Source organism: Lissotriton helveticus, chromosome 6, assembly GCF_964261635.1.
Source record: "Lissotriton helveticus chromosome 6, aLisHel1.1, whole genome shotgun sequence".
Classification (NCBI taxonomy): Eukaryota; Metazoa; Chordata; class Amphibia; order Caudata; family Salamandridae; genus Lissotriton; species Lissotriton helveticus.
The window spans coordinates 449,309,529-449,453,707 of NC_136067.1; the positions used below are offsets into that span (position 1 = coordinate 449,309,529).

The 144,179-nt window shown below is 44.3% G+C and overlaps 1 long non-coding RNA gene across 1 annotated transcript; it reads left to right on the forward strand.

Annotated features, from left to right (window-relative positions):
* The first annotated feature begins 30,819 nt into the window (after positions 1–30,819).
* Positions 30,820–97,691, forward strand: LOC144762659 (uncharacterized). Its single transcript, XR_013596121.1, has 4 exons — positions 30,820–30,981; positions 41,427–41,524; positions 42,030–42,330; positions 93,267–97,691. It is a non-coding gene; the product is annotated as an uncharacterized LOC144762659 (long non-coding RNA).
* The last annotated feature ends 46,488 nt before the right edge of the window (positions 97,692–144,179 follow it).

Consider the following 144,179-nt stretch of genomic DNA (forward strand, 5'->3'; position numbering starts at 1 on the left):
CCATTTCTCGGGTCCAGAGATCTTGGGGATAACGAGTAACCACTCGCACCAACTGTGGTGAACTACTTTTTACTCGTCCATCTACATGCACTACATGTACCTGGAGGAGAGGCTAGCGGTGTGCGATCCATCTTGGTTGTACTTAAACGGCTCCCATGAGCCTTGAGCTGACGAGCTCTTGGAGACGCACCTGCGCGCCGGAGAGGCATCAGGGCCTGTGACGAATACTTGGCGGCCTTCTCATCCACCCCAAACACTGCTCTGCTGACGAGGGAAACTGTCCCGAAACCCGGGCCATGTCTCGGGTCCAGAGATCTTGTGGATAACGAGTAACCACTCGCACCAACTGTGGTGAACTACTTGTTACTCGTCCATCTACATGCACTACATGTACCAGAGTGCTAAGGGGTGACCCGGAGGAGAGGCTAGCGGTGTGCGATCCATCTTGGTTGTACTTAAACGGCTCCCGTGAGCCTTGAGCTGACGAGCTCTTGGAGACGCACCTGCGCGCTGGAGAAGCATCAGGGCCTGTGACGGTTACTTGGCGGCCTTCTCATCCACCCCAAACACTGCTCTGCTGACGAGGGAAACTGTCCCGAAACCCGGGCCATGTCTCGGGTCCAGAGATCTTGGGGATAACGAGTAACCACTCGCACCAACTGTGGTGAACTACTTTTTACTCGTCCATCTACATGCACTACATGTACCAGAGTGCTAAGGGGCGACCCGGAGGAGAGGCTAGCGGTGTGCGATCCATCTTGGTTGTACTTAAACGGCTCCCGTGAGCCTTGAGCTGACGAGCTCTTGGAGACACACCTGCGCGCCGGAGAGGCATCAGGGCCTGTGACAGTTACTTGGCGGCCTTCTCATCCACCACAAACACTGCTCTGCTGACGAGGGAAACTGTCCCGAAACCCGGGCCATGTCTCGGGTCCAGAGATCTTGGGGATAACGAGTAACCACTCGCACCAACTGTGGTGAACTACTTTTTACTCGTCCATCTACATGCACTACATGTACCAGAGTGCTAAGGGGCGACCCGGAGGAGAGGCTAGCGGTGTGCGATCCATCTTGGTTGTACTTAAACGGCTCCCGTGAGCCTTGAGCTGACGAGCTCTTGGAGACGCACCTGCGCGCCGGAGAGGCATCAGGGCCTGTGACGGTTACTTGGCGGCCTTCTCATCCACCCCAAACACTGCTCTGCTGACGAGGGAAACTGTCCCGAAACCCGGGCCATGTCTCGGGTCCAGAGATCTTGGGGATAACGAGTAACCACTCGCACCAACTGTGGTGAACTACTTTTTACTCGTCCATCTACATGCACTACATGTACCAGAGTGCTAAGGGGCGAGCCGGAGGAGAGGCTAGCGGTGTGCGATCCATCTTGGTTGTACTTAAACGGCTCCCGTGAGCCTTGAGCTGACGAGCTCTTGGAGACGCACCTGCGCACCGGAGAGGCATCAGGGCCTGTGACGGTTACTTGGCGGCCTTCTCATCCACCCCAAACACTGCTCTGCTGATGAGGGAAACTGTCCCAAAACCCAGGCCATGTCTCGGATCCAGAGATCTTGGGGATAACGAGTAACCACTCGCACCAACTGTGGTGAACTACTTTTTACTCGTCCATCTACATGCACTACATGTACCTGGAGGAGAGGCTAGCGGTGTGCGATCCATCTTGGTTGTACTTAAACGGCTCCCATGAGCCTTGAGCTGACGAGCTCTTGGAGACGCACCTGCGCGCCGGAGAGGCATCAGGGCCTGTGACGAATACTTGGCGGCCTTCTCATCCATCCCAAACACTGCTCTGCTGACGAGGGAAACTGTCCCGAAACCCGGGCCATGTCTCGGGTCCAGAGATCTTGTGGATAACGAGTAACCACTCGCACCAACTGTGGTGAACTACTTGTTACTCGTCCATCTACATGCACTACATGTACCAGAGTGCTAAGGGGTGACCCGGAGGAGAGGCTAGCGGTGTGCGATCCATCTTGGTTGTACTTAAACGGCTCCCGTGAGCCTTGAGCTGACGAGCTCTTGGAGACGCACCTGCGCGCCGGAGAGGCATCAGGGCCTGTGACGGTTACTTAGCGGCCTTCTCATCCACCCCAAACACTGCTCTGCTGACGAGGGAAACTGTCCCGAAACCCGGGCCATGTCTCGGGTCCAGAGATCTTGGGGATAACGAGTAACCACTCGCACCAACTGTGGTGAACTACTTTTTACTCGTCCATCTACTTGCACTACATGTACCAGAGTGCTAAGGGGCGAGCCGGAGGAGAGGCTAGCGGTGTGCGATCCATCTTGGTTGTACTTAAACGGCTCCCGTGAGCCTTGAGCTGACGAACTCTTGGAGACGCACCTGCGCACCGGAGAGGCATCAGGGCCTGTGACGGTTACTTGGCGGCCTTCTCATCCACCCCAAACACTGCTCTGCTGATGAGGGAAACTGTCCCGAAACCCGGGCCATGTCGCGGGTCCAGAGATCTTGGGGATAACGAGTAACCACTCGCACCAACTGTGGTGAACTACTTTTTATTCGTCCATGTACATGCACTACACGTACCAGAGTGCTAAGGGGCGACCCGGAGGAGAGGCTAGCGGTGTGCGATCCATCTTGGTTGTACTTAAACGGCTCCCGTGAGCCTTGAGCTGACGAGCTCTTGGAGACGCACCTGTGCACCGGAGAGGCATCAGGGCCTGTGACGGTTACTTGGCGGCCTTCTCATCCACCCCAAACACTGCTCTTCTGACGAGGGAAACTGTCCCGAAACCCGGGCCATGTCTCGGGTCCAGAGATCTTGGGGATAACGAGTAACCACTCGCACCAACTGTGGTGAACTACTTTTTACTCGTCCATCTACATGCACTACACGTACCAGAGTGCTAAGGGGCGACCCGGAGGAGAGGCTAGCGGTGTGCGATCCATCTTGGTTGTACTTAAACGGCTCCCGTGAGCCTTGAGCTGACGAGCTCTTGGAGACGCACCTGCGCACCGGAGGGGCATCAGGGCCTGTGACGGTTACTTGGCGGCCTTCTCATCCACCCCAAACACTGCTCTGCTGACGAGGGAAACTGTCCCGAAACCCGGGCCATGTCTCGGGTCCAGAGATCTTGGGGATAACGAGTAACCACTCGCACCAACTGTGGTGAACTACTTTTTGCTCGTCCATCTACATGCACTACATGTACCAGAGTGCTAAGGGGTGACCCGGAGGAGAGGCTAGCGGTGTGCGATCCATCTTGGTTGTACTTAAACGGCTCCTGTGAGCCTTGAGCTGACGAGCTCTTGGAGACGCACCTGCGCGCAGGAGAGGCATCAGGGCCTGTGACGGTTACTTGGCGGCCTGCTCATCCACCCCAAACACTGCTCTGCTGATGAGGGAAACTGTCCCGAAACCCGGGCCATGTCTCGGGTCCAGATATCTTGGGGATAACGAGTAACCACTCGCACCAACTCTGGTGAACTACTTTTTACTCGTCCATCTACATGCACTACATGTACCAGAGTGCTAAGGGGCGACCCGGAGGAGAGGCTAGCGGTGTGCGATCCATCTTGGTTGTACTTAAACAGCTCCCGTGAGCCTTGAGCTGACAAGCTCTTGGAGACGCACCTGCGCGCCGGAGAGGCATCAGGGCCTGTGACAGTTACTTGGCGGCCTTCTCATCCACCCCAAACACTGCTCTGCTGACGAGGGAAACTGTCCCGAAACCCGGGCCATGTCTCGGGTCCAGAGATCTTGGGGAGAACGAGTAACCACTCGCACCAACTGTGGTGAACTACTTTTTATTCGTCCATGTACATGCACTACACGTACCAGAGTGCTAAGGGGCGACCCGGAGGAGAGGCTAGCGGTGTGCGATCCATCTTGGTTGTACTTAAACGGCTCCCGTGAGCCTTGAGCTGACGAGCTCTTGGAGACGCACCTGCGCACCGGAGGGGCATCAGGGCCTGTGACGGTTACTTGGCGGCCTTCTCATCCACCCCAAACACTGCTCTGCTGACGAGGGAAACTGTCCCGAAACCCGGGCCATGTCTCGGGTCCAGAGATCTTGGGGATAACGAGTAACCACTCGCACCAACTGTGGTGAACTACTTTTTGCTCGTCCATCTACATGCACTACATGTACCAGAGTGCTAAGGGGTGACCCGGAGGAGAGGCTAGCGGTGTGCGATCCATCTTGGTTGTACTTAAACGGCTCCTGTGAGCCTTGAGCTGACGAGCTCTTGGAGACGCACCTGCGCGCAGGAGAGGCATCAGGGCCTGTGACGGTTACTTGGCGCCCTGCTCATCCACCCCAAACACTGCTCTGCTGATGAGGGAAACTGTCCCGAAACCCGGGCCATGTCTCGGGTCCAGATATCTTGGGGATAACGAGTAACCACTCGCACCAACTCTGGTGAACTACTTTTTACTCGTCCATCTACATGCACTACATGTACCAGAGTGCTAAGGGGCGACCCGGAGGAGAGGCTAGCGGTGTGCGATCCATCTTGGTTGTACTTAAACGGCTCCCGTGAGCCTTGAGCTGACAAGCTCTTGGAGACGCACCTGCGCGCCGGAGAGGCATCAGGGCCTGTGACAGTTACTTGGCGGCCTTCTCATCCACCCCAAACACTGCTCTGCTGACGAGGGAAACTGTCCCGAAACCCGGGCCATGTCTCGGGTCCAGAGATCTTGGGGATAACGAGTAACCACTCGCACCAACTGTGGTGAACTACTTTTTACTCGTCCATCTACATGCACTACATGGACCAGAGTGCTAAGGGGCGACCCGGAGGAGAGGCTAGCGGTGTGCGATCCATCTTGGTTGTACTTAAACGGCTCCCGTGAGCTTTGAGCTGACGAGCTCTTGGAGACGCACCTGCACGCCGGAGAGGCATCAGGGCCTGTGACGGTTACTTGGCGGCCTTCTCATCCACCCCAAACACTGCTCTGCTGATGAGGGAAACTGTCCCAAAACCCGGGCCATGTCTCGGGTCCAGAGATCTTGGGGATAACGAGTAACCACTCGCACCAACTGTGGTGAACTACTTTTTACTCGTCCATCTACATGCACTACATGTACCAGAGTGCTAAGGGGCACCCCGGAGGAGAGGCTAGCGGTGTGCGATCCATCTTGGTTGTACTTAAACGGCTCCCGTGAGCCTTGAGCTGATGAGCTCTTGGAGACGCACCTGCGCGCCGGAGAGGCATCAGGGCCTGTGACGGTTACTTGGCGGCCTTCTCATCCACCCCAAACACTGCTCTGCTGACGAGGGAAACTGTCCCGAAACCCGGGCCATGTCTCGGGTCCAGAGATCTTGGGGATAACGAGTAACCACTCGCACCAACTGTGGTGAACTACTTTTTACTCGTCCATCTACATGCACTACATGTACCAGAGTGCTAAGGGGCGACCCGGAGGAGAGGCTAGCGGTGTGCGATCCATCTTGGTTGTACTTAAACGGCTCCCGTGAGCCTTGAGCTGACGAGCTCTTGGAGACGCACCTGCGTGCCGGAGAGGCATCAGGGCCTGTGACGGTTACTTGGCGGCCTTCTCATCCACCCCAAACACTGCTCTGCTGACGAGGGAAACTGTCCCGAAACCCGGGCCATGTCTCGGGTCCAGAGATCTTGGGGATAACGAGTAACCACTCGCACCAACTGTGGTGAACTACTTTTTACTCGTCCATCTACATGCACTACATGTACCAGAGTGCTAAGGGGCGACCCGGAGGAGAGGCTAGTGGTGTGCGATCCATCTTGGTTGTAGACAATAAAGAACGACACTTTGACCGGGTTGACCTACTTGATGTGTTCAACCTCCGCTCCATCAGGGTCAGCCTGAAATCTGACCTCAGCTCCATCATCACCAGCCTGACATCACACTAGGTCCCAGACAACTGCAAACAATTACTTCTGATTGATGCTTTACATTTTTAAAGAGATTTTTGCCCTAAAACTTTTTAAATTCATATCACCGTTTCCCCCTATTGGATTTGAATCATTTTTGTGTAGTTTTCTAACAAACACTTTTCTCTACTTTTAGAAATGTACTGTGGATATTTAGTGTGTTGTGGTGTGATTTTTTTTCTTCTTTTATTTGGGCTGCTGCCTAATACTTAACACATTTGACTTAAGCTAACCACCAGGTCCCAGACAACTGCACACAATTACTTATGATTGGTACTTTACATTTTTAGGAGATTTGTGCCTTAAAAATTTCAAAATTCATATCTCCGGTTCCCCCTATTGGATTTTAATATTTTTTGTGTAGTTTTCCCAAAAACACCTCTTGTCTACTTTTAGAATTTTTTGGTGGATATTGAGTGTGTTGTGGTTTGATTTTTTTCATTTTTTTGGTCTGCTGCTTAATACTTTACACATTTAACTTAAGTTAAGCCTATCTGCTCTGTGCCATAGCTACGAGGCTTGAGCCCAGGTTTATTTATTGAATGTGTGTGTTTTGGTGTGACAAGACTTTAGACATGTTACTTGGGTGCCCTCACATCATCATCAAATGATAACCCATTTTCATACACAACCCCAGTTGGCAATCTAGCACATCAGTGCTGAGAATTAGAACACTTATTGATCCCAATGATTGCGCTAAATGTAAGCCGTGCCTTACCTTCCAAATTTAGCACTGATGGTCTTTTATTTGCATGCTAAAAGCTGTCAAGGGGAATAAACACTTCAATATTATACTCACAATGTAGTCATGCTTTAAAGACCACAAACTCCAAATTCTAGTTTATGGATTTTATTATAAGGCCAAAACGAATTGGATATAAACGCATCGGAGAATGAGCGAATATAGATACATGAAAATCAGTACAGAGCCAAATCTTCACATAGAAGACACAAAGTAATAAATTCCAAAGTTAGTATACAACCCGAGATGGAGGCGGAATCCAAGTCCTTTTTTATTAGGAAGGAAAGCATAAATTACCTTTCCTTACACTACTCTCATTGGTCATATTCCTGGCTGCTTCCCCCTACCTCAATTCCCGAAGGTGTCAGCACGTGTAGCCTTTCTGAGAAGTACTCACGTCAAAATGGGTCAAGATAGCTTAAAGCTATGGAGCTCGCTCTTAGAATGCTCCTTCTCCTCCGAAAATCTAGAAGTCGGATTTTTCTGTCCCTGCGCATAATACAAAAAGAACAAACTCAGCCCCCTCCTAAATGTATCACATGACAAATCATTTGAATTCTAAAGATGTGGTGAATTTCCTTTGCTTCTTTAATTAATTCTTCTTTTCTTTTAGCGACCTTGTAGTGTAGATAGGCCAGGCACAGAAGATATCCTCCCTTCCCGCTTCCCAGGCGCTTCAAAGTCATTCCAGTTATCTCCTTGAATTAAAATAACGATGTTGAATTCTTTATACCTGCAATGGGATGAGATCATACTGTTCTTGTTCACGAAAACAACTCATTTAATAATTTCTTTTAGCTACCAAGAGTGTTGAAACTATCAACAACCTGCAGCTCTGGGCCTACTGTGCAGGCAACCTAAACAACACACAGTTACATTTATATGAATATAATGTCATCCTGCACATTCTGCATACAGAAATGATGGTGTCTCTAATCCATGTACATTCTATTTAAAATTGCACATTACATATCTTGCTTAAGATGTAGAATAAATGCATTTAATGAACATAATATACTGCACAAAATACAAATTGAATGAATGTGTATAAACCATGAGTATGATGCACCCATATATTTTAGAGTGCTGTGAGCGTTCTATCAGTTCCCCCCTCTTATGACTAGTGTCATACCACCAACACATTACTCTCTTATAGTTCTTTTCTTGCAGAAGAGATGGGCCTAAAGAGAAGTTGTAGCTTGCCGTCCCTCTCTGTATTTTTCTAACCCCTTAAGCTGCATATAATGATTGTCCTGCAGTCGTTCTATTTGCTGCTCTCGTTACTTCAAGGAGTTTTCATGATGGCGTACCTTTTGCCATTTGTAAGTTTTAATGGCTCCCAATAACACAATAATACAAATGACTGCTATTATGATGGGTTTCAAAATGTATCCCACTATCCCTTGTTCTAGGCTTCCAAACCAGTTTCCAATGTTCCCAAATCCCTTGCCAATTTGTTCCCAAATGCCATATGCAGCCAGATCACGCACATCTTGATGTATCTCTGAAATATTACTGATATATTTTCGTATATCCCGACTATTGTCAGGAATATATGTGCAGCACTGTTGATCTTTCAGTAATTTACAGACTCCTCCGGCTTTTGCCAAGAGGACATCTAAAGCAAGACGATTTTGAAGAACCATAGCCCTTATCGAGACCATCTCCCCATCGACAAGTAAAAATATTTGGAGTGTATTCACAGAGAGTTTATCCACTATTGTTGCTAGCTTTCTGATTTTCACATCATTCAAAATTACACCCACAATTGGTTTCATGGCTCCAAAAACATCTTCAACAATTTCTCCAGCACTTGCACCACGTTTTCCTCTGCGAACGCTTTTTCCTTCTAAGGGCCATAGATCATCCACATGGAAAATTTTAGGGAATACCACTGCTAAATAACTTGTACCATACCAATTCTTGAGCAATTTCACATACGCACTCTTCCCACACTCAAAATGCACATTTGGCACTATGGTTAATTTATCCAATAATGCATTTCTTATTGCCTACTCAATTAAGAAAATGTGCTCGCAATCACTCTCACTCACAAACATTTTGTCATAATGATTTGATGTGTGTCTGATGCATAATTCTCCTTTTTGCTGTAAGGCTAATGCTATTGGACCAGAACTTCCCTTTGCTGTATGATCTAATTCTTCTTGTGTCCATGGGATAACCTTATGCTTTGGGTCTGGTCTAAATAGGGTTTGTCTATGTCGATTCTCTATATGATCTAGATCTTTCTTTTCAATGTCAGTCAACATACAAGTTAAATGGTGTCTATGAGCATATGATGTATCTAACGTAATAGTAGGAGCAAAATACGTGGACATTCTCTCTACCTCCTAGTAGTAGTCATACTTATTCATGTACTTCTGGACTGGGACTACTGAGAGTACTAATTCATAATTTGAGAAATAGTACTCAAAATGGGCCTTACTATAAAACATGCTCAGCAACACACAACATGTGATGCCATAAGTCAAAGGTAAGTGATGATATTGGATGCCCTCTTCGACTGATGCTGGCAGATGTATACACACATAACAATCTTTCGGTTCTATTGTGCCTACATATTCATACAACAGACGAGCATATGCGTTCAGTGTAAAATCTCCTTTCGACAAATCTACGTGTAGCATTCGACTAGTTTCTCTAATCATATTTCTATCCTTTGCTGATACACCCTCTTCTACGTCTGCGGTAGATGGGGTTTATGTCATTTCATTCATTTCAGCATCGTGAGACCCAACCAAAGATGTAACAATTACCACAGCTATAACAATAAGCACCACAACAATAAGGGTACTAATTATGCACTTCTATTTAGTCCTGACTTTTTGGACTTCATTTTGAATCACTGTGTTGATTTGAAACATAACTGAATTTAACAAAGTCTTTGATCTTCTTTACTCTGCTTATTTTGATTCTTTACAATGTCCTTTATTTTTCTTTTGCCATTCGATTTTGTTTTACCAATGTTCAGTTCAATGATACTAAACCTATTGAAGAGACGTAGTCAGCCCTAACCCCTCAATTCTTCTCTCTATTGAAAGTCCGTAATATTATAGTTTCTTCCTCTTGGGTCTAGGTTATCTTCTTTCCAAGGCTAATAAATGTCTTTTACAGTTCACGCTTCATTATTTATGATATTTGATCCAAGCATAGCAAGAACAAGTTGTAGTATTTCAGCACGTATTTCTCCCATTTCTTGTGCAGTTGGCTGTCAACCAAAAGTAGGGAGAGCAACTTGGTTGAGGATCAAAAAGCACAACCCACTCAGCCTTGGAGGATCAGCGACTGTTAGAGTCAAGATTCCGAAGAGATCAATTACAGGGACTATTACATGAAGGTCAATTGTCAGAGTGTTCTCTCAGTGAAACACTGAGCCGGTCCCCAACCTCCCGGATCTCTCTGGTCTCTGCATCTGCAGCCAGGTACGTCCACTCATGAGATGAATACTTTCGTGACGGTACTCTCTCTCTTCTGGAAAGTCTTAGACCATCCGGTCTTTCTTCAGTTTCACTTTGATCGGATTCAGATGTTTCAGGAATTGGAGTGAGATCTTTCTCAGATGCAAGCCTTAAGTTCAGCCTGTCTTTCCTTGTTGGCCACTTTGCTGCTGCAGCATCTTCTCTCCGCTCTTCCTCTTGATCTGATCCTTCTGCACCAGGCTTTTCACTCTGCTCTGGTTCAAAGTTCACCTCTTCAATATTGTCTATTTCTGAGTCAGAATTCTCTTCAGGAGCTGTTTGATTTATTCTTTCTTGCTCAGGTGATTGTTCCGCTTCATCAATAGTGCTTACAATCGGGCTTGTTCTTTCTGTTTGTGTTGCACTCTCAATTGTACTTCTCGGAACAAGAGGAGTTGTGTCCTCTACAGGTTTTGGGACTATGCAAGTATTTGAAGCGTGTATCCAATTTGGCAACCCTCCACACGTCACTGCTGTACTTGTAACCAGTAGCACCTGGTATGGACCTCGCCAGCGAGCATCTAGGAAGCTCTTCCTCACGTGCTTTCGGACAAGCACCCAGTCACCAGGGCTTAGATCATGCTACAGGTCTCTCGAGGTGGATGCAGTCGCAGCCTCGACCTGGTGGGACATAGAATTAAGCCCATCAGCCAGTCCTTTACAATAATCCATACCCAAATCATCTGTGATGTTTATCAATGCTGTAGCTGACACCATAGGCAGTTGCATAGCTCTTCCCATCAATATTTCGTGGGGAGAGAGCCCTGTCCTTCTATCAGGTGTACTACGCAGACTCAACAACACCAGAGGCAGCGCATCAGGCCATTTTAATGAAGTTGACGAACATACTTTTGACACCCTCATCTTGATTGTGCCGTTTATCTGTTCCACAAGACCAGAAGCCTCAGGCCTGTAGCTGCAATGTAATCTCTGGTCTATTTTCAAAGCAGCACACAATGATTTCATAAGTTCGCTTTGGAAGTGTGTTCCTCTATCTGTCTCCACCAAGGTCGGAAATCCGAACCGTGGTATCAGTTCCCTTAGGAGTAGTTTTGCCACTGTGAGACTGTCACATCGTCTAGTTGGATATGCCTCAGCACAACGTGAAAAGATACACACCACCACCAAAACATATCTCAGCCCATTGCATCTTGGCATCTCAATAAAATCCAACTGTATTCTATTAAAAGGGCCTCCTGATCTTCCACTGTCACTCATCGCAACCACTGGTCTCTTTCCCACATTCATTTGTTGACATGTAACACACCGATGACAGACTGCTTCAGCATGTACACGAAATCGGGGATTAAACCACGTTTGCCTAAACACTTGCATCAAGGCATCTCTTCCAAGATGAACTGCTCCGTGAATCTGCCTTGCCATTGGGCTTAATAAACAGTTAGGTAACACTGCCCTTTCATCTGTTGGTACCCAAATGCCATCATCTCTCTTTTCACAGCCTGATCTAATGCATGATGCAGCTTCCTCCTCTGAGATTTCATCCTGCAGCCGCTTCACCTCATCCCATGTATTAGCCACAGCCAATATCATGCTAAGCTCAGTCTCTTCTGCGCTTTCTCCAACATATTCTCCATTGAAAATGCAAACATGTAGTGCACAAAAACGAGCTACTTCATCAGCATAGTTATTACCCTTGGTGACAAATTCTTCTCCTTTCCCATGAGCTGCACACTTCACTACTGCTATGGCTTTGGGTCTCTGTAAGACCTCTAGTAACTGACATACATATTCTCCATTATGGATAGGGGATCTTGATGACGTTAATAATCCCCTTTAAGGCCAAAACTGTCCGATGTCGTGAACCACTCCAAACCCATATTGGCTGTCCGTATACATGGTCACGCGAACTCCATCTGCGATGGTACAGGCACGTGTCAGAGCAATCATTTTGGCCACCTGGGCAGAGTATACTCTATTCAAACAGGCAGCTTCAACCACCCCAAGACAGTACACACAGCAAAAGCTGCTCTCAGATACCCTTCATTGTCTCTTAGGCATGAATCATCAACAAAAAGGATCAAATCAGATTCAGGCAGCGGTTCAACGACAATGTCAGCTCTGGGTTTGGTAGATAGTTCAGTAACATCCAGACAGTCATGCTCTTCTCAATCTTCTCCTTCCTCCTGTGGAAGAGGCAACAATGTAGCGAGGTTCAAAGTAGTACAGCGTTTTAGGGTAACATTTTCAGAAGCAATATGACTTGTTCATACTTTGTAAGCCTATTGTGTGTTAGGTGCTGTGGTTTCGTCCTTGTCATTAACAGTTCTAATGAATTTGGCACATACACAATAAGCGGGTGACCCATTACTATGCTTTCACATCTCTCAATGCTGACACCTGTTACAGCAACGGATTTAAGACATCCGGGCAACGCAGAAGCTACAGGATCTAATGTAGCTGGAAAGTAAGCCACTGGTCTACGAGCACCTCCATGTGTCTGTACAAGGCCCGCTAATGCACATCCTTCCCTCTCACAGCAGAAGAGCGAAATCGCTTTATTGAAATTATGCATTCCCAGAGCCGGAGCATGACATATGGTCTCTCTCAGCTCATAGAAGGCTATTAAGCAGTCATTGTCCTATGGTACCGGATCACTAATGTCTGTTGGAGTCAACCTCAAAAGTGGCTTTGCTTGCAAAGAAAAGTTTGGGATCCACTGTCGACAATAGCCGACCATTCCCAAAAACATACAGACTTCTTTTTGTGTTTTCGGAGTTCCCATTTGCAGAATCGTGTCTATGCGATCTGGTGACACCCTTCGTTTTCCCTTTTCAATTCAATGACCCAGATACTGCACCTCTGTTTGACAATACTGAAGCTTATTTTGGGGACACCTTGTGTCCATTCTCTGTCAAATGATTGAGTTAAGCCACTGTATCGATCCTGCAAGTATTTTCGGTCTCTGAAGCGACCAAAAGGTCGTCTATATACTGAACCAGGACTGAGTTTTGGGGCATCACCAGCTCTTCAAGATTCTTTTTCAAACACTGGCTAAAGATGGAGGGACTTTCTGTATACCCTTGAGAAATTCTATACCATGTTAACACACGGGCATCCATCCTAAAAGCAAAAAATATACCTGATATCTTCATGCAATGGTATGGAGAAAAATGCCTGGCACAAATCGATGCCTGTGAGCCATTCAGCTTCACATGGTATCTGAAATAGGATAACAGCTGGATTCAGTACCATAGGACAAAATGGGATCACAATTTCATTGACACTGCGCAAATCCTGCACTATTCTATACTTGCCGCTAGACTTCTGTAGTCCCATTATAGGAGAATTACAAGGACATCCTCTTATCTCCTTCAGAATGCCATGCAAAATCATGGACTCAATTACAGGTCGTATTCCAACCAGTGTTTCTGGAGTCAATATATACTGGGGAATTCGGGAGAATTCAGAATTGGGCTTGACCTGTATCTTCACAGGTTCAACACCTCGAATCAATCCAATTTCCTCACCTGTAAAATCCCACACCCTGGGTGAAAATGAATCTCTCAAGTCACATAGTAAGTCCTCGATTGTGAGAACTACAAACAGTTCTGCACACAGACTCATATGGCCATTTTAAAATCAGCATAATCATCATAAGTCTGCAACTCCACACCTCTCAGAATGAATGATATGGTACAATTTAATTTGCACAAAAGATCTCGTCCTAACAGACAGACTGGGCTAGAATCGGACACCACAAATTGATGTTTATCCTGGAATGTTCCTATTTTCACAGGTAATTCATTTGTCAGTGGGTTAGTCATTTTTAAATTAGTCACTCCTACCACTTGGATCGACTTTCCTGACAGGGGTAAATCTGGGACCACTTCTGTCCGTACTGTTGAAGGCGCATCTCCAGTGTCTAACAAAATGGTAACAGGATGTCCATTCACCTTTGTATCTACAAAGGGTCCACTTTGCTCCATTTCCAGGGTAGCACCCAAAGTGCACTCTCCCAGCTCCCCCCTCTGATACTCATGAGGGTCTTGTATTTGATCTAATCTATCTTTTATCTAAAAGTAAGTCATTTGACGATATGTTTGATTAATCATGGGTATTGTGGAGGCTGTGGTATCTGCATCTGAGGCTCACAATTACCTCCATTCATGAATCTACGTCTTGTCACAGTATTTACCCCTTCAGACATTTGTCCCTCTCCCTAATATTGTAATTGATTTGCTGGATTCAGTCTACACTCTCGCTTCCATGCCCGATTTAGTGACAATAATGACAAGCTGTCACATGTTTTTGATTTGCTACCCACTCAGCGCCAATCCCGACATCTGCATCCCTTCCTCTACCCTGTCCAGGTTGTGCCACAGTCTGTTGTTGGTTCATTCCTCTACTACTTCCTCTTCCTCGACCCATTGTTCCTCCAACTCCTTGCCCCCAATCTGGCCGCTCAGCATTTCTGAACTGCACTAACATCAACTTTTCCTTTGTCTTCTTTTGTGCTGCCTCTACCTGTTCACTGCAATATTTTGCATATCGCAAATTTTCGTCAACAGATTTATTCTGCCAACATATCAAGTGGTGCTGTATCATCAAACTAATATCAGATCTTAATCCCCTCACAAATTTAGAAACAAACTGTCCCATATCATTTGGCTCAACTGTATCCAATCCACTATTTTGTTTTAATGCTACTAAAAGTCTCTCATAATAATCATATTCTGATTCTTTAGGGTCTTGAGTAGTACAATCGATTTTAAGCCAATAGACAGTCTGCGGGCCACTTTAGACTGCAACCATGTGATCACTTGTTCATATTTCTTCATCACCTCAGCTGAAGGACCATTAGTCACCGGATCTCTAGCTGGTTCTACAGCAGGCCAGTCAATGGCAACCTTACATGCTGTCCATAGATCACCGGGAACCATTATATCAAATAAGGTATTCAAAACAATCCACAACACCTTTGAAATCTTAACAAACTGATCAATTTGTTTATACCAGTTGGCATGTTTTTCCCTCAGCTGAGGAAAATCATTTGTAAATGCTGCCAAATCACCCCTGCTCCATGGCACATGTACTTAATCCCCATTCTGTACTTCTCTCAATGGGAAATTTCCTGCTGCTCCCGTCCCTCCACCTGGAGGCGGAGTATCTCCTATCACCTTCTTGGCACTTTTCGTCTTAGCCCATCTTTCTTTCCACTTATCCAATTCTCTCCACGGTCGCATTGCTATAATCAAATCTCTAAGCTGTGCCTTTAATCCTGTTGTTTGCTTTTCCTCTAAATTTTGATCCGTGTAATTCAATCTGCAGCTTCCCTGCATCCCTTTTGTGTTGGTCAAATCCACCTCATACCGTCCAGCCAATTGTACCAATGCTTCAGGAGCTCGCGTTGCCTTTTTAGTAACATCCTTCATTACAAATAGCAACTCGCTTGGGTCATATGTTTCAATCCTGTCTAATGGCGAATTCCCTTCTATCACTTCATCTATTTCAATTTTCAATCTGACCACATCTAACAAAGGTGCTTTCATTGCAACTTGTATCACTCTCTGACTCTGCTCACTTACGAATTCTTCCCTGCCACAACCTTGTGCCCTTCTTGGACTTACACCTTCCTCCACTCTCAAAACTGGACGACTTTCTCTCTCACAACTTCTCCAATGGTTACCCTCACACAACCCTTGTGGTTGAAACATTACTCTAGGGGCTTCCTGTCTCATATCCAGCTCTTCTCACGGTAGCATTGACTCCCTCACTGGTGGAACCCACATTCTGATGTCTGACATAGAATTGGCCAAAGCTCCTGTTTGTCTTTTTTCAGACCCACTGTCAACCCTCGATGGATCAGCAGTGGCTGGCAATGGAGTGCTAGCTTCCACTGGCCTCTGAACCATACCGGTCCCACTCATGGTAAGACTGCCCCCTGTCATGGTCTCTTCCCCTTCTCTATTCTGTTGCTGTTGCTTTTCACTTGCCCTTTCGTTTGGGTTATAATTTGAAACCACAGGTTCGATTGTAACTGGTACAGTAAGTAGCTGCATGGCACATGGATTTCCATTGTGCTCAAGATCTGGATATCCTGGTTCTCCAGAACCTCCTGGAATCCTTATCCCTACTGCCATTCTCCCTTGTACTCCTGCTGTCTGTTCCTCTGAACCTGCTCGATCTAACCCTGACTCTTCCCCAGGTTGCTGCGTTCTCTCCAACTCCGATCTGAAATCATTAGGCGGAGGACGATCGGCTAACAATCTCTCTAAAAAGCTATCATCCGTATCACTGTCCTCTTCTGTCTTACTCTGTCCTTCTGACCCCCCTCTTAGCAACCTGAGGGGATATAAGCGTTCTCCCTCTATGGTGTCTACTCTCCACCTCTTCAATTGCGCATCCCATCTAGCATCCTGATATGCCTTCATTGCTTTCTTCATTCTTCCCTGTGAAGCTTCTCTCCTTTTTGCCACTGCTGCTCTCATTCAAGCATGTAATGCCTCAAATTGCGTTGGTCTCGGCGGAGGCTTCAGAGAAGACATCACTCCTCTTAGCTGCTATAATACCTCCATCCGAAATGACACATAATGAGGGAAAGCCAATTCTCCCTTTTTCTCTGTAATTTTGTGCCAATTTTGCAGCCACACTATAGTATGGAGTCCTACATTGGTTGCCATGTAATGTGCCGGAGTATCCTCTGATGGAGCATCTTCTCCCACCTGAGTTACCACTCCTGTGTCGCCTCTACACATATCATGCAACACCTTAAAACATCTCATTGTGAAAATCAATTATTTACAATCCAAAAGTCAATAGTAAACTTCTGACGGAATTCCACCAATCCCAGCGAGGCGTTACACCAACCGACCAATCCCAGCGCGGCTCGCAATGACGTCACAACTTACTCCTAGCAGAGGCTCACCCTCCTTTACAATTTCTCTTCATACACTCGCTCACACATTCGTACACAAGTAACTGTATAACTAAAGCTATTATCCAAATAACTGCTTCATACTACAGCCACAATAACTTACAATCGCATAAACAAGTAATTGTCCGTCCGCTAAAGGATCGATAGAACACTGTCACAAGAACATCCACAGTGACCCTCGACTTGCATTGGTCACCCAATCACCGTAGTCTACCCCCGGTACCTGAGGCTTTCCATCGCGCCGTTATGCCCACATTCACACAAAGTTCCCTACCACAAGTGGATCGTTGATAGCGCTTCTCGACACCCAAATTTTGATCGGACAATCACATACACAAAACTATCCCGCGATCTTGGTCTTCTCTTGAGTCCGGAACCCAAAACTTCCTGATCCGCACGTGTCCAGACCAGTAAACCGATTAACCGACAATCACACGACTTGCATACTCACTTCGTAAGACAACACATCACAATTAATTTATCACCGCAAGCTGACACCCCACAATATTTCATACTCACTCTACCACTGTTTCCGCCGCACCATCAGCGTCCGCCGACCACCGTCAATCTTCGTCTTCCGCCGTCGTCTACTCCAAGTCCAACACCAAATTTTCCTCCGCTTTTACTCTAAATCTCTAATTTGCCCTCACTTTAGAGGCAAACCATCCTCTGCTACCATTTGATTGGGCTAAATTTAAGCCTTGCCTTACCTTCCAAATTAATTTAGCACTGTTGGTCTTTTATTTGCCTGCTAAACGTTGTTGAGGGAAATAAACACTTCAAGATTATACTTACAATTTAGTCATGCTTTAAGGACCACAAACTCCGAATTCTAGTATATGGATTTTATTATAAGGCCAAAAATAATTGGATATTAACGCATCGGAGAAGGAGCAAATATAGATACATGAAAGTCAATACAGAGCCAAATCTTCATATATACTTAATTTGGCATAGAAGGCACAAAGTAATAAATTCCAAAATTAGATACAGCCCAAGATAGAGGCGGAATCCAAGTCCTTTTTCATTATGAAGGAAAGCATAAATTACCTTTCTTGACACTACTCTCAGTGATAATATTCCTGGCTGCTTCGCCTACCTCAATTCCCAAAGGTGTCAGCATGTGTAGCCTTCCTGAGAAGTACACACATCAAAATGGGTCAAGATAGCTTAAAGCTATGGAGCTCGCACTTAGGATGCTCCTTCTCCTCCGAAAATCTAGAAGTCTGATTTTTCTATCCCTGCGCATAATACAAAAAGTACAAATTCAATCCCCTCCTAAATGTATCACTTGACAAATATTTTCACTTCTAAAGGTTGTGGTGAATTTCCCTTGCATCTTTAATTATTTCTTCTTTCCTTCTAGTGACCTTGTAGTGTAGGTAGGCCAGGCACAGTAGATATCCTCTCTTATGGCTTCCCAGACTCTTCAAAGACATTCCAGTTATCTCCTTGAATTAAAATAAGGATGTTGAATGGGATTTAGAGCATACTATTCTTGTTCACGAAAACAACTCATTTAATTATTTATTTTAGCTACCTAGAGTATTGAAACTATCAACAACCTGCAGCTCTGGGCCTACGGTGCTAGCAACTTAAATAACACACAGTTACATTTATATGAATATATATATGAATATTTATATATTTATATTAGTGGAAGAGGTGTGGCGCCGCGGCCAGGGCAACTGACTCCGGAATCTGGGGATCACTGTTCGATCCCCGGCACCGGCGGCAGATTAGCCCAGCACCATGTGACTCTGGGCAATAGCTTGCTTAATCTTCCCGACGGCCCCCAGCGCCTAGAGACCCTAACGGGTGATTGTGCGCTTTACAAATGTGGGTATTATTATTATTATTATTATGAATATAATGTCATCCTGCACTTTCTGTTTACAGAAATGATGGTGTCTCTAATACATGTAAATTCTATTTAAAAGTGCACATTACATATCTTGCTCAAGATGTAGAATAAATGCATTTAATATATATAATACACTGCACACAAAACAAATATGAATGAATGCGTTTAAACAATGAGTATGATGCACCCATATATTTTAGAGTGCTGTGAGCACTCTATCACCCACAATGCCAAAACACCATTTCAAACACGTCCTCTCCAAACATAGGGGCCGATTAGGATCGCGGACGGACTTGAGTCCGTCCGCGACCCCTGAGCAGGAGGGAACGTCCGCAAGGGCTGCGGCGTTCCCTCCGAGCAGATTAGGATGTGACCGCCAGGGTGGCTGTCACATCCTCTATCGTTAACATTGCGGCGGGTGCAGCTTCAAGCTGCACCCGCCGCAAGGTTAAAAATGATAGACACAGCCAACCATGTTAAAAATGATAGACACCGCCAGCCATGTTAAAGCTTTTCCGCTGCGGTCGGAAGTGACCGCGGCGGAAAGGCTGCGGACGGAATGCAAGACCCACCAGCCATCCTAATATGGCGGTAGGTCTTTCGAGTCTCCGCGGTGGTTTTCCCGCATCCTCCGTGCCGGCGGTGGCTTCCGCCGGCCCGGAGGATGCGGGAAAACCGCAATCATAATAGGCCCCATACTGAGGTCATGTATCCAGACTGAATTTTATTCACAACCATCATAGTATATACATGCTGGCCGCTCATCTTTAATGAGATAGCCCTGCCATTAAACAGCCCTGTGTTTAAATAACACAAACATTTTGGACTTAATTCACTAAAAGTTAAAGGTAGAAATCCATACGCACAGGAGGCTATGGAGTGGCTTTAGCCTTTCAGCATCTCACATGGGCATCCTAGAGTTCACATGGAAATCTGCACAAGTGAAAGGTTTCCATGGATACTTCTTTTTCTCCATGTGTACTCCAGTGGATTATGCGCATAGCTGACCACCTACCAGAAACAGTAGAGTAGAAAAGTTCATTTGGACATCCTTTTATTCTCCTGAGGGGAATGTTTTTGTTGGGGAGGAACCCCATTCCACACCTACCTCTCACTCTACAGTTGAGCTTCGTACTGCAAAACCCATCCCGTACTAATGGATTTTTCACCATGTTGAAATCAATATGTAAACTTTGTGAAAACCAACTGTGAATCAGAATTTCAAAAGACAAAAGGGAGACACAGACGCACAAGAGTAAATGATAAAAAAAAACTGGTAGAAACTAACCCCATGCTCTTCAGGAAATGAATGAAAACTGAACTGTTTGAATGTGCTTTCATCTGAATCATTTCCACATTAGGGTACATGCCAGATGACATCAGTGAGTTCCCCACCTATGTCAAAACGACCACTAGCTGGCACCATTCATGTGTAGTACTCAGACTCTCGAACACCCCCCTCACAGGAATCTGAAATGACTGAAAAGGAGTGTGCAGAGCATAGGGTTGGACCAGCCTATAGAGCATCCAGGCAGTGCCCAAAGTGCTGGTCTGACAGGTCAGTTTGCCTAGGCATTTATCAGAATGTTTTATGGTTTTCTAGACCAGGTTTTACTGTGGATTTCCCCGATATTAAAACAAATATTGCCTGCGGCAAGCTCAAATCCATGCAGTCATCCATACCTTGCTAAACACTTGTAAAGCGTGGGCCTGATTCAAAAGGGTAAAGTTACACTTTTGTGTAAGCTTACTCTTTTTCCGTATTCACAAACTATGATTTAATAGTAACTTTATGACTGTGGGCACTCCACAGTTGGTGTGGAGAACTCTGCACCTAAAAAATAGGCCTATCCCATCTGTTTTTGCATGGAGTTCTTCGCCTCGACTGGCATGATTTTATAAACGTACTATTAAATCTTCGTATGTGAATACCAAAAAAGAATAAACTTACATAAAAGTGCAAGTTTTCCATTGTGAATCAGGCCCTGTGTCTTTACACGTTCAAAACTGGCACAATTTGCCAACATTTTGCCTTCTCCACTCTTGTTTTGATGAATTTGTTTTGTCGGCCTGAGGACTCTGAGTCCTTTACCCCTTCTACCCACTGCTAAAGTTATTGTGCTCACTCCCTAAAACATGGTAATATTGGCTTACACCTGATTGACATAATTAGTTCATCTGTAAGACCATAGTATAGGGGCATACCATATACCCATGGCTGGCAAATTAAATGCTACTAGTGGGCCTGCTGCACTTATTTCGCCACCCACATAAGCAGACTCTTAAAACATGTATCAGTTGTAATTGCCAATTCGACCAGTCAAAATTCATACTTCGCCAGGCCTAAAACCTCCCTTTTAAAACATATGTCACCCTTAAGGTAGACCCTAAATGCCCATAGTGCAGCATGCAGTGCATTTAAAAAGTGGGGCATGTACTTTTACATTTTGCATATCCTAGTAGTGAAAAACTTACTATTTTATTTTTCACTACTGTGAGACCTGCCTCTCCCATAGAATAACATTGGGTTACCTTATTACTTTTAATAGGTGATACATTTTGTTTGAGAGCAGGTAAATATATCATGTTTGTTGTCTAAGGAGTTGTAATTTAAAATCCTCATTAATGGTAAAGTACAATTTTAAGTCACAATTTTGAAAATGCTACATTTAGAAAGTTGCGAGTGTAATTGTCAAACATTTGAATTGCACAGTACGGAAGCAACATTGTAGCAAAAGCCAGTGCAGACAGCGGCAATACTATTAATTATTCGCCCAAAAATTGTTGCATGAGGCTTAGAAGTTCCCTTTTTAAACATTAAGGAGTCACAGTCCAAGACTCTCAGTGGTGAATGTATTTAAAATCATTTGCATCGTACAGCACGAGAGCCACTTTGAAGTTAAACCCGGTTACAATATGCAATGCTGGAATGTATTTTTCCATGTTTAAGTGAAGCTAATCAATTACGAACCTGACAACTATGCCACTATTTCTTAAAGTGTGCTGTATGCCTTCAGTTTTAAGTAATTTCTGAAACCACCACGCTTCATAATAATGAGGCCAGATCCACGTACTTTACTTTACAGAATAACAAGCCACAGAAGAGGACTGTCTTATTTTAGTGGCTGGAAACTAATCTGCAGTGCAAAAGGTAAAATCTTTCTGGCAACGTAAAATTGCATACTGCTGCTAATAATTAAACTATGAAGAAAATTAAATGCTCGTATCCATTTCTGCAAGCACACCTCAGGTTTGAAGTCAATGTTTCTCCAAAATGATAGGAGCTTTGGACTGTCAAGACCTGCTCCCCCTTTTCTTCTAGAGTTGATTGAAAGCCTGTTAAGTGGATTGTTCTGTTCAGATGCTACAGCCACAAATTAACAAAGGCATATAACAAAGGTAAAATCCTTTCTGACATTATGAAACCGTGCTAGGCTGCCCGTAAAAAAACATTTTTAATATTAATGAGGCTACATATTTGTGTTTTTGCAGCCTCGCTAGTTAAAATATGGTTCAAACATCGCTGAGACACCACCAAATATACTTTCAGCTTTGGTGTTTAAGGTGAAACAACTAACTGATGTACTTGAGAATGCCAATGCAAATGGAGAGCACTTTTTACAATTTTGCACTGTCTTAGTAAAATACACTAATGTAGTATTCCTTTCATTACCTTGTGCTTGTTTCCTCCACTCATCCTGGAATGTTATATATGTCACAGTGACAAGCGTTCTTTCTGTCACTGTGGTTTTGAAATATGTGTCAGTTGTTGCCAGCTGTTACCGGAGTTGACACTGCTGCTGCGCAGCACCTGCTTAAGATATTAAAGTCATCTAAACACCATTTATTGTAGTCGATTACTTACTACAATAATTGTGGCCACGATCGACGTTTCTACTTGCTACAAGTGTCATTTTGAATTTACTGTTGTTTCCTACCAAGGATTAGCTGGCATACAAAGACGCATTGGGAAACGGTCAAGCAACATAAGAGAAAACAAAGGAGAAACGGCAAATGTCAATGTTTATTTTTCTTCCTATTCAACTGATGGTTACACAATAATCCTTATGATCTGTATCAGGAAATTAGTGTTTTAAAGCATATTTTGATTGTTTTTTTTCCAAAATAACTGTTGTTCGGTATTTAAGAGAATATCACAAAAGAGGTTGGCTTATGCTTATGAATTCTCCTTGTTTAAATAGGTAAATGTTGACAAAATCTTGCCTTTAAGTCTCATCACAAACTGAAGTGTTTATAATATATTAGTTTGTATAGCATTTTCTTTCACTATGCAGTCAGTTGCACCACCTCCGCCTTTTTTAGAGACACCAGGAGATCCACCAATACAGTGGAAAAGATGATATGGTGCCTTTATCACATATATTGGTGCCATTGGAGGTTCAGGATATAGGGCTGAAAGGAAAAAATGTTTATTGTTGAATGCTTTAGGGTTTGAAGGAAGGGAAATCTTTAAACATTTACCTGCCTTAGTTCGTACAGCAGATGAAGATGAGATGGATGAATTTAATGAAACTGTAAGAAATTAGAATTACGCTTTGATTTTCAGCCTAGTTTAGTAGTGATTAGGCATAAGTTTTTTAAAAGAGACCAAAGAACTGGAAAAAAGGTAGAAGATTTTATTTCGGCTTTACGTGTGTTAAGTGCTGAATGCCAATTTGAACATTTCAGAAAACAACTTATAAGGGATCAGTTTATTTTCAAGTGTACAGATAAAAGCATTCAACAATACTTACTTTCTTTAGGTAATCCTACTCTTGAGGAAACAATTAAAATAGCGAAAAGTATTGAACTCTCTAAAGTTTCAGTGAAAGAGCTGGATGAAAAGGCTATTTCAGGTAATTCTAAAGATGAATCCGTGAATGTTGTAAGGTTTAATGAAAGTAAAGTAAGTAGTCATTTACGCAATGAAAATAAGTTTTTCAAACAAACTTTTGTTTTAAATGTGGAAATGCACCTCATTTTAGAACAGGTCGCCCATGTCCTGCTAGGAATGTTAATTGCAGGACATGCGGGAAATATGGATATTTTTCAAAAGTTTGCCAAAATGTTAAGAAAAATAATGACTATGTGCATGATCAGAGACAAAGTAACAAGCCTTTCTCTTCATCTTCTGTTGCTAATGTGTATACTCCTGAGTCAAAGGGTGATTCGTTGAAGAAAATTTAGGATGATTTGAGAGACATGGTTGTGGTTGTTACAGATGTTGGCGTTGTCAATGATCAACTTGCAGAATGTGTTGACCCATATGTGGAGATTGGTATTGGTACAAAGGTTGTGTGCCTTTTGGTAGATTCCGGTGCAAGAATCACCTTGATAGATCAAGAGAAATTTCGTGAAGTCTGGGGTTCGAAAACACTGTTACCCCCGATAGGTCTCCTGTGTCGTATGAAGGTAGAACGATTGATCTTGCCGGGTATTTTGAGGATACTTTGGAGTTTAGGGGCAGAAAGATTTTCGGGAAAATATATGTTGCTATCAAGGGACTGAATATTCTCGGTTGGTTCCATCAAGGGTTATTCAAAATGGTTCTCAGACCAGGCACTAAGGACCAAGTATCTATTATTAAGTCAGATGAGTTGGGTGATGTGTGGAGAGAAAAATTGGTTGTTGCGTGGTGTGAAAAATTTCCTTCAGTTTTTAGCAAAAAACTAGGTGAGATTAAAGGATTTACCCACTGCATTAAGGTTAAAGATGGAGCAGTGCCTGTCAAGCACAAGCTCAGAAATGTACCATTTAGCGTGAGGGATCAGTTGGAGAAGGAACTTAAAGATCTGTGTAGTAAGGGAATCATTGAACCCATTGACTCTTCACTTTGGCTTAGTCCATTGGTGGTCGTTAAAAAGATAAATGGCGATCTTCGCCTGTGCGTGGATTTTCGCAGTTTTAACATTTGGATTGATTCCCATCCCCTTCCAAAAATCTCAGACATGTTGTGCATGATCAATGGTTCCAAATGGTTCACAAAGTTGGATCTAGCCACGGCCTATCATCAAGTCGTCCTAGATCCATCTTCTAGACACTTAACAGCTTTTGTCTCACCTATTGGCTCATTCCAGTACTGTTGAATGCCTTTTGGCCTAGCTTCCACGGCTGCGGTTTTTCAAAGAATCATGTCTAATCTTCTTAAAGATATAGATGGTGTCGTTGTTTTTCAGGATGATGTGCTTGTTCATAGCCAGACATCTGAGGGACATGATAAAGTGGTTGATTGTGTTTTGAAAACTTTGTGTGAAGCAGGTGTGGTTTTGAAGAAGGAAAAATGTGTTTTCAAGGTTCAAAAGATAGAATATTTGGGGCATGTGGTGTCTGAGCATGGTGTGGAGCCTAGACCAGGTCTGGTCAAAGCTATTGTTGATTCACCTGCACCAAATGATAAAGTAGGGTTGAAATCTTTTATTGGTTTGTGCGAGTTTTATGCACGTTTTTTACCTGATTATGCCTCAAAGGTCCAACCATTGACCAATATGCTCATGGGACAAAGAGTGTAATGCTGTTTTTAAGTGGATCAAAGAACGTTTGGTCAGTCCCATCATTTTGAAGCCATTTGAACCCAATGTTGCGTGTACTATTACTGCAGACACTAGTGGGGTTGGTCTGGGTGCCATTCTCACTCAGAATGTCAAGGGGGAGGAACATACATTGGGATATGCTTCAAGAGTTTTACATGGTTCAGAACTGAAATTTTCAGTTATAGAAAGAGAATTGCTTGCATGCTGGTGGGCCATAAGGAAGTTTTCACCTTATGTTTGGGGAAAACATTTCAAGCTATGTACGGACCACAATCCCCTGGTATCCATCTTTTCTGGGGATAAAGTGAAGGAACAAACGCCAAGAATTGCGCGTTTATCCACCAAGCTTTTACAGTTTGATTTTGATGTAGTATTCCTTTCATTACCTTGTGCTTGTTTCCTCCACTCATCCTGGAATGTTATATATGTCACAGTGACAAGCGTTCTTTCTGTCACTGTGGTTTTGAAATATGTGTCAGTTGCTGCCAGCTGTTACCGGAGTTGACACTGCTGCTGCGCAGCACCTGCTTAAGATATTAAAGTCATCTAAACACCATTTATTGTAGTCGATTACTTACAACAACTACCCTTTCACTTTTCAGAAATCATCCAGCCCTTGTCCTGAGGAAAACCCATATAGGAAGTGGGGCTTGAAACATGTAGACCACGAACAATGGGGTATCCTTGTACAACGCACATCAATATGGATCAATACAATTAAGTTGTAGTGAAAGACAATTTCTTCAAGTCCATATTAGAACTATCTGGACCCCCATACTATGTTCCAAGAGCATCTGTTGTTGATGTAATGCTCTGGTCGAACACTGATTACCACATGCTTTAATTTGGCTTTTGTATATTTGTGTTTGTTAATTCTTTGATAGAGCACAATGTCTTTTTAGAATTTGCACATCTCAGAATCGATAGTTGGTATCACTCCCTTCTTTGTAATGAGATTGAAGCTTTGAAAAGTGTTATAATAATGTGTTAAAAAGAATCAGAGGTCATGTTTATTGAATGAGGTGATCTTTACACAAAAGTGAAAATGTGTTAAAAATCAAGCAGCCACCTAGTGTTGTTACATGTTCATATTTACTGAGGTCCAAGGTGGTTGTAGACAAGGACCCAACCCCCCCTTAGTTTACTGAAAGTTTAGAAAGCTGGTATTTTCTTGTCCTAACCATTTGGGACTTGCAGCCTGTTCCAGGAACACATGACTACGTGTAGTTGGCAAGTGGCCTTTTTGGATTCCTCCCAGACAGCAACAAAATAGGGGAACTGGTTTTTGGCAGGATGATCATCCTTGCAGGATGGGGGAGCAGTTGTGCACAGCTCCACTTACACTTTAAAAAATAATTCACAATACAATTATCAAGATGTACATCTTTGGAAGGTAAAAACAGTTCTGTCCGTAGCAAACTATAGATGCGTTGGTTCCATACTTCAGGGGAGGTGATGCATTGGCTCCTTACTGCCACGCAAGGATGGTGATGTGTTGGTTCCTTATTGAAGGGGGAGGTTATGCAACGGTTTGTTACTGCAGCCCGGCATTCTTGTAGTTTTGGCGCCCCGGTGCCAAGCGTGGGGGTCGGGGATGCGTTGGTTCTTGATGCGGTGACAGCAACGGTACTGCATTGGTTTCTCCAGCCGCGGTTCCACGATGCGTTGGTTCATGCAGTCACAAAGCAGGGCCTGCGTCAGGTGTGATGCGGTGATATCGGACTTCGGAGATCGGTGCATGGGATTCACCATGCGGCAGTTTCTCCAGCCACGTGCAGGAGCTGCATTGGTTTCTTCGGCTATGTGTCGGAAACAGGTGTGGGTGAGTCACGATTCTTATAGTTGCGTCGCTTTTACAGCTCCCAACAGCAGGAACTATCTCCAGAGGCCAAACACAGTCACAGGCACCTCGAGGCAGGTTAGAACTCCTATTAAGGAAGTTCAAGGGAGCTGGTGGTGAAGTCTGTGTGTCCCTGAGACTTCAGAACCGGAGGCAAGCTCTACTTTAAGCTGTTGAAGATCTTCCTCAAGCAGGGGACACAGCACACAGCAAAGTCATTGTTCTTTCCTTGGCAGAAACAGCCACTGCAGGCCAACCCCAGACAGCACACAGCAAAGGGGCAGTACTTCTCCTTCAGTTTCTCCAGCTCATCTCCTTGGCAAAGGTTCCACTTGAATTCCAAAAGTAATCTGAAGTTTTGGGGCCTGGGCCCCAATATTTTTTTCCATTTCTCTTACTTCTCTAGGATCAGGGAGGCTCTGTGCTCAGTCAAAACCAGTTCTGCCCTCTCTGGTGCAGCTTTCAGGCAGGAGGTGGAGACAGCATTGTGTAAGGCAGACCAGGCCCATTGGGGTGAAAGGAAATCTCCCACTACTCTAAATGTAGCCCAGGTCTATTCAGCCCAGCCCTGACTCATTCAGGAAAGGAAGGACACCCCCCACCCCCCAGTGGCTGTCTACAGTGAATGCACATCCCCAGCTCCTGTCAGTCTAAAGCCAGATAGAAAATTCACAAACCAGCAGAGGCACACAGAATGGCTAAGCAAGAAAATACCCACTTTCTAAATGGTATTTTCAAACACAAAATGTAAAAATCATACTTACTAAAAGATGCATCTTTATATTCTGAGTTAAGGCATATTAAAGTTTACCTTCCTATCTTGCCAAATTGGAAGTTATGTTTATAAGATGTTATAAATAAACCCCCATCCTATCCTATGAGACAGATGGCCTTTCAATAGAGAAAAACGAAATTCTCTGTAGTTCACTATCAGGCCATGTTACACACATAAAAACATGTCCTACCTTTCACAGACACTGCACCCTGCTCACAGGGGTACCTAGGGCCTAACTTAGGGGTGGCTCACATGTAAGAAAAGGGAAGGTTAGGTCCTGGCAAGTGGGTGCACTTGCCAGGATGACATGGCAGTACCAAACTGCGCGCAAACATTGCAGTGGCAGGTCTGAGAATCTTTTGCAAGGGTGCTTGTGTGGGTGGCACAATCCGTGCTGCAGGCCCACTAGCAGCATTTGACTTACAGGCCCTGGGCACACACAGTGCACTGTACTAGGGACTTAGTAGTAAGTCGTACAAGCCAATCATGGAAACGCCAATCCATATTAAAAATTTACACAGAAAGCATATGCACTGTAGCACTGGAAAGCAGTGGCAAAGTGCCCAGAGTCCTAAAACCAACCAAAACTGGGTCAAAAACAGGAGGCTAAAAAGCAAAAAGTCAGGGGGTAAACGAGCTGGAAGAGCCAGGTCTAACAGGTGGCAACTGGTATAAAATCAGGACCCTCAGACCGACTCTTCAGTTTACTTTAGGGCCTGTGGAGGACTCTCAGAGGACTGCCCTGCTGCTTGTGGCCTACTGTGTACTTCAGAGGACTGCCATGCTGTACCAAGAGGACTGACCTACTGCTACAGACCTGTTTTTCTGCTTGAACCCAGAACTTCCGGAGTGGCTAACCTCCATATCAGAGCCTCAGGGACAGAAACAACTCCAACCACCTTGAACCCACAGTTGACCCAGCCCGAGTGAGTCCTGACTCTCCAAGTGGTGTCCCTAAAGTTCTGGACCCTTGGAGGTGGTGCCCCGAAGCCAAAATCCAAAACTTGGGACATAGAACTTTTCAGTGGCATGAGAGCAAGGGAAGACCGAGACCTACCTGCTCACCGAACTGCCAAAAGAGCATCACCTTAGTGTCAGTCCGTGGCATACCTTGTGAGTGTTCTTACAAGAGCAGCCAGAACAAAAGTTGATGGCTAGAACAGCTGCAATGCTGGGAGATATGAAGTAAGGCTCTACCGCTTGCAGTGCAGAATAATATGCTAGCATAGCATATATCCCAATGTGTACTGATCTAAGAAAACACTAACCTTTGATGTTTATACAGTTAGTGTCTGAATGGTTCAGGTTTACCTTTAGCTGGTTCAGCCTCAGTTAATATGCACCCTCATGGATAATATAATTTAAGGGGCATCGTTTTGCCACAGTGCTCAAGAACCTACAGTAAGAATTGGTCCTAAATTTTCAAGAGACCATTTTTTTCATGTTGAGTCAGCACTTTCCTCACAGAGTGCTGAACGGAACTATTCGCTGCCTCAGAGCCCTTCGTAGGGAAGTGGTAGATTACATGGGAATGCGCCAAAAAAATAAAACGTCCAGGAGGTCTTAAAAAGACAACATTTGCCTCTTCACATCAGGACAGCAGATTGGAAAAGTTAGTCAGGCTGTAGAACAATTCTAGGGAGAGTGTATTGTTGTCCTTTCTAAATTTTCTGTCAGATCGCTAGGCTTAAGATAGCATGAGGAGGATTACTTCCTGGGAGGACGTCATTAGTTGCTTTCAGTACAGGAGTTAACTGTCTAGGGGCCTCATTACGAGTTTGGCGATGCGGGAGCGGGACCGCCCGCACCGCCAAACCCGTAGTTCAACCGTGCACCAGAGGAGGAGTTTTCTCTTGTCCAGTGGGCAGTTCTTTGTCGTTCCCACTGTGCTGCCTATGAAATAGGCACCACAATGAGAACGTAAAAATTGGTACCTGCATGCATGGACTGCTGCAGTTCATGCCGGGCAGGTACCGGGGTGCATGCACCCAGGGGGCACAACATGTGTCTCCCTGCATCCACTCAATGGCCCTGAGACACAAGGGGCTGCTTTTGTTTCCTCTCAGCCACAGTTTTTATGGCGGGCTCACCACCATAAAAACCCTAGTGGAGAGAAAATGTGTAGCATGCTTTGCGGGACCGCGTCGGTCCTGCCAAGCATCTAGCAGCCTCAAAACTGCAGTGCCACTGCCAGGTCGGAAGACCTCCCCCACCCTGCCCCCGCGAGTTGTAATGAGGCCCTAAGTCTGGCCAGTGGTTGACAACCTTATAATAATTGACAGTTATTTAACTGCTTGACTCGTGCTGCTATATACAACACTTTTCCTTAGTCGCAAGATATTTTTCAATCCTTGTGAGCATGGCATGTCTAGTGTGAAATCAGAACTCTATATGTACATTTGACATCAATTATTTTACATTTTAGGCCCTGATTAGAAGTTTCACTGAATTGCTGTGCATAAATCATCCCACGATAAATAACTGCATTACTGCACCTTGTTTTTTTTACTGCGCGTGATTTTACTGCGTTAAAGAGTTTGCAATATGGAATAAGTGGTGAATGTGGTTTTAAGGTGGAGGATCCAAGGGACAGCTCAGGTTACGGCACTTACCTGTGATCAGGGGAACACCAACGCCTGAAACCATTTAGAGCGAGAGACAAACAACCAGGAACAAAGTGCAGGGTGGTACTGCGTCTTGTGTCTTCCCAGAGCGAGGCGAGAGGGCGGAGAAAGGCGGAGATGACCCCGGAACTAGTGGTTTACAACCACTGAAAAGTGACACTGACCAGGAAGGAGGGTCTCGGACCGGGGGAGGAGTCAGGAGTCAAGCGGAGAGACGAGCGGACCAGAGAAGCGAAGAGAGGAACGACATCGGACTGGATCAAGCCGAAGACGGGAACCAAACTGAAACGGAGAAACCAGAAGACTGCTGGAGCGAAGAGTGGTGGTGTGGGCCAGTGAGTGACGGGGTCCAAGGGGAAGTGCGGGAGGAGGGTAGATAATGGTTGGGGGAGGGTAGAAGCGGTTCTTGGTTTGATAAAGTAGCACAAAACCTTTTTTCTGTTACTGTTATCCCCACACGTTCTTTGCCTGGCTTAAGTTTGTTTTCAAACCCCTCCCCCCTCTCACACGCGGTACTTAGACCGGTTGTCTCAGCTTCCTGGATAGTAAAAGGTGGCACATTGGTGGAACAGCTCGCCACATCTAAAACTTCTTTGAAACACTGGGGTGATACGTTGCTTGCTAAAACCATTACAGCAAGCATATAATAGCACTGGTGAAGGTGACGGGTAGAATAACTCCTGACTAGTACAACCGGATCTGCCACCATTTTCTCCCTCTCTCTCTATGAGCCTCCGGAAGGAATCAGCCACGACGGAAGAGGCAAGACAGACACCATTGAGCACCAGTTCAGAGGAGGAAGAAGAAGAACAGACCCTTTCCAGTTCCCCAACTACAACAGAAGACTTGATATCGGAAAGAGGAAGAAAGACCATTCCTCTAGTAAAACCTAAGAGCGTCCTTTCTGACAATAAGACTCTATCCCTTGGAAAATATATTCAGCCTCCGCGACTGTATATCCGACCTGCCCTCCCACAGTGGTTTTTCCACACCCACAAACAGCACGTGAAATCTAATATGTGAGCATTGGAATTAATCTGAAGCATGAACCATACATTTAAATTTGGATTTTATAGAGATTTTACTACCCGACATCCTGTAGCGTATACTAACTTTGAACGAGTTTTTTTGTTAAATCAAATGATGAGAGTAGACATTTATCATGAAAAAGACTTTAAACATTTTTTTAACCGTTTTTCTCCATACACGTCTTTCTCACGAGTTTTTTATACTAATAATTTCCCCTTTGACAGCGACAGGTTTAGAATAAGGTATGAGTCACCGTCACCCCACATATCCCCTGGTGTTCTCGGAACAACCGGTTTCCCATCTATTTCCAGCCCTCCCTCGCTCGTACATTTGTTTCCGGTACTCCTCTGCCATTGTATTTATTATTCACCTGCTAGAAGGCTCGGCACAACTGAATACTGATGTTATGAAATCTTCAATCGCTGTTGCAACATTGGCACCCTCCCCGTGACTCACCCAACTGCCTCGAGCTCCTTTCCTGAAAAAGGTAGCTGGGAAATGTTGCAGAAGCCAATTGTGAATTGTTTACCTTCCAGCTAACACTGTAGTGAGCCAGTCTGACGAAGAGTGAATTCATTGCTAATTCTATAAACTACAAGTAGCCGTGATACGAATTCTTGTCAGACAAAATGAATACTGGAAATATCAAATTGAACGTCATTCCGGAACGATGTGAGAAACGTTTATTGGTGTGCAGCTTAGTTTGTGACAATGGAGGGCACCTGCGCTCATGTTTTGGGAATACAGTCAGCAACTTATTTTTTATCCTATAACTTTGACCCAGGGCAGGGGAGAGAAACACAGAATAAAGAGAAAGAAGGAGGGAAAAAAGGAACCTAAGGACAAAGGTGGAAATCGGCGATGAAACGAGCCAAAAATTGAGTGGCATTGGGTGTTGGGCAACTCCGGCTGGCTCCGAAGAAAAAATGTGGGACCCCTGCGCTTAACCATTTTTTTTCAGTGTTGCGTTTTTCACCTAGTTTAAGGAGGAATTTAATTGCATTTACAAGGGGATGGGGGTATGTGTTCATGGTAACACATACAACCACTTGCAGTCCACCCATCCTTCACAGACTGCCACTGTTATGGACAAGAACTGCTACAAAGCTGCAGCTCTGGCATTGGTGCTAACTTCGTTTGGTTTTGAAATTATTTATAATGCGCAATAAATACCATCAATAACATAACACAACAAAATTATTAGTGTACTACGGCCTCACGGCCAGGTGAAAAGAAATAACTGGGCCTGATGTGGGCCTGTACTCAAGTTTGCTTTAGGCATTTGTATGTTACCTAACTTGAACAAGCATGGGTGCTACCTTGGCCGAACAAACGATTTGCACTCTGTTGTAAATAAGGTATGGAGGCAACTGGTGATTCTTGTAGGTTCCTTTATTTAAGTGAAGAGACAGCGTAAGAGCAGACCACCCACAGCAGCAACAACCGGTCAACTGCCACAGGGTGGAACATACAAGGTAGAGTGGAACATGGAATGTGGAATAGAGAAGGTAGACATTAAGTATTCTTGAGAAAGACTAGAATAGCAACTCACATGTACTACACATCTTCTTCCTTTCTGTTGAGTAAAAACAAAAAAAAACAAAAGAAACTTAACAAACAAAATCTTGCAGATAAGTAGGAGGCCGCCTAGGTCTAAGAGGGCGTGTAGAGAGAGATGAACCTTGAGTAGGGACAGGACTCTGCAACAGAGCAGAAGCATCGCCCCCACCAGAGTCAACAACCCTATCTTGTAGATGAGAACCATGGGATGCACCATTAGAAGGTTGCAAATCATTAGTGTCATTGGCAAGCAAAAACCCACTGGTAACGGAGTCATCAGAACATGAAGTAGAAGGAGCAGGACTCTCAGAGTGCAAGGAAGACAAAGGGGAGGAGCCCTTTTCCCTCTTTTAGAGAGCCACCCTCCTGAAGTTCCAGCATTCGCCATTATTTAGGATGACACAATATTTGAGCACCTTCTTGACCCTAAATGGGCCCTTGAATTTGGATAAACCTTTCTGTAACCTTCCCAGTTTGATTTTAACCAGATCTCCCTCAAAAAAAGGAGAAGGAGAAGGAGAAACATTAGGAGTAGATTCAACTTCATCAGATTGAAAATCATCTGGGAAATTACTCTGGGCTTGCAGAGCAACGACTTCCCTCATCCAGGATGGAAATAACTTTAAACCAGGATCACGTCCTCTCATCAACTGAAACGGAGACAGATGTCCATTAGCCAAAGGGGTGGTACGGTATGCCCATAGCATTTCATTCACCATCTTCCTAACAATATGACCACCACAAGATGCCATCTGTATAATACCCTTAACAACTTTATTGGCTCTTTCGCAAACAGCATTCCCTTGAGGATTGTATAAGGAAGTATGGTGATGGGAGACGCCACACTCCTTTAAGAAGATCTCCATGTCCTTGGAGGTGAGTTGTGGACCATTATCTGTGATTAGGACAGAAGGCAGGCCCTCATCCTTAAAGAGGTTTCCCAAAAACCTGATGGAGTTGGAAGAAGTGATATCATTGGTAAAATGGACAACCAACCACTTGGTGAAAACATCAATGACAACAATGGCAAATCTATCACTCTCCCCTAACTCACCCATTGGGCCAATAAAATCAAGTGCAATAGTATGCCAGGGCAAATTTGGTGAAAGAACGTGTGCACCATCAATGAGCTTTGGACCAGTCTTCAAGCGTTTCTCTCCTTCCCTGCAGAGAGAACAACTCTCAACCCAATCTACTACTTGGGAGTCAACGCCAGGCCACCAGAAGTGATCTTTTAAACGCCTTTGGGTAAGGGTCTGGCCCATGTGCCCCTCATGTGCTAAAGCTAGTAACTTAGTTCTTAACCCAAAGGGGGGTACAAATTTCTCACCTTTACACAGAATGTCCCCAACAATAGAAAGATCCTCTAGGACTTTAATGTAAGGTCTAACAGCGACAGGGACAGAACTCTCTCGTCTAGGCCCCAATCTTATAAGTTTGATGACTTCCTGAAGGGTGGCATCAGCAGACATTTCTCTAGGCCAGTCACTGGAAGAAAAAACACCCTCGCCAACAAAAACAGCATCCTCCACCGAGGCCACAGCTATATCATCCAAGTCAAGTGAAACAACTGAATTGTGAGGAGAACGCCAATCCATAGATAATCTCGAGAGACAATCGGCTTGGATATTCCTCCAACCTGGGATGTATTCTACCGAATACTGAAACTCTTGTAGTCTGGCCGCTAGCTTCATAAGGCGGGCAGAACCCTTACCTGCCCCACCAGGTGAAAGAACCTTGATAAGGGGTTTATGGTCAGATCGTAGAGTGAACTTCATGCCCCACAGGTAAGTACGAAAATATTCAACAGCCCAAGAGGCCGCCAACGCCTCCCTTTCGATAACGGAATAGTTCTTTTCCGTATCAGTAAGGGTCCTGGAGGCAAAGGCGATAGTGACTTCTGATCCCCCACACAATTGAGACAACATGGCACCCAGACCATGTGCACTAGCATCAACAGTGACGATAGATCTGTTGTGTACATCAAAGGGAGATAGCATTTTTGCATTGCAAATTTCATTTTTGATGTCTACAAAACATTTCTCTTGCTCATACCCCCAAATAAAACTTACACCCCGTTTAAGCAAAGATCTAATAGACACAGTCTTATCAGAAAAGTTCTGTACAAACTTAGAGTAGTACTCTATCAGTCCCATAAATGACCGAAGCTGGTCTTTGTCAGAGGGTGAGGGTGCAGAGCGAATTGCTTCACATAGGTTTCTTTTGGGTTTTATACCAGAGGAAGTGATGGTGTAGCCCAGATAGTCTACTTCACACACACCAAACAAACATTTGTCCTTCCGTAAAGTCAGACCAGCATCAGATAACTTCTCAAGAACAACATTCAGAGTGAAATTGTGCTGGGATTCGGTTTGACCATAAATCAGGATGTCGTCCTGAAAGTAGACTACCTTAGGCACATCTTCGAAAATACCTGACACCATGCGCTGAAAAACGCTGGCTGCTGACTTGAGACCAAATGGCAGACGAGTAAATTGGAAGGTACCCCAGGGAGTGATGAAGGCTGTCAGGGACTTGGAGTCTTTGTGAAGGTCAATTTGGTGGTATGCACTCCTGAGGTCCAATTTCGAGAAAAATTTCGCGCCATTAAGAGTGGTAACTAATTCAGATATGTTAGGTAGTGGGAAAGTGTCGGCAACAACACAGTGGTTGAGAGACCTGAGGTCGACACAGAAACGGAGCTTGCCGTCAGACTTCTTGGTGACGACAATGGGCGAAACCCAAGGAGAGGCTTCAACCGGTTCAATGACCCCAGAATTCAACATGTCATCAAGGAGACTCTTGACATCATCCCTTATGATGATAGGTATGCGTCTTACCTTGTGTTGTACAGGGACAGAGTTGGGTTTGATTATTATTTTATGTGAATAGCCCTTTAGTCGACCCAAACTCTCACCAAAGACATTTTTAAATTTGGAGAGTAAAGAAATTAGATCAGAGTCTTCTACTACCATGACTTGAGGATCAGCTCGGGGATTCACAACAATGCAAAGGTCATACTGGTGTATCCACCCAAGTATAGCGGGACCAGACTCTGAGACATATACTTTACCAAAAGTTTGTCTGGTTGAGAACACAATGTTAGCCTCAAAATACACAAGGATGCTCAGTGGTTCCCCTTGATACCCACCAGGAGAAATATCTGTAGGGAAAAGAGGACCCATACCCCACAAATCAACAAAAAGTGAATTGGGAATGATTGTGTATCGTGAACCTGTGTCCACCATTAAATAAACATGCTTTTCATTAATAATGAAAAGGGCTTTAGGCCTATTCCTACGTTTGTGGTCTTCACGTTGAAGATCACTGTCATTACCAACCACCAAAATTTTGTCAGTGTCATCTTCAACTACTGTGATATCACTAACATATGAAACAGAAGGACGGGCTTTACTTCTGCAAACACGAGCATAATGCCCCAATTTACCACATTTCATGCATTCCTGTTTGGCTGCAAAGCAAAATTTTGAATCAGAAGCATGTGCAAGGCTACCACATCTAAGACATTGCCTAGAAGAAGAAGGTTTAACAGTGTTATTAGGCTTGACATTAGCTGACTTTTTGTTGAAAAACTTTCTCTGCTTAAGAAGAGCAACTTCGTCTTGGTCATCATCTTCCTGACTATGATACATGTGTGAATGACAAGACACTTCACTAACGTCACTTGAAGTAGTAAGAACCTGAACACACGTTGTCCTTCCTTACCAAGAGAACCCAGTAGAAGTGCTTTTTTGCGTTTGGCAGGGAACTCTTGAGCATCTAGTGCGTCAAGGTAGTTCTCAAACATGGGAAACCAGTCTTCCCACGATATGCTGGGTTGGCCAGGTGAAGAAAGAAAACTGGGTGGTAAAACCACAGAGCCAGACGGAATTGGTGACTGTTCAGACATATTACAGGTTGTGGTGAGAAGTACAGATAATGTTTTAAATTTTCACACACCAAAAAAACGGAATTGTCTGAAAAGGTAACTGATAGTTAATTAAGGTAACTTATTCCAGGAAGAAACGCTACAAACAGGATTAAAATCGATGTTTTACTTGTCAAGGAGCTTTACTTTACGAATGCGCATTAGACGAGCGCATCGTCGTTGCTGGAGTTGAATCCGTAACTATGGCAATTCAAAATGGCCCCCTCAGCGTGATGACGTGGACGTTGAAACGCGCTGGCTGTCTGGGAGAGACGGCGCGTTGAGACGAGTCACGCTGGGTGAGAGGAGCGCATGGTAACATCACAGAGAAGATCGCTAACTCCTACGGAAAGTTCTAAGACGTCATCAGAGTCGGGAAGACGCCGCAGGAGTAGGAGACTACCAGGAGGGAGACGGCAGGAGGATAAACGTCGGGAAACAGAGGCAGAAGTAGGTAAAAACTTGCCAGTTTCGTAGATTGTCCAAAGTGGAGTCGTCAGGTGCCCTCCGGTAGTATGCAGGAGCGTAAGCAGGATTCAGCTCAACACGGTCTGCTCTTTAGTCTTTAGTGTTTGTCTGATTTCCAGAAGGTGGCGGAATAGCTCAAGGTTCGAAGAAGCGTCGCCAAAATACTGTTGTAAATAAGGTATGGAGGCAACTGGTGATTCTTGTAGGTTCCTTTATTTAAGTGAAGAGACAGCGTAAGAGCAGACCACCCACAGCAGCAACAACCGGTCAACTGCCACAGGGTGGAACATACAAGGTAGAGTGGAACATGGAATGTGGAATAGAGAAGGTAGACATTAAGTATTCTTGAGAAAGACTAGAATAGCAACTCACATGTACTACACACTCCTCCTAATTTTATAATGACTTTTTATGCATGATAGTATTTTAATTGCAGGATACTGTGTACAAACTTAAAATGCCCTGTTTGTGAACATGTAAATGGTTTTGAGACTTTTTTCATTTTGAACGTATTTGATTTGGTTGTATTGGTACGCTATGGTTTTAACTAACTATGCAAATAAACGTGACTTGACATAAGTGTTATAATAGTGACCACATCAGGCAAGGTTGCACTAGTGGCTAACCCCAAGCAAGAGTGTCAGTAGTGAACACCTCAGTGCAGCAAGCAAGGTTGGCAGCAGCTATGAGCTCAGAAAAAATGAAAAATTTCCTTGTTCAATACATGCATTTCAATATTGGTATACATGTATTATTTTAATCAAGCAAAAGTTTCTAATTTAGCAGTCTGGGCTGCATACAGGAGAGCTACTAACAGGTAACTGGAGAGCTACCAGTAACTCACGAGCTACTGGTTGGAGAAGCCTGCGTTAGAGGGATAGCTGCTCAAATACAATATAACACAATATTGTAAAATCTATGACTCTTTTTGGCAGGATGGAATAAAATAAGAGGCAGAAAAGGGACTTAGAGATCCAAATGGAGCTTTATTTGCGTAGAAGATGACCCACGACCAAGGACACGCCTGGATAATCCAAGGAACACAGCAAACTGACCCCAGCTCAGCTGATGCTTCTAGAACCATTCAGCCGGTTCCAAAGAACATGGAACACACATCATAAGTATACAACAGGAGGCTCAGAGCCTCAAGAAATACATAGGATCCCAGCATACCACACTCTTCTAGAGACTAGGGGCCTAATTTAGAGGGAGTGTTAAAATGAAGTATGCGACGTAGTCAAGTAATGTAGAAAAGGATGTTAGTTTATTCTTCAAGTTATATCTCCAGTTACAGGAAGATGGTAGGTTCCAATATAATGCCCCACCTGGAGCAGCCTCCTTGCTGCTCAAAACGTACACTTATCGAAGCACAAACACTCTCAGCATTCTAATGACCTCACACACTGGCTGAGCAGCAAGATAGAGAACATCAATGGGGAGGATGCATTATACCAAACAGTAGATTACAACCCATCTCCCCTCTTATAAAGACAATAGAAAATCCTATGGCCGCAAGACACGATAAAACACACAAGGAACACGTCCAACAAATTTATAAATACTACCTCAAAGCAGTAAACAGAAGAGGTTAATCAGGAACCCTGAAACCCTTCTGGTCGTCCCTCAGGGAAAAGTATCAACACGTTCATACAACACACCCTCCACCAAACAAGGAAGGCAGCTAACATAAGGGTGGAATACACATGCCCCTAGGAATCTTCACAATGGATATCATTCAACCCGTACACAATGGGTTTCTTATCACCTCACATCGCCTCACACACAGGGCATATTCACAATGGGTATCTTTACACCATTACACAATGCGTGTATCTAAACACTTACAGCAGGTCTGGGACTTCACACCCTCTACTGCACTTACACAACACATAGCAGGACCAGGGACCACATACTCTCTACTGCATTGGGGTGTAACAATGAACCCCCTACACTCTTAACCCCTTAGGAAGGGGGGGTAACTATGAGCTTACACATTGCCCCACCCAGAATGGGCATCTTTTAACCCTTACACATGAATTCTCAGACTCTTTAATGCACTACACCTAACACACATAGCAGTAAAAACTTCAGCACACTATTCACATGCAAGAAAAATTTCGGTAAGCAACAATCAACAAGGCAAAGAGAGAGATCAGCATTCAAACATTAATGCACAACACAGCATTAAAATTGTCAAAATCAGAAATAGCATTTTCCAAATCAAAACAACATTAAATTGTCAGCAAAGGCATAGAGCCCTTCAATTCAATTCAGCAAAAAAGCGGCTAGCAGAAACTAAAAATTATAACTTCGGGTGTCTTAACTCCAACGCTCACTGGAGCTACTTGCTCCTCAGTGAAGATTACGTCAGATGCTCCATGCGGCAATGGAGTCAACAAACATTAAACTTGGCGTCTGACTGTACGCAGTAAAAACTGGGTGCACCTCCAATATCCCAGCACGGCCTGCTTCTTACAGCTCGGTCACCTTCTAGTCTTCATCTATTGTATGACATCAGTAGATATGCGACGCAGCTACAGTCCCTGATGCCGCTCGCAATCTGGTTTTTCTTTTTCCCTCTTGTGATGTCAGAATAGGGCGCATAGTTGTCAGAGTGGAACATCACAGCTGACATCACAACACTCGGCTCACTAAGCTGCACACAAGTCCTCTCACGAGAACCCACATGCTCCTCCGCTCGAGCCGAGCAGCCGTGCGATGTCTCAGATTCCAGTAGCCCGTCACATGCTTATGGCTTCACAGTGCCTGCAGCTCCTGCAATTCTAGCTGCACTTCTAAGCTCCTGGGGAGAAGCGCACAGTAGTCCATCAGGCCTCCTTTTAAAAAAACAAACAACATGGATACTCCAGTCACTACGGTAGTGGGCACGCGCTGCTAAGCGGTCATGTTCTCACAACGCCTGCAAACATTATTACAAGTGAGAAACATACTTTTATATAGTGGTAACAGTCTGAACTCCAGCGCCTCCTCACAGTCTTTCCTAAAACATACGCTCACCGGTGACAACCCTTCAATGTCTTGCAAATTTGGTTTAAACATGAACGCACAACTACAGTGTCCACCAAATGCTTGTGCCCCCTTTCCGTTTCTATGAGGTATGGGCCAAATTCTGGCATCTAAAGTCAATTACAATACACCAAACTGGCCCAGGTATACTCACCACTGGTACAATGCAGCAAGTACACACCAATTAAATGCTGGTGTTAACTCAAAATATGCTCTTCAATTGAACTCTGGAAATTCACTTTAAGTATTTCCAATCTGTAGAAGCCATCTTTCTTGTATGATACCAAATGCTGTAAGGTTTTAGGCCCTACTAAGTTGACATAAAAAGCAGTGCACAAATGCTTGTACTTTTCAGACATTTCAGCATAGCACATTTTGCAATATGTCTGGTCCTTTCTATAATTAACTGGAAAAGCACCAGACTTATATCTTACACTATAGTCGAAAGTCCCAGAAGCTGCCCACTTGGGTCACATGGTCAGCAACAGTATGGTTCGGACCTTACATGGTATACAACTGTTTCAGACCCTTGCTAATTGGTCAAATGACTAGGGCTTAATTTGTGCTACGTATGTGATGATGCCACATCCTTTATGGTTTTGGCCTAGAAAAGCTGTCACCAATGTCACATCTTTGGACATTCAGTGGCTTTGCTGATGTCTCCGAGCTGCACGTTAATTTGCTGTTTGTTGGTCTCCAATAAACTTTGCTATTTTATGTGCTGACAGAGAGTTGTATGTGTGGAATCATTTATTATTTCTATTTCAGCTTCTACAGTTGGTGGAGAATGCAGCCCCAAAACATCTGACCAGCTTCGACGGCCGCCGGTTGCTGGACTCCAACACCTTGGAGCGCGGAGACGTGAGGTGATGACATTTCAGTTTGTCTCCTCTATCTCCACTCTCTGTCTGTTTGAGGACGACATCAGTGCTTAACTGTTAGTTGCCTGTGTCATGGCTTTGGCTCCTGCTCTGTCTCTCTCAGCACATTTGTATAGCACTGCTTTTTACCAGATTCTAAGCGCTCTCCTTCTATTTCATTTTCTTTTGGTACCTCTTCTCACGCCCCTGCCAGTGCGTCTTTGGCCGGTGACTCTTTGTCTATGGTATATCTCTGTTGGTTGTTTCCTGAAGTACTTCTTGGCTGTCATACTGGTCGTCCTCATTCCTTTCTTTGTTCTCATTTTTCTAACTCTGATAATTTCCATGTCACTGTGTCGCCATTCTGCTGGTGACTTTCCTCCACTTCCTCTTAACGTGCTCAGCTCCACTCACTCTGTTTCTGCTTCAGAGCTCTTTCTGCGTTCTGGTCTCTGACACAGCTGCCGACTCTCAGCTGTCCTTTTAATGTGCATTTTGATCTCCTTTTTAGTTTCTGGTCCTCCTCTCCACCCCTCCAGACCGGCGATGGTGACCTTCTGCTCAATTCCATGCACGCAGTCACTCCCTGGTGCTACGCAGCGCTTGGCTGTATCTAGGACCAAGGAGTGCGAACTTCTGCAACCCCTTTGTCTTGCCTGCAGAGAGTCTCCGGTCTATGGTGGTGGAGGTCAATTTCGCCCGCTCCCCTGGTGGCAACTGAGGTCGGTACGCTTTGGCAGATCAGTCATCACTCAGTGAGTACATATTGAGGGTTTATATCCTCCAGGTTGGGTTGCAGCAGGTGTGATATTGTATATTTGGTGTTAGGATAAGGTACCGTGGTAATGTTTTTTGTTTGTATTTTATTGTCACATGTGTCCACTGTGTATTTCTATGTTTTTCGCCACACTGTCACTGATGGCACTGTTAGTGGCTTTGTCTCTCTCTGGTGTGCACTTCTGGCGCTGAGCCAGTGTTGCACCATCTTGTTGCCTCTAGCTTCTGAGGAGCACTGTTGCCATCTCCTTGCATATTTCTCTTCCGTTGTTCCTGGTGGTGGGCCAGTTACAACGGGGAGTAGTGTTTGTTTTGGTCTCGGTTTTTGAGTTTCCTCTCATGTGTATCCTCAGATTATGCGGTCCACTGTTTTATTCCCTCTCTTTTTCCTTCTGCTGTCGTTGCCACTGGGTAACTATTTTTCCACAGTGGCTCTGTGTATTCTTTTTATTGACCTGTGCGTGGGCATTCTTTGCCAAGCCTTCTTGGCTGCCAGGGGGCCTGCATCTGTTTGTTCCTGATGGGACAGAAAAGAGAAGGTTGGGTGCCATCGCAGCTGGAGCACCCCTAATGGCTAGCCAGAGTTTTGAGGGAGCTCAGTCATGAGTGGGCTGACGAGCCCTTTTAGGACCTTGGTTGGAGGGACTGTTGGAGGGTTGGTGATTAGCATCCCCTCCAGATTTCTGTTTCTAGGCAGCCAGTGGCGCTCCAACCAGACTGATAGGTCCGGGACCTTGCTCAGTGGGAGCAGGGTCAGGAGGATTCAGTGGGAATTCTCGGACGTGGGCCCATGGGTGCTGTCTCAGTTTGAGCACACCCAGCATCGCGAGGGGTTGTACCTGCAGATACTCCCCAGGTATTCTCTCTCTGTCTATGATTCAGGGTTCACCTCACTCCTTGATGATGTGCTTTATACTTGGATTAGATTATACTTGCTGCACTGTCACCTTCACAACTGGGGTCCGGCGAGAGCAAAATTTCGCATTTGTTCCTTGACCACGCAGTAACTCCCTGAAAATAGGCAGCACAAGACTACTGATGTTTTAGGGAGGGTGAAATTCTGCAGTTCCCTGTCTTGCCTGCGACACTCGCTGGCTCCAGGGGTGGAAGGTGTCGGATGCTGAGAAAAGGAGGGGGGCAAACGCCTTGTTTCACACAGGGAAAGGATACGTAATTTGTTGTTTTCCTTGATTTGCATTAATACGTTTCTTGAGTTTTATGATTTTTGTTGTTAATACCGGTGTTCTTCAGTTATCAAATGTGACTGTGCATATTCATTTTTGACTGATCTGACTTTAACAAAAGGACACCGATTTCTGTTACTATTTTCATACAATAATATTTCTAGACTGCTCAAATAGACACTTTCACATTATTTTTATATTGCACATTGCCCTAGGTCTGTGCATTGCTACTTATGATATGACAGATTCCAGCTCTCCTTATGATTACATTCATTACACTCACACTATTTTGGGATTAGATAACAGGTGCTTGTGTAGATCCGCACCAACTAGGGATAGACCCCGGCTATTTGTGTTATATGTGTGTGCCTGTGTAAGTGCAGAGTTCACCAGTTTTTGTCTCACCTTTTATGTGCTTCTAAAACAATTGTTCAGCAGCACCTCTGTGTGTCTGCGTGGCTCAGAGAGAAGGAAAGGGGACGAAATATCTTACTCTACCTCTGTCTCTTTTTCCTATCTATGAATATTTTCGGTGAACTTGTAGCAAATGCCATTTCATGTCATGTTGTCTGATGATGGGCGCTTGCTCTGCTTCATTTTAACAATGCGCAGCTGGCTGTATGATTGCTGCATGATTAGTTGACCGTATCTGCTATCCGTCCCCCACCTCTCAGAAATGAGCAGCCAGACATAGTCTGCTGGCTACCTTCTGTGTCACTGTACCGAAGTGAGTCTGTAAGTTTGTCTACTGCAAGAGGCACAGATGACTCCTTCCCACATACACTTACACAGAACAATAATTGAGGTACGAGTTCCTTTCAAGTAACACAACTTCATTGCTGACAATTGGTTACAATTATGACATAGGATGGAATATTGTGTTTCGTTTAGATTGCAATATCTTTCTTGTGACTGTGATTATTCTCCTGGAAGGAAAGGAATGGAAGATTACAGTGTGGAACTAGTTTTTGGGTAGAGCAGTTGGCTCTGGTACACTGCCTCCTGCTGGATACCAAGGGTGGTCTCCAGATGTGAATAGGTGTCCACCTACTCACAACACGGAGGGTGTTGGTGTTGGTATTGCATTATATGCATTCATTTGAAGTGCTGTTATTGTATGCACTGATTTGAAGTGCTTTTATTTCTTGATATGCTGTCTTTGATTGTCATAATGTATTGTGATTCATTGAGATTCTTGGTATTTTGCGATTGACCTTTCATATGCTAATTATATGTCAAATGACTGATTACCAGTCCACCTTTTGTTTTCGGGTGGCTAGTATAACTGAACCCAGTAGCAGCAAAGCAGTGCGGTCTGTGCGTGTGAAACGTGGACAGAAAAAGATCTGGTTGGCCTAACAGCCACTAACTTTGGGTTTGTTTTGTAATACTCTAGCAACAGAGCTCTTGGACTCTGAGCTTGCACAATGAATTTCGGGCAGGCCCACTCTGACTATCATCCGTAAGGGGTTGATAGAATTAGTTTGTGGGGGTTGTTCCTGTGTGTTCGCCAGGGACATTTACGGCTGCTTGGCACCTGGTTTTCATGCTAGACTGGGTGACACGTCCATTTGCTGTGCACCCAGGCGGTGTCAACAGCCCCGTTATCTTAAAATAGACACGTTCCTTCAGTTAGATTAAATGTACGTGAGTGAGGAAGTAGGGGGGCGCACTGAAGTGTGTTTACCAATACAGTGCAAAGTAAATGTGTTTTTTGGAAAGGATATATCTGCCTGTGCCAAACATATATGTTTGCACTGGCATTCTCTACCACAGGGGCACAACACACCGAGCTGTCCCATGATGAACAGACCTTTTGCACAAACTCTACAAATCTACAAATCCAATTGCATATCAGATGTTTGGGTGTTAAAATGAAGTATGCCACATAGTGAGGTCATGTAGAACAAGCATCTGCAATGCAATAGGTGTCGCAATTACGCAAGACCTATTGCATTGCAAATGGTAAGCATCACAGACAATGGGAGGGAGGGCGGGTGAGGAGAAGGCATGGACAATGGGAGGGAAGGCGGACAGGGGGGAGAAGTCACGGACAATGGGAGGGATGGCGGGCAGTAGGGAGAAGGCACAGACAACAGGAGCTAAAGCATCATGTGGTAGTGCATGCCATACACAGACATCACAATTTCCATTGAAATGGCCATCAAAGCTGCACAGACTTATTTTTACTGATAGAACTATATTGCACACAAATGATAATGTGGGGAAATCGTGCTCAAGGAATATTTATCATTTGTGCACCACCAAGTAAACTGTCTTGATTTGTTGTGGTCCTATTACTATCTTTCTTTCTATCACACTTCAGAATTACAAAAGACAGGCTTCATTTTTGCTTTCTTAACTTCTGAATGTGCACAGTCAATTTGGAGTTTTTTAAATGTTGTTATGTCTTACATATAAATTACATCCCACAGCCTTTCCCTTCAAACACTTGTACCCCAGCAAGATTGTCACATAATTCACTTTGTTATGTTTCTCTGGCTGCAAAGTAAGAGGAGTTTGTAAAAAAGGAATTTGTCAGCACACAGTCTAATATTTGACCTCTGTATTTGAGGAGCAGTGTAGTATATGCTTTGCATGCTGCAGCTTCCTTTTACCACACGCAGCAAATGTGAAAAGATAAATACTTTCACACCCACCAAAAATCGGCAGTCAAGTTATTCAGTTTTTTAAAAATCTTTGTATAGAAGAAACTTCTTGGTAAAGAATGCATCTCAACATTAGGGAGACCATTCCAATGACTAACCACACCGTGATGTTGGAGTTTTGCCACTAAGAAGCGAAATCAGATACTTTATAGATGTTACCCTGAGATCGCTGGATGGGATAGTTGCCTACAGGGGAAGCACAGTTATTATTTCTGTCAAATAACCAAGGGAAGGATATTTCAGCATTTCCATGATAGCAGAATAATACGCCTTTTAACTCATCTGTAATTAACCATTCCAGACCCAGACACATCTCTGAAACATGCTCAGATTAATTTGTACCCCAAAAGAATTCTTATTGCTATATTTGGAACTGCTTGTATCTTAATGAAATTTATGGCATTACAGCTTGGCATTAATAACATTATGGCCGTAAGACACTTAGTTATGCAATGTTGAAAGGTGACACAACCACTGCTATAAAGATTTGTCTAGTGTTTCTTATTTAAAAATGGACCGATCCCAAATAAAGTATTGAAATAGAAATGTACATTTTTTACCAGGAGCACCTGCAGCTCAGATGAGAGGGAATCCTCAGAGGTTACCTCTAAATTCTCTAAGGGTTAATCCCTCAAATTGAATGATGGAAGAGTCAATGCACGCCAAGAGCAGTATTTTGATTTTAGCAGATTATAGGTATGGCCTCTTGTCATGCATCGCTTTCTAAGCCTCACATATCAATCTATTCACCCTTACAGTATCATCTAAGTCCTCATGGAGGTCCAGCATGTTTTGTGGGTCTTTTGTATACCAATGACACTGTAGGCCATGGTAAAATCATCCTAGCAAATACATACTGAAAAGCAGGGGAGAAACAGCTGACTCCTTAGGGGCCCCATGAGGCACAGCTGAAAACAAAATTGGCCAGGCTTCATTTACAGTTTTCTTCCTATAAATAAGAGCTCATAAATTCCAGTGCTCTTTCCTTAATACCAAATTGTTCAAAAGAATATCATGGTCAACAGTGTGAAACATGGCAGAGGGGTTTAGCAGTACTGAAACTGCTTGGCTGAGTTACCCATAAGATTTACCAACTGTCCTCTTTTACCACAATCGCTGTCTCTCATCCACTACTCAGAAGAAAATCTGACTAAAAGTCAGATAAAACAGTGCCAGGCCTTGCTACAGGAATCACTCTGTCCAACCTGAAGGAAGACTAAAACCTTTCCGCAGTCGCAGTTGGCAACACTAGAGAATGGTGAGGCGGGCAAATGGGTGGGTGACTTCATACACACAGTTAATAAATAAAATAAATAAAAAGGCACTTACCTGCAAGAAGGTCCTTGTCGGTTATATCCATTTTTCTTCAACTCCCCTAACCAATCCTGGCGCGGCTCTAATGCAGTTACCCAGAATGGGAACGGTGCCAGGATGGCAGGGAACAGCCTCTCTTGGTGCTCCTGAGGGCACTGGAGTCTTGGTCCAATTCAGCTGTCTTAAGACAGCTGGGTTAGAGGTTTCAGAGTGCGCATGTCTGGCTGGCCTTTGCAAGACGGCCGGCCAAAGGGACATGCGCACTTTGAAGTGCCCAGGCAGCTCAATCTCCTCCCTGCTGCTGTCATACTGCAGGCTCCGCCCCGTCATGACACTCAGTTCGGGTCTGATGGATGAAAAATAAAATGGTAATAAATTAAGTTTGGGGGCATTTTGCTTGGTGGGGCGACGCTCCTCTGTCCAAGGAGGAGCTGCAGCTGCCTTTCTGTTTCCTGTTGTAGGAGGAGGGTACACTTGAGGACATTGCAGCTGAGCTCTTTGCCCAGCAGGTAGCTGCACACAAATATGAAGTTTGCGGGAATCATGCAACAGTAATCTCTGACCACTGGCCTCTACCCATTCTCCTACCTGGAATTAGGGAACTGCAAAGAGGTCCAAATGATTCCAATGGCCTCTATGCACATTCCCCAGACTGGGCACTGAGAAAGGAGATTCTCTATAAATCTCAGTTCCTCCTTCTTCATTATGGGTCAAGCTGCCAGGAGTCCCATAAACTCCAACGGATGGCAGGCGCAGAAGCTTTTAGACAGCTGTCAGTTTCTGAAGACCTCTCATTTGGGACACTGTCCTTTATGCCTTATGCATTACTTGATTGATCTGACTGGTTGACTGCAGTAAAGGAAATACAAACTCTAAAAGGATACTCTGCTTTAAACCCATATTCCTTAATGGGCAATTGCAACAGAAAGTGAAATATAGCAACTAAGTCAGTCCTACAGGCTCTGAAATACACAATAAACATCAGTCACTTTTTGGGAGGTTTCGTTTAGATAATTCATCTACTCTCTGGCTGTTACTGATTGCAAATTTCAATGCAAAACGGAGGGAGGAAAACGATATAAGGAAACAAGCAAGGAGGAGGAGAGTAGGTACAGGGATACATGCTACTTATTCTGCCCTTTCCGCCTTGCCAGAATTTAGCCTCTATGGAACATGGAAAGGGAAAACAATACGTTTTTCAGACAAGAGTAAAGCAGAATATCATACACACCTTGTAACTGTGCAACATGGTCTTCAGTTGTCATTGAGGTGTTCTGGAAATATTTATAAACCACAAAGCTGGAAGTTGAGTAATTTTTAAATGTCACCTGAATCCACAGATGGCAATAGAATATCATTTGAATCATGTATAAATTAAATTACCTGATTTATAAAATGATTTAAGCGTTCTTCAGAAAGATTTAAACTATTTGACTCCCACCTGTTTAGTAATCATTGTTTGCCTGACCTTGCAGGTAGGTCTGACAATGTTTGAGAGGTGTGTATTTTGTTTGGGATAATGTGGTAATATTTTTAAAAATGCGTTTTAAAATGTGCTTTTTATTTTTGTTGTCCACTGACACGATAGACTATCAGCCTGATTCATGAAGCGAAATAGCGCCCGCAATGGCAGCGAAAACGCAATTGCGGGTGCAAAACATGGAATCGGCATTCATGTACGAAATAGCGAAATCGCTAAAAAATAATAGCGAGCGGAATAGCGATTACGCTGTAAAAGTCGCAGACTCCGGGAAGTCGAGCATTAGCGAAAATGAAATAGCGACCAACCACGGAATCTGCGAATTGAATAGCGAAACGCAATACTGTCTCAATCGGCATTCATGAAAGAAAAACATTAGCGAAAAATCGCTAAATCGCACATTAGCGCGGCGCAATTTAAGGACAACTCAAAGCAGGTGGTAACCATAAAAGCCATGATTAACCAAATTTTGAAAAACTGTTAGCCAATCACCAACAGGTCCAGGCCTGACCAATCACACATAAGGACATTCAGCAGCAGCAATAGGCGTTCCACAATGCCTGGGATGTACATGGTGGTGAGGCGGCGAAGGCTACAGCGAGCAGCACGGAGGAGACGCATGAGGCAGGCACGGATTTACCGGCAGCGGGTCACCTTGCTGGGGCAAACCAGAGAACAGATTTATGCCAAATACAGGCTGAATGGGGAAATGATCACCTGGCTGATACAAGAACTCGACCCCATCATGCAGCACCCAACAAGGCGAAACAATTCTGTGCCCACACATGTGCAGGTATTGTGCAGCCTGCACCTCCTGGCATCCGGCAGTTTCCAGGGCATAGTAGCCGCTGCTGGGGGGATTTCCCAGCCCACCATGTCACGCTGCCTCCACACTTTTGTTGACGCCATGCTCACCCAGCTCCACCAGCACATCACATTTCCCACCAGCCAACAGGATTTGGACCTCACAAAACTACAATTTTATAATGTTGCCCATTTTCCCCATGTCCTTGGCTGCATAGACTGTACCCACGTCGCCATCTGCCCACCAGCTGGCACGGAGTATATGTACCGCAACAGGAAGTCCTACCACTCCCTCAACATACAGATGGTCTGCAATGCCAAGACCATCATCACTGACATTGTGGCCCAGTACCCAGGGAGTACCCATGACTCCTTTATCTTCAGGCACAGCGGACTCCACACACGACTGATCAGGGGAGAGTTTGGGGAAGGACACCTACTTGGTAAGTACACTTTGTCGACAATGTCACATTGCTATGAAGTAACTGCGCTGCACAGGCAATCAACATCTGCTCCTCTCATTCAGGTGACAGTGGCTACGCCCTACGGGAATACCTCCTGACCCCTTACCTCAACCCTGCCACACCTCAGCAACGCCGCTACAATGTTGCGCACATCCGGACAAGGAACTGTATTGAAAGGACATTTGGCCTGCTCAAGAGCAGGTTCCGTATACTGCACAAGACAGGTGGGGCCATGTATTACAGTCCTGCAGCGTGCTGCCGCATTGTGGCTGTCTGTGCAATGCTTCATAACATTGCAACCAAGCGCCGGATACCTGTTGACATCTCAGGCAGTGAATCTGAGGGGGACGACCGGCCACCAGCACATGCGCACCATGCACGCGGGGAGAACCCAGCTGAAGGCCACAGACGTCGCAACCACATCACAGCTAACAATTTCTAGCCCACCCCCTTCCCCCACCCCACATATCACAATTGCATGCAAACTGTAATGATTACACAAGGCGTATGTGTGCACCAAAATAAATGTATTTGTTTGAATCACAAAAAATATAAATGGGTGTTCGTAATAACTATATACAAAAAGCAGTATTCATGCATACTGCATGGGACGCTCCATTGCAGGCTTAAGTTCAGCCTGCGTCTGTGTCCCTGTCACAATGTCATTGCCGTCTCCGGCGCACAAGTTGCTGGCGCCTGGGAGCCTCTTCCTCTTCCTGGGCAGCTGGAGGTGGGGCAGCCCTTGCGCTGCGCCTAGGTGGGGGGGCCTGCGTGGCAGAGTGGCTGCTGACACTAGAGGTACCCTCACTAGCATCATCACCCCCCACAATTGCCGGAATCACAGGTGCGTGCAGTGCGGTGACCGCGGTTGTCAAGTGCTCCAGCACCCGGGTGATATCTTCGCAGCACTGGACGAGTTGGTGCTGCTGGGTTAAGGAGCGGCGCGCAAGCAGGGCGGTGGCATTTGCCGAGGAATAATTGGAGCGGCTGTTGGTGGACAGCCGGCTCAGCAACTGGTGGTGGCGCCTGCCAGCAACACTTCGGTGCTTCACCAGTGCAGCGGTGTTGTCTTCCATTGCCGTTGTCATGCGGTCAATGGCCGCCGTCATGCGGTCCACCCTGTCGCCCACTCCCGCAACATTGCGGCCGATCTTCTGCAGCTGGAGCTGGATGGCTCCCTGCTGCTGCGACTGGCGCTGGTGTAAACGCAGCATGCGCCGCTCCACACTCATGCATGCGTGGAAGTGGCCATTGCCCCTCCTGGTGGTCGGCCGCTGTGTAGCCGATGTGGCTGGCCCAGATGGTGGTGGACGAGCTGCAGGTCTTGCAGCAGCTGGTGTTGCAGGTGCAGCAGGTGTGGTGGGTGGCCTGGCCTTGGCAGCCGGTGGGCCTGAGGCGGATGCAGCAGGCAAGGTGGGTGGCCTGGCCTTGGCAGCCGGTGGGCCTGAGGCGGATGCTGCAGGCAAGGTGGGTGGCCTGGCCTTGGCAGCCGGTGGGCCTGAGGCGGATGCTGCAGGCAAGGTGGGTGGCCTGGCCTTGGCAGCCGGTGGGCCTGAGGCGGATGCAGCAGGCAAGGTGGGTGGCCTGGCCTTGGCAGCCGGTGGGCCTGAGGCGGATGCAGCAGGCAAGGTGGGTGGCCTGGCTGCTGGTGATGGCGCTGGCGCAGGGCCTGGTGGCTGGGTGGCAGGTAGGGATTCCTCCTCCTGGGCCTCCTCGTCGATCAGCAGCCTCTCACTGTCGCTGCTATCTCCTGCACCTGTGAGGGTAAGTGGATACTCATTAGGTGCATGTGACTGACAGACGTGCAGATGTTACATGCATGCTGGGTGTCATTCCCTGGGTGGCTGTGTATTTGCGCACTTTGGAACCTTTCGGGCCGCATTGTGGTAGTACTACATTGTGGACATACTACGTCTCCCACAATGCTTCAGGGCATTTCCTGATGCACGGCATGACTAAGGGCCAATGAGTGAGCCTATTTGGTCATGGGCGGTCATAGGGACAGGGTCGCAGTCGCATTCCACTTACCTTGGGTGTCTTGGGTGGGGCGGGAGGAGTCCAGAGGGGTGACGCCAACACACGCCTCCCTCTCCAACGTGTCCTCTACCCGGTCCTCCAGGGGGGTGTTGGGTGGGACAGTCGGGCCACCTCCTCCGGTGCCTGATGCCTCACCAAGGCGCTCCGCAACCCTCTCCTTGGCACGCCCTCGGAGGTCGTACCACCGCTTCTTTAATTCCTCAAGGGACCTGTCCGCAACTCCCACAGAGTTCACACTTGCCGCAATCCCCACCCAGATCCTCCTCTTCTCCTGCTCCGGGACCCTCCGGGAGTTTGCACCAAACAGCTGGTCGTGGTTGGCCACCACACCCTCTATGAGGTTCTCCAGCTCCTGTTCCGAAAATTTCAATTTGCGCTTTCGGCCAGCGCTGTTGCTGGGTCCTGCCTGCGGGTCCTCTGCCATAGCGGTCGCTATTTCGGCGGGGTCGGGATGCGCAAACGGCGGGTTGGTGGCAGCTTTCCGTCGTGGACAGTCGACTGTTGGCGTCACTGTGGTGTTTGGGGGTGGGATTTGGCTGCTTCCTGGTTGTGATGTCATCACGGTGCTCGGAATGCGTCTTCCCGTTTTCCTGATCCCGCGAGAATGCGACTCGCAATCCCGTGCAATCGGGATTGCGAGCGCAATCTCGTGCGATCGGGATTGCGAGTCGCAATTCCCGTTCGCAGGTAGCCGGAAATAGCGATTATTCTGCGTTTTTGGTGGGTCGCTAACGGCTTTAGCGCCCGCATGCGAGTCGCTATTTTTTCTCAGATAAGTACATGAATGCCGTTTTGCGTTTCCTCAATAGCGAGTCGCTATTGATCGCTATTAGGGACACGCAAAACGGCCCGTACATGAATCAGGCTGTATGTCTTTCAAGACATATAGAAATAGGGGGGAAAGGTGAAATGTAGGACAGTGTAACTTTTTGCTTACAGGGTTTGGTTTTTTCAATGTTTGTTTTCATGCACCTGGGAGGACTTATTGATACATGCTTGCTTCTAAGCTTGTTAGGTGTGCAGATTACTGCTCTCAGAGCAGCACTGTCATTGTGAAAACGGTTTTGTTACCAGCGCAGAAAGATAGATGAAATGCTATGTAAACCATCCATTTAAGATTTTTTTTCTTTAGGGTCACTACATATCCTTCAAAATAATTTAGAACTGTGAATTGCTGGAAATTCTTAGCAGTAAGTGCTTATTTTCTGTGAAATAAGAACTGACAAACATTCAACAAGAACACTTACCCATGTAATATATAAACCATCTTGTACTACTTGAGGAAGCTGAAACGTTATGTGCTGAGGTTTCCTTTTTTCCAAATAAACCAGGCGGAAACGCCCCCCTGAGAGTGCTGTCATGTTTTGCAGGTACTCAATACCTGAAAGAGTGTGGAGCTTTGATTTATGGACGGGTACACCCCCGTTTGACATGCACCCGTTCTTGTGTGCGGCAGGCTGGTGTGTTGGAGCTTTATATATATATAAATTAAATGAAATGGATGCAAATTTTACCGATCTTGTGGCTTCTTCCTTCGAAGGCTAAACTCTACGATGGTATGTTTGCCGGCTGTAGCCCAGCCGCGGAAGAAAGCCTGCCGCTTGCTGCAGGCCCATGATAGCGCCCAATGGCGATATCAATATATTGGAGATTGGTGTCCAAGAGCAGCTGACCACAGACAACAGGACACCCAGCGCAACATTTTCACCAGCCCACAGGGGTTTTAATCATTCAGTTACTTACTGCTCCAATGATGAACTCACTCGAGACAATTGGTTCATGCACTACAAGACCCAGAAGGGCATTTCTTGTGGCCACGCCCTTGGAGGCAGGCGCTTTAAATCACAGTGCATGCTGCATCATCATTGCCAGCAGATGCCATTGAGAAAGGGATTGGATTCCCGAAACCGGTTTGGCTGAAAAGAATAGATGGGGACTGTTTTCTCTGCGTCTCCTGTTGCAGTTGATTCCTAAATGAAATGAATGCAAATTTTACCGATCTTGTGGCTTCTTCCTTTGAGGGCTAAACTCTACGATTTTATATATATATATATATATATATATATATATATTATATATATATTTATATATATATATATATATATATATATATATCCAAACCTAGTTCGCCCAAAGGAAAAGAGGGGCCCATAAGCAAGGTGAAGGATTCAGCTTTTTATTCTTTGAAGGAGAGCAGCTTGCGAAATGGATGCAAAAAGCAGCAAACAGTGAAAGTCAGCCTGACGTGTTTCGTATTGCTAATTCATCAGAGGCAATGACTGAGGCTTGAAGGCAAACAGTTTTCTAGGCCAAATTGCATCAATGATACCCACCCTAGTGGGCGTGGCCGATCGCAGGGCTTCGTGGTACCTGTAGTGCAGAGTCCTGTCCTCCTCCGGTGAGTGGCCTGACTTGAAGCACATTGTTCAATGAAAAATAAAACCACAGTGGGGTATGCAGTATTCCATCACACCACTGCAGCTGTCTGTAATGCCCCAACAAACGCTCCTCGCTCCCAAGTTGGTGGCGTTGTTAGGCTTCTCCGTGGGGGGCTTGGACAGCCCCAGGGCTAACCTCCACGGCTCAGGCACGCCGCTACAAAATCCAAACCTAGTTCGCCCAAAGGAAAAGAGGGGCCCATAAGCAAGGTGAAGGATTCAGTTTTTTATTCTTTGAAGGAGCGCAGCTTGCTAAATGGATGCAAAAAACAGCAAACAGTGAAAGTCAGCCTGACGCGTTTCGTATTGCTACTTCATCAGAGGCAATGACTGAGGCTTGAAGGCAAACACTTTTCTAGGCCAAATTGCATCAATGGTACCCGCCCTAGTGGGCGTGGCCGATCGCAGGGCTTCGTGGTACCTGTAGTGCAGAGTCCTGTCCTTCTCCGGTGAGTGGCCTGCCTTAAAGCAGATTGTTCAATGAAAATTAAATTAAATTACTGTGTAGCTGCCTGGAAAATGTTTGCCTGGGAGCATTTGAGTCAGTGCCTCTGAAGAAGTTGAAAAACGAAACGCGTTAGGCTGACTTTTTGAAGCTGCTGCTGTATTTGCATCCATTTCGCAGGATGCTTTCTACAATGAATAAAAGCTGAATTCCTTACCTTGCTTGTGGGCTCCTCTACTTTGCAGGCAAACTTTGTGTTTGGATTGGAGCGGCGTGCCTGAGCCGCGGAGGTAGCCCTGGGGCTGTCTTAGCCCACCACGGAGACGCTTTACAACACCACCGGTATGGGAGCAAGGAGCTATTGTGGGAAGGAGATGACAGCTGCGAAGTCGAGATGTGATGAAGCACACCCCACTGTGGTTTAATTGAACAATATCAGGACTCCGAGGCAGGCCACTCACTAGAGAAAGACAGGACACTACATATACCATGAGGCCATATGTTGGACACGCCCACTGAGGCGGGAGTTAAATTACTGTGTGGCTGCCTGGAAAATGTTTGCCTGGGAGCATTTGAGTCAGTGCCTGTGAAGAAGTTGGAAAACGAAATGCTTCAGGCTGACTTTTTGAAACTGCTGCTGTATTTGCATCCATTTCGCAGGATGCTTTCTACAATGAATTAAAAAGCTGAATTCCGTACCTTGCTCGTGGGCTCCTCTACTTTGCAGGCAAATTTTGTGTTTGGATTGGAGCGGCGTGCCTGAGCCACGGAGGTAGCCCTGGGGCTGTCTCAGCCCACCACGGAGACGCTTTACAACACCACCGGTATGGGAGCAAGGAGCTATTGTGGGAAGGAGATGACAGCTGCGAAGTCGAGATGTGATGAAGCACACCTCACTGTGGTTTAATTGAACAATATCAGGACTCCGAGGCAGGCGACTCACTAGAGAAAGACAGGACACTACATATACCATGAGGCCATGTGTTGGAACACGCCCACTGAGGCGGGAGTGAAATTACTGTGTAGCTGCCTGGAAAATGTTTGCCTGGGAGCATTTTAGTCAGTGCCTCTGAAGAAGTTGGAAAACGAAACGCGTCAGGCTGACTTTTTGAAGCTGCTGCTGTATTTGCATCCATTTCGCAGGATGCTTTCTACAATGAATAAAAGCTGAATTCCTTACCTTGCTTGTGGGCTCCTCTACTTTGCAGGCAAACTTTGTGTTTGGATTGGATCGGCGTGCCTGAGCCACGGAGGTGGCCCTGGGGCTGTATCAGCCCACCACGGAGACGCTTTACAACGCCACCGGTATGGGACCAAGGAGCTATTGTGGGAAGGAGATGACAGCTGCGAAGTCGAGATGTGATGAAGCACCCCCACTGTGGTTTAATGGAACAATATCAGGACTCCGAGGCAGGCGACTCACTAGAGAAAGGCAGGACACTACATATACCATGAGGCCATGTGTTGGGACACGCCCACTGAGGCGGGAGTTAAATTACTGTGGAGCTGCCTGGAAAATGTTTGCCTGGGAGCATTTGAGTCAGTGCCTCTGAAGAAGTTGGAAAACGAAACGCGTCAGGCTGACTTTTTGAAGCTGCTGCTGTATTTGCATCCATTTCGCATGATGCTTTCTACAATGAATAAAAGCTGAATTCCTTACCTTGCTCGTGGGCTCCTCTACTTTGCAGGCAAACTTTGTGTTTGGATATATATATATATATCCAACAAAAGTCTGCCCTGAGGCGAGGACAAGCCTTCTGAAGGGTGGCTATGACGCCATGAATTAATAAAACCAGTAGACTCGGTTCAGAGTTCTTTATTTCTCCATTCCTGACGCGTTTCAAAGCCAGGGCGGCTTCTTCTTCAGAAGAAAAGTCACTGCTTCATGGAGACACCGCCCCAAGCACGTAAATGCACGCACCAATTCAATTGATCCCAGGTGGGTTTTGTATGTTTGCATGCTGGTACTTGTAGTAAATGATTAAGGGTCACTTTACACACGGAATCCACTGGGATAATACTGGCGCCCTTTATCATTTATTACAAGTACCAGCATGCAAACATACAAAACCCACCTGGGATCAATTGAATTGGTGCGTGCATTTATGTGCTTGGGGCGGTGTCTCCGTGAAGCAGTCACTTTTCCTCTGAAGAAGAAGCCGCCCTGGCTTCGAAACGCGTCAGGAATGGAGAAATAAAGAACTCTGAACCGAGTCTACTGGTTTTATTAATTCATGGCGTCATAGCCACCCTTCTGAAGGCTTGTCCTCGCCTCAAGGCAGACTTTTGTTGGATGTTTAATGTGGTAGCCTGGCCGCAGAGGACTTGCCACCACGGGTCTCGTGGGGCCCCGATGGGAAATGTTTCCACATCGGACTTTGGCGCAGAAGGGGTGAGAAATGTAAAAGCCAGCTTTCACGGCCCGGAGGCCTATTTGGGTGTTTTAAGAATGTTAAGGGTCACTTCACACACAGAATCCACTTGGATAATACTGGCGCCCTTTATCATTTACTACAAGTACCAGCTTGCAAACATACAAAACCCACCTGGGATCAATTGAATTGGTGCTTGCATTTACGTGCTTGGGGTGGTGTCTCCGTGAAGCAGTGACTTTTCCTCTGAAGAGGAAGCCGCCCTAGCTTCGAAACGCGTCAGGAATGGAGGAATAAAGAATTCTGAACTGAGTCTACTGGTTTTATTTATTCATGGCATCATAGCCACCCTTCTGAAGGCTTGTCCTTGCCTCAGGGCAGACTTTTATTGAATGTTTAATGCGGTAGCCTGGCCGCAAAGGACTTGCCACCACGGGTCTCGTGGGGCCCCGATGGGAAATGTTTCCACATCGGACTCTTGCGCAGAAGGGGTGAGAAATGTAAAAGCCAGCTTTCACTGCCCGGAGGCCTATTTGGGTGTTTTAAGAATGTTAAGGGTCACTTCACACACGGAATCCACTTGGATAATACTGGCGCCCTTTATCATTTACTACAAGTACTAGCATGCAAACATACAAAACCCACATGGGATCAATTGAATTGGTGCGTGGATTTACCTGCTTGGGGCGGTTTCTCCATGAAGCAGTGACTTTTCCTCTGAAGAATAAGCCGCCCTGGCTTCGAAACGCATCAGGAATGGAGAAATCAAGAACTCTGAACCGAGTCTACTGGTTTTATTAATTCATGGCGTCATAGCCACCCTTCTGAAGGCTTGTCCTCGCCTCAAGGCAGACTTTTGTTGGATGTTTAATGCGGTAGCCTGGCCGCAGAGGACTTGCCACCACGGGTCTCGTGGGGCCCCGATGGGAAATGTTTCCACATCGGACTCTGGCGCAGAACGGGTGAGAAATGTAAAAGCCAGCTTTCACGGCCCGGAGACCTATTTGGGTGTTTTAAGAATGTTAAGGGTCACTTCACACACGGAATCCACTTGGATAATACTGGCGCCCTTTATCATTTACTACAAGTACCAGCATGCAAACATACAAATCCCACATGGGATCAATTGAATTGGTGCGTGCATTTACGTGCTTGGGGCGGTGTCTCCGTGAAGCAGTGACTTTTCCTCTGGTTTTATTAATTCATGGCGTCAAAGCCACCCTTCTGAAGGCTTGTCCTCGCCTCAGGGCAGACTTTTGTTGGATATATATATATATATATATATATATATATATATATTACCTACTGGCGGTCGCCAGTAGGTATATATAGTTAGGATTTTTTCTCTATGGGTTTTTTGAAAATTCTATGTCTAATAACTTTGGCGTTTGTGGACGGAATCGGCTGAAATTTTCAGGAAAATGGCACATTTTGTTTCTGAGCAGCCCTTGAAAATTTGGGGGGGGTTCGTCCAGTGGGGGCCGAGAAAAAAGGGGGGTCCCAAAACGTGTTTTTAACATTGAGTTTTCCATAGGGCGGTTGGCCTCACTTTTAGCCCGAACGGCTGAATGGATTTGCACGAAACTTGGCAAAATTGTAGGGACTGGTAGCCCGATGTGCCTTTTGTAGGTCTCAATATATGTGCTCCAGTGGATTTTGAGAAATTAACGTTTAAAAAAAGATATATATCTGTAACAGCGGACCGGTTAGCGCTCTGGTTCGCGGACTTTTCGCGCAACGGAGCTTTGTGAAGCGAAGCTGATTGGTTCTCCGGCGTCTGTCAACATTCCAAACAGTCCGTAGCGGCCGCCATCTTGTCTCTCGGTAGGATCGAGAGACAAGAGGAGGTCAAAACAAAGGGGGAAATAACTATAAGGGGGCATAGTAGATCCTCGCTGACCCCCTAGGTTTGATGTGGAGGTTTTAAAAGGGCCCCGCGGGGCAAAAAAAAACCAAAATAATAATAATCGAACGGCTGAATGGATTTGCACGAAACTTGGCAAAATATTAGGGACTGGTAGCCCGATGTGCCTTTGCTAGGTCTCAATATATGTGCTCCAGTGGATTTTGAGAAATTAACGTTGAAAAAAAGATATATATCTGTAACAGCGCTCCGCTTCGCGTACTTTTCGCGTTACGGAGCTTTGCGAAGCTGATTGGTTCTCCGGCGTCTGTCAACATTCCAAACAGTCCGTAGCGGCCGCCATCTTGTCCCTCGGTAGGATTGAGAGACAAGAGGAGGCCAAAGCGAAGGGGGAAATGACCATAAGGGGGCATAGTAGATCCTTCCTGACCTCTTAGGTTTGATGTACCATTTTGCCAAGTTTGGTGTAATTCCGTTCAGCCATTCAGGCTGTAGACGTATGTAAATGTCCTATGGAAAATTGCATGGGGAAAACACATTTGAAAGTGTTGAAATTTAGAACCAATTAAAATGTTACTTTGGTTTTGTATTTGTGTGTGATGAAAGTTAATTGGTTATGTATATATGTCAAATGAGAGGAAACCACAGCCATTTTGTGATACTACTGTCTGAGGTACATTTGTGAGGAATTTTTGGTGGTGAATTTCTGGTGTTTGATTTACACAGTACTAACACTTCTGCTACTTTTAAAAAGGTGAGTTGTTAATTTGTAAGGGGAACTATGTTGTACACTTGAAGATAATTTGAAAAATGTTTTCTGTTATTTATTTGCAGTCCTTCTGTTATACTAAATACTTGATGAAGTTAGTTTTATATTATGTATTACTAAAAACGATAAATGAAAGTGATTATTTTTTTCTGCAATTTACAGCAAGCAATTTCAAAATAAAATGGCTCACAATGAAGAGACCGTGGCAATTTCTTTTGAATTGTCCACTACATTGATTGAAATTGAGAGCACCAATAATGAAATATTGTCACAAGGAGGACATGACTTGTATGATTCCATTAGATTGATTGAAATGGACAGCACCAAGAATGAAATATTGTCACAAGGAGATGACTTGAATGATTCCACTACATTGATTGAAATTGAGAGCACCAATAATGAAATATTGTCACAAGGAGGAGATGGCTTGTATGATTCCATTAGATTGATTGAAATGGACAGCACCAATAATGAAATATTGTCACAAGGAGGAGATGACTTGAATGATTCCACTACATTGATTGAAATTGAGAGCACCAATAATGAAATATTGTCACGAGGAGATGACTTGAATGATTCCACTACATTGATTGAAATGGACAGCACCAATAATGAAATATTGTCAGAAGGAGGAGATGACTTGAATGATTTTTTTGATCAATCTCTTGATGGCGAATTTATCGAGTGTTTGGAGACCATAGAGTTACAAGAATCATCATTGCAGACTTTTAATGAGGAGATTCCAGATGAGATGATTGAAGAGGAAATTACTGATGAGGACATGTTACTAGTTGTTTCAAATTTAGAAAATTCTGAAGAATAAATTTATATTTAGAAATCAAAAATTGTTTGAGACATTATTTATTTTTATTTTTAATTTATGAGGTTGTAGCGAAGTGATTGTAGTATAAAATGAGACTTATAGTATAGAGTGCAACATTTTTATGTTACATGGTAAGTTTACTCATATTTACTTCCCTTCTGCCACTATATTATCTCCAATGTGTATTTGACATGTCTTCTTCATCTCCGGCCTCCTTTCTCTCACTGTGTGTCTCCGATGCATCTTATCGCTGGTATTTTGTGTAATTACAGAAGAGAGTAAAATAAAATAGTTCGGAACGTGAAAAGGGGGCAAAGTAGAGTACTCCTCACCCCCTAGGCCTTTTTAGGCGGTCCCAAAAGGATCAGTTTCTGCTTTCCTGAGAGATTATGGTATGAGTTCCATATACCACAATAACTTGCATTACAACATGCAAGATATCTATCTCCTATTACCAACTTTTGGAGATATTCGTGCTAAGCGCGAATATCTCCAAAAAGTAACACCTGCCCTGAGCAGTTCTTAGCCATGTTATCCAATGGGAGGTGGATAACATGGCTAAGAGTATTAGCTCGGTAATGCATGAATATCACTGAGTTTTTAGCGATATTCATGCATTGCGGCCGTTTATTATCGCATTTGCGATAAACCTTGATAATAGTAAGGTTTATCTTCGATAATTTCTGACGATGCTTAGTGGTAAAAAATTGGTTGGTAAGCATCGTTAGCGATAAATATCGCTTAACTTTGGTAATATGCCCCAACGTCTGTTAACGTTCGATTCGAAGGAAATGAGGAAGTGTTGAAAAACATTGTCTGCGCCATCTTGCCTTTTTTGAAATGCCACACTTTTGTCGTGCACGGCAGCCATTTTAGATGTCTTGACCAGACCCACTCTCTGCACGCTGTCGATTCGTAGCATGGCTCCTCACCCTCGTAAGCATCTCCCCCAGGCACTGGTCACCACCGCTCTCTGTCTTATGCATGGGCAATAAACCTTCCCCCATCTGCGCTGCTCTTCCCTGAGAATCACACTCTGTGCCCGCCCGACACCTCCCTTTCGCCCTATTCACTACCGCACCCTCTGACACTCCTCTTCCTCTGTGTCCGAATGTCCAGGCCGGTCCTAGGCTATCAGCTAGCCCTGCAGATGTAGTTTATGGCCCCAGCTGTAAAGAATCACCCCTCTTCAAAGGAGTTATAGTAGATCAAGGCCCACACCCGATGTGATCCGTCACAGCACACGCGTTCCTACTATCTGAAAACCATCCTGTATTGTGATTGGGGAGGGGACCGAGCCTGAAGCGGAAGATTCCAGGAATGACTCTTTGTACATCAAAGTTTTTACAATTATGTGTCACATTAAAAATATATAGCACTCCAACAAAGTAGTAGGAATATAAAACTTTAATAACATATAAATATATACAACAAAACAAAAACAGTAAAAACATTTAAACAACGAAGAGACCGTGGCAATTTCTTTTTAATTATCCAATAGATTTATTGAAATTGACAGCACCAATAATGAAATATTCTTGTCAGTAGCGGTCTGTTGTGCGAATAGTTCCAAGGCAGCAGAACGCGCTGAAATCTAGATGGCACGAAAGTGATGTCTAGTAAGTTGCCGCCCAGCAAAAAACGGCGTGGGGCGCCGCGGGGGTGAGTGAGTCCAGTAGGCACCACAGCTATTCTTACCGGCATTGCAGAATTACTGCTGGGGACAATGCCTGTGCTGTAGCAGGGTCACAGCAGAAACAAAAAGGATTCTGTTGAAGATGTTGTTGGTTTTCAATTTGAAAACAGTTCTGGTGTCAACTGCTATGCTAATGTAGTGGTTAATGTTTTGTTTTCTCTAGAAAATGTAAAAGAGGGGGAGGCAGTCCAAAGTTCCGTTAAAAGGGCAAAGGAAAGGATCGGTGGTTTGAACTATCAGTCAAAAAGGGGAGCGGGTGCAATAATTTTTCCTACCGGGTCACACTGTGCTTTCACCGGAAGTAAGGTCTGCAGGATTGTAGTAATTCAAAGTGAGGCTGGCGCCAGCATGGGAGCGCCGACGTCCCGCGGATACAGTTTCGTCACTCCACGGGCGATCATGGCAGTCATTCCCCATCGGGGGTCGGAGACTCCCGCGGCTCCTCTAGAATCTTCAAGGTCGTGGAGGACTACGGTGGTGGAGTCAACCAGTGACCGGGCCATTTCTTTATGTTGGGCCCGCTCTTGCCAGGTCGACCGCCATTTTGAGAGTTCGGCAGCTACTGGCGATCGCGGGGTCACATGAGCGGACGGGCTCCACCCTGCCGGGCGAGACGTTGCAGCATGGCCACAGTGGAAGAACCGTTATCTAGGTCGTTCCGAAACTGTGCAGCACTGTAGTTGTTAGGATGCCACCGCCTGGAGCGCTGAGGGTGCAGCTGGGAAGCCTCCACCTGGGGAGGCGGGAGAGGCCTGTTCGCACCGTCTCTCCCTCCCAGTGCACCCCACGGCGTCTCGCTTGAGATTTGTTATGGCCGGACCAGGCGATGAGGACGAGGGGGGGGTCGGAGGCATGTGCAAGACATCCCCCTCCAGTGTTGTCGCAGCCATTATAAAAGAAAGAAGTGTCCCGTCCGTCTTCGGGCCGGGCTTCCGGTGGATGTCGGCCGGACGCCCCTGGCTCTGGCCCCATGAACGGGTTTCTTGGTTTATCGGCTGCAGCCGGATCCCGTCGGCCTCGGCCCCCCGACCGTTGGTGGTCGGACCGGAAGAGCATGTGGCGGGACTACCTGCAACTCTCAAGGGCCACCGCGGCCGGACTGGGAGAGAGAGGGGAGGGTCGAGGAGACATTCCCCCCCCCTGCAACTGTTCAGCGTTGTAAAGGCAATCCCCTGGCCGGGTCCCGCTGGTCTCGGCCTCTCCTCCGGCTACACCCTACGTTAGGATCTCCTGGCCGAGGCGTGGCAGCAGGACCTGCCTTATATGGGCTGCTCCCGGCTGGGCGTAGCCGGAACCCTGCCCCACCTTGGAAGTTTCCAGAGTGGGGGTGGATGTTCTACTGACTTGCATTTTCCCTAGTCTATCGATTTTTTTGGCGTGGCAGGCGGTGGGACAGCGAGGGGTGATTTGGTTTCTCTTACTGTTTTTCTGGTCTCTCACCACTGGCATATTTTAACGTTTTCTTGTTTCTAGGACATTAATAGGTTTTATCATTACGTTATGTTATCGTTTCTTTGTTCGTTGTTTAATAAAAGTTCATGTTCATCAGTGGCCTACTGATTTTCGTTTTCCTATTTTTTTCTTTCCAGGTTGTTTCATGGTAAAGTTTCTGTTAACAGGATACAGTGATCACTTCGTTATTATTGCATATGTCCTTTTCACTAGGGGTGCTCTCTGGTCGGGCCAGATGACGTATCTCTAGTAAATGGTCCGGGTGAAAAAGGTGCATCAATCAGTGGGGAGTAGATAGGCATGACAGATTACAACGGGGGAGAACGGTCCGCATTACGTACCCTTTCACTACTTGCAAAGATTTTCCTACGTTTATTTGCAAACAGGGAATACCTCCAAAAAGAACTAATTCCCAAACAGTCAATGTTCGGACAATCAATCAATCAATGAGGAATGAAATAGGTACGACGTGTTAAAGGCTTGCGTTACCTACCCTTCACTATCTGCAAAGGGAGATAGAATATTCCTATTCTTCCTCGTTTGCAGGTAGAGAAGATCGTTAAGAGAATTAACTTCGAACAATTCAATGCTCGATTGAAACAATCAACAAGGGGTACTGTGAACACAAATGAACGCCGCTTATATACATACGCATTGCTATTTTCAACAGGTTGTTCCTAATGTTTCTATTTTAGCGAGGTCAAAAGAGATCCCATTAGTGGCCTACTGATTTTGCTCGATTCCTTTTGTTTTTTTACACGATTTTTCGCTATCTGCAAAGACTAAACAGAGTATTGCGACTCTGTGCTTGTTTGTAAATAGAGAATGAACCAAAGAGAACAATCAATCAAATGGAGAGAGAAGCAGGCACGACGGATTACAAAGGGGGAAAGGGCTGCGTTAACTACCCTTCACTATCTGCAAAGAGAGAGTACTCCTAATAGAAATGAGGGGTGGGGGGCAGCAATCAAAGCAGATCAGTGTGCATAAACACGAAAAAAAAAATTCTTACCACGTACTTGACATTCGACAGCTTATGATATTTGCTATTAAAAAACCATTGAAATTCACTGAAAAAACCATAGGTTATAGACCATATATAGTTAGGAATTAGCATTTACAAAACCTTGAAAATTCACTGAAAAAACCATAGGTTATAGACCATATATAGTTAGGAATTAGCATTTAAAAAACCTTATTTTACTCACACAAAACCATTGAAATTCCATATATAGTTAGTTGCACTAACTATATATTGCGCACCCGCAATCCACTGCTGATGATGTCACATATTACATCATTCATGACATGGTCAGTGACATCACTGATGACATCACTGATGACATCTCAAATGACATCACTGATGACATCTCACTTGACATCAATGATCACATCACTGATGATATCATTCATGTGACAATACAATGCATCTCCTCACATTTTAATATAACCTCTGTTTCACCCAGTGTTAAAAACAGAGTATAATTTTTGAAACCATTGACACACCAATACTAGTTACTACATACGTACTCACTGATTCCTACGTCTACACACACATTCACTCATTCACCCATACAATCATTCATACATACAATCACTCATGTTTACAACACAATCATATGCACTCATACACCTATACAGACACTCACACTCTGCCACTCATCCATGGAGTTACTCACACACCTAGTCAGTCCTGTAAAGAATCAATCACACTTCCATTTTCTACTCTATACAGTTAAACATAGAGCACCTTACGTTTTCAACCATATACTAACACATACTTACTCTCTTATACAATCATTGATACAAGTACACATTGATCTGTACAGAGTCACACACCTCCCATCCAGCCACACACACACTCAGTCTCCCATGCAAATACTTGGGCAATCAATCAATAACCCATATAGTTACTCATATAGCTACTGATCAACACATGCAGCAGTTTACAGAACAACAGACATAATGATGCACAAATTAAGACAGTTTAGTCACTAACCCATGCACTCAGTGAGACACATTTAATCACTCACTCATACATTCAGTCATGCACCTACTAAATCCTTCGTCCAGACACTTATACATCCACTCATTCTTCAATATGTAAGACATATTTTAACTTTACAGAAACATAGTCACTGGATGTTGTCATCAGTGATGTCATCAGTGATGTCATTTGAGATGTCATCAGTGATGTCATCAGTGATGTCACTGACCATGTCATGAATGATGTAATATGTGACATCATCAGCAGTGGATTGCGGGTGCGCAATATATAGTTAGTGCAACTAACTATATATGGAATTTCAATGGTTTTGTGTGAGTAAAATAAGGTTTTTTAAATGCTAATTCCTAACTATATATGGTCTATAACCTATGGTTTTTTCAGTGAATTTTCAAGGTTTTGTAAATGCTAATTCCTAACTATATATGGTCTATAACCTATGGTTTTTTCAGTGAATATATATATATATATATATATATATATATATATATATATATATATATATATATATATATATATATATATATATATATATATATATATATATATATATATATATATATATATATATATATATATATATATATATTTCAAGTTCGTCAATCCTCAGGCCTCTCTGTAACGCCGGGCTCAAGCGGGGGAGCGACCCCCCTAAAATCAGCAAAGAAGCAAAGAATGCTCCTCGTTCCAATAAAGCACAGCTTCAGCCCAAATCCTTTCAGCGTGATTATTTATTTAACAAAACATTGTCAAAAACACCACCCGACGTGTTTCGGTGCAGCCGCACCTTGGTGACGGGTAAAACTGATTTGTACGTGCATTTCTTATCTAGTGTTTAAACAGAAACATAAGAGTAGGACTACTCGTCCCAACACCACTTAGAGAACCACCTAAATGGCAGACATCTTGAAATTATTCAAATACAGTGGTTGTTTACATGAATGATCCTAAATGCTAATCACAATATTACGTATACTGGCCAAGTGGGCCTGTGTGCTCATAATATTACAATCTTGCCCCAGTGGGCATCTTCATATAGTCTCTAATGGAATATTATCCAGATGTATCATACAATCTTGCCACAGTAACGCGTCGGGTGGTGTTTTTGACAATGTTTTGTTAAATAAATAATCACGCTGAAAGGGTTTGGGCTGAAGCTGTGCTTTTTTGGAACGAGGAGCATTCTTTGCATATATATATATATATATATATATATATATATATATATATATATATATATATATATATATATATATATATTCACTGAAAAAACCATAGGTTTCACACCAGTTAAAGTTAGGTGGAAATGTTACTCGCATAAAACCATTGAAATTCCCACGTTATAGTTAGTTGGACTCACTATAACTTGCGCGTGCAATGCACTGCTGATGACGTCACATATTACATCACTCATGACATGGTCAGTGACGTCACTCATGACATCACTAATGACTTCTCTAATGACATCACTGATGACAACATCCTTGTGACAAAGTGGCAGACCTCCTATCAGCATAAAATACCCTTTGACACACACATTCAAAAATAGAAACTAACATTTTCTTAAAAAAGGAGAAACCAATACCAATTACAACAACTTATTAGGTAATTCCAACATCTACATACACATCCACTAATTCACCAACAGTTCTATATAGTCACTCATGCATGTACTTACTCATCATATGTACTCATACACCTATACATCCTGTTACACACTAATACTCATCCATATAGTTACTCACCCACAAATTCACACATGCAAATAAACTATCAAAAAAACATTTACTTGATTATACTGCTATATACACACCACTACACATACTTCTACAGAAACGGAAACATATTTACTCTCTTAAACAATCAATTATAAAAACACATACTCACTAACCCACCCATACACACAATCATCCACCCATACAGTCTTGCACACATGCTGTCTTCAAAATACATACAAATAGTGAGTCACTCATTCATGCATCTGAGCTCTAAGTAATATCCCCCACCGAACCATACAGACACTGATACTGATACTCAAAAAAAACAACTAATAACCCATATACACACTCATGTAGCTACTCACCAACCCATGCAGCCACTTATACACAAAGTGAGACACAGATACAGATATTTAAATATTTAAACATTACTCGCTAATATATGTATTCACTAAGATACATTTAATAAGTCAGTTAACCAATCAATTTTACACAAAAAAACATCCATTTAGACATTTATTTACCCATTTATTCTTCCATCAACCTTTAGATATACATATATAAAAAATATTTATTTTTCAGAAAGATACACATTCACTGGATGATGTCATCAGTGATGTCATTTGAGATGTCATCAGTGATGTCATGAGTGATGTCACTGACCATGTCATGAGTAATGTAATATGTGACGTCATCAGCAGTGCATTGCACGCGCAAGTTATAGTGAGTCCAACTAACTATAACGTGGGAATTTCAATGGTTTTATGCGAGTAAAATTTCCACCTAACTTTAACTGGTGTGAAACCTATGGTTTTTTCAGTGAATTTAATAGGTTTTTGAAAAGGTTTTTTAAATGCTAATTCCTAACTCTAACTGGTGTGAAACCTATGGTTTTTTCAGTGAAAAAAAAAAAAATATATATATATATATATTTATATATATATATATATTATATATATAATTTCTATGGCAAAATGAAACCCCTCATTTTGTTCCTTTTCAAATTAAATGTATTAAGTGTTACCACTTTATTCCAATCAAGATGACTTCGGGTGTGCCATACTTTTGTCATAAGTAAGACTGTTAGCGAATATAGTATGTTTGCCACAAATGGCGAAAGCACTATTCACATCAAACGTGAAAAGGAAATTAATTTGTGCAATAGATTTGTACTACTCTTTTATCATCTCATTATTTTAATGCACAGCCTAACCTTACATTTAGAAGCACAGAGGGAATGAGAGACGAAATTGGCTTCCTACGTTTCCACTCTCCCAATTGAATTTCACTAGCACATCAAGCAAACATATCCAGTATGAGGTTGAATGAAACACCTCTGTATCCTCTGTATTGGATAATGCCGCTTTTCTGCAGATACTTGTGTCCCTAGTTTCAAGCTACAGAATTCTGAAATGTTAATAAAAATATATGGGATGAACTCATACACACACCCCCTTGAGTGTCATGCTTCATCATCAGACATCCAGGGCTCGACAAAGAGAGCTCTAATGGCAGGCAGGCCCTCAGATGCATTGAAGATACTTGCAGGAAAGAAGAGGTAAAGGATCCAGATGGAAATTTAAAATCACACTCACCTCCCCTAAGGATATTCCGCTTTTATTAGGTGGGTGGGTGGTCAGGAATAGGTTATAAAGGGATATGGGATGTGTAAGAAGTGTTTATGGTTCTTACATCCAATCAGGTCAACATGTTTCTATCTACCACAGGACGGGCCAAAGGGAGGTTGCCGATCCTGGTCTCCAACTTGCTATCTGTCACCACCAGAAGGGTTGTGACTATTCTATCTTATGCACAACTACTCTGGTTATCATTTAAAAGTATTACTGATTTGGTAGTGATTACTTTCTCCAATAACATTTTTGATTCATCTTGTAGCTCAGTTGTGTATGCCCTAGATGCAGGTTTGGAAGAGTTCTTGCAGATGGTTCACTCTAAGTACTTCATTCTTTGGTTGGGTGATTTTAATATCTAGAAATGTCCCCTACTAGCAAGAGATTGGTTTGTGGTGTAATTAATGCCATGGGGTCTGAAAGCCTCTCTTTTACCATAATGACTATGGGAAAGTTTTGAAAACCCTGATCTTTAAGTATGATCTTATTCTGTTGGAAACCAGCTGTGTGGGTACCAGCGTGCCTATCCCTACATTTATTGGCAGAGATGCACATACCACCATTGATCATGCTTTGTTTCGACTATTTATAAGAATGTGGTAGGCTCTGCTTATATATCTCAGACAGCAGTGAGCGAGCACAACCCTTTAATAATTTCATTCTCATTCATGGGCCATGATAATACTGTAAGCAATGTGATTCTTACCAAAGTCATTCCAGTTAGACCTAATGACATCAATATTAAATGGGCACGGATTTACCCAAGTAAAGTACTGTGAGAATTGTTAACTTTGAACTCCGATGAATTCAGATGTTGTCTAGAAGAGGAGCTAGCTCATCTTCTGAACCAGTGGCCAAAGGAACACGTCTCAAAACTGTGAGAGGGGTTCCAAAATGAACCCCAATTCCTGAGGCAATTGGTCTCGGGGGTGGGACTTGTTCTTGTCCACTTTTGGTATTGTTTAGAAGTAGGGTACTCAGGGTTGTTTTCAGATTAGGAAATCAGCTTCATGTTTTTCTACCAACCATTTTCCAAACTCTCATTGACCATATACGCAATCTCTTCCTGTACCTCCTTGGAGAGATCCTTCGTTAGCCATTTGTAATGATGTGTCTCATTCAGTAGTTTTTTGCACTCGTTCCTATACATTCTCTTGGGATGACCACTATCGCTCCCCCTTTGTCAGCAGATTTGATTACAGTGGATGCATCCACTGCCAATGATTCCAAGGCCTTGATTTCCATTTTATTCATGTTACAGAATCTTTCTTGGTGATTTCACCTGATTGTAGAAAGCCCTGAAGAAAGCCCCAGACCTGTTAGGCTATTATCAATGAGCAGAAACAGGTTGGCAGTTGAGAGACGGTACAAAGGAAGAGGATAAACATGTTCATACTGTAAAAACTCCTGAGTTTGTAAAGAATGATCAAAAACAAAATTGACATCAGCTGACGTCAATGAAGTAGCCCATTGTATCAAACGAGGATGCAGAGCTTTAGAATTTGGCACACTCGCCTTTGTGACAGCCAGCTTCCAAAGCCGGTACAGGTGAAACCATGAAAATGCTTTTACCCTCAGCCAGAGAGCATTCCTTTAGAATCACCATCTGCACAGCAGATGTGGAGGAAAAACGCATTTCAGCAAGAGTATATAAATGCGATTTATAAGCAATGGGAATGGGAACTGTATCCCCTTCATTAAAACTCATGTTGGTGAATCCTAATGTTCCTGGTACAATCCTTATGACTAGATTTGTAATATTGTCTCTCATTGACAAGAATTCAGTCGCAAGCAGATCAGACTGCACAGACCGCAATACTGCGCTGTGTTCCGGAAGCCAAATCTGGAAGACGAGAATCCTAAATACATAAAGCGTTTGATACGCTGGCCATAATTTGGGCAGTAAGTTTTGCTGTAATTCAAGAAACCCAGCAAAGACTGTAATTTTTTTAGGGTAGTTGGAGGTTGCAATAGAGCACATTTCTCCAAAATGTAAGGTGCCAATCCCCTACCATCATTATTCAGTTCGTAACCAAGGAAAAGAACTGTCAAAAAAGCAATATGAGATTTTACAAAGTTGAATTTGTAACCTAAAGTTGCAAAATGAGTAATAATGTGATCCACACGCATGAGATGCAGATTTAATCCATCATCTGTCAAGAAAATTTCATTGGCATTAGAAAATGCATCCGGGTCAATTTCATGTAAAATCGGGACTGCATGCTGCAAAAAAAGTCCAAAAGTAGGGGGGTACTGCAACAGAACCCCATTTTCTTCCTGTCAGCCTTTATGGAAGAAGAAACCGAACACACACACTAGTGTCATGTTTCATCATTGGCATCCTCTCTTCACCCTGGTAGGTCAGTGCCACCAGGTGGACTCAACCTCCTGGAAGACTTTAGAGGAAGGAGGGAGTTCATAGACTAAAAACTACTGGACAAGGTGGGATCCAGGAGTTGTAGGGTCCTACGGAGACCCTACAAATTCCGTATGTTTTCCGTGTGTCCTTGGGAGATGTTTTTTTATCTGGAATGTATTCAGATGATCGAGATGTCAGAGCTGTTAATTCTTTGTTTTCTGATTTGCAATATTATACTGTTTTTGATACAGAAGATCTATACTTAAACTCAGCAAATTATGCAGATTTATTTAGTTACCAACACTATGGACATCACTTTCTTCACAAATCAAGTACTCAAAGACCCGCATTTAATTATGCACAATCGGAACATTGCGCAACACCATCTTTGTGGAGTTCGATTACACAGAAAAAGAAATTTACATATTTTACTGGTTACAATCTATCAGATCCAGCCTCATATTATTTCAATTTAAATGCCTCCACATTGAGCAAATATATGCTCACGCAAACTAAGTTGGTTTATTTTTTATCCTTCATTTAAGATCTGTCCCTGAAAGGTTACGATTATTGGAAAGACACTATTGACTTGAAGTCAATTTGGGGCACTAAATTTTGGCAAGTGCAAGGTAGTGAGTCCGTGCATGTCTAATACCGTCTCAATTAATATTTTTAAATCAGACAGTCCAACAAACTACAGGGCATATTATCAAGCATGGCGTTAACATTATCGCTGCTTTAGCGGCAGAAAACTGCGGCTAAAATGGCGATAATGGGCTTGATAATATGCCGGAGAGAATTCCCATAGAAGCCCATGTTCACACCAGAATATGGGCTTCTATGGGAATTCACTGGGGCATAATATAAAGTCCATTATCGCCGCTTTAGCTGCAGTTTTCTGCCACTAAAGCGGCGATACTCTAACGCCGTTTCTTGATAATATGCCCCCACATGTTTTGGTTTAGCCACTGCTAAAAATTTGGATACTCCCTCCATACCGTCTCTGGTCCAATATGAAAGTTGGCACACAAATACCCACTATACTATTGAAGACTTGTATGATACAAAATGGCAATTTTAATTCTGCAATGATTAGTTCGGAGGGTTGGGTTTTGTGGCCAACGAACCCCAATGCTAATCATTTACGCTTCGTAAATACTACACAAGTGTTGACTCAACACAGACCTGATCCTCGTCACCCTCATTCAAACACGGTTACCACTTATTCAGTTGGTAAATTAAGTCAACAATGGTTGGAACATTCCACCCTATTGTCAGTGAAGCACAATCTTTCCCTTTTGTCAGGTGACATTGATCTTTCAGATTTTCTTTTAGGTCCAAAATCCCCACACATTAAATGTTTTGTTTACACAGCTTACAATAAATTTTGGAAACTATCACAAATGGAAGCAGCACTACGCTTATGCCAAATTGATCAGGATAATATGGAAAAAGTTCTTGCAGCAGTTGATAACAGTATAAACACACTGTACACACTATACCTTAGACAATACTGTATTGTCTGTAATTGATATTGTTCAGAGTGAACTATCTACTTTGTATCATGGTCAGAATCAGCTACGTTCAGTTATGCAATTTGGTTGGACCTTACAGACACTTAAAAATGAGAGGGTACCCTGAGATTACCTAAATGCTTCTGCACTGTTTTTACTATTCAATTTGACAGTTAAAGAAAAATTGATGTCTATGAAAGACGCAACATACACCATGTTACATATTGAGAAGCTAGGAAAGTTACAATTTACTGTAGCTGAAACAGATTCAGCAGTATGGTTAATACTTGGGGTTATTTCTTTGCTCATCTCACTTTTGCAGTTTTCGGCTTGCATGACACACTATCCTGTAGGTAGATATGAACTACTTGGAAGTAGTTACATCCATGAATTATGGTCTTTGACATTCGCTTTCCATTGTCAGCATGCCGAAAAGGAAGTTTTTCTTGCATCGGAGGATTGTGACTCTACTGTCGGCCACTCCCTTGTGTGTAAGAATGTAAAACTTCATGGCACCTGCAACGTTTTTGCCCCTAATTTGGCATGTTTTTTAAAAGGAAACCCGGTGTGAACCCTGTTTCCTGCTATTATTCCAACTCTCACTTTGCTTTCTATCAGCAGTTCTCATTCTCAACAATCAGAATTGCTGCGGTTTATGGGCAGGTATCCCGTATATAGTAACAGTTTCACAACAAGATTCTTGTTGCAGCAATGTCCTATTCTCCCCACACAGGAGCGTAGATAGTTTGCTGTGCCTTCCATTCTGACTTTGAAAACAGATTTCAATAAACTTAGCAGACTCAAAGAGCTATTGTTTCAACAAGAAGTGGCTCTCACGTAGGCTTGTGAGACCTTCGAATTGCAGGTGGCGAGAACATTGAGTGAGATTCAGTCATTGCTAAACACAAATCTGTCCCTACACTTTGGGGAATTAATTCACCAAATCTTTAATGCGCCTGATACGTCTGGCCTAGCCCACTTTTTTAATCCCTGCCTTTATTCATTCAATTTTTTCCAGCGTATTCAGAGGCTTTCCTCTGCTGCTGATTTGTGGCGTTCTTTTACTTCTTTTTTTTTTTTTTTTTTTTTTTTTCCTCATTTGCCTTACCCCCTGCTTAGGAAATGCCAACCACCTTGCGTGTCCCCGACCAAGAGAGGGAACCAAGAAAATGATACTCATCTCTGGAACTGGACTCCGAGATATTTTACTGGTGGCAGAGAAGTCCCAAGGAGAAGGGGAATTTAGATTCTTACGCTGACTCCATCTAGGTATGTCTCAACCTAAAGGACCAAAAAAAACGTATCGAGGCCAGACCCGGTCCAAGGAGTATTGATGGCATAATCATAGGACCCGGGGGGAAAAAAAAAAAAAAAAAACCCCGGAACACTATCTCCACTGTATCAACAGATCCCAAAAGGCCAGATTACGGTTGTTGCAAGCTCTAGCCATGTCCACCTTTGATGTTTCATATAAGGACGTGAGCCAGTCCGAATATATTGGAGCAGATTTTTCCACCCACCGTATGCAAATCTGCCTCCTAGCCAACAGAATAGCATAAAACAGAAAAGATCTTGCTTCGCCAGAAATACTGTCCTCCATTCCAAAAATGATTAGTGGCAGTGAAATTACTAATGATGTGTTCATAATGGAATTTAGGGTAGACAGCACTTCCTCCCAGAACTGACCGATGTTGGGGCATTCCAAAAACATGTGAATATCTGAAGCTTCTGGTAAATTACATTTGTTACACTTCTTGTCTGGGAGAAATTTGGAAAGTCTCAGCGGTGTTATATAAGCCCGGTGTGCTGTGAACAGATGGTTGCGCCTCAGCCATGATGGCTTCACCACTTTATAAAGGAGCGCAAAAGATCTTAACCATAACTCCTCACATTGTAAGCCCATTGTCTCTCCCCACAGTTCATCTGGAAGGGTGAAATCCCCATCGGTTTCCTCCAGAAGCTGCCAATACCAGAAGGCCACCTCCTTACCACCCCTAGGTCTTTCTAGTAGCAGCTGCTCCAGGGAGCTTGATTTCCCAAATAATACATCTTTGCACCGCTGGGCTCTCCCCCAGCTTTCCAGCTGGATGAATTTAAATCTAGAGAGTGCTGTACCTATACGCTCATGTAATACGTCCCAAGGAAGTATCGATCCGTCCACCATTAACTCTCCCCATCTAGCAATTCCAGCTTCCTCTAATGGGGAAGATAAGCTATCCCTAAGACACTCCGGTAAACCCGGGGAGTCCCATATGGGAGCGAAATTAGAGTAGTAAGACAGCCCCAATCTTCTTCTAATGGCTAGCCAGCCCCTAGCCCAAGACTGTATAATTTTCAGTCTTATTTTCTTAAAATATTTCTGGCTCCCAAATTTAAATAGAAATCCGTCAGCTGGTAGATTTGCTCCGGTTAACATGGCTTTATACATTGTCACCCCCAGAAGACTCGATGGTGTTTTTAGTAACATCCTGGAGTAGGACAACTGAAAGGCCCAAGCGTAATACACTAGGTCCGGTAAGGCGAGGCCCCCCTTCTCCCTTCTCCTCCTCAACTTCTTCCACGCAATTCTAGTCGACTTATAATTCCAAATAAAGGAGTTAAGCTCTCGCTGACATCTGTCCAACATCTTCACATCAAACCCCAAAGGAATGGCACCAAATATAAATATATACTTGGGAAGGATAGACATTTTTATTAAGTTGACCCTACCCATTGTAGAAAGTGGCAAGTGAGTCCAAGATTTCAATAGGCCCTTACATTCCCTGGAGACTCGATCTAAGTTAGTTTGGGCAATGGTTCCAATGTCTTGGGTGATTCGGATCCCGAGATAGCGCATAGAGGTGGTGATATCTATGCCTAACCGTGGGTCCAGAATATTCCAGACCATAACCTCGGTCTTACTTGAATTGATATTATAGCCCGAGATCTCGCCGAACTCTACAGCCTTCTGAATCACAGCAGGGAAGGACAACACCGGATCCGAGGTAAAGATTAAGATATCATCGGCATATAATGCCGTCCGCCTCTCCCACTCCTTAAACCTGAATGGTGGTATATTTTCGTCTGCTCGCAATGCCTGGGCAAACGGCTCAATGTATAAATTAAAAAGGAGGGGAGAAAGCGGACAACCTTGCCTCGTACCTCTAGTGATCTTAAAGGGTTCTGTCAATATCTCATTAATCAGCAGCCTAGCCGAAGGGGCTCGATAGAGTAAGGCTATAGTTCTGCGAAAGCCCTCCCCAAAGTTAAACCTTTTTAACACATCATTTAGATAGGGCCAATTGACCCTATCAAAGGCCTTAGCTGCGTCGAGGGTTAAGGTGGCCAATGGAAGGGAAACAGCAGAGGCAATATCTATAGCCCCTACCAAATCATGTGTAAGATCTGAAAGATGGCGCCCCTTAATAAAGCCTTTCTGGTCGTGATGAATAATGGTACCTGTTACCTTACCCATTCTTGCTGAAAGTATTGCGGCGAAAATCTTATAGTCGCTATTCAGCAAAGATATTGGTCTATAGGACCCACACTCTGATACGTCCTTCCCTGGTTTGGGTATAAGAACAATTGTGGCCTCACCCCAAGATTTTGGCGGTGGCTTTCCTTCCCTAAGGATACCATTGAATAGGGTTGTCATTACTTGGACGATATTCTCCCCCAAAACTTTATAGATCTCCCCAGGGAGACCGTCTGGACCAGATGCTTTCCCTTTTTTTATCTGTCTTATTGCTTCCTTTACCTCTACTTCTGTTATTGCAATCTCTAAACTGTTGCTCTGTGTTGTTGATAAGGTTGGGAGCAATATTCCATTCAGCCACGTGTTTCGTGCCATCTGATCATCAGGTAATTCTTCCCTATAGATAGTCTCAAAGAATTCATAAAAGGCTTTACCTATCTCATGACTAGCTGTCCTTGGTACCGCCTCCCCTTCCACCTTGATTTCTCTGATATATTTCCGAGCTTGGTCCGATTTAATTTTCCACGCCAGTACTCTACCCGCGGCCTCTCCAAACTCAAAATGGGAGATCTTACTTGCATTCCATCTTTTATTAACCCTCTCTTGTAGTATATTTTCTAGTTGGTGCTTTAGCTCAGCCAATTTTAACCGCTCCTCAAGAGAACCTAGAGACTGACCTAGGTTTAACTCAATGCCCTTCATTTCCTGTTCCAAACTATTTATCATGTTTTTGTATTTTTTACTCCGATATGAGGACCTACTTGTGATGCAGCCCCTCAAAAAGGCCTTAAAGGCCTCCCAAACCACCTCTGGAGAGGAGGACTCCATATTAATTTCAAAAAAAGCAGTTGTCTCTGCGGCCAGGAAATTCACTTCACCTTCTTCAAGTAGGAGTGTCCGGTCAAAGCACCAAGAAGGATGTTGCCTCCTACTGTCGGATCTAATAGAAAAAGCAAGAGCTGAGTGGTCTGACAGGTGAGATGGGAGATAATCAATCGCTATTAAAGCGTCTTTCAAATTATAAGTAAACAGAGCATAGTCAATTCTGGATGAATGCTTGAAACGACTATTACGATAGGAAACCCCCAATTTACTGCCTGCTCTTTCCCGCCAAAGGTCCACCAGGCCTAGCTGAACCATAATAGCTGATAGAGTTCGCCTAGACTTTAGTGAACTTCTGGCCCGCGAATTTGCTGATTTATCTAATTTAGGATTCAGCACAATATTAAAATCGCCCATCCAAATCACCGGTTCCTGAAAAAGTAGCAGATGATTTCTGACGGCGTCCAAATGCGATGGATCATCCGAATTTGGGCCATAATAGCCCACCAAGGTGTACCGTTGACCCACCAACTGAACTCTCAATATCAACCATCTCCCTGTATGGTCCTCTATACACTCCAAGATTTGGGCTTTCGCAGCTCTTTTAAAAATAAATATAACCCCCCTAATATTAGCATTGTGGTCAGTAGAGCTGAATTTATCAACCCATTTCTGTTTTTTGAGTATCTCTACTGCCTCTGATTTAAGAAGATGTGACTCTTGAATTGCAATGATTTGCGCCGGGGAGTCCCTCAGATACTGCATTATACGCTCCCGCCTACTTCTCCCTCGCAAGCCATTGACATTCCAGGACAAATATTGGAGAGCTGTCATGGTACCACCGCTACCCCCCTCGTATCAACCTTTCCCAATAGCTCTTGCGGGAACCTTAATATTTGCCATTTTTGATGTTGGACAGATGTCAGAAGTAACCATTCCGCAAAATAGTAGGCAGACTTATGAGGATTTTTTGCTTTATTCCCCCTCCCCCCCTGCACCCACCCTCCCCAGGAAAACCCTCCCCTACTTACTCTGACCTGGTGGATGGCCAGATTTACACCCACAACGACTCTCCAACCTTACCTCCACCCTATTAGTATAGTCTATAGACAGACTCAAAACCAATATGGCTGTTGAGAGGAAACTTAATTTGTGGTGTCCAGGGACTCTTACAAGGTGAAGGGAATACAGCGAGTGGGTCATTCTCATTATTATTATTGTTTCCACTCCTATTTACCTACACCTTTGATTATACAAAGATTCATACATAAATATATATATATATATATATATATACATGTGTGCACACTCGCATACACACAAACCTTATTAGATTTTAATTTAACTTGTGTTTCCCCAACACTCACTCTTGTCATAAGATAGGTTAGGAGAAAAAATAGAGAAGGAATTTATTTTTATATCTTTACTAATAGCAGGTGTAGTTATTTATTTATTTATTTTTGTATGCATTTATTTATTTGTTATAACTCATTCCTACTCACCCCCCCTTTGCTGTTTCCCTTCCCCATTTTTTTTTTTTTCTTTTTTTTTCTTTTTATTTCTATATATTTTTTTTTTTTCTGTTCATTTCCCTTCCTACCATGATTTTTACCCATTGTGATTCAGGGCTATATAGACTTTAACAGAACTAGTACAGGCCAGACATAATTTGTAATGTCGGTTAACCTATATCAGACCCAAATAACCCACTATCCCCTAAAGAGACTCAGTGGCATCACCCCTTCGCTACGCACGTTTTTTAAAGTACTACCCCAAGTTTTGGACATTACATCAGAGATGGCGACGGCTGGGACAGGGAGTTCAGAGGCACAGACAGCTTCGACATTAGTAATTGCATCATCACCTACACCTATACCCAAGTTTGATGGTGGGTCGAAGGAGATAACAGCGCCTGTAGCGCCTGTAGTACTGCCACTCCCAATAGCCATTCCTGTTCCCAGTACAGCAAATGGGTTAGCGGAGCTCCTTGCACCTCTAAATGAAACGGAGGTCACAGCTGTAAGTAACCAGCAATTCCATGAAGGATACCAAGGGCCCCAAAGGGGGATCGCCTCTAACAATATAGCAGCACCAGACGGAGGTGGAGGTGAGGGCGATTTGGAAGGCCCAGGGGTCGGGAATACACTGAAGGCCCTAGTAAAGTCAATAGCCGCAATGAGGGAGGAAATCCGTGCTGATTTCGCAGTTTCTAAGGTGAATCAGAATGAAATCAGAGCATCCTGTGACATGCTGGACCAAAAAGTGGACGGCTTATGCGCAAGGACAGAGGTTTTGGAAGGTTCGGTGGGACTATTGTCATCTAATCTCGAGATAGCTAGATCCAAAATTCAAGCACTGCAGAAGGATGGTGAAAGTATGCGGGAGCGAGTTGAGAGTTTGGAGAACTACTCCCGGAGAAATAACCTGCGACTCTTAAAGATTCCGGAAGGAAAAGAGGGCACAAACCTTAAAAGCTTTGTGATCAAGATCCTAAAAGATTCTCTTAACTTGGAGGAGTCAACTGAGATGCTTGACAACGACATACAGCGAGCTCACCGCGATCCATTCCGCCTAAAACCAGGGAGAGATAAACCTAGAAAGATATTGATTAACTTCCTTACGTTCTCACTTAAAGATAAGATCTTGGACCTCGCACTGAAAGCTAGATCATTACAGGGCCCGGACTTCTCTTTTGAGGTGCGATCAGACCTATCTAAGACTACGCTTGACAGGCAATGGGAGTTGGGGCAGCGCATGGAGAAATTTAGAGCTGTAGGTGCCACTGTCCAGATGAGGTTCCCAGCATTTTTGCGTATTATGTACAACAATAAAATGCATAATATCCGTTCACCATCGGAAGCAGATGAGCTACTAGAATCTATTAGAGATCATGCTCAGGCTCAGGCTCAGGCTCAGAATAAAGGCGTTCTTTTACTTCTATTGCTGTTCCGCAATCGCTCCTCGATCTGTGGTCCTGCCAAGCCAGGAACAGTTGCAGCTGTACCGTGAGTGTAGGCAGCAGCTTTTTGGTTTGATGCCATTGAGAGCTCTTGACATAGACTAGTGGCTGACCATCTATTATGCCTATTTTACCTGTGTGCAACCAGTGTTCTACTGCATACTGAGCCCTTTTCAATGGGCCCTGGGCGTCTGCATGTCCACTACGTCACACACTGCCCTGGATTATGAACTGTTGATGGGTCCATTGATGTCCCATAACCAGGACTGTTCTGTGGGTAAGGGGCTTATGTACAGTCCTTCACTGGGGCCTGCCACGATTCGAGTCCCTGTGCCCGTGCACAGCGCCTCTTGGGTCGGAGTTGGCCTGGAATGCTCCTAACGGCTTATGGAAATGAGGAGCATGTCTGTTCCTTTGAATTGCTTAATTGGATGGCATTCCGTTTCACTATTGAAAGTTCTGACATCTTATTGGAGCTTATGGCATTCCACTTGTCATACAAAATCCTTGGTCCAGAAGATACGATGTGATTGGCTACCTTTTTGCATCTACGAACAATATTTTTTCTCTACACTTTCCATGTCCATTGAAGTCCTGCTTTCAGTTTTGATTGATATTTAAATTTCAATGTGACGCTTTGGCTCTGCTTATCTGTGACATCTGTATTAGCCCAGCACTCATAAACTGACCAACGGGAGGGTGTCACATGGCCCATGGGGGCATTGTCATCTTCCCTATGTTAGCATGAGGACGCTGCAGCTTGTCCACTGCTTTGCGCACGTTGCTACACAAGTTTATTTTTTCAAATGTCTCTTTTGAAACTTTTACACAAGGACCTACAGTCATTGTTCATGCTTTGCAGGTTCTTGGGATTTAGTCTGAACATTTTATGCAAGGTTAAACAACAATGCCCCTTGTTATTCTGTTCTGGTCAGGCCCTAGCACCTAGACAAAACATACAGATACAGCTGTTGTTTGGGAATACGATGATGAAGCAAGTCACCGACCAGGTCGGTGAGTGAGGGCTTTCCTAACAAACCTATTGGGCTTTGTTGTTTCCTTGTGCTCTGTGCCCTTTTTCCACCTGAACCAGAACAGGAACACTCTTTTGTTGTTGTTACATATTATAATTTGGGGACTAAGAGTGTTCACGACTCTCCCTCTCTCTCTTATTGTTTGTAAATACGGATAGGTAGCCAACACTTGGAGAGGGATCTTTCCAGGGAGAAGAGCATGACAACACCTATGATGTAGATCTACCATCTATAGACTAAGGTACAGGGTCTGCAGATAATGCCCAGACAACTTCTAATGTATAGTCATCTTGCTTCTATTCAAGGGGAGAAATGTTAGGTTACTCTGTCGTATGTAATGACAGCCCCTTTTATGATTTACTGACTACTTGCTATGCTGACCGTATTTGTGTTAGGCATTTGTCTGCTTATTGTGGCGCATATACTGTATACTAGAGCATGTTAGCGAAAATAAATATTTTAAACTTCTTTGTGTCTCTGTCAGATCGTATTTTGGACGAGTACAAGACTGAGCAAAAGGGTGTAAATTGCAACTGCGATTCCTAAGAGAGTCAGAGTGTTGTGTTCTGGGGTGTCTAATCACTTGTTCTTCTGTGAGTGAGTAGGAGGGCAAGTGAGGCACTATAGCTAGTTGGTCATGGTAAGGTGGTAGGTTGACTCAGTCTCTACATACTAAGGTCCCATAAGCTGACGCATAGTTCTGTGTTTACGCAGTATCCCTGCCCCAGTGAGGGGGAGAAATTACCAAGTCAACATGGCACACAGCCTGTGTGCCATGCCAGTTAGCACTGCCTAAGCTGTAGGTAAATCACCCCTCTAGCAAGCCTTACCAGCCCTAAGGTAGGGTGCATTATATCCCGAGTGTGGGCATATCTACATGAGCAGATATACCCTACAATATTAGAGTGTATTCCCTAATATTGTGTAAATCCCAGGGAAGCCATAGAGAGTATATGGTCTGAGAACTTGACAACTTGAGCTCCACAGCACCATGATGGCTTTACTGAACCCAGGGGTTTTTGGTACCTAACAGATCCTTGTAATAAATCCACACTGACGCCAGTGTGACATTTCCTAAAACATGTACTCAGAGGGGGAAGCAACCTTCACAACGCAACCATTACATCGCACTTCACTTGAAAAGCAGTCATTACATCGCAACATCCTTTACAACGCATGTCACTCAACGCAGGCATTACAACGTATAACACTACATCGAATCTCACTACAATGCATGTTTTACAATGCATACCATTACAACGCATACCATTACAACGCATAGTACCCCTACACTATCCAACACTTAACCTACTGTTGCACCAACTGGAGTTAGAATAGTAATTTTTAACCCTACACTATCCAACACTTACCCTACTGTTGCACCCCCTGGAGTTAGAATAGTCATTTTTACCCCTATATTAGCCAAAACTTACCTTAAATGCAATGTAATGGGATGTATTGTAAATGTAGTATGCGATGTAATGGAATGCGTTGTAAAGGTAGTTACTAAAAATGCTATGTAGTGTCATGCGATGTAACGGAATGCGTTGTAAAGGATGTTGCAATGTAAAGGCATGCGTTGTAAATGTATGTGTAGTAACGTCATACATTCCTCATAGGGCACCTGTGGTCTTTGGCCTGCTGTAGGCAGCCAGCTACCACCAGACATGCTTCTGGACCCCAGGGTAGACAACCCATGCTCTCTGGGACCAGAAACAATGCACATCCTGGGCAGAGGTATCATGCCTTCTCCCCCAGGATCGGCCAGTTGCGACCCCCAGCCTCTGCTGCTAGCAGCAGATGGCAGCCCTGGGTTTACACCCCCACTTTGGGCAGGAAAACCAGCTGGAAAATGAACTAAGATAGGAGGTATGTCCACCTCTGCCAACCCCACCCCTATGGTGGGGGAAGCGGGATGAAGCACAACTTACAGTCCCCGCCATCTGAAGGTGGGGGACCCCTTTAATCAAGGCTTGGTCTGAGGCCCCTCCTACAGGATGGTGACATAATAAAGGGTGTAGTCACCCCAGGTAAGGTGCCCATTGGCCCCACCTGCTACTCCCCTAAAAACTCCTCCTACACTTAGTATTTAGGTGGCTCCCCCAGACCTGGCCCTCAGATTCGAGGGACCAAAGAAGACGGAAGATGACCGCTGATGGACCAAGAATGGAACTGCAGTGGGAAAACCTCAGCAAATCCCTTGCCACCTGCCACCGGTTCTACCACTGGGCCTGTGGCTCTTTCAGAAACTCTGCAAGGCCTCCAAGAAACCCCAGAGACCTTTCAACCTTCACCTACGTGCTAACAAACTTCCTTTTGACTAAAGGCTCTAGTTCCTGGTGTCCGCCGGTACCAGAACGATGGTGGTGAGGACCGAAACTTGTGTCAACGACACTCACTGCTAACAAAAAACTCCACAACCACAGTGATAGAGGACTGGCACTTGGGTCGACACAACTCTACCCAGTCAGAAGACCATCTCACAGCAGGATAGCCTCCAGACTTTGAGGGATCCTCTCGGTCTCACGACCAGAGTCCTCTGCCCGAGAGCCCGCAGCCTCCTGGAAGTGGCCCGGTCAGCCTTCTCCTGCCCCTCCAGCACCTCCGGCTCGACCGTGACCTTCCCGTGCCAACTCTGACGACAGCGAAGCTTCACCATCCGATCAGCAGTAGCCAGCTGCCGATGACCTCAATGGTAACTTCATTGGCCCGTCTGCTGCAAACCGACCCGCTTCATCGCTCTCCGCGAGGGTAAATCTTATTGCCGGTATCGACTGTCACAGTGTGGATACTGAACCCTGCACTTCTTGGGTGCCCCTTGCCTCCCATGACCAACATTGCCCACAGTGTTGGCCTGAGACACCCAAAGACTGGACTGAAATTGTAAGTAGTATATGTACCTGTTACATTGCACAATTGTTTTCCTTGACAGGATAATAGTGAAATGCTCTGAAATTTGCACTGTCAAACTTCTGAAACCTGAACAATATTTTTTATGAAAACCATACTTACCTGATTACGAAAACCTTGGTCTTAAAATAAAGTAAAATTTTATAAAATTGGTCTGGATCTCCTTCTTGAGTCATGTGTACATTGTTGATCACTGTTGTGCAATAAATGTCTTACACTCCTCTGTGTTAGGTGCCCACAGTACCACTAATAGAGCACGTTGGGTTTTACATTGAGCCCTGTACACTTTTGAAGGAACCCCTGGACTCTGTGCACCGTATTACCACCTAGTGATAATATCATGTACAGAGCAAGCTTCCTACAGTGTGTTTGGTTTCCTCTTCCATATAGGAAGACATTCCTTGTAAGCGTGGCAGAAGTCCTGTGATGTCCAAACTCTGGATTCCTGATTGTTCTATAATATTACGAAACAACGTATCTTCTATTTACTTCTTTTCAATTTTGGTGCTACCATATTAAATTTTTATGTTTTCATAGATACTCTGGGGTGATGTACGGTGGCCTTCTCTCCTCTTCTCTGTTTTTGTGTTCAATGCCACAAATGCAAATTCATCTGTACCTGTCTGTGCTCAAGCCGCGCCCAGCACCAGAAACCCTGGTCCTTCTGTCTCCCTTTGCTACTCATAGAGCTTCTCTGCTCCCTAAACCTGTAGCACCCAACCGCAGGCTTCTGCTGCACCACACAGCACAGATGGACCATTTGCTGGCATGCACTGCTGTTCCATGTGCAACACAGCTCCCACCATGGCTACACCACCCACACAACCCATACATCCATACTGCTGCACCCGCCCACAAACACGTACCCCAAGAAAAGCTATCATACATGCTTCTCAATACCTACTCACTGAGCAAACACCACACAAATCTGGGATACCCTGGACAATGATGCCCCAGATCTCTTCTTCCTAATGTAAACATGGCTGACCACCCAGTGGGCACCCAACTTCGCCATAGCTATTCAAACAGGATACAAGCTGACATGTTAGGACCGCCAACACAAACCATGACCAAGAATCGCAAAGATATTAAAAAACTCCTTCAACAGCACTACAACCACAGAGACCGTAACCCCTTACTTGGAGCACCAACATTTCAAGCTACAAGAATCAGGACTATAAACCATGATCTCATATACCAACCAGAGACCTCAAGCCACTTCTGCAGACAGCATCCCTGACTTCATTGTCCCCCTCACCATCCACTCCAAAGATTACATCCTACTAGGAGACTTCAACTTCCACCTGGAAGACAAGAATGACTCCAAACCACCAAACTCCTCAGGAGCCTAGTGAACCTGGGACTAACACAAATCATCATGGGACCAACACACTCCACCGAATACACCATCAACCCTGTCTCCACCACCTTCAATGGCATTAAAATCATCATAACCACACCCCTCACTTGGATCGAACATGCATTAATCCATTTTAAAATCACCATCCCTACTTAACTTGACCCACCATCACAAGCATAGCCAGACACAGCAGGAGCAGTATCTGAAAATCCAACTGGGTCTACACCTTGTGCCTAAATCAACCAACTTCTAATGATGACCTCAAAAGCGACATCAAAGATTTTTACAAATGGATCCCAAAATGCACGCCCTGCCACCTCGGAAACATAACACACAGAACAGAACACTGAGGAACTTTGCTCAACAAAACAAGACTGCAAACAATTTGAAAACAGATGGATTCCGAACCACCTGGAGAAACTACAAAAAGATATACAAGACAGCCTTGAGAAGCCACCACCAACAAATCAAAGAAGTTGCTAGCAGAGCACATAGACAACAGCTCCAACAACAGCAAAGACATTTTCGCAATCATCAAAGACTTCACTTCACCAGCTGCCACCACAAACAGCATCAGCCCCTCACAAGAGCTATGTGACAACCAGTCAGAATTCTTCAGCAATAAAATCAAAGCCATCTATAACACCTTTGACCCCCAACCAATCCCCTGCACCCCACCCCTAACCGGTCCACAAACACTAACAGAAAAACCCTGATTTCCTGGGAAACATTCACACAAAAGAAACAGCCAACATCATTAAGACGATCCAATAGCACTTCCCTCACCACATCTACATTATGGGTGCCACCCCTATCACCAAAGCGCTCACCTGCATCCCAAACAGCTCCATCACCTCCAAGACATTCTCGGATGCCTGGAAACACGTGATGGTCAACACATTCTTGAAGATACCCTTGGCAGACCCCACTCAACTAGCAAACTACCCCCCAATCTCCCTTCCACCCTATCCCCCAGCCAGAACCATGGAAAAAGCGTAAACAAGCAACAATCACCCTACCTCAATGCACACCACCGCTTAGACAACATACAATAGGGTTTCAGGCCCAACCACAGTACAGGGGCTGCCCTCATTGCAGCAACAGATTTCATATGGCTGATCCTTGACCATGGAGACACAGCAGCCCTTACACTGCTTGACCTCCCAGCAGTTATCAACATGGTCTGCCCCACTCAATCCTGATCAGAAGACTATATGAAACAATCATACAAGAGCCTCCTCCTTCCACACAGAGTCAACTTGTCACTCTACACATTGGAGACAAAGAAACACATATGCGGAGTCCCCAAGGATCATTTCTCAGTCTATCATTATTTAGCACATACATCACCCTGCTGGCAGACCCCATCAGATCACACAACATCAACATACTCTCCTATGCAAACGACACCCAACTGATACCCTATCTGTCAGACAGAGCACCCACTATAAAAAACAACTTTACCACCTGCAAGCCTGCGGTAATAACATGGATGAAGTCCAACTTCCTCAAACTCAACAGAGACAAAACTGAAGTGGAAATCTTCTGAAGGAAAGCCTCTGCTTGGGACTCCATCTTGTGGCCAACTGACCTCAGCCCCAAACCCACCCCACTACCCATGCCAGAACTCTTGGACTCATCCTGGGCTAGAAGCTTAAGATGACCGCCAAATAAAAGCAGTGACCTCCACTTGCCTCCACATCCTTAGCATGCAGTGAAAGATCTTCAAATGGCTACCAGAGAACACAAGGAAAATGGTTAAACAGGCCCTGATTACCAACATACTTGACTGCAGCAGCACACTCTGTACAAGAATCAATAAGAAGTTACTAATTAGGCTCAAAACCATTCAAAACAACACAGCAAGACTCATCCTCAACCTATCTTGCCGGGCATGCATTATCCTACCCAGAACTTCACTGGCTCCCAATCCACAAACACATCAATTTCAAACTGCTCACACACATGCAAGGCACCACACAATGGTGGGCCTGTTTACCTTAACAACCACGTACACTTCCATATACCTCCCAAGCACCTCTGTTCAGCTGGACTCTCAATGGCACTCATGGCCCTCATCCACAAAGCAGCAGTTAGAGGCCATGCCTTCTCCTATATCTCCCCCAATGCATGGAAAAATCTCCCTCACAAAGTCAGAGACTCCTCATCGCTTCTTGAGTTCCACAAGAAGCTAAAGACCTGGCTTTTCATTTTAGCTCACCAAGGAGAGAGCTGCCTAACCCACCAGCAAAGCACCTGGATACCCTCACAGGTGATTAGTGGGCTATACAAATAACATTACATCTGCTTCAGCATTTTCAGAATCTCTTCTTCAGATTTTTATTATTGGCCCTATATATTCTATGTTAAGTAAAAAGATTTTTTTCCGTTGGGAGGACAATTCGTCACCGATTTCATACATTCACTTCACTCTTTCACTAGTCGCAACTACACTTATGACCCATATACCGAAAGTTTGGCAAACACTTAACAAGGAAAAAACCACGTTAGTATTAAATAATGTACATTTATTTTTAAATTTAAAAACATGAATCCATATACAAAATCATTAAAAACACAATACACAATAAAACCACCTAATGTGGAAGATGGAGAAATGTGACCGAGACAACACACTTTGTCTTGTTATGTGGTTAATTCAGACCATTTGTTGACAACAATTGGGAGGCTTTCCTTTCCTATACCCAATTAATCGTTGACAACTTAAAATGTTAACCCTTCTTTAATGCGTCGACGCGTTTCGGAAGCCTTAGATGATTATGGCCTCCTTCTTCAGGACAATTTCATTGTCTTTCTCCACATCCAAACTGTCACCTAATGCGTAAATAAAACATTCTTTACTAATCACAAACTTATTGAGCCTATACATAATCAAGTTAAAACCTTTACGAGACTTAAATCAAGCATTTCTTTAAACTATAGGTTTCTAAACCCTTACCTCATAACAACAATTCATTAAAACGAAATACATTTTGCCTGGTATCTAAACAATTAACATTTTCTTTTTTATTTTCTCTTCACAAATATTTCCTGTTTAATGAAGAAGTTTTTTCAAACCATGGTAAGTGTTATGCCAACATGCCACTGATCTCACAGCCACTCTTACTCTGTCAATACTCACACCATTCTACCATTATATGTCACTCACCGGTGCAATAACATCTTGGTTAGCAGATTTTAAATAAAGCGTATTTTTCTTGCGGTGAGACGTTTCTATATTTCTTGCCTTCACCCACAGCTGTAAGGTATAAATTAATACAGCTCATTAAAAATCTCGTAGTTTCACATTAGTGTGACTATCCCTAATTACTGGCAAATTGCTATTACCTGTATTAGAGAGGCTTGGATTACGATCTTCCTATCAAACGTCTTTCCGGAGTTGCTCATAAATACCTAGCAGTAAACGGAAACATTTTATTATATTTCTCTACAAAAAGTTTCAAACCTGAACTAGCCTTAAGTTACCTAAAGTTATTACCTCAACGGCTGGTTTATCTATCTCACTCTTTTATCAAGTGTTTCTTATATCGTTGCAGCTGTCACCCTCTTTACTGTAAAACATAAGCATATTGAGGCCATTCAGTCTCTTTAATTCAGCGAAACAATTTCATTGCTCAAGCGTTTAGCAGATACGCTCACCTCATTTAAAAACAGCTTTTCAGTAGAATGCTTGTCAGTAATGTGCTTGTCTTCATCAGCCCGGCTGTTCCAAGATTGTGGCTGCATGATTGATACAAAGCAGAAAGGTTTGCTCACTACTTCATTATTAACACAAACTATTTTCTACTTCATTATTAACACAAACAATTTTACTAGCTTTTTTTGTTATTAAATGTAAAATGGGACTTGTATTTTTAATGCTCTAAGTCGCTATTACGTACGTACGAGCCTCTCTATTCACCATAAAGCGATCTGTTACTTCCGTTCTTTACATCTGTGTTTTGCGGTTTTTTACAAAATACGGCATTTCTCAGTCGATGTAAGTGCAACTATTTGTTTCAATGATTCTGCCCCCTAGTTAAAATATATTTGGGCGTTCAGTTTCGCGTACCTTCTTAAATTCACCAGCAGATTTCCCCGAGGTGTTACGACCGCGTCCTTCCGATCACGGTGGTTTTTGGCAAAGGACTTGCTCTCTGCTGTCTTGTTTTCGTCTGTCAGATTCCTTCTGACAGTGGTGAGTTTTTGGATACCGAGGCAGTAGCCTCATTACTCCACAATCATTTTGAATTTTTTTAGTCGCTGTTTAGATTGTCTTATTGATGTGTGACGCTTTGTCACAGTTGAGGTTTCATCACATGGTCATCTCAGTGATGAAAGGACTTGCTCTTGGGCTCGGCGGTTTTTATATACGTCATTTCTGACGTCACTGTATTGTGCGCCCAATTTTTCTATATCATCACTGAATGTGTAACTTTATTAGTCTGTGTGCAGATGCACATATATATATATATCTACCCAAATGTCGTCCCACTCGTTTAAATAAAGTGAACCCCTTTCATAAAAACATTTACCCGAACTTTTTACCACCTTATCACGCTCGCTATTTAGAGCATTCAAGTTATTTAGAGCATTCGAGTTAGTGATGGTCAACTACGTGTGTTTAAACATTGATATACTTATATTAAACCTCACGCACGTAGTTAGGCAAGCATGTATATCTATTGATATTATCTATTGTCTATTGTATACACCCCAATGCATGTTAACTTAAAGACTCTACCCTTGTGGATTCAGCCTATTTCTCTCACATCTGGTAACAAGACCTTGATCCATTATTAGTGTCTGTCTGTCTATAGACTATTCCCACATACCTCATATATATCGATGTTGCTATTCCTCTATTTTTAGGTTATGTCCACAAACTTACTTGCCTCTCTGAAGTGGCCCCTATGTCTCACTATATTTATAATTATTGTTAATGCGTGGGCACAAAAGAACATATCGGAGGTGTTGCTCTTATGCCTCATTCTAACTGCAGTATTTGTGATATCTATACTGTAATTCTCATCCAGTCTTCCTTTGTGTTGAGGCCCTTATTCACAGTGTCCAACATGGAAATATACCATTGCTCCCTATTTTTGCGTTTCATTTCTACATTTCCGCCTCTTTTAGAGGAGACAATTTTTTCTACCACAAACCTGGAGAATTCAGTATGTTTATGTTTAAGCTTGGTAAAATGTTCAACCATTGGGGCATTTACTTTACACGTTTTCAAGGCTGATCTGTGTTCTAGTAAGCGTAGCCTGATCTCTCTTCCTGTTTCGCCCACATATGCTAACCCACATGGGCACAATATGATGTATATTAGGTTGCTGCTTCTACAGTTATTAAGGGTCTTGGATGTCATAGTATAGTTATTGTAGGTTAGTGCTTTGGAGACAATGCAGTTGTCGCAAACCGAACAACTGCTGCATTTGTAGTTGCCAACAGCTCTTATTCCATCTATCGTCATCTGGTTATTAGAGTTGTTCTCTTTATAGGTATGAACCAGATTCTGGCGAATGTTTTCATTTTGCCTGAAGGCAAAGTCTGTTGTTTCGGTCACATTTCTCCATCTTCCACATTAAGTGGTTTTATTGTGTATTGTGTTTTTAATGATTTTGTATATGGATTCATGTTTTTAAATTTAAAAATAAATGTACATTATTTAATACTAACGTGGTTTTTTCCTTGTTAAGTGTTTGCCAAACTTTCGGTATATGGGTCATAAGTGTTTTTGCGACTAGTGAAAGAGTAAAGTGAATGTATGAAATCGGTGACGAATTGTCCTCCCAACGGAAAAAAATCTTTTTACTTAACAGTATACTGGAGCTCCATTTTCCCTTGGGTTACATCGAGCCCTTATCTTTTTGTTAAAGCCTATATATTCTCTCACATTGCTATGATCATGAGGTTGCTGCTGCCCTGAGCACAACCAAAACCTCTTGGCCATTTGTTGCCTCTTCTTTTCTTTCAAATGACCCTCTACTTGTTTTCCATTCTCTGTATGCCTCCTCTTTCTGAGCACAGTTCACTCTAAATTACATGCATGCTTATTTCAATACCTAATATTGAATTTCTGCTAATTGCTCATACCTCATTTCAAAGAAAAAAAATGAATCTTGGGTTCCAGAGCATTGTGCTGCCTAGACTAAAATATTTTAAAGCCTCTTCGACGGTAGTACGTGTTATATAAATGCATTTACAATACAACAAAATATAAAACCCTCCTGGCCTTCATTAATACGTATCCATAACACTCAGCAGTGTGTTAGTCGATTGTAGTTCATACATGCTGCATAATAATTCCCTTATACTACTTTACACTGCAATACTCTATGAATGCCCATTCTATCTTTGGATTTGTTTGCATAATCACACCTATGTAGCATTTCAATGAATTCCTCTCCCTAGCAGACTTAGGATTGTCAGTTCATTACACTGATGCCAAACAATGTGTGTCCAGTCCCGACCGTTAAAAAGCTTTGTAATCAGATTTCTTGATTTAATTGAACTAAAACTGCAACCACCAAAAAGGCCTGATATGTTAAGTGAAAGCCCAGGCTGGAACATGTGTTGTCTTTGATACTTGAAAAGGCTAGGGAAACATTATGGCCTGCAATCTGCACGTATTATTAGTTCTTGCCTAGGCAGCGCAAATCATTTTCTTATCTTGTTTTCCACTGCCTTTGGTTTCACAAGTGCCTTTTCAGCAGGGGGCTGTGTTGTTTTCCATCCAATAACATTTTAGGTTTCATTAGCACAAATGTCCAAACCTTAAATAATATACTTACTTAATGGAAATGTAGTTTAAGAAGATGGTCAACAGTAGGATCAACCTATTTACATTGTGCTTTTGACAGCGTGCTGTTATTTGCTATGTTTTATGAAAATGGAAGCAGCCGCTTTAAGTTTTGATGCTTTCTTTTAGGTTTCAATGGTCGGTGAAATACTTTCGTGCTCTCCAAATGCGGCATGTAATGTAAGGTTTTCGGTGCTAATGCGCGTAGTTCACTTTTTCATCCAAGCCAAAATTGGGCCATGTGTTATACCCATGCGCCGCATTTTGTTCAGTTTTATCACATGGGGCTATGTTCAATTTTTGCTATCTGTTCAGTGGGAGTGTAAAATGTGGCGTTAAACTAGGAACTCAGTCTATGTCTAGCTTTAACCGCATGATGCTTAATGATGGTGTGCTCTTTTTACACATGTTCCCATAGTTGCCGTTTACTCCTGATTACTGCCTACATAGGGGTTGTTCACTTCCTGAGCTTCTCTTTAGCGCTCCTTTCTGGTATTATTATCCTATGGAGGGGGACTATTTATTGATTGAGGGTGCTTGTTTACAATACTATAAATATCTGAGTGGTCTGTGGTATGTTCATTTTCAGACCATCATGGCTGGAGTCGACATACTTGAACCCTCATTGTCGGCTTTCTTGTTGGGACACTGTGGAATACTTTTATAGGTGAGATTTTTTAATATTATTTGTTTTCTCATTACTGAAGGCCTTCCATATCTATATATTTTTTGTTTCTCCTAATATCTCTTACAATTCAATCTCCTGTGGTGTGGCTTGGAAGACAAGGGGAATGGCTGCCTGAATCAGCCACTCTGACACCACGAGGAAGAGAACAGCGTATCCCACTGCCAAACACCGGAAGAAATGAGAGAGGTTAACAGATAAAAGCATCGGAAGGTCCCCTGCACACAATGAAGGCAATTTCATGAGGTACATGGCACTCAGGAAGAAGAACGGAGTCGATTCGTCCCACATCACGGCATCAGAGTAGAGGAAGGAAGAAAATGGCGGCTGGAGGACGAACCCACTAACGAGTGGGAAACAAAGCAGGCCAGGCGACCACCACAGTGAGAGAGCTCAAACCCCACAGGAATGAGGCATAAGGCGCGAACCCTCCTACACCCCCCCTGCTCCACACTCACAACGAGAGTAGGCACAGGCGAGAGCTCAAGCGCAGCCAAAAAAACAGCCAAAGATACGTCTGGAGTAGGGAGGGGCAGCGAGACAGAGAAAGAACCCAGGAAGAGCATAACCCCCCAACCCAACGGAGGTGGGGGCAGTGCACCAGGATCGCAGGAGTGCAAAGTAACGGGAGCCTCTGCCGCCATAGCAATCACACCAACAAGCAAGTGCCCCCAAGCCCAAAACAGAAACCGAAACTGCCGTAAACAGGTAGCAGCGGCGCCATCTTACAGCAGCCGACCGTCACGAACAATGGCCGTGCACACACGGGAGGTAGGCGAACACCTACCAAGAAGTGGCGCTCCCTTGGGAAGTCAGTAGCAGGGTGGGAAGTGGTGAATAGAGCCCCGCAATAGAGCCCAGCAACCCGGCCATGGAAGATACCGAAAGTGAAACCGGGGGAGAGAAGGGCACCGCCATCTTAGAGCGCGACCAACAACGCTCAGGCCCTAGCAACCTGTGACCAAAAGAGGACCCATCGCAATAGAAAACAACGCAACCAGGAATGAGGTGGGAGAAGGGGGACGTGGGCACGAGAAGACCCCAACAGGCACAGCGGATGAAAGGGGAGGACACCTAGCGACGGCCTAACCACCTTAGCAGCCCGACCAGCCAGACCCCCCTGAAGCAGCCAAACACCACCCAGAAAACAGACAACGAACGAGCTGGCAAAGGAGGTGGAAGGCAAGTGTGAGGGTAGCAACCCAGCAGAATTAAGGTGTGAGGGCTGGGAAAGAAGGACGTGCAAAGAGGAGCGAAACCTATCATTAACCCAAGGAACCCATTAGTCACTGCGAATCCCCTGAACAAGTCAACAAAACCCACACCGCTTAGATGCCGCAACCCAGCACGTAACAGCCAATCAGTTCAGTGGGCGGGGGGCCAATCAGGAGCAACAGGAAGGGAAAGGTGGCAAGCAGCTCTAAAACACAGCAGGCAAAGAACTTACACCGCAAGGAAAAGGCACAGCAAAAATAGAGTATATGAGGCAGTAACAGACCAATAAACACCTCAAGGTAGGGACAAACAACGGAAGTGGTGCAGACTAAGGCTCCGAAACAGTGCGTGGCACAGGGAGAGTACCAACAAAGCACCCACACAAATCAAAGCCTCCACTTCTTACGTGACAGACCAGCCCACGCGGGCTTGAGGGAACCGCCTAAGCTGAGCTCACGTGAACAGCAGAGGCCCGTGCGAGGAATCAAAACGTAACCTGGTAACAAGAGAGGAGGGGTTAGATTCAAAATCCAGCAAGCAAAGAGATGCCTAACAAACGTGGCAGGAAACGAAGGAAAGAATCAAAACCCAATACAGAAAAGAAACAAAGGGGACATCCTAACAGACTCACCTATCAAACAAAAAATCGACATGAACACTACACTAGAGTCGATCCTTAAAATACTAGCCGAGGTCCATGACCTAGCCAAGACCACGAAACAATTTACAAACTACTGAGGCAATTCAACTGGAGCTGGAGGCGCTAAGAGCTGATATCCATGCAGCAAATAACAGAGTCACGGTGGCTGAACAGCGAATCAGCGACATAGAGGACGCAGATCAGCAAATAAAAAAGGAAATTAAAGCTCTCATGATGACCACAACAGTGCTACAGAGACAGACGGCGGAGCTGGAGGACCGCAACAGAAGGGGGAATATAGGAATCCTAGGAGTGCCGGAAGTAGAGGAAGACAAAGCGGGCTCCTGCCGTGCCCTTATTGAACAAATTATACCCAAAATCACGAACCTTAAATTCGACCAACCATTCGAACTGGACAAAGCCTACAGAATATCAGCATTCAAAACGTCTACAATGGCGGGACCCCGCCCAGTAATATGCAAACCCTTAAGATCGCACCACACAGAAACCATATTTACAGTGGCAAGAAAGAACCAAAACATCGCGTGGAACGGTCAGAAAATAAACCTGACACAAGATTATTCGAAACCAACTGTGGATATAAGGAAGGGGTTTCTGGCGCAGAGAGACATAATGAGGAAAAGGAATATCCTCTTTTCATTTGTGTTGGCCAAGAGGTACGGATAAGTGACAGAGGAAACACACACGTCTTTGACGACCCAAGAGCCCTGTCAATATATCTGGAGGGCCCTACACAACAGGAAATAGAAATGGCGCAAAGTGCAACGAGTAAGAGAAGGGCATCACCGGAAAGGTCAGGAGAGTAAGCATACATGTGCCACCTGTGAAATCAAAGACATTATCACTGGACAGGACAAAGAATAAAGAATAAAACCTACCTCAGATACACCCGAGCTACCTTGGACGCAGTGTACAACTGACGTGCAAGCGACGGGCCTCAGGAAGAGCAACCACAACCACCTCAGAGTCAGCTCAAGACATCCAATATGACTCAGGAGGACAGCCACAAATACCTCGCAAACGGCACCCCAAAGGAACAAAGACTTTTTGTCGATAGAACTCAGACAAGCGCAAAAAGAAGACGCCACCCGACTCATCAGCAACAAACCAGAGAGACAATACAGAACAGGAAAACAGCCGGACAAACGCCAATAAAAAGTGGACTGCATATGCTTTTGAATAATAAAGGGGGAGGAGGGCGCAGGGGTCCTACAGGGGTTATCAGCCAGAGACACTCACCCTGATATGGATAAAAGACTCGAAGTGGGAGTCCTTATGGGCAAACATTAAAATCAAATACAAAGGGAAGCCCCTAGCCATAGAGACTTGGAAGACGCTGGGAATCTCATTCCCAGCACAATTAGAAGAGGGGGATAACCCTGCCACGTTTGGCACGCTAAAAGAGAAACATAACTTGGCAGACATCGAGCTCTATAGCGTCCTAAAAATAAGAACTGCAATAACAAAGGCAAACTTAACCAAACGTAGCCCGTCAATTATACCATATATGACAAGGATCAATAGAGTAAGACACCTGGTGTCTCACCTATACAAAATACTACGCCCTAGAACCACCAAAATCAATGACAAACCAGCAGAATGCTGGACAAAACATCACGGCACCATACTGAACGAGCATGAGCTACAAACCCTCTTAGCCTCCCCCTCAAAGAACAAGATAACCACAGTTCTGGCCCGGATGAAATTCTGGCTTCTACATAAAACATGCTGGACCCCGGCATGACTAGGGCACTAGGCCTCAGGGAAAACGACCTGTGTGGGAACTGCGAGAACGAGAAAGGGGACCTAGCCCACCCAATCTTCCACTGCCCTAAAGTATAAAGTAAAAAAATAAAATGCTGGGAAGCACACTAAAGCCAGAATTCTCGACCCTCACCACGGCGTTCATAATCACTGACATAGAGTCTAAACAAGACAGGGACCTGCTAGACCTCTTGCTGACCTCTGCAGTTAGAATGGTGGTCTTCAAATGGAAGGAGACACACAAGGCGACATTCAAGGGGTGGCTCAACTGGATAACACACCTTAGAGGCTCAGACAGTATCACACTATGTAACTCGCCCTGGAGACCAGCAACCAGGGGTATGTGGACAACACTCGACGAGTACTTGGGTCACTTCGAGCCCCCGTGAACAGAACCAAGAAGGGCGATAGCCCATAAGGCACGCTCCTGCTGACTAAGATAGAACCACGAGCAAGAGCTCTCCATGTGCATTTTTCGCTTCTTTCTTTTCCTGCTCTTTCTTTCACCCCCCACTTTTTATCATCCCCATAGTAGGACAGCCTAAAGGGGGACATCCGATCATGTAGACAACTTACCTGTATAGTGTCATGTAAAGCTAGATTGTGATGTTACCCCACGCAGTGAAAGCAATGCTAAATGTATCTGTAAAACATTTCTTAATAAAATACTATGAAACAAAAAAAAAAAATCAATCTCCTCCTGGACTCTGAACGACTACTCGTGTTATGTTACTTGTTTCCCACATTCCTTTCCCATTATCAATTTTGACTTTTTGACCCAAAACTTTAGTATGTGGAATTGCTCAGTTAATGAGTTATAATGCAGTACAAATCTGGTTCCGATACGTTGTATAAATACCTAATAACTATATTTCTACTTTTTTTCTATTTTGTACCTTTTATATCTATCTGCTCTTTTAAAAAAAATTGAAACTGGATTAGATTGGATTCATTTTTAAAACAAAAGCACTTATTTGCGTATTAAATGTATTTTTGTAGAATATTTGTGTTGAGGGCTAGTATACAGGGTGATGTTTCAGATATTTGTGTTTAGATAAATGTATTTTAAATGGGAAGTGCATTATGTATGTTATTTTAATAGGCCATATGTGGCTCCAGCTAACAGGGAACTCCGTCCCAGTTCTCTGTTCAGCCAGTGTTTTTTACCTTGATAATTTTTAGCTTCAAATGAATTCAATAACTGTTTTAATTGATTTTATGATAATGGTATATCACTATTTTACACTGTAATGATTGTAGATGGTATACACCCGTTACAACGGATCTTTTACTCCGCAGACCCATTACAACGCGACCATTACTCCGCATACAATTACAACGCATTGCGCTGGGGGGCGCTCTAGGATAGGGAATAAGTATAATTTACTATCCAACACCTTCCCTAGGGTCCACGGGGACTGGAGTTAGAATAGTAAATTATACTTACCACTATCCAGCGCCCCAAGGCGCTATGCGTTGTAACGGTATGCGGAGTAAAAGTCGCGTTGTAATGGTCTGCGGAGTAAAAGTATGCGTTATAACGTCATACATCCATTGTAGATATATGACTGTATAGTCCATTTGCTATTTATTTTTCTTCTATTGGTCGTAATGCTTGTAATGATGTACTTTTATGGTCCTAGTTGGCCGAAATAAAGTTACTGAATGACTTGATTTTAGGTTACCACTTTTATTTTCATGCTACAAGGATGTGGAATTTTAGTTCGCGTACTAAACATTATCTACGCCATCTTGCAGACTCACGTACGAGCATACACGACAGCCATTTTAGGTACCATGGTCTCCCTGTTCACGATCGCCCGTCAGCACACTTCCCTGAACCTTGCAAGCCTTCCCCGCGCACCCTGGCTGCCCCCGCACTCACATGCACAAGTCATGAACCCTCCCCTCCCATGACTCTGTCTCAAGGAATCACACCCCGCGCCTGACCAACACCTCCTTTCCGTCCATGAATACCCCTCCTTTGATGACCCCTTCCTCTGAGCCCGACTGCCTGTACGAACCGCTGGTCATCCTTTAGCCCGAGGATCCAGTTTATTGCCCATTACTGTATGCACTCGCCTCTCCTGAAAGGAGCCACTATTGATCACGACCTCCCCATCCCCTGAGATTCGATCAGGCGCACACATTCCAAAGGAATTGGCAGAACACTCAGCTGCGTGATAGCCCCTCCCAATCATATGAGGGGAAAGGGCCTCTACTGTTGTCATGTGTTGGAATGGGCCGGAACTGGGGGGGTGCCGGTGATGTCGTTCTCATACTTCACAATGTCCCTGTTGTAATAAAGGACGTTCACATGTCTTAAACCAGTGTATAAAAGACCAGGTCTCAGAGAGGTTGAGAGAGCACCTCGAGACGATACCTTGTAGTCTGATCTGACTCCGACAGAATAAACTTGTTTCCTGTCTTCCTGTCTCCAGCGCCTGCCTCTTCATTGAATAACTTCGTATGGTATTAGAGGCGTTTTACGCCGGGCAAATTTAACTTAGGAAACATCTACTGAGATCGCCTGACCATTTTTGAATTGATCTTTATCAATTGGCGTCCCAAACGCGGGGCCCATCAGCGACACGTGGATCCAGTGGGAGAGGTCCCGACGACAGAGTGAACAACTGCAACGATCGGAAGAGCTCCTGTCCGATAGACCCTCGTCTGACAGCCGATCATCTGAACTTCACTGATTCCGAGCAGACCTCTCCCGAGTGATCTACGGTCCTGACTGGGAACCACCAGGAGTGCCGCGATAGCAACAGAGAGTAGAGGACGATCGGGCGCTGGAAGCGGAAGACGAGAAACTGTCCATGCGGTCCGGGTAAGGTCGTGACACACGACAAATTGCGAAATTGATTGATTGATTGTTTGAAAATACTAGTATTACTTATTGACTGTTTCTGAGAAATTCTCTATTTGCAAACAAGCACAGAATCGCCATACTCTGTTTAATCTTTGCAGATAGTGAAGGGTAGGCAACGCAAGCCTTTAACACGTCGTGCCTACTTTTTCTCCTCATTGATTGATTGATTGAATCGAGCATTGAATTGTTCGAAGTTGGTTCTCTTAAGGATCTTCTCTGTCTGCAAACGGGGAAGAATAGGAATATTCTCTCTCCCTTTGCCGATAGTGAAGGGTAGGTAACGCAAACCTTTAACACGTCGTGCCTATTCCGTTCCTCATTGATTGATTGTTTGCCCGAACATTGACTGTTTTGGGAATTGGTTCTTTTTGGAGGTATTCTCTATTTGCAAATAGCGTAGAATAGAATATTCTGTCCAGTCTTTGCAAGTAGTGAAAAGATAGGTAGTGCGGCTTTTGCCCCCCATTGTAATCCGTCATGCCTATCTTCTCCCCATTGGTTCATAGTTGGGTCAACCCGGACCGCTTATTAGAGATGAACCATCCAGCTCCACTGGAAGGCACCCCTAATAAGGACATGTTTACTAAGCAAGGACTAGTCGCTATAGCTTATAGTAAGTTATGGCATAAATATACAAAAAGGGATCCTAAAAATCAATGGCCACTGATAGGTTCATTTGATAAAAATAAAATAAAAACACTAGAAGCAGCTGTAAAAATAAACAAGGCAACGCCCACTATGCTTGATAGTATTGGCATGTGGCGCAAAGAAGCAGAACATCGCAGGAAAAGAGAGGAAGCGAAAATAGTGAAAGAGTACGAAAAAACGCCCATCTGGCCGCAAAAGAACTAGATGAAGAAATAAGAAGAAGAGAGGAAGTTAAACAAACGCAAGAATCAGGACTGGCAGGCCAATGCCCTGTCAGGACCGCCTCTGCGCTCTACCCGGAGATGCCCTCCAAACAGCGGGCAAATGACGAGTTACTGCTTGGTCCTCCAATTATCTACATGCCTCCTCCTTATGCTCCCAGCCAGCCTCTAGCACAACACTCACCAGTTCAAAGTGCAGGTATGGGTGACCCTAGCGCTAGTGCTCCGGCTCTTACGGCCTTCGCACCAGCCGCATTGGTAACAACAGCAGATGAACATGAGACTAGCAGGCACCTAACAGCCAGACCAAAAAGGTTGAGCAAAGATGAGCGGGATGGAATCGACAAGATAGCAAAAACATTGGTAGAACGGAAGGAGAGCGAAGAATATACGATGAATATGCACAATTCACATGCCGGTAGTCATAGACGGCATTTCATCTTACGGTTCAGCTACCACACCCTGAACGCGTATGAGGATAGGTACCAGAATAAAGGTCCTGCTAAATTGATGGCTCTATATAGAAGGGTCGATGTTGGAGATGGAACTGAGAGCGATGTGACGGACCTCTTCATGCAAACGCTTGAGGTCTTCCGCCACCTCGCGGAACAGAAACCAGAGGTCAAGATCACAGTCCCTGAGACGATTGAGCCCTCATTAGAAGCAGCCAACACGATGATGCCTATCAGAGAAGCCACCCCCTATTGGGTTCCCCCAAGAGGTCAGGGAACAAACGATGATATCAACCACGCAGATGCAAAAGGGAGGGTTGTGTACAACTGGGTTTACCAACCATGGGATCGGCAAGATATTTTAACTTTTAGGCAAACCCTGCCCGATTTACGAAAAAACCCTACAGCATTTTATACAGAACTAGGCACAGCCTTGGGCTCAACCATAATGACTCTAGCGGACATTGATTTGTTTTTTGGGTTGTGTCTGCCGGCTGATGTGTGGAAGCAAATCCGGAAAGCCGACCACACAGACCTGTTCGGACACACCTGGAAACAACTCGATGACCTAGATAGGCAGCGAGAGCCCGGAAAGAAACCTGTAAAGGACATACTGGAACTCCCCGACAAAATAGTGCAGAAGCTAAAGACGTTGATCCCAGAAAAGAAGGTAGACTGGTCGGTAGTCACGGCTTGTCGCCAGAAACCTCAGGAAGATGTATCAGAATATTTCTCCCGATTTGAAACAGTGTTCTCCGACTACAGTGGCCAAGATATGACCACCGCAACCGGACAACACCTATTCGTGCAAAACTACGTAAAAGGGCTATCGCAAGAGGTCTCCAAAAGTTACAGACTAGCGAGAGTAGTTGGGGAGCCTCTAAACCTGCAGCTATCCTTCAGATGGCTCAGTATTACGAACACCAAAAGAACGAGAACGAAAGGGCAACTGAGAAAAAGAAAAAGGACTTAAAGGAACGAGTAATGATTGCTCAATTGCAGGGAGTGACTACAGGAAGGGAACGGTATAGAGGGAACTACCAGGCGAATGCCCCTAGGAATTCGGCCCCTAGAGACCGCAACCCCACACCTGGCGCTCCACGAACTGACCTCGATGAGGACCAGTGTGCATTTTGCAAAGAATTTGGGCATTGGAAGTCTCAATGCCTGGCCCTTCGGGAAATGATTAAAAATAAAGAGACAAGGGACATGACAAATGGCTCCAAAACTGGAGGGCAGGGACGAGGGCAGACCCGCGACACCACCAATGACCGATCTGGCAGACCAAACACATTTGACCACCCCAGACAGAATCAGTGCCAACAGTCCGACTGCAACAATGCTCACGACTCTGCATAGGACTGCCAGGGGCAAGGGAGGGATCCAGTCGAGCTCTGTGTTGACCAGCAAGGTCCTTACGTCACTGCTAAGGTCCTGGGTACAAAGTCTCCATTTTTGGTAGACACTGGAGCGACACGTAGTGTATTATCAAAACGACTGATTCCAAGGGTACCCTTGTCTGGCTCACACATCACCTCGATAGGTTTCGATGGAACGCCCTCCACTAATCCCCTGTCTGTACCTATCTCCTTTGACCTAGGAAACAATCCCACTGACACAACATTTCTGCTCTCCTCCAACTCCCCTGACGCCATTATGGGTATTGATTTACTGAAACATTTCCGTGCTACTATTAGGTGTTCCCCGGATGGAGTCCGAGTCATCCTGTATGACAACCCGAACATGTCCAGACCCTACCCCGCACGACATATGTACGCCATAACAGATGCTGACCTATCCTTGCTCGATACCCTACCCCTGTACCTATGGGCCAGAAACGACTCGGATGTAGGACGAATGATGATCGATCCTGTACACATAATTGTTCGACCAGATGCAATACTCCCGAAACTCCCACAGTATCGGATATCGCCCGAAGGCGAGAAGGCATTGGTAGCGATTATTTAGTCCCTGGTAGATGCAGGAGTGGTAGAGGAAGTGGTTAGTAATGTCTGCAATAGCCCTATCCTACCCATTGTCAAGAAACAAGGTGAGGGAGATGAGAAAGCGTACCGCTTCATCATCGACCTGCGAGAAATCAACAAAGTGGTGGTGCCACAGTACCCCGTAGTCTCAGACATCGCCACCATTCTGACTCTCATCCCGTCCACTGCCACCACCTTCACCGTTATTGATCTTAAAAATGCATTCTTCTCCATCCCCATCCATCCAGGCAGCCGTTATCTCTTCGGCTTCACTTTAAAAAACCGTTCATACCGATTTTGTAGAGCTCCCCAGGGCTACACTGAAAGTCCCAGCATTTACAGCCAGGCCCTCAAAAGACAGCTGGACGCCGTCCAGCTACCAGATGGAGTGGTGTTGATCCAATATGTTGACGATATCCTTTCGGCGGCCGACACCACTCCACTTGCAATCACAGCCACTATCCAACTCTTGCACTTTCTTGCGGAGAATGGCCACAAAGTCTCCAAAAAGAAACTGCAGTTCTGTCAGCCCCAAGTAACATACCTAGGCCACCTCCTGTCCAAAGAAGGGAGGAAACTTACGCCCGACCGAATCCAAACCATCCTAGACACCCCCATTCCAAAAACGCAGAAGCAAGTCCGTTCATTAGTGGGCCTTACTTCTTTCTGCCGACAATGGTTACCAAATTTCAGTCTCATTATAAAACCCCTACTCTCCCTGTTGGCCAAAGATGTTCCGTTCCCACTCCCTTGGACTCCCGAATGCCAAGCATCCTTTAAGGAGTTGCGGGATGCCCTTTGCTCGGCACCCGTTCTAGGAACACCAGATTACTCCAAGCCCTTCTCCCTCTTCACTCACGAAAGGGAGGGATGCGCATTGTCTGTTCTAACTCAGCCCATCGGCGCCAAACAACGCCCTTGTGCCTACTTCTCTGCCACTCTTGATCCAGTCGCCAGAGCTCTACCTGCCTGCCTTCGAGCAGTAGCCGCTGCTGCTGTCTCTATCCGCCAGAGTGAGGGAATTGTGCTTTCAAACTCCCTCACGGTATTAGTGCCCCATGCAGTTGACACCCTTTTGAACCAGACTAAGACTCAACACCTGACTAGCGCACGACTAACAGGGTACGAATTGACTCTACTTGCACCCCACATCACCCTGAAGAGATGCACGACATTGAACCCTGCTACACTGTTACCCTTGCCCGAAAATAACCCCGATGTGCCCCCTATACACGACTGTGTGACCCTCACGGACGAACAGACAAGGAGTAGAGTTGACCTCCGAGACATTGCTTTTACAGATCATGATGGAGAACTATGGGTAGATGGCTCTTGTATCAAACTCCCAGACGGCACCACTTCTGCTGCCTATGCGGTGACGACAGCTCGAACAGTAGTTGAAACCGCTCGCATCACACAACGATCCGCACAGGCAGCAGAACTAATTGCCCTCACACGAGCATGTATCATAGCAGCAGGAACCACGGCAAACATTTACACGGACAGCCAGTACGCCTTCGGGGTGGTTCATCATTTTGGGCTCCTATGGAGGGAAAGGGATTTCCTGACGTCCCACGGTACGCCCATCCTTCACGGAGATTTAGTCTCCGCCCTGATTGAAGCAGTTCTTCTCCCCAAACGATTAGCAGTGATCAAATGCCAGGCACACAAGAAGGTGACAGATTTAGTTGGACAGGGAAACGCACTGGCCGGCACCACTGCCCGAACCACAGCTGAGAATAGGACAACGACACGCATGTATGTGACTAGGTCACAAGCAGAAAAATGGACCGACGCTAGGGAAACAATCAGGGACATCCAATCGACCAGCACACCACACGAACTGACTGAGTGGACACGGGTGGGTCTAAGGGACGATGAGGACTGCTGGCGGACAAAAGACACGAACAAATGGTTGCTGCCTGATGCATACTTGATCCCCATACTGACCATGGCACACTCCCCTGCACACATAGGTTCTGCCCCCATGATTGAACTCATTTCCAAAGTCTGGCACAACAACAAGATCTCCGACTCGGCTAAACGCCTAGTCCAGCAGTGCCTTATCTGCTTACAACACAACCCCGGGAAAGGAACTGTGGTACCCCGGGGAGGGTTTGAGATCCCCGACCACCCCTTTGAGGTCCTTGAGATGGATTACATCCAATTAGAGAGGTGCCAAGGCTTGAAGTACGTATTAGTCATTGTATGTGCCTTCAGCAAATGGGTGGAAGCCTATCCGACCCGAGATAACACTGCCATGACTACTGCCAAAGTACTACTGAAAGAGTTTTTCCCTCGCTACGGCCTTTGTCGAATTTTATGGAGCGACAATGGCCCTCACTTCATAGCTGAAGTTATCCAACTAATCCTGAAGGGGTTGGGGGTAAAACAAAGGTTCCATGCGGTCTTCCACCCCCAATCCGCTGGCCTGGTTGAACGACACAACGCTACACTGAAACTGAAACTGTCAAAAATAGTGGCCACCACAGGACTTAAGTGGCCAGATGCCCTTCTACTGGCATTACTATCGATGCGCTCCACTCCCACTAAGCACCACTTGACCCCCTACGAAGTTGTGTTTGGGCGGCCTATGAACCTCAGGACTGCCCCCAAACCGACCTCCATTCACGACGTCCCCGACGTCCTGCTGTCAGATTATTTATGCAAATTAACTAAAACGCTGTCTGTCATTCATCAACAGGTGCAGCAGGCCATCCCCGATGCTTCCAGGGGTCCCGGTCACGATATCCAACCGGGGGACTACATCCTAATCCGGAACTTTCAAAGAGCGAAGAGTCTGGAACCCCGGTGGACGGGCCCCTGGCAAGTACTGATCACCACTCGGACGGCTCTTCGAGTGGAGGGGAAGAAGAACTGGCTGCATGCACACCACTGCAAGAAGATTTCCTCGACCCTGGCCACGACAGACAACGTCAGCACCGAAGAAGAAGCTCCTGAACAAAGACCGACCATCACTGAACTGCTATCCTGATACCGAGGCACTTGAACTTGCAAAACACTCTGATCCCACTGTGCCATCTCGAGAAGGGTATTTCCTGCGTCGAAAGGAGGGAGCTTCGGCTAAGTAGGCCACTGACTAAGTTAAAAATCTCAGAAAGGTGACCCAAAGCAACCAAGGGTCACCCGGAGAGAAGCTAAACAAAGTCTGTGGTTCTGCCCACTACCGAGCACCTTGAAGATGAAGATGATGGAAGCGCCAGATAAGAAGATGATGGAAGCGCCAGATAAGAAGACGTCGGAAGCAACAGGAAATACCCACTACAGGAACCCAAAGACTGACAATTTGCACAAATCAAAGACAATCGCTTTCTTCATTGTCTTCCTCTTTTGCCTCCTCCTCATGACTTCCTTCTGGATCTTGGAGGAAAGCACACCCGCTCACCAGATGTTGCCAACCACTGTCCAGCCAACCACGAAAGAGCACCACCTGATCACCCCTTCACCTCAGCTCCGAGAAAGGCGTAGGGAGTTCTGGAACAATTCCTTCGTACAACTGTTGCACCAGCACAACCTTGCTGCAAATGCCACGAACTGCTGGATCTGTGGGTTGCTCCCACATGCTACCGGACACTCCATCCCCTTCATCCCTTCTCCTTTCTCAGTTCACGGCTCCTGCCTCGCCTGGTTGATCCTCATGCAGGAAAGCCACAAGGACAACGCCACTTCTGGTCAAACAGTGTCACACTTCTACTATGGGTTCTGGCTGAACAAAACAGGAAAGCCCTTTTGTCCTGCAATTTCAGGTTCAACCTTCCTTACGAACATCCCTGCCAAAGAAAGGGTCGAAATGCAAGTGCTCCACAATCCAGCCAGACCCACCTTCTCCCACCTGCGGAAGCAAACGGCTGCCACCCTGACCGTGGCCCTGTCTGTCATCAACGTCACAGGACTTGTATGCCTCGAAGGACAAGGAATGCAGCTGGTGGGTCACAGTTCTTGTCGCATCACCAAAACATTGGTCTCAGCTGACCCCCCCTCCTTTGTTGCTTCCCCGAATATGTACTTTGTTTGTGGCACCAAAGCTTACACTTGGCTCCCAAGAGGCTGGAGGGGTACGTGCTACATCGCCTTCATTCTTCCTCCCACGTATGTGGCTTCAGCCTACCACCACCGGCAAAAGCGCGCCGGAGATGTTGAACAAGCCGACTCCACCGGAGCACAGTTCCTGGATGCAGCAAAGGGACTTGTTCCTCTGTGGGGACCAATGGCAAATAGCCGCGCTATCCGACACCTGACTCAGGCATTAGAAACAACCATTAACATCACCGCTGGCATCCTCGCCAACAACACGGCTGAGCTTCAGGCCGTCCGCCTGGTGGCTCTTCAAAACCGTCTTGTTCTAGATGTGGTTCTGGCCGACCGCGGAGGTGCATGCCGCATCATCGGCTCCAGCTGTTGCACCTACGTGCCAGATGACTCACCTTCAGTCTACAAAGCAATCGAACACCTCCACAGACTGTCCTCAGAGGTTCACCAGGAGCAGGAAGGATGGTCGCTTGGAGGCTGGTTCTGGGACACTTTGAAAAGCTGGGGATGGAGATTGTTCACGTTTTTATTGATACCAATCATGATACTGTGTGGGTGTTGCTTAGGTATTCAATGTTTACCATCTTTATGTGCACTCATTTCCAACTGTATGTGCCCAAAGACTTTGAGCTTTAAAACTGAGCACATGAGTCCCCTATACGAGATAGAAGTGCGTGGTCTCATGGGGATCGATCCGAACTGACAAGCTGGCGAGACATGTTAAAGGGAGGACTGTGGAATTTTAGTTCGCGTACTAAACATTATCTACGCCATCTTGCAGACTCACGTACGAGCATACACGACAGCCATTTTAGGTACCATGGTCTCCCTGTTCACGATCGCCCGTCAGCACACTTCCCTGAACCTTGCAAGTCTTCCCCGCGCACCCTGGCTGCCCCCGCACTCACATGCACAAGTCATGAACCCTCCCCGCCCATGACTCTGTCTCAAGGAATCACACCCCGCGCCTGACCAACACCTCCTTTCCGTTCATGAATACCCCTCCTTTGATGACCCCTTCCTCTGAGCCCGACTGCCTGTACGAACCGCTGGTCATCCTTTAGCCCGAGGATACAGTTTATTGCCCATTACTGTATGCACTCGCCTCTCCTGAAAGGAGCCACTATTGATCACGACCTCCCCATCCCCTGAGATTCGATCAGGCGCACACATTCCAAAGGAATCGGCAGAACACTCAGCTGCGTGATAGCCCCTCCCAATCATATGAGGGGAAAGGGCCTCTACTGTTGTCATGTGTTGGAATGGGCCGGAACTGGGGGGGTGCCGGTGATGTCGTTCTCATACTTCACAATGTCCCTGTTGTAATAAAGGACGTTCACATGTCTTAAACCAGTGTATAAAAGACCAGGTCTCAGAGAGGTTGAGAGAGCACCTCGAGACGATACCTTGTTGTCTGATCTGATGTGTTCTACTCTGACGGAATAAACTTGTTTCCTGTCTTCCTGTCACCAGCGCCTGCCTCTTCATTGAATAACTTCGTATGGTATTAGAGGCGTTTTACGCCGGGCAAATTTAACTTAGGAAACATCTACTGAGATCGCCTGACCATTTTTGAATTGATCTTTATCAAGGACATTATCCTTAAATAAGTTGTATATATATTGTATATATATTTTCTTTATGTTATGTGCATTTTCTTCTTGTTGGTGTATATATATATATGTGTTTTGTATTTTTGTGTATTATTGTTGTATATATCGTTATTGTGGATATATTTATATGCTGTCTTGGGTCAATTATTTCAGCCCTGATGAAGTTCCTTTGTTAGGAACGAAATGCGTTGACTGATGTCTGACTGCATGTTTTACTAAGATGAATAAAAGATATTTAAAGAACTCCTTAATAACTTCATTTTCCTGGTGCACCTTCCACTATCAAAAAAATTCTCTTCTGGATTCCAGTGGAGCCCAACTGCGGCGGGTTTCGGAAGTGATATGCGCAGGACTTATACTTTTGTCTAATAAGGATTGAGGTGCTGAACCAGTGGTCAGCCGTGGTTTGGAGTTTGTCGTATTGTAATGTGAGGTTACGTAACAATGTATCCTGCAAATAGACAGTGCATCACCACCTCGGCATCACCGCAGCACCACCTCAGCATCAACACAGCACCACTTCAGCATCACTTAGCACCACTTCACAGCACCACTGCAGCACCACCTGTGCATCACTCAGCAGCACCTCAGCACCACCACAACACTAGCACAGCACCACCCCAGCATCACTCAGCTCCTGCAGAGCACCATCTCTGCACCAGTGCAGCACCACCTCACTACCAGCACAGTGCTACCTCAGCATCAGTGCAGCATCACCACTTCAGCATCAGTGCAGCACAGCATCACTCAGCACCACAACAACATCACTCAGCACTACATCAGCACCAGCGCCGCATCACCTCAGCATCACTCAACACTACCACTGCGCTACATTAGCATCAGCACAGCACCACCTCTGCCTCAGTGCACCACCACCAGCACAAAACCAACTCAATACCAGTGCAGCCTCACCATAGCATCAGAGCAGAACCTCCTCCGCACCTGTGCAGCACCACCACAGCAGGAACTCAGCAAAAATGAAGCACTACTTCAGCATTAGCACAGCACGAACTCAGAACCAGTGCAGCATCACCTCAGCATCTGCGCAGCACCATCTCAGCATCAGCACAGAACCACCTCCTCACAAGTGCACCACCACCAGTCCAGCAACAACTCAGCAATAGCACAGCACTAGCTCATGATCACAACAACACCACATCCACATCAGTGCACCACCACCAGTGCAACCCCACCTCAGTACCAGTGCAGCCCCACCTCAGCAGCAATGTAGAACCTTTGCAGCACCACTTCTGAATCACCTCAGCATCAGTGCATTATCACCTCAGCGCAGCACCAACTCAGCATCACTCAGCACCACCTGAGAACCAGCTCAGCACCACCTGAGCCCCAGTGCAACACCACCACCTCAGCATGACTCAGCATAACCCCAGCATCACTCAGAACCAGCAGAGAATCACTCAGCACCACTACAGCATTACTCAGCACCACTGCAGCATGTCGTCAGCACAAATCAGCATGGGCGCACAGCACCATCGCAGCATCAGTGCACCAACAGTGCAACACCAACTAGGCATCAGCACAGCACCACCTCAGTACCAGCGCAGCACCAGTGCAGCACCACCTCAGTACCAGCGCAGCACCACCTCAGAACCAGCACAGCACCACCTCAGCAGCAACTCAGCACCAGAACCACTTCAGCATTAGCACAGCACTACCTCAGCACCAGTGCAGCATCGCCTCAGCACCAGTACTGCACCAACTCAACATCAGCACAGCACCATCTCAGCATCAGCAAAGCACCGCCTCCACATCAGTTCACCACCACCAGAGCCGCCCCACCTAAACACCATCGCAGTCCCACCTCAGTGGCAGCTCAGCACCAACACAGCACCACTTCTGCATCAGCGCAGCACTACCTCAGCATCAGCACAGTATCACCTCAGCCCAGGACCAACTCAGCACCAGCTCAGCACTATTGTAATACTATTGCAACACCACCACCTTAGCATGACTCAGGACCATCACTTGATCACAATAGCACCACATCCACATCAGTGCACCACCACCAGTGCAACCCCACCTCAGTACCAGTGCAGCCCCACCTCAGCAGCAATGTAGAACCTTTGCAGCACCACTTCAGCATCAGCGCAGCACCACCTCAGCGTCAGTGCATTATCACCTCAGCACAGCACAAACTCAGAATAACTCAGCACCACCTGAGAACCATCTCAGCACCACCTGAGCACCAGTGCAGCACTACCACCTAAGCATGACTTAGCACAGAGCCAGCATCACTTAGCACCAGCAGAGAATCACTCAGCACCACTACAGCATTACTCCAGCACCAGTGTAGCATTTCTTCAACAGGAATCAGCATGAGCACAGCACCACCTCAGCATCAGTGCATCAACAGTGCATCACCAACTAAGCATCAGCACAGCACCACCTCAGTACCAGCGCAGCATCAGCACAGCACCACCTCACCACCAGCGCAGCACTACCTCACCACCAGCACAGCACCCGCACAGCACCACCTCAGCATCAGCACAGCAACACCTCAGCAGCAACTCAGCACCAACACAGCATCAGCAAAGCACCACCTCCGCATCAGTTCACCCCCACCATACCATCCCCACCTAAGCACCATCGCAGTCCCACCTCAGTGGCAGCTCAGCACCAATGCAGCACCACTTCTGCATCATTCTGCAGAACCTGCATCCTTGATAAAAGATGTTTGTTAGTGGAAGCCAGTAGGGTATTCCCATAGTCCATACAAATGATGATGAGTCCTTGGACTAGGGGTTTTCTTTAGGTAGAATACCACAATGGATCGCACACCGCTAGCCTCTGCTCCGGGTCGTCCCAAAGCACTCAGGTATTTGTAGTGCAAGTAGATCGTCGAGTGAAAACAAAGTTTGTAAGTAGTTCACCAAAGTTGGTGCGAGTAATTACTCGGTATCCTCAAGGTCTCTAGTCCCGAGACATGGCCCGGGTTTCGGGATAGTTTCCCTCATCAGTAGAGAAATATCTGGGGTGGATGAGAAGGCCGCCAAGTATCCGTCACAGGCCCTGATGCCTCTCCGGCACGCAGGGGGTTTTCTTGCCTCCAGTGGCATCCACTTAAACATTTTACGCAGGCTGCGCATGACTCCAAAGCAGGCACCAATAGTCTTATTTACATGGTCTTTCATTGACAGTTTGTTGTCTAAATGGAAGCCCAGATTTCTCACTGACTGAGTTGAAGTAGGACAAAGTCCAAGGCTAGAGGGCCACAAATCAGGTGCCCAATACTCATCTGCCTTACCAAACCGCATTATCTCAGTTTTCCTTCCGTTCAACTGAAGGTGGTTAGTAGACATCCATGTCTCGATTTGAGACATACAGTCTCTAAAGCGAGACTTAGTTTCCAATGGGTCTGGACAGAGAGTGACCAAGATCTGGGTGTCGTCGGCGTAAGACACAACTTCGAAACCAAAGGATCGAATCACTTTGGCCAAAGGGGTTACATAAAGGTTAAAGAGAGTAGGACCCCGAATGGAGCCCTGCAGTACTCCCATCTTTACTGATCTACTACGAGAGTTTGTACTTCCCACCTGTACTATCATAGTATGATCCGTTAAATAGTTCTTAAGCCACTGGAGTGCCTTACCCCTGACACCAATCTCCCAAAGCCGACGTTCAAGGATGCTGTGGGAGATGGTGTCGAACGCAGCAGATAAATCAAGCAGGACGAGGATAGATGACGGCCCCCCTTCTAAAGCCAGCGTGATATTATCCGTTACCTCAAGCATGGCTATTTCGGTGCTAGGGCTGCCCAAAAGCCAGATTGAGAAGGGTCAAGCAGTCCATGGTTTTCAAGATGGGCAACAAGCTGTTTGTTGACCAAGAACTCAAGCATTTTTCTGAAATGAGGAAGCAGCGATATAGGACGGTAATTAGTCAGGTGTTTTGGGTCTGCAGTAGATTTTTTTTAAATATAGGCCTGACCCTGGCAGTTTTCCATGATATAGAAAATTCTGATTCTGACAATGATTTATTAAATAAGTCAGTGAGGTGTCTAGCAGACCAGGGGCAACGGTAGGAAAAATCTTTGGTGACAGAGGGTCAGTCAGTGAACCAGTTTTTATTTTAACAAAGGCTTCAGTCACCTCTGTAGAGCTGCACTGGGTAAATTCCATCAAAATATGAGGGGATCTAAATTCCCTATATCATTACAATTATCACGCACTGGAAAGGGGGTATGAATAGCCATGATCTTGTCCTCGAAGAATTTAGAGAGAGAATCTATCCAATCCTGAGAAGTAGAAAGTTGAAACTGAGCAGGAGGATTAGAGAATTCCTTTAAAATTTGATAGAGCTCTTTATTAGAGTTCGCAGCCTTCTCAATACGATTCAAGAGAAGCATTTTCTTAGTATGCCTTATATTTTCCATTTACTTATGGTGAACACCTTTGTAAAATGTGCGGTCTGTCTGTTCCTTGGTTTTCCTCCATTTCCACTCCGCGGACCTAGGAGAGAGCTTCTGTAACTTTAGTTGGTCAGTAAACCAGGGAGCAGCTCGTACTTTAAGAGTGACTTTAGTAAGAGGAGCAATTTTATCCAAGGTGTTGAGTATAGCTCTATCTATGGAGATAGCACACGAATCGATGTTATCGTTAGGGCTAGATGGAGTGGGCCTAAAAGTGGCAGCGAAAAGAGGCATAGTGACTTTATGCCAAGATCTTCTCCAAACTACATCCTTACAAGGGACCATTTTGATAGCATGCTCAGAAATGATACATTTTAATAAAGAGTGATCAAACCACCATAATGGTGTTAGAGATTCCACCCTAATCTCTGTCGAGTTAGTCAACAAAAGATCGAGTGTGTGACCCGCAATGTGAGTTGGCCCAGTAACCAGTTGAACTAATTCCAAGGTGTTAATGCTAGAAATTAGCTGGTCAGTATCATGCAATAACTCCGCATGGTAGTTAAAATCGCCTAACAAAAGGAAAAAATCAGAAGCTAGTACATATGGAGCAATGGTCTCCAATAATTTATGTGGAAAGTCATTTTTTGGACCTGAAGGTCTGTATACTAATGCGCCTCTCCATGCTCCTCCTAACAGACCATCCATTTTAAATATTGTGAGGACATTGCCAAAGCCAGTAGCACAGGCTAAACGTGTATAAGGTCCAAAAGGTTAGACCTATTGGCTATGCCAATGCTTGTTTTTCCATAGACTACCATTTAGTGTACCGAAAGGTAGCAACTGCTACCTTTGGATTGCTCTTTGGTATTGATGTAGCAGAAGACTTACCAATTTTCATTACTCCAAAACACTTTTATTCATCATCACTAACTGGGCGCAAAAGCTTACAATACATCCACCATCCTAGTTATCCAACCTTGGTCTTCCAGTGGATCTTTTTGTTGTGCTAACAGGGACTTGGATATTTAGAGAGAGTGAGGCAATTTCCTTATAAGGACCTGGAATAAAGAAATGCCGAAAATACATGTCTATTTCATCTCTTTTCTCAGTAGACATCAAACCTTCCTATTTTGAGACAAGAAAGTTATGACTCAAAAATGACACACAATATGTGATTAATTACTCATGGAAAACATTTATCTAAAGCCTCAATTTGAATGGAATAGTACAATAAATCGTATTTCATATTAGATTTAATAGCAGTCACTTAATGCGAATAACTAGACATTACAAAGCAGATTCAATAATGAACATTTGCTGGTTGCCTAGAGAGAGAGAGAAACAGTAAAAATTAGAGATTCCATTGTCATATCATACAAGCCAAATATGGTTGAGATATAATCCATCTTTGATAAGGATCTGGCCAAATAAGAACCGAAGAACAGCATGCCGCAGAAGGAGTCATTTAACCTTTCCTGCTCAACTTTACCAGCCGGAAAAGTGAGGGTTCAGTAGAGTCAGGAAAGTTGAGTTCAAAGGTTTTGGCATTGAGGGGAATCAAAGTTCAAGCCGACAGCATGCCAGGCAGAGAAATGGAAAAATGACAGCCAGGCCAACTCCTCCTTCAAGGGGCAAATATACTTCCAAAAGTTCACAGTTTACAGCCGCAAAGTATACTTCCCATCAGCCCATATGATTTCCATTGGTTGATCACTGCGATCTGCTCATGCTGTGATTAATAACTCACTAAGAAATCCGGAAGCATCAAGTCACCCTTTTGCAAAATTCATTATGTTTAAAATGTCCATCCTCTTCAGAAACTTCCCTTTACTCACAGTCTGTCTGTTCCCATGCGCTTTCCCTTGATTTGCAATCATAGTGATACATTTCTGTCAAGAGTGTTGCTAAATCAAAAGTGAGCCCATTGCTGTTGAACACAGAAAAGAAACTTTACAGAAAGTTCTCACAGCGTCTAAAGTGACTACCTCAGCTCGATTTTGCCTTTTGAGCCAGAAAGAAAAAGCATCTGAGGCCTACATGAAATTTCGCTGAATCATTACCACGTTATGATTATTATAAATCATACTTTAATAATTGTATTTCAACTTCTCTTGATTAATTCAATCACTATTCTTCTTTAGCAGTTACATGTCAATGTTAGGCACCACTAAACTTCTACCAACAACAGAGTAGCATTTGGTCAAAGTCTCCAAGGAGATTGAATTAAGTGTATAGAGGTGTGAAAGAGTTACTATCAGGAGTCGTTCACTGGGCACTCTCAGACCTACTGATAGTGTTCCCATCAGGCAACCGACCTGTACCGCCCTTCATCACTTGGGACAAACATCTTGAGGCTCACTGGAAGTCGCTCAATGTGCGAGCACGCACAATAGTGCTCTAGTCGTTTTTTATACACCAATGATTAGCTTTGTTGAGGAGTAGGTAACAGGGGTTGCTCACAAGCAGTGCAAAAATTGTTAAATTAAACAAATTAATTAAATACAAACGGTGGTGGTGCCATTAAAATAGGGTAAAAGAAGGAAAACAATTTAATAGGGACCTTCCTTTCCCAATATTAAAAACAGTGGAAGAGAGGTAGCATCAACAAATAACTACCGTAACAGCTCTTTTGGTCGACATGTTTCTGCAGTATTTACCTTGGGCCCAGAGGTCACCTACTGCTTCTTCAGGACCTATTCATTCTACTGCTTGTAGTGGAATTTTACAAGAAAATAAAGTGTAAACAATATCACCTTCTGCTCTCCTGGACTATTGTTAAGGAGAGTGCCGCCTCACCTCACCCGGCATCAGCGCAGGTAGCAAGGAGCCCCGCTCTGCCCGTCGGTACTCCAGACGTCCTTCTGGGTAGTCCAGGAGAGCAGAAGGTGATATTGTTTACACTTTATTTTCTTGTAAAATTCCACTACAAGCAGTAGAATGAATAGGTCCTGAAGAAGCAGTAGGTGACCTCTGGGCCCAAGGTAAATACTGCAGAAACATGTCGACCAAAAGAGCTGTTACGGTAGTTATTTGTTGATGCTACCTCTCTTCCACTGTTTTTAATATTGGGAAAGGAAGGTCCCTATTAAATTGTTTTCCTTCTTTTACCCTATTTTAATGGCACCACCACCGTTTGTATTTAATTAATTTGTTTAATTTAACAATTTTTGCACTGCTTGTGAGCAACCCCTGTTACCTACTCCTCAACAAAGCTAATCATTGGGGTATAAAAAACGACTAGAGCACTATTGTGCGTGCTCGCACATTGAGCGACTTCCAGTGAGCCTCAAGATGTTTGTCCCAAGTGATGAAGGGCGGTACAGGTCGGTTGCCTGATGGGAACACTATCAGTAGGTCTGAGAGTGCCCAGTGAACGACTCCTGATAGTAACTCTTTCACACCTCTATACACTTAATTCAATCTCCTTGGAGACTTTGACCAAATGCTACTCTGTTGTTGGTAGAAGTTAAGATAGAGGGCTGTAGCATTTTGGTCGGTAATATTCCCTCAGACCCCCCTTTTTGTATGTAAGGCACCACTAAACAACATTTTTTATAACATCTTTTGCATGTCCATCATTTTACAAAACAAATACTAACGTGTCACTCCGAAATGCACGTTTTATCACGTACCGCTAGAGAAGACTGCAGTTTTTCATACTATCGATTATTACTCAATTAAGCATTTTAATATTTCATGAGCTTTATTGTGCAGCATTGTTTAATTTTAATACATATTAGAAGTTATCGTCACCACAATCTCTATGTTAAATAAGGTTTGTTTCTTAAAACACGTGTTTACATACATTGTAAATATAATTGTTTCTTCCCTCTCTTTGCTTACATTTTGACGTTTTCATGTTTCAAACACTTCTGCATTGCCTTTTAATGGGAGACTTGGGGGAATGTTGGGTGAGTGGAATTTTGTGGATCCGTGCAGATTCCAGACCTTTCCATCACAGCAATGTGAGGAAAATGTGTTTTTACAAAGTTTGAGGTTTGCTAGGGATTCTGGGTAACAGAACCTGGTGGGAGCCACACAAATCACCACATCCTGGATTTCCCTGGGTGTCTATTTTTAAAAAATGTATAGGTTTGCCAGGTTTCCTTAGGTGCCAGCTGAGATAGGGTCTAAAATCCACAACTAGGCACATTGCCAAAAAAGTGTCCGTTTACACTGCGTTTTGGGCCGTTTCTGTTGCTGGCACCAGGCCTACCCATACAAGTGAGGTACCATTTTTATCGGAAAACATGGGGGAATGCTGGGTTTCTGGAAGTTTATTGCTCCCCTTAGAGTCCAGAATTTTTATCACAGAAATGAAAGGAAAATGAGTTTGTTTTACTATGTTGGAGATTTGCAAGGGATTCTGAGTAACAGCACCTGGTGGGAGGCACACAAGTCACCCAATCCTGGATTCCCCTTGGTGTCTAGTTTTTGCTAGGTTTCCCTAGGTGCCAGCTGCGCTAAGGCCCACAATCCACAGCTAGGCACATTGCGAAAAAAGGTCAGTGCCTCGCGGGCATTCTGCTACCCGGGGAGAGAGATCGGGGGCTATTGACCCGATATGCCCCAAGAGGGGCTGAAAGACTGTGTCTATTTTTTGGGGGGGAGTTGAGGGCATTGGTATGCCCATTCTGGGCAGCCCCGTCCCTATGTATAGAAAAGCATAATCCCTGGTGGATAGTGGGCTCTCTCCACCCGCTGGGGGCAGATCAGGGGCTATTGCCCCCATCTGCCTCCTGGGGGAGCAGACAGTCTGTGGTATGTTTTATGGGGGGTAGGGGTATTGGCATGGCCATTCTGGCCAGCCACCACCCCTAGGTATAAATAAAAGAAACTAATCCCTGGTGCCTAGTGGGCTTTTTCCACCTGGGTAGCCCCCACACCTGACCTAAAAAAATCCCTGGCATCTATTGTGCTTTCAGAAAGACTGATTATGGCACTTTTTTTCTAGGGGGAGCAAAGGCCCTTGCCCAAGGAGCCGCTCCCCTCTCTGGTGCCTAGTGGGTGGATCCCTGCTTGGGGATCACCCTCCTGGGGCAGTCTCCAAACAGGGATCCACTAGGGAAGGGTACCTTTGCAAAGGGGAGATTCCCCCATTTCCAACGATATCCCTCCCATGTAATTCGGTGCTCGGGGGGCTGAGACAGCCCCACGAGCACCAAAACAATGAAACTGAAACTAAGTTTCATTTTCAATGTAATAACGTCAGCTCGCCATGCCTGCGATCGTTACTACATTGAAAAACAGGCTTGGGAGGTTGAGGAAACTCTTCCATGCCCGTGAGGCAAAAATTAAAAAAGAAATCCTTCTGCTGTCTGCAGTAAAGGGATTTTGTGTGCCTGTGCACATGACGGAATGGTTCTGTCATGAGCACAGGAGCACCGAAGGGGTTAAGGATCACGCTGCATGTCAATGGAGGACACTAGGGAGAAAGATCACAGGGCAGATTCACGAGGATCAAAAGAACATAAAGATACCAAGTAATAAAAACCAGGTCAAAAAAGAACAAAACAGGATCCGCCGTCTCATGACTCACCTGTAAAAGGAAAACAAGACTTTGCCATCATCATCATCAACTTTATTTTGGCTCGAAAGAACCATAAAAGAAAACAGTAGCACATCTCATGATAGATAAAAAATATGATGAGGAAAGTACATAGTTCAAAACAATTTACATGAGTTAAGATCAGTTAAAATCACAATGCATCAGCCTGCAATCAGAAGAACAATAGGGTACCTTCAAGCTGAATAATTTCTGGACGGAAAATCTGTTTTTAAACAGAAAACCTACAAATGATCAACATAAGGGTCCATTGAACCGTCCCTATAATCCAACATTACAATCTATGTTATAGGTTCCGACAGAGCACAAGCCATTGTGAGTAAATACATAGGCCATACAGAAAAGCATAAGTAAAAAAGAAAATCAGATAAAATCATATTTTTATGCTTGCAGTGAAAGACTTTCTGGGGTACATCCAAGTTAGGTCATTCCCAGGTGGGAAAAAACCTCAGACAGAAACCCAAGAGTAAGCTATAAAAAAAGTCAGCTATGTCGTCCAGGAATCTAGCATTACAATCTGAATTGGGGGTTTCCACAGAGCGCTAACTGTTATGTGCATACACAAGAGATGAAATGTATTTCAATCAATCAGTCAATTGTTTCAACTTACAAATCCATAAAACACTTGTTAAAACATAGCAAGACTTTGCAAACAGAATGGACATTATGGTAGGGAAACTCAACTCTCTCCACGATCTTACTCAGTCAACTAAGGCAAACCCAGCGTGCCTTCAATTTAAAATGGGGGGCCTCAGGCAGGATATATACGGGCACTAACTAACAGACTGGAAGATGCAGAATCACGTATCAATTCAGTTGAAGATAAACAGTGCTCTGTTACAAAATCATTGGAAAGATTGTCACGGAAAATCTCCTCTCTATCAAAGGAATTATCGGCCTTGGAAGATCAAAACAGCAGAGGCAACCTCTGAATATTCATTTGACATAAAAAACAGAAAACTCTGCCAATTATTGTGTCCTCTTCCTGGAAACATGGATCCCTCAGGTCCTTGAACTTACTTTTGACCGTACCTTTGTGGTTGGACGGGCCCACAAGGTCCTATCGTTTGTTTCCTCTATCCCACAAAATAAACCAAGGGCCCTCAGATTCAGTCCTATAAAGTACTAGCATATTGAAACCCTTGACCGTATGAAATAAATCTAATCTCCCAGCTGGAAAGATAAAACAATTTGTATTGCACAAGACTATGCAAAACTACTTCATTGGAATGAAGAAAAATGTTTCTAGCTCTTCACCAAGATCTACGTTCCACAGACCTTTCTTTTTTAGTGGCCTGGCGAAGTTGAGGATCCTTTTTGAAGGTATCCCACATATTTTTGATGAGCCAAGAGACCTAGAAACTTTAATTCACCAAATAAGTGACAACCAAATGTCACATTGACTGTTACTTCAATTTATAGGACATCCTTTACTTCTATGTAATACCTATTTGCTGATACAATTTCCTTTGTTCTATATGCTATTCTGACACCCATGGTACCCCCAATATGTTGGATTTACCACCAAATCCTATATTGTACATTTCTACTCATTATTTTATCCCTGCCACTCGGACATGCTTCTGTGTTCTTATATCCATGGTCACACAAACTAAGTCATGCTCAATGGTAATGTCTGATCTCATACAATGTTCACACCTTAATGATCATATGATATGGTCATATTTATCGAATTTTTTTGATAGTTGTGAAATATTTGGTGGGCGATCTCATTTTTTCCCTCAAGTACACATCTACAATTGACAACCTGTGGTTTACCTAGTTTAATTATGCTAAAAACATTTTCACTCTGGATTATAGATTTTTGCCACATTCTTCTAGGAATAACATCCCTGTATTTAGTCATGTGTGTTTGATTGTAGTTTGCTTATGCTCCTCACTCTGGTCAGCTTTTTAAGTCTAATACTTGCCCAACCTTTGGTTGATGTATAGTTTCTCTGATCACTCACTATAGAGATTACTACTCATTGTTTAATCTTGTTATGTTACCATATGCTGTAATGTTTTTCACAAAACACACGTTTGTTCATATCGTCCTCACGCTTCTGCTCGGGTCTGGTGTCAATGGCACAACTCCTCCTTTTACATTGCAAACATCTGTGTTCCAATGATGGACAATCCAACATTCTGTACTTTTCTAAAACAGACTTGAAATCCCATCAAACAAAAAGCTCGTCCTAGCAGGTGACTTTAATTTACCTTATAACACCACCTTGGACAGATTATCACAGTTCACATAAATACCCACCCGTTCACATCCTTTGGTTCACAAACTCATTGAAGAAAATTAACTTATCGACATATGGCACCTTCATATTCCCATGGATAGTGATTCTCATAGTCACAACTCCTTATCCAAAACTGATTCTTTTTTTATCAGCAACTCCCTGGTTAATTCTGTATCTAATCCCGCCATTGAGCCTATTATTGTCTCGGACCATGCATGAGTCTCTATTACTCTAAATTTCACTAATTCTCCCCCTAAATCTAGATCTTTGAGAATGAATGAAGAGATTATTGAGGATCGGTCTCCACGCTGACAGTGACACAAGGGTCAACAAATTTTTTCAAGGAATTACAGTTCTTCAGGAGTGGATCAATGAACCCACTGGGATGCTATGAAAGCTATTGTTAGGGGATTATGTTAAGTGTGATGACAAATAAAAACGAACAGCTGAACTCTAAACTTAATATCTTGGAGAAAGAAATACAAGCTTTAGAACAGGAGAGAATCAAAGATCTTAAGTCTAACTATTCCTCCAAAATCGAGCAACTTAAATGCTAGTACAATAAGATACTTAGTGAAAGAGCTCATGTATGGTCTAATAAACTTAAATCTAGAATTGTATTAGAATGTCATAGGCTAGTAGATTACTGCTCTAATGCTCAAGAATACCCAAAAAATCTACCAATGTTTCGGACATTAATGATCACATAGGGAGCCTACAAACTGGCCCTCAAAAGTTGCAAAAATGTTTCATAACTTCTATTCACAATTGTATAATCCTGCGGAATCAGGTAATATTGACCATTCAGCTGCCAGTTAATCCTTCGTAGACCCTCTACAACTGCCCACAGTGCCACAAGAGTCCCTCACTCAACCTAATAACCTTATTACAAGGGAAAACATTTGCTCAGGTATTAAATCACTGAAACCAAACAAAGCTCCTGGCCCAGATGGCTTTCCAGCTTCTTTTTATTACATCTATCAAGAAATATTACAGCCTCATATTCCTACCCTCTTTCAAAAATTTGACTCAGCAGGCACACTTGGAGGTTCTTTCTCAGAGGCACACATTGTAGACATTCCTGAACAAGGGAAGCATCCCCTAGAAACAAAGACCAATCTCATTATTAAATACAGACTATAAAATATATACTAAGAATTTGGAATTCCAACTTGAGAAAGTCCTTCCGTTACTTATTTATCCGTCCCAAATGGGCTTTCTAAAAGGCAGTCTTGCGGCAGATAATATTAGAACCGTTTCTCATGTTTTGGAGGAAGCAAAACAACTTCCCTCTCCAGCCATAGCAATGACTCTGGATGCAGAAAAAAACATTCAACAAGGTTTCCTGACCCGTTTTGCAAGCCACCTCAAGGAAATTGTATTTGGTACTAGATTTATCCACTTGGTCATGGGTATATACCGTAATCCAATCGCCCGTATTAAATTGAACGGACACATTTCGGAAACTTTTGACTTAGCTCACGGTACAAGGCAAGGCTGCCCTCAGCCCCTTTTCTATTTTTTTTATCAATTGAACCGCTTCTACATTCTATTTACATTAATGGAAAAATCAAAGGTATCCTTTTCAAAAATGGCTCTCAGAAGCTAGCTGCAAATGCAGATGACATCCCAATTTATTCCACCAAGGTTGAGATTGTCATTATTTAAAATTTTAAAGTAATCACAGCATGCTCTAAGGTCGCTGGGTACTCCTTAATAAGGAGAGAACTGAACTCTTTCCCCTTAATAATATATGTTTCTCATTTATGGCATCTTCCTCAAATCTTAGATGGCAACCAAATAAACTTAAATACTTGGGTACTTAAATACTTGATTATCAAATTAGCAAACTCCACTTTGGATACTAAGATCTCATTTGAAACCTCCCTCCTTGCAAAAATTAAAAGGCTTACTGAGGAATGGTTTCCAAAACTCATAATTTGGTGGGGGAGGGTTGAAACAGTTAAAATCCTAGTCACACTTCTTGTCAACTCTTACCTTAGTATGTTACCTCTGTACCTTTCCAATTCCTTCTTCACTTCTCTCAATGCAACTTTTATTAGGAAAGGGAAAAAGGCAAGAATTTATTTACGTAAATTACAAACAACCAAACAACTAGGCAGTATTAATCTCCCCAATTTTTCCTTTAACAAACTGCCTTTTTAATTAGAGCAGTCATATGGTGGCTACACACATCAGATCCTCTTCACCCTACTTGGGTTGACTTGGAGTTGGATTTAACTGCCTCTCTCTCACTCATAGAAATTCTGACAAGAAAACACATTAAGGTGCCCTATTCCTACCAAATCATTAAAGTTTCAGTCACTGCTCTCAAAAGGTTAGCTAAATACTCTCCGCATAGAATCAAAGACTCCTTATAGTCCAATCCATCCATAAAAATTGTTCTTAACCAGTGACAGCTCGTCCCACTGCTTTTAAGCAGTGTAACTAAAAGGGAAAAAAATGATAATAGCTCTAAGTTATTATCATTTTACTTCTTTCTTGTTGCAGCTTTGGGGTGGGACACAGCTGCTCTGATGACAGAGCAGGGGAGGGGGGAGTGGTTTCTACTCCCTAAAGTGTGCATGGATGTTTTGGTCGGCCCTCTTGGGCCGGCCAAACATTCATGCGCACTTTGCATGTTCTCCACCCAGGCTGCACTGCAGCCTGGGTGGAGAACAAGCCCAGGCCTCAAGGCCCCTTTCTGTGCGCCGCACCATGGAACTCAGCCCAATCAAAACGCTGCATTGCAGCATTGTGATTGACTCAGGGGAGCCTGGGTGCTTCCTGGGTGCTCTGTTCCTGTTCCGGAGAAGACGGTGGCGAGAGCGGCGAGACGCGGTAAGTTATTTTTTCTTTACCCCCTCTCCCGACCCTTTCCACACTACGCCCTCTGCCCTCTCATCCCCGATCTGTGCCAGCTGCCACTGTTCCTAATCCCTCTTTCAGAGATCGATGGGCCTCTATAGGTTTACTATATGTCTGGGAAATTATTTCCCTGGAAGACCCTTTAACTTTTGCTGCATCAGCAACAAATTTTGTTCTCCTACCAATTGACTTTTATAATTTCTTTTTCCTCAAAGTAGCACTTAGGGGTTTTAGGAAACCACATAAAGCAGACTGCCTCAATTTCCTCCATACCTTAGCTTCTAATAGCCATAAGGTCTCCATAATATATAAAATACTCACAAAAACATCTCCTATTTTCACAGATGAGATCCAAAACATGGAATGCATCATGTATTAAATATAATATAGACACCATACCACCATTGCAATGGTCAGATATATGGAAATCTGTGCAAATGCATAATGTTTTGCCCCTCATCTTACAATGCAAACTATGGGCAACATTCAGGTCCCCAGAACGGCAGTATAAACGTGGCCTCTTTTCCTCAGCTGCTTGTTGGCATTGCCAACACCACTCAGGTGACTTAGAACATCTGTTATTTTACTGCAAAAACATTACTCCTGTAGGAAAGTAGGATCTGCTTCTATGGTTACCCCCATTTTTGTCTGGTGCTAAGCTGTATTTGACTAGTCTGACTGGGATCCTGCTAATCAGGACCCCAGTCTATCTGCGTTCTCCCTAAATTGTTATGTTCAGTCACTACATTGGATACTGGGTTACCCTTATAAGTCCCTAGTATGTGGTACCCATGTACCAGGGGCATAGGTAACCCTGAGGTCTCCCATGGGCTGAATCGTGTATTATGCCACCCATGAGACCAATCAAAATTAAACTACAGGCCTGCCATTGCATCCAGTCGGACCTACATCTGGCCCCAAGTCACAAGGTAAAATCTTTGACCAGGACAAACTTAGGTGGTATATCAGACCCCACTCCATAGCGGCCAGGCTCAAATTGTGCCTAGGTCCCAGTCTACCATGACCATTGACTATCACTGCCACTTTATGCTTCTTAGTGCCAGGACCAGACTGGGAACTCAAAGCATCCCTGGCAATTTTATCAGACCAGCCCCCAGGGGGAGGGGGCAAGTGTACAAGCACTGCTGCTTCAGTTACTGTGGCCCATATTGCCACACCGCTGCAAAACCGGTCAGCACAGTTCCAGCCTCCCGGGGAAAATGCCTGATTCCCGGTACAGCCAGCATGACCCTGCTTGGCGCTATTCCTACTTAAAACTTTAAAAGGATATTTCTCCGGTTCCCTTTATTAGATTTTTTCCATGTTGGTGTCATTTCTGTTGTTTTGAATTTAGACTTTATTTCCGTTTTAGCACTGCATAAATATTTTACATATTGCCCTATGCTAAGCCTGTCTACTCTGTGGCATAGCCACCAGGGGGTTGAGCTCAGGTTAATTTAGTTGCTTTGAGGTTTCACTCGGACAAGGAGTGTGATTATTCCTGGAGGTGGGCAGTCACCCACCCTATTAAGAATCCACTTGCTTACCTGCAAAGAAACATGATTCCAATGAATCATCATGGACAAGACAGTGAAAAGTCTAATATGAAATGCTAACACAAATTGTCAAATCATTCAAGAGGACCCAATTATCCCAGGCCATAAACAAACGGTGCCCTCGTCTCCTAAGGAAAGCAGTTCAACAGCAATGGATCGTCTTCCTAAGGTAAACCCACATGGGGTGCCCACAGACAACAAGGAGGGTGATTCTCCAGCAAAATCCATAATCAGCCAATGCCTGCCAGCAACAGCAGGTAGGGCGGCTGAGCCAAGCCAGCCACCACTACCACCTGGGGAAACCGGTTTAACAACGAACCACCTTTCTAAAGTAAACCCACACGTGGTAGGGCAACTGTGTCTGACCAATTATTTCTGAAGCATACTTGGAAACTAAGCTCTAATTTTACACCTAGAAAACCTTGAGCCACCTGCCACATCAGATCATCGAATACTAAAGAGGACAAAAATAATTACCTATCTTTCTCGTTGACGTACTTGGCTGAAGTGATTATACAGGACGTGGTAGACCGCATAATTATATCATTTCCTTAGACAGTTCTTGCTTGCCGTACTGTAGGAAAAGGAAACGAGTTTTCATTTGTGAAGCCTCTATTGAGGAGATCGTGTTTTTTTTAGTTTTACCTTCTGTGGGCATATTTCGTTGCCCTAAGCAACTTTAGTCATGACCCTTGTTCCAGAACTTTAAGATGGGTGCACATAGAGTGAACTACTGTGACTCCAGCTCAATTGTTTTATTTTATTACCGTACTGCTTCATTATAAGCCAATATAACTTTCTAGCTATTTTAGTACGAGCAACAGCACCACTGTTTGCAGCACTCTTCCATTAAAAGAACTTTATAAAAAGGTAATACATTAATAGGATAAAAGAATGTGCTACTTCTGGACTGGATTGGTTAGCATAACAAATACTGCCTCCTACGTTTATTCTAGGAATTACACAGTTGTCTTAACCAATGAAAAATAACTAGATTCACAGAATTTGTCGGAAGATTATATTTTTTGTCATGGTGTTAAATGCTTAATTTGTAAAAGAATACGTTCTGGGGCCCAATGTTTTGCTCAGATACCCAAAGTCAGTACAATCAAATGTCGGGGGTGCCGATTGCCATGGCTAGGTAGTATTTATTCCATCGCATGCCTCTATCACCGACACCTGACACTACCTACTGCTTTATCTCAATCATTCAGGTTTTTCTTTGTTCGTCATTCTTTGTCACTGTTCTTTCCCTGTTTGTGGGGGAGATGGCACAACAGCTACCGTCAAAGTAACAGTTCACATAAAAAAAGTGACCCTGGTACTGCTGCATGTCTATTAGTTTATTATAAGCAAGGATTGCATTGTTTAGCATTGACTGCAGCTGGTCTGAAGCATAAATCTACATACAAAGCACCAACGTTGAAGGAAAAAGTGAATGTGCTTCTTCAGCTATTAGAGCTCCACAGCTACAAAACCTATCGGGCTGTCTTATTGTACACATGAGTATGCACCATAGACTAAAACCATGTATTATTTCATGTAGTGTTCTGCTGAAGATGTGCTCATGAGAACAAGATTTAAGGTCTTATTTAACTGAAGACAACACCTCTTTCTCAGACGTCTACGTTGGAGTCCACATACCATTAAGGGTTTTTTATAAATCGTCTTAATTCCTTGGAACAATTATATATAATAAAATGTAATGACATATTATACCAACATGAGAACTTTTTGATCGCAAACGTACTAATGGAAGGTCGGGCACCTCCAGAGAAACAAAGTGTGTGAAGTGACAGCACAAAACAATGTAAAACATGAATTGAATAGCAATTCAGTATTGAGTAAATGCAGAGAACAATCCCAAACTGCAGCAGTCTGAACCTTAACACTAAAGGATGATCTCCAATAGAGAATATCAAGAGACCTCATACCAAAATAGTCAGTCTAAACACAACCGATAGTCTTTATATCAGTAGGAAATAACCATGGTGAAGGAATTGCAATTGCAAGAAAACCAAACAAAGAACATGACTTGATTCAATCATTTTAATATCATATGCATCATCATTGCTAAAACATGCTCATCTATTTATGTTTAAATTATGTCCTCAGGTTACACTAATTCAAAGCTAATTGTAACTTATCGCACCAGTAAGGGTTTCTTTACCAAATCATCTGACTCATAGGACGCCCCTGTACTCTTCTATCAAAATTAAATTATTAAGTAATATATTAAATTATTTAACATTTTTATCAAGACCTTTTTTGTTCCTCCTTTTTTGGTATATGTTTGCAGCAAAAAGATTTTAAAAATTAACCCTCACTCCCGCTTGCAAAGTCCAGAACCATTGACTTTGCCAATGCTTGTTAATCTATGGTCGAAGGCACGGAGATTCAGAGAAGGTGGGCAATGATTTGCCTGCTGCATGGACTTCTGCCTGGCCTTTAGTACAGTAGACCCGTTTTGTTTTGGCACACAGCCTAGCAATACTGGGGCTCCCTCCTGCACTTTTCTCTTTAATGAGATGTCTTCATATGTCAAACTGGAACCTGGTTCGTCTGAGCTTTGATGGGCCATTTTGAATGGTCTAAAGCACGGGTATGTTTTATAACCACTTCTGTTTAGCCTTGGTTTCCCTGATGGCACACGCTGAAATACTTGGCTTTACAGCAAAATCATCTAGACAGGTTTGTCACCATTTTGTTATACCACTCTAAATAATGCAGCTGGACTTGTCCTCACTTTCCCCACCAGCAGGGATTTCTGGGCCTCGTAGTTCAGTCCCATGGCGTACAGCTGGAAACAGCGTCCCACGAATCGGGTAAGAAAGCACTATAAATAGCGCTGCTGGGCTCCTCCCCACCTCCCACACCAGCAAGGAGATCTGGCCCACATAGTCCAGTCCATTGGTCCACCGATGAGAAAAATGTCACCCATTGCACCATTAACGAGTAATAATTAATGCGATATTTACACGTGTGACTGAAGCATGTATTTCATATCTGTTTGTTCAATTTCCCAACCTATTTCGCTCCTTCTATAATTGTGGTTCTCTGGGTCTGTCTTTTTGTCTTTTTCCCATTACCGAGATATATTCCTATTTGCCTAATTGTGTATTGATGTTACGCCTTCTCTTTTCTGTCTTCTGTTTACTCTCTGTTCTTTCTGTCTGCTCTTCACCATTCACTCAAGCTTCACCCGCTTACTTGATCTGCTCTTTGCCTTCATTTCCTACCTCTCTCCAGCTTCCCTTCTCTATTTTCTCACTCTGACCCTCGTCCTCCCTTAATTATCCTCACTCCCCTCTCCCACTTATCCTTCCACTCTGATGTTTAACCTCCCTCTTACTTTTCCATTTTTTGCGTCCTTCTCACCTCTGCTCTAGTCCTCCCTCCTACAGCTACATGGACATGTTAACTACTGCTAGCTGTCAGCTAGTAGGTACTGTGAGTGACTCTAGTTCTTAATTTGAAGACACAGTGAGTGACACTGTTTTGAAGTTTGTAGGCAATGTGAATGATGCTGGTTGTAATGTCCCTAGACGGAATGGCCCCCTAATATGTGTTTAAGAATGGGTTGGGGATGCAGCCCAGGGTTCTGTAACTTAGTATCTCCCAGTATGTATTTTTGCAGTTTGCAATGAACATTCGTCAAGTTAGGTGCCCTGAGAAACAGTGAGAGTGTGGTTTATCATAAGGGAAGGTTGCAGCGTCAACCATACCTTTCATATATAGGACATGCACAATGGTGTTTTTACTTGACTAGGTTCCGCCTTAATACACTGCACTTCTTATTTGCTTTTCCAAAACAAGCGGGATGGTGTGAGAGTTTACCTCCCTGTGCCTGTAATAACAACGTTTCTCAAAACACTCTTCATCTTGTACTATTTTTTACTCTGTACAAAGATCCAAGAAACCGTTTTATCAGGCCGGTTTTGATATCCCTTGGAACTCGTTATTATAAAGAGGGATATGACCATTTACTCTCACTATCAACCCCAGCAATATGTAGTGCTGTGCTTAATTTTATTCGAGTGGCACTTACTATCAGAAATCGATATTAATTATCTTTATGGTATACAAGTTGACTGATAAAATATCGTATAGATTACCATTTGATATGAATTGTATTGTATCGACTAAAATTTTATGTGTTTTTATATATGTGACTTTTTGTATTTGTAAAATCTTTAGTGGTAATATAATAATGTTTAAGGTTGTAAATACAATGGTATCATGTTTTTTAAAAAGTGTAATTGTCTGAACTTTTATGATTTGTTTCTACGAATCGAAATAAAGTTATTATGACTGACTGACTGACTGACATTCGTCTGGAAGGGGTAGCATCACAGAATGAAGGTCCCCAATCAGTCCTAGGATCATATCCCTTTTAGATAGTCCTAGTGGCACATGATGTGTCCCTGCTCCATTCTACAGTAATCTCTTCTGCTCAAAAGAGTGATATGTGGATTTGCACAAGGAACATGTATAATGTCCAACTTCCACACTTTTGAACTTTGTGATATTTTGTTGATGTAAATAAACTGTTTAATCCAAAAGATACTTTTGGGCCATGGCATGGTCCCGATTGACGAAAACGTATCTTATATGACCAGCCTTGTGCTGCAGGGCAGCCCCAACCTTCCAGGAGGGACCCAACCTATCCAGAAGGGTTCCATTCAGCCCAAGGTCAACGAATATCTGTGAGATATCAGAGACTCTGGGCCCCTCATCACATTCTGTAGGTGGGCCCCATCATTTTGTGTTACCCCACTGATAACCATCCCATCCTCACCACCATAGAGAGGTTATTATTGCTTTGGAATGCATATACAACATTTGGCCGAGTGTTTAAGTGTTTGGTGCGTAAATGCTATGTCTTTGGCACTTAATTAGTGGGGCTGAGCATGCAGTAAGAGCAAGCATTGCCAAAGCTCATGGGTCTCTGCTGCATTTTCAATTACAAGCCAGGTCTATTGGCTCCGATAATGCTTGTTTAAACATTATATCTATTGAGTTTACTGACGGTCATTTCTTGGAGGCTGGGCATAGAAGAGTTGTCTATGGTTCAAAATTTAAAATACTTCGGAGTCCAATTGACACAAACTCTTGCTCGGAATGAGAATAGGGCCATGGCAGCTAGTAACACTGTATCTAGTATGAATGCCTTGGCTGGGTTTAGCTACATTTATGTTGGGTAGTCTATTGGGTCATCGGCGAAGGCATTCGGGGAAAGGTGGTGCCCCAATCACTGCAAGGTGCACCAGCACTTATACAGGACGTTTCTTTTAACTTTCAAAAGTAGAAAGAACGTATTGGAAATCCCTGCCTTTGCTACCCCTTTTTGATGTGTAAAAAAGTGTTGCGGTCTAGGTCTCTGTGCACTGAATTATAAGGCTGATGATGCAGTGATACAATTATTAATTAGAATGAGAAGAGATGGGGGATGCTCCATAGGGAGTTAATGTTTTGTAGATCTGCTTGGGTAGTTACCTTACAGCCGCCTTTCATGCTTTTGTGGTAAAGTATAAAGCGGGAGGCACAGCTATTTCAGATATAAGATAGACTGTATTGAATACATCTCTGTTAAAGGTAATCTCATACTTTAACTCATTTTGCAATGATTATATGTATATTAAAATCACTGTATTTAAAGGGGAAAACGGTTAAGTCATGGTCAGTAAAGCACTGTTATTTTCCATGGAGACTCCATCAACTGCAATTGTCCCAGGGTATTTAAAAAAAAAAATTTAAGTTAGCACAAATACGTTTCTTGTAAAAAATGTTAATTATAAATGTGTCAAATATGCACTTTGAATGTGTGTTTGTTTGAACAGTGTTTGTTTATTAAACTATTACTGAAAACAAGAAACTGTGTTGTCACTGAAGACGATTACAAAACAGAGGGCTTACTAAGATTTACATTTATTAAGAAATTGATGTCATAATCGTTTTAAAATCTTAGTGACTGAGAAACCTGAAAGACTGCTCGATGATGGGAATTTAAAGGGTGCGACGCAACCTTTCATGGCTTTCCGTTTAACATTCAAAAGCAAGTTGGGTCAGAGGTCGCTGTCTCCTTCAAAAGGATATTTTCGATCCTGTGTCAGGACCCGATCATTCTGGTACCTAAGAGGCAGCCAAGTGGACAGACACATGTTTGTATGCACGTGAAACAACCTAATTTAGACATACAAAATAACTGGTTCCAAAATCCAGGACATGATTCATTAGCTAAATAAAGTGTAGCTTTATTTGAACAAGGTATCATCAACTAGACCTTGATGGAAGAGTCATCGCAATATATCTCCACAACCACCACCCACATAGGCAAGTTCCAATACAGTTCAGCTCTTGTGATATTATCAATGACTATTATTTCTACAGGAAATACATAAAGTGACTCAAGGTGTTCCAAACTCTCTGAACAATGGAGATGATATCCTGGAGTTTGTGGAGTCTCAACAAGACATGATTGTTGCAAAGTCATTGTGTGTGCCCTGTGCACCCCCATTTTTTGCTGAAGGATACTGGTGGGACTGACTCTGACTGCACCCTGGGCTCGTCTAACCAGGCCCAGGGCCAGAGAAATGTCCAAAAACAAGTGAAAACACACACTTGCATTAGGGTACACATAAATTTGGCATGACCTACCCTATAAATCCCTAGTGGATAACAGGGCATGGAGATTGAAGCTACCTATAAGACTCTAGTAAATAATAAGGCATGGACATTTAGAGGCCAGCAGCCTTTGTTGCACTTGCATATGTGCACTGCTGAGTGCCTGAGGACATTTTAAAAGGAACCTTGCTCTGCAGCACTGCTATTACATACAAATCGTGCCCACACTCGACTTTGGTTGTAGGGACACTTAAAAAGGGACATTTTAACATTTTAAATTAAGTTTACATATCAGGTACCCCAGAGTCTTCCCTAGGTGTCCCACTGGTGGAGGAACAGGCGGCCAGGGTCTGAATAAAATATGTTTTTGTGCCCTGGGGATAGAGAAATTGCATGTTTCACTTCCCTCATTGTAGTGAAGTCCCTCCCAAATTCGACTATGAGCACTGTTGGGTGAGGATCCACATTATTCCGACATATTCCGGACCCACACGAGCTCCCCTAGGTGTCCCAGGGGAGGGGGTCGTGTTACTATAAGTAGTGACTTTGTAAAATATGTTTTGCATGCCCTGGTGATGGAGAAATTGCCCATTTCATTTTCCCCATTGTAGACACCTAGCCACATAGGATAACATTGCATTAGTTTATGAACGCATACATATTGCTAGGGATTGAATAAATATCATTCAAAAACGTATAAAAATGGTATTGATAAATGCAGCAATATGCCGTTGCTGAATTCATCCTAAATTGTACAGAAAATAAATTATATGAATTTCCTGTCTGTAAGCCAAAATTCAGCCTTCCTGCAGTCTTCCCGGATTGGTCAGAGTTAAAAGGAAAAGCTATCTGATGGAGAGGGCTCTGCTGCACAGGAATGCCATAGAAGGGGGATGGGTCGTAAAGCATGAGGCTTCAAAGGAGAAACAGGACAGATAGGGAATGCCAGGCCTACCTAGACCCATACCCTCTGACCCAGCCAGATAGCATGCCGAAGGAAGGAATCTGTAGATGTTAGGGGGAAGAGAGCTATGTAAATGAGCCACACTGGAGGTTGGTTAAGTTAGTTCTTGCTCCTCTGTTGACATTTTAGCCATCATGATTTTTGGAGACATTGTGCTTTCTGGGACAAGAATATGCCACATGTTGGAGGAAGTTATCATGCTCTGATGTGTTGCCTTGCACCACAGTGGACAGGAGTACTCTCCTGTTTGACTCCACAGAACACTGAATACATGTGTGGTAGGTGCAGAGCCTCTCAGAACTGCTGCTTGAAACTAAGAGAAGAATAAGAATTGCCATGCTGGAAACTTGATTTGCAGCACCAGGCCCTGCATTCTGACTAACTGTGCCTGCTGCGCTATCCGGAACTACAGCCCTCTGGATCTACCTTGCTTCAAATGGATTAAAGAGTGGACTTCCATGCAAGCTGCAGGTTAACAGAAATCACCTGCAGCATCACCACCAAGAGTCTCTTGCTTGGAGTTGCCCAGTGGACCTTTAAGGGTTTTGTTCAGTTGCTTTGTGGGGATTGTAGTCCCAACCTTTTAAGGACCATCTTGGAGCTTCCAGACCCTTGGATAATGTGTTGGGCCCTTTGCACCATCAAGAGTAACTTTAGGAAGAAGTTCCAGAAGTTTGGAGCAACTTTGGAAAAAAGCACAGCAAATTGACTGACTTAACCTCGAGACCCAAGCTGGCCATCTTCAACTGCAACCAGGCCCGGAGTCCAGGGTCACCACACTGTAGAGCTCCAGAGGTCCAGCTTCCAGAGTCTGACTGGGAGCTCCCTGAAAGTCAAACCGGTGAACCCTCTTTGAATCCAGACTGGTGAAGAGGGTTGAGGGACTTCGTAAGAAAAAGTTCCAGAAAAGTTTCTAAGTCCAAAGGCAACATTTTGACCAGGGCCTCCCGCTTAGTGTATATGGCCAGGGCTCTATCATGGTAGACCTGAAACTTTGAAGTTGTTCCGGTCAAGCGCGACCAGAAGTCCCAGAGTGGCAATTTAGGTTCTAAGCACTATAAAGTTGTAATTCTTTAAAATGTCATATCACCGATTGTCTACATTGGAGTTTTGTAGTTTTGATGTCATTTTAAAGATACACATATTTACTATTTTTAATATTTGGTGTGGGATTGTTATTACGGGTTGTGTCTTTATTATTTACTGAATTGGTGTTTTTAAATGCTTTACATACCTGTGTCCAAATTTAAGTCTACCAGTTTGCTGCCAAGCTACCATGGGATGAGCATGGGAATAATTTGTTGAAATGTATACTGAGCCCTAGACTGTGTTAGTGGCCTTATTGCCAGTGGTAGATGCATATTTACCACTACTAATAACCCACTTTCCAACAAAGATGAAGCCCTGTGAAAGTCTGCAGTACATTGACTAAAGTTAACATAGCCCTTATAAAGAATACATGTGGTTTTTGACAGCTAGGTCTGGAATTTTTCCAAGACAGAATGGGGCCTGATCCAAATTAGATAGACCACAAATGTAGGTAAGAACCCTCAAAAAAAGCTCATCAGGTTTGCATCAATCAGTGCATAAATGAGAAAACTGGCCAAGAAAGGGCGTGACTGGCTTTTTATCTGGCATTGCCTGACTAGATGAATACTGAAATCATTGTTAATGCATCCTCATGGACTAGGTGTCATCCTTGAACCTCATATATGATTCTGAGGAGCCTGCTGAAGATAGTGCATATGCAAAATACAGTGTGACCAAGCCTGAAATGACATGCTCTCAAGCTGAGAAAGAGAGATTATTTGTAGTTTGACTATGCAGACATTTCCATGTATTGGTCTATGGCAAACATTTTATTACTGTTGTAAGGAGAGTGATGTATTATATGGTGTGGTTGTCCGGCCAATAATTAAGGCACAATTCCATATCAGGTCCAGTCAGGTTCCTCTGTAAACCTCAGTCCTGGAAAGCTGTGGCTCAGAGCAATCAGTCTTTATCAAAGGAACAAGTTTAAAGAGTTAAGAAGTTTCAAAACTGAATCAATAAGAAGAAAACACAAAACAAATAAAAACCTGATACCAATTTATAAAGAAAAGTTATATATGTATCTTTAAATAGACACCTCACTGACAAAAATCCACATGAGGGATCAGGACATATGAATTTGTAAAGTAGCAATAAATTACGGCTTTTCACTCATTGAAATAAATCATTGAAATCTACAGTAACTCGCGGTTTAGGATTAGCCACAAGTAACTTGAAAACAGCCATAAAGGCACTGATGCAGGATGTGGACGATCCTCAATGATTCTGAGGATCCTGAGCCAGTATCGGGGTCTTGCTGTGGCCACCCCTTGGTCCACCACCACAGAGGGGTGACTTTTGCCACTGGGGTCAATGTCCCTTAAAGTTTGGGTGAATTCCAGCTAAAAACCAGTTGCCACTGTCCTACTGGTCTCCGGTCATAGTGAAATCAGTGGTTCCCCTTAGGTGCCAATAACGTCTGTTCTGGGCAACCAAACTACACTGTGACGACTAACCCTGGTCCAGCAGACTCGGGTGCATCTTTTGAGGGTTGGGACTTAGTCTCTCAGGCTGTATCTCATCGCGCAATGTAAATCAGGGTTCTTGGAGCTTGGCCCTCAAGGACCAAACTTCTAAGGTCTTATGGCCTTCTGGCTGTAACAGGGAATCACCCAACTGATGTTTGGAGTCACTTTCTCTATGTGGGGCTTGGGGAGGAATTTCATCAAGCTGGGCACCAGAGGCATGGGCCTTTCTTTGCTAGCCCAAGATGCAGCCGGTGCGGTCCAGCCTTTGGCGCAAACTCTCTTTGGTGGGTCCAAGGAACAGCAGGCCTTTCATTCTTCAGTCCTTGCTAATGTACAGACATGATCTAAGGTCTGGGTGCCAGGGGTGCCACTTTTATGCCCACTACGAGCCTATGGGGATGTGGTGACTTACTAGCCAATGGGCACTAGGTCCCTGATGCCTTGCTGTTTGTGGCTTCTAGCTAGCCCACGATTCCATTGAGACCTATTCGGCTCCTTTTACTTCAGGACCAGTTTAATTCCAGGACCAGAGCCCACGCCTCGCGGAACCCGCTTCGCGGGTCCCGCATCGACAGGAGAGGGGGAGAGAAGTGCTGTCAACTGCTGGGTGCAGGGTGCGAGACAGGGCTGCGAGCATCAACCGGGACTCGCTATCCCAGGAGCCCCGGTTTGATTGAGGCCGTGTCAGCTGGCCCGCTCTCCCTGACCGCCCAGCCCAACCCACCTCAAAAGACGCTGCTGCCCGTGTCAATCCGGGATTCCATTGAGACCTATTCGGCTCCTTTTACTTCAGGACCAGTTTCATTCCAGGACCAGAGCCCACGCCTCGCGGAACCCGCTTCGCGGGTCCCGCTTCGACAGGAGAGGGGGAGAGAAGTGCTGTCAACTGCTGGGTGCAGGGTGCGAGACAGGGCTGCGAGCATCAACCGGGACTCGCTATCCCAGGAGCCCCGGTTTGATTGAGGCCGTGTCAGCTGGCCCGCTCTCCCTGACCGCCCCGCCCAGCCCAACCCACCTCAAAACACCTCTACAAAAAACACCATAACACGCTGCGCGGGAGCACGCGGGAGCGCGCGGGAGCGCCCGGGGCTAAGCCCGGGCAAAGGGCGGGCCCTCTGTGGCCCTCAGAGGCTTGAGGAGCCTGGGCTGGGCCCACCCTCTTGGCCATCTCGCTGACATCTCTATCAAAGGAAAGTACATATTGGGCATGCCTTCACCAACGCTTGATGGGTCTACTGTAAAGGCAGGGGGAACAACAAAAAACAGGACCCTGGATGTTTATTTTTCACGAACACCGGGTGGTGGGGATAAAGACTCCTCTCTGGCCGAGCGCAGAGCTGAACGCCGTCGCTCGATCGAAAATTTGAAAAACAGACCACTAACTGAACTTTCTACTCCTCAAGAGAGTGAGTCCCTTTTCGTCAGCGAGGGCCCACTATCTGAGGAGGGCGTCCCGCTCTTGTTGAGAAATTTTACTACTCCCCTTAGTTCACCGACCGAGCAACCGCCGAAGGCGATTGATTCAATCAGCCCTAGCAGAGACCCTATTGATTTAATCTCTCAACCTATCGTACCGAGCAAATTAGCTATAACTGGGAAAGGTAAGCAAAAATCATGTCCCGATGCGAAGCTTTATGCTCCCCCCCCAATAAGCGAAGAAGAAAAACAAGGGGAGGTCATGCCAAAACGAAAATTTCCCATTCTGACTTCGGAAAAGGCCCAAAGCTACCTCCAAAACTTGATCGATTAGTGGCCGAAGTGTATAGTTCTCCCTCTATTGTAGCCGTCCATACTCCTACTCCTAATCCTGTGGAAACTCCCATAACCAACTTAACTAATGAACTATTACCCCCAACGCCCACTGGCAACCTTGAATTCCTGCTTAGATCCTTGCTCCTTCCTATTAGTGAGTCCATAAAAAAGGTGGAGATTAGGCTCACTATTTTAGAAGCCACACTGACCAGTCTGAAAGCAGCGGTCACCACTCGAGATAGACCTATCGACCCCAAACCCTCTTCTACCTCAAACCCTATTCCACAAACTGTGCAACGTAATCCAGACCCTCCTCTGCCGTTCATACATAATTCTCACTTACATCCTCTTACGGCTAAACCGCCCCAGGCGCCACATAGCAAAACTACTAAATCTACTTATCCATTGCTCCACCCTTCACAGTCCTTAGGCGTAGCTCTCCCTGCGACAAACAATAATTTAACACAATTAAATGCTCCATTACCAACAGTAAAACCCAATCTGCCCACAAATAATTTATTAAGCAGAGACTCGAGGGCGCAGCCAACACAATACTTAAAAAGACCAAGACGTAGGACAGTTGATTTACCCCCGGACTCAGCTCCATATACGATCATCTTGACAGGAGTTCCAGAGTTAGTAGAAGGGGCTAGAGAAAATTATCATGCACTAAAAAATAAAACCATTTACTGGTTGAGGCAGAATAGACCCCTTCCCGCACATATAAACGGAGAAATCCTGTCAGTAAGGCGAGCAGTGTGGGTGGGTTCGAGGCCAAAAGATAAAAAGGGAGACGTTATAATTATCAACTTTAAGGATCATAGGGTGGTTAGAACATTAGGAGATTGGTATGAGCCTATGGGCGGAGACATTATCTCCACACACTATGTTATTTACTTCTATCCTCGAGAATTGTTAAACAACCCCAGACAACCCCAAACGAGAAGACATTGTCCGGAGTGGAGAGAAGTATGCCACCACCCTACCCAGAACCATTTTTTTAATCTACCATTACAACAATTTCACCCTCAGTCATACTGGGGTAATTCGAATAATAATCATCAATCACCATTTCTAGAGTTTAACATTCCAACCTTTAACCATTTCTCGGCATTTAATGGTCTAGACGGACCGGATTGACTTAACAGCAAATCCAAAGACTGCCCTTTGTTAAAAGAAGGTACTCTACTTGGTGATATTACCCCAGACAATACGGGTCGAACCACTACAATAGATGATCAAACCCAGTTGGCAAAAATTAACCAATCATCAGAGAGGGACAGGGTCAATTCAATTAGAGGAAACAATATTACTGTTTTACCTACTCTATCTAGTGAGGACTATAATGGGGAGATCCCGGGACGTGCGCAAAACACTATCGATAGGACTACAAACAGGATAAATAGATGCTCGAGAGGAGAAAAAATCCAAATTATGTTTTGGAACTGTGCTGGCCTTCGTGAAAAAATCCTTTCTGGAAGCCTCTTAGAGTTTGCCAATGACCCTCAAATTTTAGCTTTACAGGAAACCTGGCTCACAAAAGAAATGCACCTGATAGGATACAAAACATACTTTTCACCAGGGATCGCAGGAACCCATGGGAGAGCTAAAGGTGGGTTGATAACTTATATATCGAACACAATAGTTGGTTTGGTTGTTACCCCAATTAGTTTAGAGACCCACTACCAGATCCTGAGATTGTCATTCAAGACAAATAGGATTATTCTTCTTGTCAATTTGTATGATAATCTGGCGGAAAATGACAGATTAAAAATACTGGGGGTCCTATGTAAGAAACTAAGTAGTGATATGAAACTTATGCCAGGGGTAGAACCATCGAGCATCATCTGGGGAGGTGATTTTAACCTCCACCCATGCGAAAACCAAAATAGTATCATCTGTGGTTTGGGACATGGACTGGAGGAGCAAACAACCCACTTCTCTCACTCAGCGGTGGGAGATTTTTTAAATGAGTCCATGTCCAGTTTGGATTTAACAATATTAAACCAAATAAACCCTTTACTTGGGAAGCTCGACCCTACATACCTTGGTAGGGGTAGGCCAACTACAATTGACTACATCCTCACTACAGCGACCCTCGAGAATAAGATCGTGAATCTTGGAGTAAAAACTAATACATTAAGTGACCACTCAGCCTTAATCTTTGATTTAATTTTGAATCAATCCCAACTATCAGCCCAAACTTTCATGACTACCCTCTCCCAGAATAATATTCAGCTCACAAGAACAAATGGCTATACTCTGGGGTGGGGGAAGATCGATCCAAACGCCCTGACAAATAAGGTTGTCAAGGCAGTACAAACAGATATTTTGAAGTGCTTAGACGTGGAGGTATCCAATGAGGAAGTCCTATGCCATTTTAACACAATTTTGGGTAAAGTAAACGAATACCTTACTGTAAAACAGAAAGGGATCTCGGAAAAAAGAAACAGATGGTTTAACCATGACTGTTCGGCAGCTCATAAAAAATTAAAGACCGCACTATCACAACCAAAAAGAGATAAAGAGAAGGTCAGGAATTTGAGAATAGCTTATAAACTGGCCTGTAAAATAAGAAAAGAAGAGCTGAAAAATGCGCTGTGGGATCAGCTCCACGAAAGCTCATTAAATAAAAACAGTGACTTATTCTGGAAAGTAGTCAAAGCACCTTTCCTTACAGACTCAACAGACCATCCAACCCTCGATGTAGCTATTGAGGGACAAACTTGGATAAATCATTTTTCCAGGATCTTCTGCAAACCACCAGTAGCAGATGATGGAGGGAAAAACGACAACGTAAATGAGGATAACTCCTTTCCAATCCCAGTGACAGTCGACTTATTCGAGGTAACAAATGCACTAAACGCCAGTAAGAGTAGAAAAGCCCCAGGCCCGGATGGGGTTCCAGTTGATTTTTTTAAATTTAGACTAGATCTTTGGGCCCCAATAATAACAAGCATTTGCAATGCAATAGGTCTCGCATTTGCAAAAGTTTGAGCCATTGGCATTGTAAATGACAAACCCTTCACCCATGCGTTGGTTTTGAAAACAGATAAATAAATGGCATTGTCATTTACAATGTCAATAGCTTAAACTCTGGCATTGAAAATGACAATGCCTTTTATCCATGTTTTTAAAAAAGAAACATAAATAAAACGCATTGGCATTTACAATACCAATAGCTCAAACTTGTGTAAATACTCGTGTAAATACCAAAAATACTCGATCTCTGATCAGCAATTGATGCTTCCGCTTTTCAAACTTAAAAACATATGTTTTATTAGAAACACCTTAAACAAATGTAATGCCAAAATTCCCCTTTTGAAAATGTCGTCCATACATAAATAGTATTTTATAGGATAAGCAATTAATGCACTCATATATGCACGGTCTGTGCAGCACTAGATATAAAAGGGCTTCCAGTGCAGAGAAAAAAAACACAGTCCTGTTTCCCCAGTCCGCAACCTCTAACAACCACCAACAACAGACATAGTAGAATTATTTTGTGACGTCTGCTGCGGCTTTGAACTGCTCAGTGAAAAATCTCACTGGATTAGGTAGGTCACTAAACCTACAACAAGTGCTCATTTAAATGTCCTGTAATTTATATGCGTGGACACAGCTGAAATACACTGTCCAGTCCTACACAACCACTGCCCCTACAGCTGTGGCAAGTAGAATTTGTGCATTTTTATACAGCACCAACTTTAAATGGGCATGCATAAAAGATTATGATTGACACTATCTTACATGCAAAATCAAGCAATATAGACAAGGGAAACATATATAAATGATAGAAATTACACCTATTTGAGCAACAAGAAACTCTAAGATATTAAAACTGCTGTAAGCAAGCACCAGAAATGCAAGGGCACTAACCTTGGCTGCTGCCTGGAGGCTGTGCGTCGCTGCAGCCACGCCCCACTGGATCTCACTGATGAATATTAAGCATGGCGCCTGTCTTGTTCCTAAAGCCGAAAATTTTGCACGCGCCCCGGGGCGGGACGGCAAAGAGGAGCAAGCTACAACACTGACTAATACAAGCATTTGCAATGCAATAGGTCTCGCATTTGCGAGAGTTTAAGCTATTGGCATTGTAAATGACAATGCCTTTTATTTATCTGTTTTGATAATTAACACATAAATGAAAAGGCACTGTCATTTACAATGCCAATAGCTCAAACTCTTGTAAATGCGAGACTTATTCAAAGAAGTGGGCGTCATTGACCCGGACTGCTTGGAAAGTGAAAGTGCGCATGGCGTGCTGAATGTTGCAGTAAAGCATGTGGTGCCTGCAGTAAGAGAAACTCATTACAGAAAATAGTGCTTACAGACTAAATAAGACCTACTGTGTAACAACAGAAGTAAGAGGTTGAATCCTCATGGGAGGTTACAAATGAAGAGAAGGCGGTACTAAGGAGGGACTGACAAGCCTATTCACGAATCAGAAACCAGCGTTTACAAAAGACAATGACACAAGCCAATGACAGATATGGGCTGAGAGTGAGCGGGGCTTCAACTCCATACACGGATACAGCAAGCCTTGCAGAGCAGCTCATGCGCTGCCCAGGCCGACTTAAAACCTGTGGAATGCCCCCACATCTGTTACCATAGCATGATAACTGCACCCCATAGAATGGGCCACAGTCCCTACAGTTAAAGCCACATTTTAGTTTGCGTTTGGATGCAACAAGTGCATCACTCACCAGGTATGGATATAGCCTCTTCTTGTGCTCTGGCATACTGTCCACAACGTTTTGCTAGTCCTCATAAAGCATGGATATAAAGGTCCTAAAGACAGGAAGCAGTAGCAGTGTGTAACAGCCAAGTTGCCAGAGGGAAAACTGTGTGAGCCAAAGTGTCAAGTTTCTTGGACTGTCTATAGAGGCTGTAGGAAAGGAATTTGTATTCTGCCTCAAAGACATCAAAACGCCCAGAATTTCAGGTGATGGATGGGAGGACTAAACCTATTTGCCACCAGGAGGTAAAGCTATAGCACCTGGCTATCAGCCTTTGGGCTGCTGGGCCTAAAAAGATTTCTCCTGTGCTACAATTATAGTGTCTTGGCACACCTTATTAAAAGAAAATAGGACTTCACAGAAACTGTAGAAGAGGCGGGCGGATCAACTTATGAATCATATTCATAATCCACCATGCGTCCATAGCCCTTCTTCTCCATTGCCCAGGTATCTGTATCTAAACCAATAATTTCCTCTAAATATCCTTGGCATAGGGGAGAGGTACACAGTGATTCATCACTGAAGTAAGCCTCGATTTCTTCCCTTGCCATATGGATGATAACTTTTTCACATCCATACATCAGCCAGCTCTGGGATAGCTTTGTGGGCAGCGTCACAATCTACTTTTGGGTTGCCACAGAAGGATCGCCTGAATTAATGGGGGCATAAGGACAAGACAGTACTTAGGTCAGTTATGACTACCCTTCAAGCACTTTGGCTGAACTTGCAGAGAGAGCAGCCAGAGTGACACAGTGAAACCTTTTATCGAGAAAAAGACAAAAGACACAGGATCACATCTAGCCTTCTTTCTGTATTACGCAGTTATTGGCAGCTTTTTAAAAAGGAAAACTTTGATTTGCATATATATGTATGGCCTATATCATGCACACCCACCCCAAAATGGGTTTCAGAGCTCTGTACAATCATAGTGGAAGCAGCAGGGATGGGATATAAATAGGATCCACACATAAGCCAAATTTCCAATAAAAGGCAGCGGCTTCAAAGCGCTATACAGCTGCTTTATCGAATCACATTTAGAAGCACATTAACCTAGAGTGCAGGCAAGTTAGAAGGCGCTGAGCACTCGGGCTAGCAGTGAGCAGGTACGACCAGCTGCTGGAAAGGTACAGGATGAGCTAAGTAGAAACAAGCATACAATCTGCTGTCGAACATGTCATATAGGACGATTTCAAAATGTGTGCTATTTCATGAAGGTCCACATCAGTAACAACCATGAGTAAGTTTGCACGCTCTGGTCTCAACCAAGAGACATATTACACACAAATAGCTGGGTGTCGGGCTTGCTCCAGTTTCTCATAAAACACCATCATCAGAAACACCTGATTTCACCCAAGTTGTTTGGACAATGTTCAAGTGACACACAGCTTTGGAGCTGGCATCCAAGGATGGGTAAGCCTCATCAGTGCAGAAAAATTAAATGGACGTACAGGTCCATCTCCTGATGTCATAATTAAATCTCTGAGGCATTGTAACAAAAAGAAACCTTTAATTGGCACCGGAAACAGACAAAACCAGTGGTCACTTAACATAAGTCAATTTAAAGACCAAAATGCGCGGAGGGAAAGGAGAAACTCTGGGGCAAGGACTGCGTGCCCCATCATACCACGAACCTGAAGCCGGGTTGATTGATTGTAACACGGGGTAGATTATGGGCAGCTGTACAAAGTGTTCAAGGTGTCCTGTAGTGCGGGACGTGCATGGGCCGGGCCTGGGCATTCTTAAAGCACATTTTTTAGAGTTCTTTTATAACCGATAATGAAGGAAAATCATTTTTGGTGAAAAAAAATGTTACCTAAAATCAGACAATTTACGAGGGGAAGCAGTGATTTATCCACGTGTTCTTGTTTCACTTTGTACCAAATAGCCAGCAAAGTGTAATCTATTTGTGTTCCCTTGGGCTAAGGCTTTGTTTGTTTCATGTGTACATTTCCCGATGCTTATGATGTCACATGAGAGGGAATACCGTATCTCTCCTGCAAGTTCATGCACTTTAAAGTCACCACATACCTAAGGTACACGCTATATTCTGTAGATATAAACAAAAAAATCATTGTGAGTTACACT